Source organism: Misgurnus anguillicaudatus, chromosome 12, assembly GCF_027580225.2.
Source record: "Misgurnus anguillicaudatus chromosome 12, ASM2758022v2, whole genome shotgun sequence".
NCBI classification, from domain to species: Eukaryota; Metazoa; Chordata; class Actinopteri; order Cypriniformes; family Cobitidae; genus Misgurnus; species Misgurnus anguillicaudatus.
Genome location: NC_073348.2, coordinates 19,615,883 through 19,724,410, shown reverse-complemented (window position 1 = coordinate 19,724,410; position 108,528 = coordinate 19,615,883). Strand labels below are relative to the sequence as shown.

At 37.6% G+C, this 108,528-nt stretch overlaps 6 protein-coding genes across 10 annotated transcripts; 3 read left to right on the top strand and 3 right to left on the bottom strand.

The window, feature by feature from the left end:
* The first annotated feature begins 3,243 nt into the window (after positions 1-3,243).
* On the top strand, positions 3,244-4,779 carry sub1a (SUB1 regulator of transcription a). Its single transcript, XM_055208892.2, has 5 exons — positions 3,244-3,385; positions 3,823-3,892; positions 3,986-4,111; positions 4,204-4,312; positions 4,449-4,779. Exons 2-5 carry the CDS (start codon positions 3,824-3,826, stop codon positions 4,526-4,528), a joined length of 384 nt encoding a protein of 127 aa, XP_055064867.1. The 5' UTR covers positions 3,244-3,385; position 3,823; the 3' UTR covers positions 4,529-4,779.
* Positions 4,780-7,154: 2,375 nt separating this feature from the next.
* Positions 7,155-28,533, top strand: pstpip2 (proline-serine-threonine phosphatase interacting protein 2). Of its 2 annotated transcripts, XM_055208888.2 has the most exons (15): positions 7,159-7,338; positions 9,485-9,585; positions 11,124-11,198; positions 15,322-15,356; positions 15,441-15,547; positions 15,849-15,911; positions 18,966-19,064; positions 20,823-20,868; positions 23,420-23,499; positions 25,356-25,454; positions 25,550-25,646; positions 27,582-27,654; positions 27,754-27,788; positions 27,922-27,992; positions 28,108-28,533. In XM_055208888.2, exons 1-14 carry the CDS (start codon positions 7,306-7,308, stop codon positions 27,975-27,977), a joined length of 999 nt encoding a protein of 332 aa, XP_055064863.2. In that variant the 5' UTR covers positions 7,159-7,305; the 3' UTR covers positions 27,978-27,992; positions 28,108-28,533. The 2 variants fall into 2 exon arrangements, with proteins under 2 accessions (XP_055064864.2, XP_055064863.2); XM_055208889.2 differs by lacking the exon at positions 11,124-11,198 and having other exon boundaries at positions 7,155-7,338.
* mcidas (multiciliate differentiation and DNA synthesis associated cell cycle protein) lies at positions 28,069-34,118 on the bottom strand. Its single transcript, XM_055208887.2, has 5 exons — positions 33,454-34,118; positions 33,296-33,359; positions 32,910-32,998; positions 31,749-31,859; positions 28,069-30,629 (listed from the first exon to the last, which is right to left on the bottom strand). The coding sequence occupies exons 1-5, from the start codon at positions 33,529-33,531 to the stop codon at positions 29,937-29,939; spliced, it is 1,035 nt and encodes a 344-aa protein (XP_055064862.2). The 5' UTR covers positions 33,532-34,118; the 3' UTR covers positions 28,069-29,936.
* Positions 34,119-35,536: 1,418 nt separating this feature from the next.
* On the bottom strand, positions 35,537-51,800 carry dhx29 (DEAH (Asp-Glu-Ala-His) box polypeptide 29). 2 transcript variants are annotated; one of them, XM_073874083.1, is made up of 27 exons: positions 51,465-51,800; positions 51,207-51,280; positions 51,014-51,127; positions 50,778-50,907; positions 50,387-50,529; positions 48,190-48,327; positions 47,985-48,111; positions 47,683-47,841; positions 45,742-45,919; positions 45,529-45,649; positions 44,835-45,443; positions 44,234-44,377; positions 43,962-44,138; positions 43,752-43,892; positions 43,184-43,328; positions 41,077-41,197; positions 40,914-40,998; positions 40,445-40,533; positions 40,185-40,313; positions 39,884-39,958; positions 39,455-39,680; positions 37,898-38,034; positions 37,706-37,796; positions 36,252-36,569; positions 36,023-36,154; positions 35,805-35,901; positions 35,537-35,708 (listed from the first exon to the last, which is right to left on the bottom strand). In XM_073874083.1, the coding sequence occupies exons 1-27, from the start codon at positions 51,637-51,639 to the stop codon at positions 35,653-35,655; spliced, it is 4,131 nt and encodes a 1,376-aa protein (XP_073730184.1). In that variant the 5' UTR covers positions 51,640-51,800; the 3' UTR covers positions 35,537-35,652. The 2 variants fall into 2 exon arrangements, with proteins under 2 accessions (XP_073730184.1, XP_073730185.1); XM_073874084.1 differs by having other exon boundaries at positions 45,742-45,913.
* Positions 51,801-52,222: 422 nt separating this feature from the next.
* Positions 52,223-89,962, top strand: mtrex (Mtr4 exosome RNA helicase). Its single transcript, XM_073874082.1, has 27 exons — positions 52,223-52,383; positions 52,937-53,080; positions 55,375-55,441; positions 56,663-56,725; positions 56,905-57,017; positions 57,157-57,331; positions 57,403-57,493; positions 58,375-58,499; positions 58,892-58,990; positions 59,253-59,370; positions 60,337-60,468; positions 62,900-62,979; positions 64,272-64,382; positions 64,509-64,610; positions 68,017-68,140; positions 71,057-71,209; positions 71,397-71,569; positions 72,314-72,382; positions 72,462-72,590; positions 75,019-75,129; positions 75,630-75,818; positions 80,066-80,229; positions 80,416-80,521; positions 86,085-86,141; positions 87,193-87,355; positions 88,016-88,120; positions 89,734-89,962. The coding sequence occupies exons 1-27, from the start codon at positions 52,286-52,288 to the stop codon at positions 89,784-89,786; spliced, it is 3,114 nt and encodes a 1,037-aa protein (XP_073730183.1). The 5' UTR covers positions 52,223-52,285; the 3' UTR covers positions 89,787-89,962.
* plpp1a (phospholipid phosphatase 1a) lies at positions 89,833-107,380 on the bottom strand. Of its 3 annotated transcripts, none has more exons than XM_055208897.2 (6): positions 106,901-107,380; positions 97,934-98,085; positions 95,370-95,650; positions 93,905-93,962; positions 90,878-91,054; positions 89,833-90,356 (listed from the first exon to the last, which is right to left on the bottom strand). In XM_055208897.2, the coding sequence occupies exons 1-6, from the start codon at positions 106,956-106,958 to the stop codon at positions 90,237-90,239; spliced, it is 846 nt and encodes a 281-aa protein (XP_055064872.2). In that variant the 5' UTR covers positions 106,959-107,380; the 3' UTR covers positions 89,833-90,236. The 3 variants fall into 3 exon arrangements, with proteins under 3 accessions (XP_055064872.2, XP_055064871.2, XP_055064874.2); XM_055208896.2 differs by lacking the exon at positions 97,934-98,085 and adding an exon at positions 102,595-102,749 and having other exon boundaries at positions 106,901-107,379; XM_055208899.2 differs by lacking the exon at positions 106,901-107,380 and adding an exon at positions 102,595-102,716.
* Between the last annotated feature and the right edge of the window lie 1,148 nt (positions 107,381-108,528).

The following is a 108,528-nucleotide window of genomic DNA, read 5'->3' as shown; positions in this document are numbered from 1 at the left end:
TAAACAAATCAAACTTTATATTTGTCTTGTTTAAACTTTTGTGTCTTGCCTTAAAGATGATAGTTTTTCATTGTTGAAGTGAAATGAAATAATTAATTACTCGGTTGGTAAGTAGTCATGTATTAAGCTTCGTTTGGGGCCCTGATCACCCTGTCACTGTTTTATTCTGAAATAACATCTGGATGGCTGTACACAGCAAAATCCCCAGTGTAAAATTAACTGTTCAGTGTCTATATGTGTCCACAACACTTCAGAGTGTTAAAAGTAACTGAAGCAGTATTGAATGCTGAAAAAAGAGTTATTTATTGTGGACGTGACAGTTCTGAAATTTGCACTGATACTTTACATGGATATTTTAACTATGTACATCTGAGATAATAAACTTTGGATAAGCACTTTCATTTCATGATAAGGTTGATATTTGCATGGAATTGCCCATTTACAATTAAATTGATAAAATATTAATATTTACATGCAACTAATATAATAATTTTATTGGAGGACAAGATAGGGCTCTTTAAAGTACATTACTTGCAACATGTTGTAGACTGTTTCCTGTCAGCTGCTACCATTGCAAGAAGCGACCTGTGAAAAACACTGTGGCCGTCCCGCCTCTGTGTCACAAGTGATTTAGAAGATTTAACTTAAATGTTTGTTTTAAAAATACAAATATGTATACAATCCCCCATTGCTCTCACTAATACACACCTTACCATAACGACCTGTCCCTGAAGAATTTTGTTTCTTGTATTTACAATTTCTATTTGCAAACTTCCTTATACTGATGTTTGAATTGCTTCATTGAATATAGCCTAAACAAGAGAGCAATCGTTTTATATCTTTAGCTTGTATGTAACTATAATTTTGCATCAGCTAAAGATCGCACACAGATACAGACACATCCTCAAGCTTGTTGGCTTTCCATGTGCAACTTGAGGGATTTATTATATATTTCTGCTTTAAATGTCTAATCAGTCTCTCATTGTCCATGGTTGATGATTAATATTCATAATGCATAGAACATTACTGGGCATCAAGTCACGGCTGAGAACAAAAACTTTTACATGGACAAGATACCTTTATATCGGGTGTCGCGGCATCGTATGTATTTTGGACACTGTGTTATCGTACTAGTCACCACTCACTTTAATTGTATGGCAAAGAGTACTGTGACCTACATAACATCTTCAGCCTAAAATTGTCATCTGTGTCCAAAACCAAAGACAGCTGACTTGTTGCCACAATGCCTTATAATGCAATGACTTTGGCGGCATGAAGGCAGCTCCGGGAAACGCATTCAGACAGCCTTTATAGGCTGCGTAACGGAATTTTGTTTGAATACAATCAGAGAGCCCCTTTGTAATAACTAATCCCATTGAAAACAGCAATACTAATTTCTTGCTAGAAAGGCAATTTAAAGGTGTAAAAAGTGAAAATATAACTGTATTTACACTACATTTGTGATCCAGACGCTTTCTTGGCCACCATTTTATCTTTTTGAACTTGACCAGGCTCGACCAATCTCATTCCCTGCACGTGCGCACACATAGAATTTTGGGACAAGATGATGAAGGTATCTCAGGTGTCAGGAAGTAAAGCAAACGTTGGATTCGAAAGTGCCTTGATGCCTTCCTGTCTTGGAATGCTGCTTCCAAAGGCATGCTACAGCATTTTAGAGATTTTGGACGCAGACATTGTTAAGACTACCAGTTTCGATCGTACAATGTCGGGTACGTCCAAAAGTTTAGGCAGCTGACATGTTGCCTCATGAGCAATGACTTCGGAGACATGAACGCAGCTCCGGGAAATGCATTTGGTCAGACTTAAGGGGATTGCACACCGGCCGTGCAGTTCAGCGCCGCGTCGCATCGTGCCTAGGAGAACTCGGAGGTAGGCTATTGTAAACCGGAAGTGCACATTTAATAGCGCCAGCTTCGTCAGATAGCGTCTACTTCAAAATGCAAAATATACGTTAGCAGCCAATTTTACTTGTTAATGATTTGGGACACATATGATGTTATGTAATGTTAAACTATGTGAGTGGCGCTGTGTGGCACGACAGGGATTTGAACAACTTCCTGAGTCACAGCTAGGCGGCGCGGACAGGCGCCACCTGGCGCGCCGGTGTGCGTATACTCATAGAAAACAATGTGTTCGATTTTTTTAGAATGGCGCGATCCCTTTTAGATAGCATAATGGAACTCTGTTTGAAATATAACTTTATTTACACTAAATTTGTGCTCCAACCACTTCCTTGGCCGCCATTTTATTTTTTCAACTCTACCATAAGGTGACCAGACATCCCCGTTTTCCGGGGACAGTCCGGATTTTTGGTGTCCTGTCCCTGACTGCAGCTGTCATCAGATATTAAAACAGTCAAAGTTATCGGGGTTAAGGTACTAACTACTCATGTTAAATTAAAGTAATAAACCAATGAAGTGAACTGATCACTGCATGGTACTGAGCATTTGTTTTGTGTAGGCTAACATTAAATATGTTTAAATTTTGCATTATTTCTTCTGTTCTTCACCTTTTAATGCTATGAAATCAGCTAAAGTAGTACCATCGAAGTAATGTTTGATGAAGTATGTATCTGTGCATTGTATAAACAAGGGATAAAATGACTTATAGGCTTTGATTTAGGCTTCAGAAATGTTTCTGTTAATTGAATTAAAAACACTGCAAAAAATGACTTTTATATTAGTATTCTTCTCTTGTTTTCAGTGCAAATATTAAAATTTTTTTAAATCAGAATGCATTTTCTTGATGGGCAAAATGAAAAGTTTTTAGACCAAAAATATCAAACTTGTACTTAAAAGAAGCAAAAAAATCTGCCAAATTAAAGAAAAAATGTCTTACCCCATTGGCAGATTTTTTTTGCATTTTTTAAGCACAAATTCACTTCAATTACTTTTTTTGTCTTAAAGCTAGATTTTTTTGTTAGGAGATTTTGCTTATCAAGAAAATGCATCTTGATTTAATAATTTAGATATTTGTACTAAAAACAAGAAGAAAATAATATTAAGTAAGAAGTCATTTTTGCAGTGAACCCGCAACAATAAAAAGAAGAAAACTTTCAAAAACCGTTTTGTGGTCTATAAAATCAATAAATAAATAAATGAAAGTGTGCATCTCACACCAAATGCGTTTGTCGTCTATGCTAGGAAGATAATTGCCTACATGAATGTGACACAATTTTCATTTAATTCGGGTTGAACTGTTCCTTTAACACCATTTCTGCGATGACAAGGCAAAACTACACTTCCCACAATTCACTGCAACGACCGTTTCCTGTTACACTCTCAAGCGCGCGCTCAGTGCAGGTCTCTCAGAAACGCGCATCGCATGGGCTTATGATTTAACACAACTTACCTTACAACATCACGTAAGTCATTCGCTACCTGCAGCAGATTAAAATATTAAAGCACGACTGTGATATAAGCAAAAATGCTACAATAATATTTTCATATATAGAAACGAAACTGTTGACGCCACCTTGATGCGCGTTTATGTGTTCGGGCCTTTATGGTTCATAACAGCATCATAACAGAGTTATTACCGTTCACACAGTTTTCTTATGCATGCGTTAAATACGTGCAGACTGCAACAAGCCAATGAGGAAAATGACTTTTAGGTTATTACAAACGTGTTATTATAATTCAATTGTTTCTACTATTCAAAGCTGGACATTAATATCACAAGGTGTAAATTAGAGGGAGCTTATCTTTGTCACATTATTAGTGTACATGGTGTATATGTGCTCTTAACAGTTGTCGTTTAACGTAATTTCCTTACGTAAAAACTGCATTTATATCTTTTCAGAATGCCCAAGTCAAAGGAAGTGTTGTCCTCTACGTCAGGTAGCGATTCTGATAGTGACGTCGAGACCAAGGTATGCAAATGAGCTCTGCATCGCATTTACGAATGACAATAAAACACATCCAAGAGTATATTTATAGTTATAAGAGTATCATCTGTGTTTCAGGCCAAGAGAAAGAAGCAGGCGGCTCCAGAGAAGCCATCAAAGAAACCGAAGGGTGGAGAATCCTCAAAGGTGTCCGCCGCCTCCAAAAGCAGCAGTAGCAGCGATAAAAAGGATAATATGTTCCAGGTAAACAGTCTAATAGATAATTACATAATATTTCAGTTTACTTATTTATTTTTAACAGAGTTAACATACTTTATAAATCTATTTTTGTTAAGATAGGAAAGATGAGGTATGTGAGTGTCAGAGATTTCAAAGGAAAAGTGCTGATCGATATCCGGGAATACTGGATGGACCAGGAGGGTGAAATGAAGCCAGGGAGAAAAGGTCTGTAGGCGTCTGTGACCTCGTTTTCGTACTGCGTGCTGATTTAATGCTGACATCTGACATAAAAATTGTTTATTTGAATAATTCACATTTCAATATGGATGCCTGATGTTAGGTCATGTGTTGTTTCTTTCAGGTATTTCACTGAACCCAGAGCAGTGGAACCAGCTAAAAGAGCAGATGAGTGACATTGATGATGCTGTGAGAAGAATATAAGACTTGTCCGCAGTTCAAGAGGAATCTTGATTCTTTTTTTTTTAAACAAATTCTCATTCCGCAGCTCCGCCTGTGCTTTGCAAAGCAAATGTGTTAACCGGGACTCTTTGTATGTATATTTTAGAATAGGCTTTATTAAAATAGTTGGTAACTGAATTTTTGTTTTATAGTATTTGAAGAATTTTGTGGTCGGGCTTTGCTAGAGGGCATGGGGTGTGACATTAATTTTCAATAAACGTAATAGAAATAGATTTCAAGGTGTTGTTTATTTTGAGTAACTATGTTAAGGAGCAATCTGTTTTTTTCTTTGTTGCACTCATGTCGAAAGTAAGAAGCAGATAAAGCTTCATTCCTAAGTGTACTTACACACGTACACACAACAGCAAGACACAATAAAGCACTTAAAAGTGAAAATAAACACACTTTTTTAATAAAAAAATTTTTTAATCACATTTGTATACATGTCATAGTGTGATTCCAGGTGGTTTTCGTTGGCTGTTTAGAAAATGAACCAATCAATTCAGATCAACAATTTTATGACTGCATTCAGCACCTAAGCTTCTTATAAGATTCCAGATTGTGAGTTAAAGGTGCAGTGTGTAATTTTTAGAAGGATCTCTTGACAGAAATGCAAAATAATATACAAAACTATATTATCAGGGGTGTATAAAGATCTTTCATTATGAACCGTTATGTGTTTGTTACCTTAGAATAAGACGTTTTATCTACATACCCCTTACATGGAAGTCGCCATTTTGTGCCACCACGTTTCTACAGAAGCCCTTAACGGACAAACTTTGTTACTAAGTTGTCTCCAACAATGAAATGGTTGTCCGGTGGCGGCTACTGTAACTTCTCTATGTGTTTCAAAAGCAAGGGGTGAGCAGTGGACTGAACCGTTGGTTGCAATTCACAAACCCACCACTAGATGCCGCTAAAATTTACACACTGCACCTTTAAACTAAATGCTATTGGCTGTTTTGCAATAGGGAGGAGCCACTGTATATGCACCTTCCGGTTTCAGTGGATATGTCAATACGTTGAAGAAAGTACTTAAACTTACCTTTACAAAGTTACAAGAGGAACGGTTTAGGATGTGGTGTGAAATGTGTACTTGCACAAAATTTTATTTGAAAGACTAAACAAAAGTTTGTAGGAGCATTCATCTTTAATTAAAGGAGACATATCAGTCCCCAGTGCTTCTATCAACATAGAAAATGTTTTAAAAAAATCAACCCAGTAACTAATTTTGGTAAATCATTCTCTGCAAGAATGTGAAAAATAGGTAATTGAAATATGGCTCCCCTTGTGATGTCAGAAGGGGATCTTATTATAATAATACCACCCCTTAATCTACACTATCCAACCACGGCGCTGCCATATGGTGCAGAGAGAAAAAAATAATTGACAGCACAAATCATAGATATGTATAAAGGCTAGATGGCTCAAGGCGGAGTCCCTTACGGCATCACCTGGCGGCCATCTTAGGACAGGGCGCTCGCTCACTCGTAGCATTGAGTTTAATGGTGCAGGTACTTTTAAATGACCATAACTTGCTCAATTTTCTACCGATTTTCAAACGGTTTGGGTTTTTACAAACGTTATTAACGTGGCTATAATTCTGGATGCTTTAACATGTTTCATGAATTTATTTTTTATTTTTAGTATAGGTATGCAGTGTCATAGGTACATCTTTGACGTTTATAACAAACCAAACCGTTTGAAAATCGGTAAAAAATTAAGCAAGTTATGGTCATTTAAAAGTACCTGCATCATTAAAACTCAATGCTACGAGTGAGCGAGCGCCCTGTCCTAAGATGGCCGCCAAAATGCGGACGTTGCACTCAATTGGCCAGCAGCGCGGACGAGCCATCTAGCCTTTATATCTATGGCACAAATGAGTTTCAATTTCAACAAACTGTCATGGCGATCAGTGTTTGCATTTCATCCGCTTATTTGCATTTAAAAGGACACACCCAAAAACGGCACATTTTGCTCGCACCTACAAAGCAATTTTAACATGTTATAATAAATTATCTATATGATATTTTAAGTTTAACCTTCATATATGTACTCTGGGGACACCAAAGATTTAATTTACATCTTATAAAAGTCTTCTGAAATGTCCGCTTTAAGTGCAAATTTCCCTAATGATATTATATTAATAAAATTATGTGCTTTACATCTCTGGTAAATGTCAAAATCAATAATCATTCCATTCAAAATTAGGCTGTTATCATACACACTTTTATGTTATGTAACGGGACTTTAAACATTTACCAACACCAAATCCAATACATCTTTTTGGCGTTTCTCAAACGGAAGGCTGCATGCTCCGAAGGTCGCATATGAAGTCTGTATACGTCATCAAGCTTGGTTTATTTCAGTAACGGAGCATTATATTCACAAGTCATAATCAAATTACAACAATTTACGATAATCTAAGTATAATAGTAAACTTTGTAATTGTTAATAGTCTGTAATAAAACGTATGCAGCCTACAAAAATGCGACCTCGAAGGATGCAGCCTTCCAGGCAATTCAATAATACACGACAAGGCCTGCAGTTACACAGTTTGGTCACAAGGTGTCGAAAAAGACCATCGAATGTCTCTGGTCACTTTCCACGGCAGTTTCCCTCTCTGGTCAGACATGAACACGCATGTTTAGGACCCAGAGGCGTGCCTGTTAAATGACAGTGTGAAATCTCTCAGTCATTCCGTTATTACAGTCCGTTGCGGAACTTCATAGACACTTTCACAAAATCGAGCCGACGCGATGAGAGAACTACATTTCAAAGATAATTTCTGGGTAAGATTTTATACTATATATATATATATGTTTCTGTCCATAGACTCAATGTTTAGTAAATAAGTTATATATATATATATAGAGCGCTTAACACACGGTGTAGGGTACAACTGCGTTTATTTGTGCAATACAACGCTTTAACCATTTTTTATTCTATTTTGCATACATTCAGTTCAACAGGCTTTTTGCGAGGTCTTGTCACATTTCAAAACGGCGTTAAAGGGAAGTGTAGACAACATATACAAACTTGTAACCAAACTGTTAACTTAACAAAGCGTAGAACATCTCTAAAACGCAAATGTAAGAAGTGCCAAAACCGAGTATTATGGCGTTGTTTCTGTAAATATCGTCACCAGAACTTCAAAGCCTTATTTGGCAAAGCAAACAATGAAGTGCAATTTAGTTTTTGTTTTCTTAACTTTTATTTTGGGACGGTTCGTGTTGACTGTGGCTTTGACTGTGACGGAATGTCTCCCCCTCAGACTTATAAATTACAGACGGGCTCCCACGGATAATAATAGTAAACAGTCCAAAAGCATCATATTTCAATTCATATCCCTGACAAAACATTTTTTTTTAAACAGTTGGCAGCGAAGTCATGTGGGTGAATATAACTGCAGGTACATTTAGGGTTATTTTTCAAATGGTTATATTTTTAATCAGGAGTTGCCCAAAGTCGATGTCCTGGTGGAGGTCCGTTGTCCTGCAAAGTTTAGCTCCAACCCTAATCAAACACACCTGAAGCAACTAAATAAGGTCTTTACTACTGTAAGCATACTAGAAACTTCCAGGTAGGTTTGTTGAGGCAAGTTGGAGCTAAACTCTGCAGGTCACCGGCCCTCCAGGACCGAGTCTGAACACCCCTGATTTTAATAATTTGATGCCGGGAGAGCAGAAGACTTTGAGGCAGATCCTCACTGAAATCAGCAGCTCTGGTACAGGTCCAGGCCGTGTCAGTATAATATTTTCTGTGAAAACTGTCTTGTATAGCTTAATATCAAGATTTCCTGTTGTCAGAAATAGTCAGTGACATTTTTTTACTGTTAAAGGGACACACCACTTTTTTAAAAATAGGCTCATTTTCCAGCTCCCCTAGAGTTAAACATTTGATTTTTACCGTTTTGGAATCCAGCCGATCTCTGGGTCTGGCAGTACCGCTTTTAGCATAGCTTAGCATAATCCATTGAATTCAATTAGACCATTAGCATCGTGCTCAAAAATAACCAAAGCGGTTGGATATTCTTCGGTCTATATTTTCGGTCGCTGCGTAATATCATTGCACCTGCTTCAGCCGTGGTACGCCAGCAAAGTCCTTGATTATTACGCCGGACTGAGAGTATAGTTCCTAGCCATATCGGCCTACAAAATCGCAACTTTAAATTTTTCGTCGGTCTTAGTACACAATGTAACTACAGAAGAGTCAAGTTTTAAATAGGAAAAATATCGAAACTCTTTGGTCAGTTTTGAGTGTGATGCTAATGGTCTAATCAGATTCAATGGATTATGCTAAGCTATGCTAAAAGTGGTGCCGCCAGACGCGGAGATCAGCTGAATCAAATAAAAAACGGTAAGAATAAATGTTTCACACGTTAGGGGAGCCGGAAAATGAGCATAATTTCATAAAAGTGGAGTGTCCTTTTAAACGCTGTTACCAGCAACATTGTTGACAGTCATGTATGTGCGTGTGAGAGAGGAAGAGAGAACGTGTGTTTTTCCTGTGTATGACTGCCAATATCCGTTACATATACTGTCGACACTGTTACTTTACCTTGGTAACAGAATTTACACTAAATCGGACGACAAGAAATCATATTTAACAAAAATATTTTTAAAAATCGAAAAAAAATATAAGCACAATCAGGGAAGTCGCAGACTAGTGGTTAGAGAGTCGGTCTTGTAAGTTACCCGAGAGTTGCCGGTTAGATTCTCACGTCCGGCAGGTTTCGAATGTGATGCTCTTGAGCAAGGCACCTTAACCCTAATTGCTCCCCGGGCGCTGCCTGGGATAGCTGCCCACTGCTCCAGGTGTGTGTGTGTGTGTGTTCACTACTCTCTGGGATGGGTTGCAGATGTCACATTTTGAGTGTGTTGCATACTTGACAAGCATGTCACTTTCAAGTTTTCACTTTCTTTCGCGTGTGCGCAGAATGTTGATATACCCAGCACAGCAGGATATGACTGCATCATCCAACACCTAAACGATGGCAAGCGGACATGCAAAGAAATCGAAGACTTCATAAAAGCAAGGTGAAATGTCACACATGATAACTACAGTCTAGGGTGGACTAGATTAACACGATCATGTCATCTTTAAAGGATTAGTCAATTTTCTTAAAAGAAAAATCCAGATAATTTACTCACCACCATGTCATCCAAAATGTTGATGTCTTTCTTTGTTCAGTCAAGAAGAAATTATGTTTTTTGAGGAAAACATTGCAGGATTTTTTTCATTTTAATGGACTTTAATAGAACCCAACATTTAATACTTAACTCAACACTTAACTGTTTTTTTCAGCAGAGTTTCAAAGGACTATAAACAATCCCAAACGAGGCATGGGGGTCTTATCTAGCAATAAGAAAGATAAAAAAGATGTACTCTTAGACCACAACTTTTCGTCTAGGTCCGGTCCAGCGCGACCTAACGTAAATGCGTAGTGACGTAGGGAGGTCACGTGTTACATATATAAAACGCACATTTGCGGACCATTGTAAACAATAAACTGCCACAAAGACATTAATTAGCATCAGTTGACATACAACAACGTCGGAACGGTCCTCTTTCTCAACACATGTAAACACTGGGGCGGAGTTTCGCGTTCGTTCTCTGTGACCTCTTGACGTGATGATGTATTGCATCGGGTCATGCTAGCACATCACGACCAGATCTAGACGAGAAGTTGTGCTTTAAAAGTGTATATTTGTCATTTTTATTATCAAAAATGACAATCGTTTTGCTAGATAAGACCCTTGTGCCTCGTTTGGGGTTGTTTGTGGTCCTTTGAAACTCTGTTGAAAAAAACTGTTACGTGTTGAGTTAAGTGTTAAATGTTGGGTTCTATTAAAGTCCATTAAAATTAGAAAAATCCTGCAATGTTTTCCTCAAAAAACATAATTTCTTCTCGACTGAACAAAGAAAGACATCAACATTTTGGATGACATGGTGGTGAGTAAATTATCTGGATTTTTCTTTTAAGAAAATGGACTAAGCCTTTAAGAGGAATTTACAACCTCACAGATAGAATGAGAATGTGATTTGCTACTACATTTTACATACAAGTAAAAAGTACTGTTTGGAAAGAAGTTTGTTGCAAGATTTCCTGTTTTTTTTTTAATTGAAAACGACTTTCAGTTTTACATTTTACTTATACTTCGCCCTTTAGATGCTGTCATGTGACAGAAACATGTTTATTCACTACCTCAATCCCTTAAGTTTAAAACATTCCTGGTTGTGTAATGCACACTTCTTGTATCAGATTGTAATAACTTGCTCGGGCTGTCCCTTACGAAAATTCACCATGGTTTTTGGCATATGGATGACCATTGACAAAACCATGGTTTTAATGTAGTAATCATGGTTTAACCATAGTATTTGTAGCACAACCATGGTCATTTGGCCTATAGTAACCATTGGCTTATGGTTTTTAAGTGTAGTAAAGCTGTGGTTAATTTTCGTAAGGGGTGCCTTTGATTACATTTAGAAATACCTTTCCGAAACTCAGACCAATGACCTTAAAACCCACCAGTATATCATCTTAGCATCTGACATTTTACATCACTGATTTTAGAGCTGCTATAGAAGAGAAATATTCTAAGGATCTCCTTGGTTTGTCAAAGAGAGTGTGTGGACAAAATGAAATGAAGTAAGTACTAATATTTAATTCATTGGAATGGGCATGCATGTAATCCCTTGTGAAAACTAGCTTTGGTTTTACTACAAATAAAACCATAAACCATGGTTACTATAGCTTAGTGGTTGACCAATATATTGCCTGGGCCGATATATCAGCTGATATTTGGTAAATTTGTATGAATCTGCTCGGAAGCACGTCGGGCCACTCAGATTACAAATCACGTTGAATATTTATGAATTACGAGCATAAATCCTGTTGTGTGGGGGGAACCCCGAGGATAAACACACACACGCTGTACTGTGTATTGTCACGTGGAATGAAACAGTAGCCAATCAGAAAGCGAGGTGATAAAAGACAAAAGCATAACAACTACAGTTATGGCTCAGCAGGCACAGTCCAATGTGAGATGGGCATCAGAGAAGTAAAAAAGCAGTCCAAGGTATAAATGCCATTTCTTTACACCCGTTGTTCGCCATGTTTGTTGACTGTGAAGTCACGTTTGGCCGCGAGGGACATCGCAAGATCTCAACGAGATTTCCTGTGCTCTCAGTGGAAACTTGCATTGCATGTAAAGGTAATCTAATGGTGCGTGGTGTGCTGTGATGACCACATAGCGAAACTTCTTACACTATAGGAACAAATGTGTTAAATGTTTGATTTTTTTCATTGTTTGTGGTCTCTCACATTTTAAAAATCAGATAACATTTTGTGGTGGGGCCCAAGCAAAGATGAACAGAAAAACAGACACATTTTTTTCGGTCTCAAATGACCAAAAAAGAAATGAATGACCTCATCTCTCTCTCATTTTCATATATATATATATATGTATATATATATATGTATATATATGTATATATGTATATATATATATATATATATATATATATATATATATATATATATATATATATATATATATATATATATATATACATACATACATACATACATACATACATACATACATACATATATATATAGCTATGTTAATATCGTCAGCGTCCATAAAAAAACATATCGGTCGACCACTACTATAGTTAAATCATGGTTACCACAAATTTATCATGATTTTGTTACTGTGACCATAGTTTTCCAAATGTTAATTAATACGCAAAAAAGTAACAATTTATCCATTTATCTTTAACAATATATTGATTTTTTGGGTTGTGGAGTGCGGTAGCCTATCCCAGCATTTCTCATGCTGTATGTACAGAAACCTCTTCTGCAGATGACCAGTTTAAAGACACGATATGTAAGATTTTTGCATTTAATAACCCCAAAACTACTAGCAAAGTTTGTATATTTTCTTTAAAGAATGTTTGAATCCAGAGAATTTGCCATTTTAAAAAGTGCCACACCTCTGTTCATAGGGTCAGCTGTCAGTGGTGTCATGTCCATATTATTTTTGATTTCGGCTTTCACTGCAATAAAAATCATAGATGTGTTTTACTTGTGCAGACCTTCCGGTGTATGACAACATAGTATTGTAATAGTGATCCCAAAGCAGTGCATCTCTGGCGAGATGTAATATGCCGATCTTTCTGAGCAGTGACAAATGAGAAAGAAGAAGGCGATGTCTAGCAACTTACATACTGGTTGTAATACTTTATTTCATGGCATTATTTATGAACATGATTTGTTAGTAACGTCAGACTGATTTCCAATCAGCAGCGTAGGTAAAGTCTACAACTTCCGTCATTTCACGCTCCTTCGTAACATTATTAAGCTGCATAATGTGCCTTTAAGCAACTAAATTTTAGTAGAATTAAACAGAGTTTGCACTCAAAAGCAAAAAATGTAGACTTACAATGAGACTAGTAAGCAACCCCCTAGCAACCATCCACATTGGAGCCGATGGTGTAGTGGGGAGTGCTACGACATATGGTGCAGATGCACTTTCGGCAACCCGCCAAGATATAAATCCCGACTCGAGGTCCATTGCCAATTCTGTACCCCACTCCCCAACCCTGTACTTTGGGCAATGGTTAGAGAGTTGTGTTTGTAACCCGAAGTTGCCAGTTTGAGTCATGTGACTGAGGTGCTCTATCCCCCTTTGCTCCACGGGCACTGCAGTGACGGCTGCCCACTGCTTTGGTTGTGTGTTTGTTCATGACTTGTAGTGCATGTGTTCTCTACTCACAGGATGGGTAGTTCACATACCAAGTCTGGGTTTTCACTCATTGGTGAATATGTCACTTCACACATCATCCTAGCAGCCACCAAGAACACTAAGTAACCACATAGTCATGTGTCCGAATTAGTTCCTTATACTTTTAAAGGGACACTCCACTCCAGTTCCCCTAGAGTTGAACATATGATTTTTGCAGTTTTGGAGTCCATTCAGCCGATCTCCGGGTCTGGCGCTAGCACTTTTTCTAATCCATTGAATCTGATTAGACCATTAGCATCACGCTCAAAAATGACCAAAGAGTTTCAATATTTTTCCTAATTACGCAGTGATATTACGCAGCAGCTGAAAATAGTCCCCTTGGTAACTTTTCATAGCAGAGGACTATTTTCGGGCACTTGCGTAATATCGTTGCGCCTGTTGCAGTCATGGTATGGCAGCAAAGTCCTTGATTATTACGCCAGAATGAGAGTATATTTTCCAGCCATAGCGTCATAGAAAATCGCAACTTTTAATTTTCCGTTGGTCTTAGTACATGATGTAACTACAGAAGAGTCAAGTCAACGAGCGCAATGAGAGAGAGAGAAAGGGGGGGACGCTGAGCGCTCGCAACAATGAATTTATAGCAACACTGTGTAGTTTCCATGTAAAAATGACTTACAGCTCCCCCATGTGGTTGAAAAGTGCAACAGTGCCTGGTATCAGACACTCTTGTTCAGGCAGGAGGAGGGGTGGGGCTGTGTTTCCTACCCTCCACCGCCACTTTCAGAGTGTGCTTGTAGCAGCTAGGAGGCTGCTCAGGTTGCAGCAACAGTACAATTTGTCCAGTTAAAAGTTGTTCTATCACTGAAATAATTTTAGAGACAGTATTTAAAGGTAAAAAAACTACATAGTGTTGCTTTAAGCAGTTTTAAACAGAAAATATACATATAAATGGGAATCATGGAAGATCTATTCTTGGTGGCTAGTGTTGATTCCGTGACGGGCGCCGCCATGTTAAATGAGACAATACGCGAGGGGAGGGGGAACAAAGCAAGGAGGCGGGGGCGAGAACAGCACACAGAGACAACAAAGAAGCAAAGTGGCAAAATCAGAATTTAATATAAACATTATATCGATATATACGATATGTCAAAATCCATTTCGAGTTTTAAAAATATATCGATATAGTTTGAATACCGAGATATCGCCCACCCCTAACCCGGAGATCGGCTGAATGGATTCCAGGATGGTAGAGATGAAATGTTTAACTCTAGGGGAGCTTGAAAAAGAGCCTATTTTCTAAAAAAAGTGGAGTGTCCCTTTAAGTGACAGCCTTTTTGTAGTTGTGTCCGAAATTAAGGTGGACATTATTCAGTCCTCTTATTCTATCCCATGATACACCCCAACAATGAGTGTACCTGTAGACCTGTTGTTCAGTCAGCGGCTAGCCGCTACCCCTTTACTGTGATGCGCATGCCAAATCAACTACCACGTCCAGACACAAGAAGGCACCCGTGGCGCTTAGTATCCGAATTCGCTCACACGTTTTCATTAACTCGTTTAGGTGGAATATATTAGTGAAGTAATGTAGGAAATAGTGAGTAGGCTATTTCGGACACAGCCATGTTTTTAAATCTACCCGGAACGTCCTAGCAAACACCTGGAACACTAAAGCAACCATATAGCAATTCCATACGATTTTTTTTACTAATAAGTTTTTTACATTTGTAAGGTAGTTCGATAGTATTGCATTGTTTTTACAGGGTTTCAAGAGAGGTTGATAACATCAAGTAGTAACTGACATGTAGTCAGATCATTTCCTGCTCACAGCCAAGAACAAATCACATTACCAATATAGACGGTCTTTGTGCTGGTCACGTGCATGTTGTTGGTTTTTGTGGTTAATGCTCTTCTTGTTATTGTAGGATCAGAAAACACTGATAACGTATGTCAGCAATTTGACAATGATTTTATTGCAAAAAATCAGGATGTCAATTACTTAACAATGTTTCGCTTTTATAGCACCCTGAAACGATCGCTGGACGTCTTTAAATTACGTGAGTACATATGTGTTTAGGGATTTCAAGATTGTCGTTTATTAGTCCATCACCCTGCTTAACCTGTAAGTGTGTGCTTTTTACAAACAGAAAATGTGAGTTTGTCACATCTCCATTTGGCCCAAACCTTGAGGGAAGAAGCAAAGAAATTAGAGGATTTCAGAGAGAAACAGAAAGAGATTCGAAAGAAGGTAAGACGTACAGCTGGTGTTTCATTCATGGAATTATACTGATGAAAGCTGAAGTGTGTATTTCCTTCGTACGTATTTTATGAGTTTGCTAATTCGTATGAAAGTAAATTGTACAGAAAATGATCATAAAACAGTAATGAACCCACCCTAACACCAACGTCAGAGGGGCAAAAATGTACAAATATGATCGTACAAATGAATACGAATTAGCCACATTGTAAAATATGTACGAATTGCTATGAAACAGCATTTAGATTACTACATATATTTTTTGTTATATTAAAAAATATATTTTTTCCAGGTAGAGCAACAGATGGATGCTCTTCACAAGCAGAAGGCAGCCCAATATAAGAAAACAGCTGACGTAAGCATTTATCAAATATTAAAATGTGTACATCTTGTTATCTGGTTTAGTTGCCCACTTTATATGCTCTAAGGGAAGTATATGTGCCCTAAAGCAGTGCCACGAGGGAAGTGAATAAGTGCACTTGATTTTAGACCTACTAAATGGGAAGTGATCAGTGATAAATGGCTTTGTTCATTAAAATAGACCCTTCTCATTCAAACGTAAGAAACACTTTTAAGGGAGATGGTTTCTGGGTAACAAGCAAATCATGCAATATATCTAAAAAAATATATGTATTAGAAACTTCAGGATTCATTGGAACTTTAGGAGAGACAACTGAACAATGTTTAAACTGTAATGCATTAAAATCTTTGGAGACATTTAAATTTTTTGTACATTTTATGTGCATTTGGCAGATGTTGCAGTGCATTTGCTTTGGGGAACAAACACATGACCTTTGCAGTTCTCATTCAATGCTATGCTAAATAAATTACAGGAACACTATTCTTTACAGTATAATTAGAATTTTTGCAGAATTAAACATTTTCCCCGCCAGCGTTTTTTTTTTTTTAAAGTTGCCAGCGGCAGCATTTTTTATAATTTTCACTTTCAAACAAAAAAGTTTCATCCTACCTTCAATTGTTCTCTTTTTATTAGGGATGTGCATGTATGCCATTGTTTCATTTCGAATAATCCATGGCTCTCTGGTATCTCTTGACATTTGTCATGAGATGATATGAGGGAACTTGTGATGGTGCTGTACATTTTGCACCTGACTGACTGTATTTTCGTCTTATCGAAGTGAATCCGAAAATCACTGCATCCATTTCAAACTATAGTGCCTCAGTTATGTAAGGTGTGTTCAGCTTCACAGCATTGAGCGGATCGGCGTTGTTGCTGCGGCTCGAGGAAGCTTTTAAATCATGCATGGTACTGATGTCATACGCCGGTCTGCGCAGCTTACGTCGACGTCAAACACGCACCCATTCTTAACTACCACAGGCTCTTGTCACGCTAACCGGATATCCAAATGCAGCCATAACCACAAAAAATAAAAATAAACCCACACAGTCATCGTTTTTGTGATCGATAATCGTTGATGCCACATTTGAGTACTCAGGCAAACGATTACTCATGCCCATCCCTACTTTTTATCACTTTTCAAATATGGGTAGGTTTTATTAAAAATAGCAAATTTTGAGTAAAAAGCTGAAACAATTGCATTTTTGTGAAGGACTTTTGATAGAGAACAGATTCAGAGCGATTATCAAAACATACACAGATTTTGAAGCTTTTATTCTTAAGGGAATACTTCCAGGGTTTTATAAGGGGCCATTCACATATCGCGTCTTTAACAAGTTTGTTATTTTAAATGTAGGCGCGTGGTAGGCGTGCTCATAATGGAAGCGACGCGGTCTCTCAACATCTCAACTTTTTAGAATGGGCAAGCGTACCGCAGGTCATGTGACAAGAACCTACGCGCCTACCGTTTTCCATGCGTTTTGTGGATAATGCCTGGTGGATAATAGCGGAAATACGGATTGCCGGGAAAAACTCTTCCTTGGCAGGGAAATGTTGTCTCTTACAGTATTTTCCGGATTATAAGTCACACTTTTTTATAGTTCGGCTGGTCCTGCGACTTATAGTCAGGTGAGAATTATATGTAAAAATTAATTAATACTGACTAACATGAACCAAGAGAAAGCATTACCGCCAACAGCTGCGAGAGGGCGCTATATGCTGCTCCTTCATTTTCATGATTCAGTGATGTTGAATGAGTTCGAGAGCTTGGTGAACGGGATTCTTGTTGGCTTGTTATGTTAATTTAGCCTTTTCAGCCTCCCAGGTATGTTCTGTATGCTATTGTTCACGTTAGCTGAATAACTGTTAATGTGTTACGTTAACATGTACGTACAACTCTTCGGCCTGTTGTTCTGCTATTGTTTAGTTTAATAACTTGCCTTTCCAGATTAAATGTCTGTTCTTGGGCTTGGATTTTGTGAAATAATTTTCTAAATAAATGCGACTTATAGGCCAGTGCGACTTATATATGTTTTTTTCCTCTTCATGATGCATTTTTTGACTGATGCGACTTATAGTCCGGAAAATACGGTAATTGAGTTAACCTGTCAATGGCAGGAAAAGATTTAAACATGCCTAAATTTAAAAGAGTTCTCTATCGGCAAAAATTGAAGTAAATTGAAAACATTGTCTTATTTTACAGAATACTTTGTGCTTCACAACTTGTATATTATTAAGACAAAATTTAATGATGCCGTTTTGGACGCGCCTGTGGGTCTGCAAAGGTCAAGGTGTTAAATAGACAAATAAAAACAAAATAAAGTCTTCAAATTAATAATAAAGACAACACATTGATAAAACAATGCAAATGGAGGTGTGAGAATTGGATAGGAACCAAAAAAACTCTTTGAGCTTTTTGAATGAAGTTATACTTTGACAAGTTTACCCAGCAAGCAGTTTTGCACTTAAAAGACATCTAATAGCCGTCTAAACACAATCCAGACGTCTAGACTACAACAGGACAAAATTTGGGATGTCAGTGAAAATGTAATAAACATCTAGCCATATCTTACATGATGGAATATCATTCATCTCTCAAGCTATTTACCAAATTCAAGTTTATTTTGGCTTAAAGTGGGTTATAGATGGAATTAATCGGGTCTATAGTTAACCGTCTGTGAAATGACGGCAATGCTAGCAGTGCCGCACATTCCTGAACTTTATTTCCTGCATCCTGGGATACTTTTTAAACACTAATCAAGGACATGTAAGCTGGATACTTTTGGTAACTTGTCCTTTTTGCTATGCAGGCTGACATTTCCACTTAAAAATTAATCCAATTTAAAATTTAAATTTAAAAGTCATCTGTAGCATTTCAAGACTTGTACATTCAGTCACGTTTCAAAACGTGAGACTAGCGGCGTATATTTATACATACGCAAGTTTATTTTGCAATGACCTTGCGGTGTACTGCGATGTAACTATTATAGTTTACTTTTTAACTCAGGATGTTATATTGTCACATTAACATTTTAACTGCTGCTTTTTAAGGCGAAGAAGACCTATGAGCAAAAGTGTCGAGATAAAGAGGAAGCAGAACAGAACATGAACAGAAACGCAGCCACCAGCAGTGCCAAGCAACAAGAGAAGGTACATTTCAATAGATGGCTTGTGTGACCCTTCAAACAATCTTGCTTTCATTTGCTATACATAAAGCCTCAGCTACACCACCATAGTTACTCATCTCATTGTACGAGGAAATTGAAAAGATGTAGCGATTTTAGAAAGAACATTTTCACAAGATTTTTTTTGTGTTTCCTTTTCGCATTTTAAATGTCACATCATCTCACATCTGAACATTTGCTTGTTTATGTCGGACTTAACTTTTCATAGTTTTCACAGTCTGATAGGTTTAATGTGTTGCCCTCCGGTCTTATTTATCAACGTAATTCATTATCATTGAGCTTTAGGAAGTTTGAACAATAGATTCGTATTTCCTTGAATTATTTCTGAAATATTCATATACTTCCAGTATTGAATTTAATTGCTATATATTGTACTGTTGCTTTAATAAAATATGCAAAGTCATTTCAAATATACAAAGACGTGTACGTGTCAGGTAGATATTTATCTGTATTTCCCACTCCGAAAAAATATATGTATCCATATTGCATATTCATATTATATGTCTATCTTCATGCATAATTTTACTTGAACTTTATACATTTTATGAACCTTAAAAATTTAGATAAGATGTGCAACATTTCCTTTACTCAGGGTTCCCACGGGTCCTTAAAGTCCTTGAAAGTTTGTGAATCTGGGGGGAAAACGGGAAGTTTTTAAAAATATACATACATAGATACAGGTCATAGAAAGTATGTTTGAATTTATTTAATAGATATGGATAAAAAATCCATATTATACCATGTAGTGTAGGATAATATAATAAAAATTCTAGACTTTTTAAGCACACGTGCTAAACTGTTCACTTTAAATGCTTATATCTTTTCTATGTGAATGTTTTGCATAGTTGTGTTTGACACATGAAAACGTCTCGGGTTATGTATGTAACTGTTGTTCTCTGAAAAGGGAACGAGACACTGCGTTTCCTTTGCCATACTTTCTGCGTCCCTGTAACACCGTCTTTTGCAAAATCTCAGATAGCGATATACTTCCTGGCTCCCTCGTCACCGTGTCTTTGTCGTTAAGCCTCGCCATTGGTTGAATTTGATATACACATTCAGACACACTTCCCCCTGGAGGCGTCTCCAAAGTGTCACTGAGTGCGAGTTCCCTCGAAAGGGAACTGTAACAATGTATCTTAAAAGGTAACACGATGTAACCTTGCTTTCACTTGAAATGTGTTCCCACATTTAGTCCTTGAATTTGAGGGTTATTGGACCTGGAAAGTCCTTGAAAGGTCCTTGAATTTGAAGTTAACTAAGGTGTGGGAACCCTGTTTACTGTGTGTATATATAGATAAAAAGGCAAAGGTCGCCCTGGGTCTAAATTTCAAAAGGCTAATGTCTCTTTACTTTTAGGTAAATGATTTATTACAGCAAAACACACCATCAAAACCTCTTCTGTAAACGTATGCAGTATATGCACAGCACAATGAACCATTGTAAAACATGCCTGCTACTGTGGATTGGTGCAAGCATTTGTAATAAGTGAGAACAAGATTTTTGAACTGCTGAAACACTGGAAAGTTTTGTAATGTATCAACCGTCAGACTTTTTTAGAGGGTGAAAAAATAGATAGCTGTGAAACTCTATATTTGGAACGATGACGCGGTAATGCAGTTTACAAATAACCTTTTATGCATTTTACAATGCCTGATGATAAGATGCTAATAACCACACATTGATTGTTGTGCCTAATATTGTCACCCTTTCTCTCTACTTTCAGCTGTTTGCCAAAACACAACAAGCCAAGCAGACGGCGGAGGAAGCAGGTAAAATATCCTAATAATAAACAGACGGTTATGACTGACATTATACAAATTATGTAGTCACAGTGAATTAAATACAGTGAGGAAAATAAGTATTTGAACACCCTGCTATTTTGCAAGTTATCCCACCTTTGAATCATGGAGGGGTCATCGTTGGTGCATGTCCACTGTGAGAGACATAATCTTAAAAATAAAATATTTTTAAACTATTTATTTGTATGATACAGCTGCAAATAAGCATTTGAACACCTACATTTTTGGTACAGTAGCCTTTGTTTGCAATTACAGAGGTCAAACGTTTCCTGTAGTTTTTCACCAGGTTTGCACACACTGCAGGAGGAATTTTGGCCCACTCCTCCACACAGATCTTATTTAGATCAGTCAGGTTTCTGACCTTTCGCTGAGAAACACAGAGTTTGAGCTCCCTCCAAAGATTCTCTACTGGGTTTAGGTCTGGAGACTGGCTAGGCCACACCAGAACCTTGATATGCTTCTTACAGAGCCACTCCTTGGTTATCCTGGCTGTGTGCTTCAGGTCATTGTCATGTTGGAAGACCCAGCCTCGACACATCTTCAATGCTCTAACTGTGGGAAGGAGGTTGTTCCCCAAAATCTTGCAATACATGGCCCGGTCATCCTCTCCTTGATACAGTGCAGTCGCCCTGTCCCATGTGCTGAAAAACACCCCCAAAGCATGATGCTACCACCCCCATGCTTTACAGTAGGGATGGTGTTCTTGGGATGGTACTCATCATACTTCTTCCTCCAAACACGTTTAGTGGAATTATGACTAAAAAGTTTTATTTTGGTCTCATCTGACCACATGACTTTCTCCCATGACTACTCTGGATCATCCAAATGGTCATTGGCAAACTTAAGACGGGCCTGGACATGTGCTGGTTTAAGCAGGGGAACCTTCCGTGCCATGCATGATTTCAAACCATGACGTCTTAGTGTATTACCAACAGTAACCTTGGAAACGGTGGTCCCAGCTCTTTGACCAGCTCCTCCCATGTAGTTCTGGGCTGATTTCTCACCTTTCTTAGGATCATTGAAACCCCACGAGGTGAGATCTTGCATGGAGCCCCAGTCCTAGGGAGATTGACAGTCATGTTTAGCTTTTTGCATTTTCTAATGATTGCTCCAACAGTGGACCTTTTTTCACCAAGCTGCTTGGCAATTTCCCCGTAGCCCTTTCCAGGCTTGTGGAGGTGTACAATTTTGTTTCTAGGGTCTTTGGACAGCTCTTTGGTCTTGGCCATGTTAGTAGTTGGATTCTTACTGATTGTATTGGGTGGACAGGTGTCTTTCTGCAGCTAACGAACTCAAACAGGTGCATCTAATTTAGGATAAAAAATGGAGTGGAGGTGGACATTTTAAAGGCAGACTAACAGGTCTTTAAGGGTCAGAATTCTAGCTGATAGACAGGTGTTCAAATGCTTATTTGCAGCTGTATCATACAAATAAATAGGTAAAAAATTATATATTGTGATTTCTGGATTTTTTTTATTATGTCTCTCTATTATGTCTTTTTATTATGATTCATTTCGCAACTATGATGGTTCTTATGATACAATTTCCTACTGGATGCTAATTGCATACATGACTGACTGATGAGGTCATGTTGTATGCTTCGTTTTAAATGTGTATCTTAAAGGACACACCCAAAACAGCACATTTTTGCTCACACCTACAAAGATTAAATTTTAACTTGTTATAATAGATTATCTATATGGTATTTTGAGCTAAAACTTCACATGTACTCTGGGGACACCAAAGATTTATTTGACATCTTAAAGTCTTGTGACATGGCCTCTGTTTTTTTATAGATTCAGTGGCAACGACATAAACGGCTTTTGTGGCCCAAACGTCACTTCTGGTAGACTTCCGCATATACTCAATAAAAAAAGTTGATTATTTCGGATAACAAGCCAAATAAAAAAAAATAAAAAAACAGTAAATGACCTTAGTTCAAATCTAAAAGCTAAAGCATATCTACTCCAAACTGAGCTAATGTTACTGTGTACAATTACTGTATACAATGTTAGCTACAGATCTTTGAACTCTTGCCTGCTGCCAAACCTCTCTTCACGCAGTGGTGAACCATGCTCGTCATCTTCCCTCGTCTGCAGGAAACCTAAACTTTTTTTCTCACAATTTATTTGTTCCAGAGGTCAATTTAGTCACTAACCAGACTGATATACAAACACAGACCGGAAGTTAACTTCGGGGCATGCGTGTAAGCACAGCAACGTGCGTGTGTCTGATGAAACCGTCTATATTAGTGCATGGAAATAATGTGTTTATTTAGTCAAACTATTTACCTTGAATATTTTGATTGATTTTTTATATTTTCTTGCCAAATTTGTACCTTTTGCATTTCAATCATATGGCTACAATATTTACTGTATATGGTCAAAATGAAGGTGGTTGTTTACACTTCTAAGCCATTTAGGAGCAAACAGGCTATATAGATGTAAGGATATACATTATTAAAATTCTGAAAATACTGAGAATGTCATGTTCTGATGTTGTTTGTTTGTTTGTATAATAGACCGAATATATAGTCAGAATGTGTCTGTGCTGGGGAAGATCCGAGAGGAATGGTTGAATGAACATGTCAAAGCATGCGAGGTAAGCCTCAGCCTGCAACACACGCCCAATGATCGCATTAAACAGATCAAAAATACAGTGTCATGTCAGATCATGTGAAATACTTCTGTAATCTCTTTTAAACAGTTCAAGGTCAAACAGAAGTTCAGAATTATTAAACTATGTTATTCTGTAGCTATAAATAGCTAATTTTGTTATTTGTTTTGCCAACGCTATCACATGGCAATTTGTATGTATTTTACAAGGTGGCTAGTTCGTATTAAAGGGGACTTATCAATTGGTTCCCCAGTGCTTTTATTAACCTAGAAAATGTGTAAATAAACAACCCAGTAACTTAAATTTTGCTAAACCATTCTCTGCTAGCATGTGAAAAAATAGCTCATTGACATTTGGCTTCCTTGTGATGTCAGAAGGAGATAATAGCGACCCTTAGGGGCCAGTCACACCAAAAGCGCTTTAAACGCTTGCAAACGCAAGGCGCGACGCACTGCCTTTTTTAAAAAAAGAGCAGTGCGACGCGGCTTTTCATATTGCTAAGCAACCACCGAGTCAGCTGTCTTGTCAATCAAATATTGAAGCGTGAACGCTCTTTTGCTGTTAACTGTCATATTAGCAGAAACTTTAAAAAGAGGGCGCTTGCTCTGACCTTGTTTGAGGATGAGAGGTGCACAAACACGCAGGAGAGAGTGAGCGAGTGGAGTCCGGTTCTTCAAAGCAACTGTAAACTTCCCTCACCACAACGTAAGGCCCGCCTCTCCCCTGATTCGATTGGACAATGGAAGACGCGAATGACGTCAGGCGCTTCTCCGCTCTCAGCGCTCCTTCAAAAACGCGTGCGCTGCAGGCGGCAAAAAACCGCAAGGCGCTCGGCGCGCATAAACAGCGCGCAAACGCGCCCTGCAGTGCCCATAGAATATCATTCAAAAAAGGCGCCTGCAACTGCCATAAACGCTTTTGGTGTGACTGCAGCCTTAGTCTGCACTAATAATAATAATATTTTTGTAATTAAAATGAATTACCCCACTTGTAAAATATGTATGAATTCTAATGAGATTTAAATGCACTGAAGTACTACTAAAGTAATATTATACTTTTAATTAATATATTTGTAGTGTATAACTTTGATTCTGGGTTCACACCAGCCGCGTTTGAGGTGTCAGATTCGCATCTACCGCGCCTAGTTTGCCGCTTGAACATTTTGAGTTTACTCGCTTCATTGACACGTAAAAGCTGCGCATGAAATTCTAGTCATCGAGAAATTCACGCGCAAATGAGGCGGAATCGGGTCTACCGCGCTAAATTGCCTCATTCGCTCTGCGAGCCGTCCACATGTGCGTCAACGTGTCTTTAAATTGACTTAACATTGAAATCACTCACGCTTGACACCTTTACCACAGCTGGTCTGAACGCTATTATTTAGCACAAATAAAGTACAACAAATGTACTTGCTGTTAATTATATTTTTTAGACATTCAAGTCAAGACAGATAAAGCTGGATGTGGACTTGACTCGGGCTCTACACTTGATTTCTGGTCTTGACTCAAGACTTTTTTTTTGAAATTCAAAAAAAAAATAAGGCTGCCAACCAACAGCACTACACTGTAAAATTTGATATGCATTATTTAATTTAAATATTGAGTTTTGAAATGTTTTCTGTCATACATTTTCTTTTTGGGGATGCACTGTATACAAGGGTGGCCGCACAGCGAAAAAGTTTGATAACCACTGGACTAAAACATTGGTTTGAATCATTTGCACACAAATATTTTATGTGGGCATGATGATTATTACAGCATCACTTACTGTATTAACTGGTGTATATAGCAATGAAGCAGCAGCTCTGTTATGAGATGGCACTAATTGTACCTTTTCCCCAGTTTTTTGAAAAGCAGGAAGTGGAAAGGATCAACACCCTGCGAAACACTGTATGGACTCATCTGAACCATCTTTCCCAGCAGTGTGTCACTAGCGATGAGGTAACCTGAGCGCAAGCAGCCTCAATTACTACAGGAACACCTTCTCACTTTACACTGCTCATTTGACTGGCATTGTGTGTATTTGTGTTACACAGCTTTATGAGGAAGTGAGGAAGTCACTAGAACAGTGTAACATTCAAGAAGACATTGAGCATTTTGTCAACCTCAGAAGAACTGGCGATAAACCACCAGGTACTCATTATCACAACGTTGTCAAAACCATCCCCCTTTACACATACTGTATCTATGAAAATGACTAAAACACTGTGTTATGCATACCAGGCCAGTAGTTGGTGGTGTCACTTTGGAAAAAACACTTTAATTTGCGCATATCAACACACACTTTTTTCACAAAGCGATAAATATTCCATTAAATCAAGATGGCAGAAGCATTGAGGGGACATTTCCTAGTTCAGTGAATATCACTGAAATCTTATTTGTTATTATCTGTTAATTTAAAATCTGGGACACAACATTTTTAAATGTTTTTATCTTTTTATTTTTGTGGGTTTGTGGTGGACAGAACACCAAAAAACATGGTTGTCCCAGTCCCGGACCTCTGGTGACCTTACGGTACACTGGCCCATGATACGCATGCATGGTGTCACAATTTTCAGAGACTCACATTTTTGGCGTTTAAACAAAAACATGAATGGAGTTGTTTGCACTTTGAAAACTGTTTTTAAAAGTGTGATTTTTAGGACCACAAATTGTGATTTTCATGTAAACGATTCGCCAAAACCCATAAAAAGTGCATTGTGTAACTTTCAGAAGGATCTCTTGACAGAAATGCAATGTAATATACATACAACTATATTATCAGTGGTGTATAAAGACCTTACACAATGAATTGTATTGTTTATATTACCTTAGAAATAGTCGTTTTTATCTTCATACACCGCAGGTCCCCTAACATGGAAGTCTTCGTCATGTTTGTACAGTAGCTCTAAACGGATAAACTTTTGTCACTACGTTGTCTCAGATAACAGCATGTTTGTCCTTTGCAGGGTTCCCACGGGTCCTTGAAACCCTTAAAAGTTTGTGAATCTGGGGGGAAAAATTCAAAGCCCTGGGAAGTTTTTGAAAATATACATACATAGATACAGGTCAATGAAAGTGCTTGAATTTATTTTATGCAAGAAGTTTTCTGGGAAAAAAATCATATTATTCCATGTGTAGTGTAGGATAATATCAAAAAAATTCTAGACTTTTTATGCACACGTGCTAAACTGTTTGCTTTAAATTCTTATATCTTCTCTATGCAAATGTTGATTCATACCAAAATGCTTTTTTGCATAGTTGTGTTTGACACATGAAAACGTCTCGGTTTACGTATGTAACTGTTGTTCCCTGAGAAGGGAACGAGACGCTGCGTCTCCCTTGCCATACTTCCTGTGTCCCTTGTAACGCCATCTTTGGCAATATTTCAGATAGCGATATACTTCCTGGCTCCCGCGTCACCCTGTCTTTGTTGTTAAGCCTCACCATTGGTTGAATTTGATTGACACATTCAGACGCTCTTACCCCTGGAGGTGTCCCCAAATTGTCACAGCAGTGGCGCAGCGCGAGTTCCCTCGAAAGGGAACTGTAACAATGTATCTTAAAAGGTAACACGATGTAACTTGCTCTCACTTGAAATGTGTCCCCACATTTAGTCCTTGAATTTGAGAGTATTGAACCTGGGAAGTCCTTGAAAGGTCCTTGAATTTGAAGTTAACTAAGGTGTGGGAACCGTATCTTCTCTTTGCTTTTCGAAAGGGAGGGTGATCTGTGGACTTAACCGTTGGTTGCAATTCACATTCTCACTGCTAGATGCCGCTAAAAACGTCACACTGGACCTTTAATTGAAATAAAGTTGAACAATAATTTACTATCACGCTGATTCAAACCTGTAAGACTTTCATGCAGGTACACAATGACAGGAGGTTGCACTCAAAAAAAGGATGTGTTAATTTTAACACATTTTTTGTGTTAAACTATTTAACACATTATGTGTCATTTCGTGTTGATTTTATGTTAAAAGATATAAAAGGGACAACACAAAGTGTGTTTGAACACATTCGTTTTAAGAGTGTGACTAAATGATTTTAGGTGTAAGTTGTTTTATTATGTCGATCTTTTTTACAGCACCTGTACTATATGAAAACTTTTACAACAATCAGAGATTAGTTCCTGCTCGCACGCCCGTGACGGCTATCAGGTGACCTCTCTGCAAATCTGCTTAGCCATTTATTTCCTTAATCCATCCAAATAAAACATTTCCTCTTAAACGACCTTGTCATCCTGTGTTTTATTCCAGGAGACCCGGATTACCTCCAACACCCACTGCAGATGGTATAAAAAATATTTTTTAACATCACACTTTCTATGCTATGAATATTGCATTGTACTTTGTATATGTATTAGTATTAATTTAACGTTTAAACTAAATTCCCATTACATACATGTTGTATATGTTGCTCTGTAGAAGATCCTTTATATTCAACTGTAGCGGATCCTGGCTACAGCCTTATACGATACTAATAGGATCATCACCTGGTAAGAATGTTGGAATGTATCTTTAACATACAATTTACAAACTGTTTGTAAAAAAATTATCTGGGAAAATATTTGCTGCATTTTAATATACATATATATATTTACCTGTCTGCAGCTCAGATTTCATAATTGAGAGGGCACTGGGTCATGGTGCAGCCAGCTTCCTCACATCGCACGTTCACAATATACAATATATGGTATGAAGGGGTGTGCATAATAACCCTTGATAAAAAAATTGTTTCACAAAAACAACTCTATGCAAATCTTTGTCTTTTTATATACAGTTTGACATTGGCACATATATATATATATTTAGAAAGGTAAAGGTGTGTAATTTCTGAATTGCTGTGCAGCCCAACTGGGTTCATCCTTTTCATCAACTAATGACAAATAGGGAATTTTTTGCAATTTGGTTCTGCTAGTGGCACAGAGATTACACACATCGGCTTTACAAAGACTACAAAATGTAATTTATTTATAGTGTCATTACACAGTCATGCACCAGTGGATATATTGCTTAATAAATGTATATATTATTTGATCCTGGTGTCCTGTGAGGTGTCATTTTGTTCTTCTCTGTGTTCATGAGTCACTATAAAGTATGCATTGTTAAACAAATTATCTGCCTGAAAGACCAGGTTAACATTTTACGTCTTTTGCAAGCAAAAATAATAAAAATAATATTAATAAATATATTAAAATAATACAGACATGTTTCTTTTTCAAGGCGCATCGGCGCCGCAGCGAGTTTAAAATATTTCAACATCTTTTCAGAATGCAGCACCACAGGTCATGTGACAAAAAACAAAAAACACCTTCACTCTTTACGTATCAGCATTAGACTGTAATAATTGGATCGTTTCCTATGAACTCAAGATGGTGGAACGGCTGATCATAATTGTACAGGGAAACACAGAATGAACAAACGGTCAATTTTGACACAAATAGACGAAACAATGCATGGAGACTCCTTACGGTGCATTCACACGGGGGATAAGCGTTAACGCTTCCCATTCACTTTCAATGGGTGACGTCATGCGTTCAAACTGACGTCATTCGCCAAACTGAATTGTGGATCCGTCGGCGCCGCGGCAATGCCGTTGCTCGCAGCAGAAGTTGAACATTTCTCAACCTTTCAAGCAGCAACGCGTGCGTAAGCCAATCAGATTGCCTTATGCAAATAACCTAGGAAGAGCCAGCCAATTACGTTTATGGAAGACCGGAGCATGTGTAGCGGCCACTGTGATTGGCTGTTGGCCACGCTTCAGACAAGCCTTCCATTAAGCGTTAACACTTACGCGTCGTGTGAATGTACCGTTACTGAATCTATGGGGAGTGTGGCTCAACCCTGCTTAGCAATGACACATTCACACGGTACGTAAGCGCTAATGCTTCCCATTCACTTTTAATGGGTGACGTCATGCGTTGCCGAACTGAATTGTGGATCCGTCGGCGCTGCGGCAATGTCGTTGCTCGCAGCAGAAGTTGAACATTTCTCAACTTTTTAAGCGGCAACGCATGCGTCGGCCAATCAGATCGTCTTATGCAAATAACCTGGTCAGAGCCAGCCAATTACGTTTATGGAAGATGTGTTGCGGCCACTGTGATTGGCTGTTGGCCACGCTTCAGACAAGCCTTGCATCAAGCATTAACGTTTTCGCCCGGTGTGAATGTACGCTAATAGCACACAACCAAGCGCATCGGAAAGAATGTGGAAAGTCGCACGGTCACGTTTTCCACGTGGAAAATACATACATTTAGATGCAAAATGTGAAACGCCCTTATCTTTACGAAAATGGTTTTATTGTTGTAAAAGCATAGTAACCATGTTTTTTGTTGTATTGATTACTATCAGCAAAACTATGGTTTTACTACACTATCCATGTTTTTTTTTTTTCGTTTTAACTGTAGTACAACCATGGTTAATTTTCATAAGGGTACTATTCAATCCTCATTAGGAACCCAAAGGAACCTACAAGAACCACTTGGTGTGTGCGAGGTGAAGGCCTTTCCGTGAGGAAAAACCTTGGTCTTTATGGTACTGTGGTCTCTGATTGAGATCCTAAAAGATGCACTTTTTTTCTCACCAACATCAGATTTAAGGAAGGGGGTTTCTGTAACCACCTGAAGCCCACGGAAAGCCCCAAATATGTTCACCCTCTCTGTAATCAGCTCTTTAGGAGAAACCTCAAGATTCGAGGTCAGAGCTGAATCTTCTCCTGGCGGTTGAGGAGTCCATTCATTTTGGTCCAGTTGAGCCTCAAGATGCTCCAAGTCTAACTGTACGAGTTCATCATCGAGCCTTGGCCGCTTGGAGCCTGACTGATAGTCCAAGCTAGTGTCCTTAGGATCATCTCTGCAGTTCACATTCCCAGCATCTTCACAGAGAAGGTCACTCCAGCTGGACCATAGCTGCCGCTTGACTCCTGATGATGGGGTTATTGTGTCAGTGCTGGTGGAGGTAGTTGAAGCTGTGTAAGATGGGTCAGATTGCTCATCCTGTGTCAGCAGAGAGATCCATGAATGTTGTGATCCAGTAGAATGATCCTCTGTTGTCTCATCATGCGTTTTCGGTGACAGCGTAGTCACATGGGTGGGGTGTGAAACTGATTTTTTCTGATATGAAGTTGTTAAGACCTGAACAGGAAGTGGAAACAACAACTAGTCGCATGTGGGTGTGACATTATTGAACTAATACTGTATGGAGGTCTTGCTGCTATCTGGTTACAGAAGTTTCACATAATGTATAGAAAACTTTCAGGTCTTGAAAGGGGAACATAAGGAGACCTGCACGAGCCATTTTATGGTAGCAGTCGTTGAAAATATGAAGACTTAAGATGCAAAACCCTCTAAGTGCATCTAATGTTTTCTTGTAAATTAGCATTTTTTTATCAGGCTCTAATGTTTAGGTTCAGTAATTTCACTTTAATGGCAATGAAAAGGTTGTTAGTCAGTAATTAAAAACCTGTGCTTTAACAAATTTCACTACTAGCTATTTCAACAAATTTGACTGTCTTTCGCTGCAAAACCCTCTAAGTGTATGCAAGCGTTTTTTGCAAAAACCTCCGGTTTTAAAAACAAATTTACGTCTTTGGACAAGACAGTAAACGGTTGCAAAATCACTAAAGATGGTAACACCTAATTTTTTGATATATATAAAATTAAATGTTATTACTTAGTAATAAGATGGGGACATTTAAGGTGAAAAAAATTCAGAAAAATTACTATTTTATTAAATTACAATAAAATTACTATTTTTAAAATTAAATTGATAACAACCAAAATAATTAAACATTTTCAACTTACATTTTTCACTTAAATTGAAAAAATTACAATTGGAAAAATATTTTTTTAAGGCGTTACCAGTTAAAGAATTTTTTTTAATTAAAGGCAAGGTGCGTGATTTTTGAACACTTGGGATTTTTGAACACTTGGGAAAAGGGAGTCGGGACGACTACCAAAACACACTTGTAGCCACTGTAAGGGGTGTGTCTACTAACCAACATCGTTCCCTGGGTTGCGTATGTGTGGGGCGGGTATATCAAAAAAAGGTCCAGAATCTAATAGGATAGGGGCGTGTTTGTTAAGGTGATTTCAAATGTCCACATTGGCTTTCAGAGATCATGCACCCCACCTTTAAGCCAACTTTTACTTTTACAGTGATAATAAAAAAATACGGTAATCTTATGTTTGATAGAACGGCTTTTGCATAAGAGCTCTTCATATATAAGTTACAAAAGAAGTGGGATACTTTACATCTAATATCGTAGAGTTATGCTCAGCCTGTTTAGCTAGCTTTCTCAGCTGGGCGTTCGCATCCTTCAGGGCCGAGATTTCCTCCTGCTTTCTCCTGAGTGTAGCGTGAAGCTGTGGAGAGAAAAAAACGACTAATACTCAGTTATACAATATAGTAAAGTGAGCTCGCTGGAATGGAGACAAATGGATTACGTGACTCGTTGCTCACTTGTTCCCAAAACAATCGACTTTACATCCACAAAATGAACTCATTAGGAGTCATCGACTATACATCCACAAAATGAACTCATTAGGAGTCATCGACTATACATCCACAAAATGAACTCATTAGGAGTCATCGACTATACATCCACAAAATGAACTCATTTGCATACCCAAACAATTGATGATTTGATCGTCACAGTTGTGAAATTTCATGAGAAACCAAACACCTCTAGTATCTGAATATTTACTCAGTTATATAAATTACAAATATGACAGATTATATTTTTGGTGTTCCCCTTTAGATATGCTCTTGACTAAAAGTCACAATGCACACAGTGTTGAGTGTAATGCATTACTAAGTACTATTACACAATAATTTAATAACAATAATGGGAATTAGTTGACATAGATGCAATGTTCCTTATAATCAACAGAATATCAAAGAGGGCCATCAAAATAAAGTGATAAGCAGTGACATATGTGTCTAGATATATCTTGCTATCACAGGATAATAATCATTCCTCTGCTGTAAGTCACTAGGAAATGTACTGAAAAACAGAAGTGGTAAGGTTATGTCACATAGGGCATTTTTTTCTATGTGAAAGTCAGCAACTGCAGCGTGTGAATATTTTCTCATGATTCTGCAGTATGCCGGTTCTCTAAAAGGTTTTCTGAAAGTGAGGTGGAGAAAAAATTAAAACAATGTTTCAGTCACTCCCTCTCGTCTTCCATTGGTCAACCAAGCAGATAGTCCCGCCCCGGACAGACCACTGGTTAAGCCAGCTATGTAAGTCAGGGTGATAAAAATAAATAGAGCCACATGTTTGGGTAGCACAACATTGTCACAAATAGCTTTTTATGAGCTGTCTATTATTGAATTGGAATAGTAGTATTGTAATATTGGCACTGTAATAAATTATTAAATGCTCAATGCTGTCTTACTGACTTACAGCTCACCTGTCTGTTCAGCTCTAGAGACGTATCCAAGTCTCTGTGGTCCGGAATAGTAAATGTAAGTAAATGTGTGTTTGTAGATTGACATTCCTCTGTAATAAGGAATAAGACAAAAATGTTAATAAACCATGTGTGTATATTGACAATACCAAAATATTAATACATATTCAACTTAAATATAATATATTATAGAGTATTGTTTTAATTATTATTATTATTATTATAGCTTATTTATATATAGTTTTGCCACAAAATCTCAATTTAATAAACTGACATTGAAATTATTATTATTATTAAATTAAATTAAATAGATTACATTTAGACCCAAATTTAAGCGTCAAGTAGCTGATAATACAATTGCACATAAAGAGTTTCATCCATAATCTCACCTGTGTTAAAGTCCAATAGATTTACAGTAGATGATTGGTTGACAGCGGTTGCTGCGTCATCCTGCTGATAAAATAAAATTACTTCAATAAATTAATTAATGACACGTACAAAATTCTTACAATTTATTAATTATATCATAATAAATGGACTACTATACCATAAGATAAGGCAAATGTGCGTAGAAGCAGTTCTGCATGGTTGTGAAGCGATATTGACAGTGAGCGCGTGAACTCATTTTTTGCGGTCATAGCTGCCGTGACGTCAGACCGCGGCCGTTGTCGTCAAGCACTTGTGTAGCGACGCGTGCCTGGACTCCGCGCGCTTCAGAGCGCCCCTTTTAATTCAGCGGCATTCAGCGCCAACTGACACCCCGCCCGCAACGCCTGGACATTGTTTGGAGATTTGAGTCCTTGACACCTGTCTAAAAACTTCTCAAACGCCTCTAATAAGGTATAACATATCACTTCACATGGCACGTGAACGTCACACAACTATAGGCTACCAGCGGTTCTCAAGCCTTTTCAGGTTGCGGGCTTATCTCTCTCATAATAAATGTTCCTGATGTGACTTTTCAGGAAGTCACTAACGCAAAGTTATTTATTATTCAGTTTTATTAACGATTGCTTTCGCCTTGTAGAGCACAAATGCATCTTTAATTGAAGTGAGGCAACATAATAGATGTCTTTTAAAGCGCCTAAATGACAGTTTACGGGTAATGTACATTAATGTAATGCTTTCTTATTAACCCCACCCAGAGCAACTATTATAATAAAACTGCATGTTAGTGCTTGTATTGTTTATAAACTTATTTATTGCGATATCATATCACATTTAGTTTACATCTGAATTATTATACTACTGTAAAAATGTCATCCTATAAAGTGAATGTCAACGAAATGTCCAAATTTAACATCCAATTGTGATTCAGTTTGTAAAAATCTATTTTTATTTTTATAAATTTTTATTTTTATAAATCTATTTTATTGTTTTCTACATAAAATCATCCTACATAATGTAAAGATGAATTTGTAACCTAGATATCTTTAATATTGACTAAGGTCATGTCAAAGATTGAAATCAATGACTGACATCAAACTTTGAGTTTGATTCTCCTACCAGGCGTTCTTAATTTTTTGGGCCAGGAACCCCAGATGGGAGGAAAATTGTGCTCCTTTTGCTTTCCATAATTTATTGAACTGTCTTTACACTCATAAAAATAGAGGTGTTTCACAATGCCATAGATCAGGGGTGCCCAAACTTTTCCTACCAAGGGCCAAAAATCAAACCTGACCGAGGGCCGTGGGACGAAAGTAAATACTGCTGTGTTATATTTAAATTAAAGTTGCCATGATTTTCCTCATTTATATATTTTTTAATATTTAAAAAAAGCAAACACTCTGTTTAAGCATAACTATTGCAGTTTTATTTTCAAAGGTGGCTGTTGTAAAAAAAATTAATCATTTTGCCAATAATTTTTAAAATTTCGTTTTGTCTGTGTGCCACTGCCTCAACCTCTGCATTATTAGCCAATAGTACCCAAGTCAACTGAGTTTCGTGATGCATGCTATACACATTCAAGTATGCATGTACATAAAAAAATGGATTCACTTTAATTCTTTGCATTTAATTTAATTTACATTTTTGTAATATACAAATACAACAAAAAATTTTACATTTTAGAATTAGAAATATGAACATCTGTGTCAATGGCATTTATCTTTTTTTTCTTATCTCACGTGGCATGATGGGCCAACTTAAAGATCATTTCGGGGAAACTTTGGCACGTGGGCTCTAGTTTGGGCACCTCTAGATTAACCTTTTTTGGATGTATGGTTCCATAAAAGAACATTCAAAGAACCTTTTATTTTCGCAAACAGGTAGTGCATAAAGGCACTTCACATTACAAAAAGGTATGAAAGAAATGTTTTCTTTAAGGAACAAAAAAAATTAAATATTTAATAATACAGCACAATTTTATAATTTATGGCAAATTATTTTGCGTACCCAACTTTGAGACCCCCGTCCTATAGTTAGACTAGGAGACTTAAGCCTGGATTTCACAGACAGGGTTTATAATTTATCTCACCATACTCACCATAGATTAAATGTTTTCAAGAACACTGTAAATATTCATGTAATTTACTTCTATCACTAACAAAACAATACATTTCAACCACAACATTGCTGCCAGCATTCCTATAATCCCACCATAACATAAGCTGAAAACAATACCACAAATATTTTGTTGTGTTAAAATATTTTTATTCTGGTTTTGGCAATTTACAATCAAACTCTGCTGTGTCATTATTTTATATACTGTATAAGCAATTCATTGTAGAATACAAAAGGCACCTCCTCAGAGTCTGTTTTCTGACTTTATCAACTCTGTGATCATATGTATGGTCTTCTCATCTAAATAAATGAAAATGTAAACAAATGTGAAAGACATCCAAATTATCTGTAGACGTGCAATCTCCTCCAAAACAGCAAACTAAATGTGTGAATTACCTTCCAAATTCATTTTGGGGTTGGCCAATTTCCTCTCCAGGAGGGAGTCGATCAGCTTGCGAAGGTGTTTGAAGATAACACCGACTCTGACCGGAGCCTGATGGGTAATTAAACAGAATGAAAAAAGATAACAGAGTTATCGTTATGTTTGGCAAACATTTTTGGTCGCATAAGTTGATCTGCTATTGATGCCGCATAATCTCCTGGATTTCACTGACCTGAAAGTAGATCCATCCATCCAGAGAGATGAGTCTCTCGTGGTGCTGTACGTCAATATCACCTCCAAACAGCAGCATTGATAAAGGGGAGATCAAGGTTGTGTCTCTAAGAAACACCCTAGAGTATTTCACCTACAGGCAAGACCAGAAAACATAGCGGTTCAAGCCACCCAATTTTGATCCTATCTGAAAACTAGATCATTTATTTAAATTAGTCGATCATTCTCACCTTTTCCTGGAAAAGCAGCCAACCGTAAGTCTGCAGGAAGCGGTTGACCGATGAGGGGTGAACATGGGCCTTTCCCTGAGCCGTCTCGACCACACACGCCACCCGCTCCTGAACGTCTGGAGAGGGAGAGTAGATGATGCGGCCCACGTTGTCATACAGACCTGCCGCCAGCACAGCACTGAGAACAGAGATGTCCTGCTTGGAGAGCGAGCCCAGGGCTTTAGTCTCAGATCCGGGCCGAGAGCGGGGAGTTCTGCCAGACTTAGAAGAAATGAATCCGGCCTGCTCCACCATCCTGATGAGCTCCTGCTTTACAGCCTAAAGTCAAGATTAAAAGTCTGTTAACACCAAGAACGCTTACTACAATAATAACGTTGTGTTTTTTGTAAGCTTGCGCACTGCAGTTTTATATTGCGTTATATTTGAAAGGATTTGATTGGCTGTCAAAGATTTGCGTTGACCAGCGGCTAAAACCACTCGGATATCATTCCTCCATATCTTTATTATTATGGTAGTTGTTTGGACTCTGTTATATGAAGTTTTTTATTTATTATTTGTATTATTTTATTTTATTTTGAACATGTAAATACAATTACAAAATATAAATATAAAACAACTCAATTTACATGTACAAAAGGGAGTAGGAGGAAGTAAAACTATATAAATAAGTTTTATCTTATTAAATCCTATATTTAAGTTTATCTTATTAGTTATGGTTCTCATCTTCTGGTTATCAATTAATAACATAATGTTTATTTTCTTGTCTAAAATATTATTAAATTAAATTACATTTTATTATCCAGATCAGGAAGAAAAAATAGATTCTCGAGGTTAATTGATAAGGAATAGTTAACTACTGAATTATTTGAAAATAATGCACACCCAAGGCCACGGCACGAAGCAGAAAGGTTTCCAAAAATGTTATTTTACAGCGATCAAAAGAGCGCGAGTGAGAGGAAGGAAGAGAGAGAGAGAGAGAGAGAGCGAGAGATTAACACTACTTACCCCTGCAAGTTGCTTTTGCACTTGTGTTTGCAGTAATATGAACAATGTTGGCCTATTCATATTTAGATTTTATATCCTATTTGTTTTATATTATCAGGAATGAAGTAAAAACAATACTGAACAAGGAGCGAATCAATGTTAATTAAATGTATTTATTTTCTTCTTTTTTTAATTATTTTATTAATTTATTATACTATTATATACTATATTATTATGCTACTACATATATATATATATATGCTTTATTTGTTGACATTAAACAAATACGTTTTTTTTTTTTTTTTTAGTTTAACTTGGTGTAGTGATACGAAATTAGACTTTACTCCTGGACTTTAACAATATGCGATCCGGCCATTTTCACCAATATCGAACTAATACCAATATGGAATATCGTATCGGCCCACCCCTTTCAAATACTGATGAATTAGAAAGCATGTTAAGGGATTTACCTCGATGGTCATGAGGGCGGTGCGATTCAGAAAGTATTTCCTGCAGTAGGTCATCTCAGCACGAGTTCCTTCACTTCGTGCAGCTTTCCACCTGTGAACCCAGCAACATCTTCAGTATGATGATTTTGTGTTTCAAAAGTGACACAATCTGTTCATTTATATTTTTCTTGAGAATGCGTGATGTCAGCTTACCCGAGGCAAGCGTTGTAGATGGTCATGTGATCAGAGTTAGCGACCGCTAGGGCAGCTTTAGCCAGGTTGGCCTCTTCCTTTCTGCTCATTGGAGTAGCGAAGGGCGACTTTTCCGACATGGCCGCTGCTATAGTGGCCTGAAAAAACAATGAAATCTTTTAAATAAAGTTAGAATGCAAATAGGTTTTACAGACATGCACATATAATGAAAGTCTAAAACCCTAAAATGAACTGGGCAAATCCAAATTGTCTTATTAGTGATTAGTGAGGTGGATTCCTGGTGGATAAAAATGATTGGATGTTCGTTTCCACAACAGGGGCGTTTTGGGGTACTGAAAACAGAAACTTTTGAAAACATGTTTCAAAGTGGAAGTTTTTCATAACAACGCCTTGTCTCCATGTAAACTACATAAACTATGTACTATATATATATGGTCGATTCTCAAAGGCCACGAATCAATTTTTTAAATATTTATATCCACAAACATTGAACATAAAATTAACGTTAATCTAATTACTAGTGTTCTCCATTAGATGTCAACCTCTTTTTTGCCTTGTGCAACGTTACCATTCATTCTTTCAGTCTATATTCTAATATAATATAATATATATAATAATATAATATAATAATATAATATTCTATACAATCTATACTCATTGAGTTGAATCAAGAAACGAGTATAAAAATTGACCCGAGAATCGCAATCAAATCGAGAATCGAAACCGAACCGTTAGCCTGTGAATAGAAATCGAACCAATAGCTTGTGAATAGAAATCTAATCAATCTGAAACATCTGAATCGATACCCAGCCCTAGTGATAACAATGATGTCATGTGCTAATTCATTCTATAGGCTATAGACGGTTTCAGCAGTAAAAACATAAACAAGCGGCTTTCGTGGTTAACACGTAACTTCCGGTAAACTCCGCTAAGAATAAATACCAACAAAGTCCTTTTAAAGTAGTTTAGGTAATTTATATAACAAGCTAAATAAACAACACAAAGATTACATAGGAAACCAAAATATTTGTTATTTTCGACGAGGTATTTGTTCAAGAGTTCAGTTTAGCAACTAGTCAGACCATTAAAAAAACTGAAACCGGAAGTAAAGTCCGAACCAGACGCGCATCGTGTCATCGCACATGCGTACAATGAAACTGTCTATAGAGTATAACCAAAACAACAATGGCGTCCCACAGGACTGTGATTGATATGGAGACCGCATCCGAAATCTTTAAAATGCTGCCTTCGGAGGCAGGCTTAAAGGCAACAGAGGCTTGTCTGAATCCAATGTTCGGTTTACTCCCTGTCTCCTAAGATACCTTTATCGTCTTGTACCACAATTTTATGCGTGTGTGTACGCGGTGAATGTGATTTTATCAAGTTCGATAAAACAAAATGGCGACCAAAAAAGTGACTAAAGTACAAATTTAGTGTAAAAAAAGTTCATATTTTTTCACCTTTTAATTGCGAGAAATTAGTATTGTAGTTTTCAAATATGGGATTGGTCACTACTTATTGTCAATATTAGGCAACAGCTCAAAAACCAGCACTCACGATGGGCTCCAAGCAACCAAAAATGGCACCAAAGATGAGCATCTTTCCGATCTTGACATTGACGGGCAGGGTGGCTAGGTGATGGCCGAGTGGTGTGAGGGTGTGGCTTTCTGGCTGACAGGCGCCAATCTTTCTCAGCAGGGCGACGGCGTTACACACTGCCTGCTGCTGAGGGGCATCCAGAGCTTGACACAGGAAACTCTCTGGTGAGCCGTATTCACACTTCTGTTAAGACACATAGAAAAGATAAGACACTGAAGTATGCGTATTCATGTGTCATAACAGAAGTGAAAAAAGCTACTGTAGTACTATCGAGCATAGATAAAAGTACTTACTGTATGTAACAATACTGTAGTACACTAAGAATAGACATAAGAAGCATAAAACATCTGCTCTATGGAGTTTTAAGAGATGAACGTAATACATAACATAATATGAAGGCAAAGCTCTTCCAAAGGCACCCTCAGAATCTCAGGAATGGAGTAGTCTATGAAGCTATTAAATCTGTTGTGGACAAAAAAAAACAGCATGTTAATTTATCTAGGGGTACATTTTAAGTAGAGATTTTGCTATACAGTTGAAATTATAACAAGGGTGCTTATCAAATTATTCAAGTGCAGAAAAAATGTCCTGCTGTTAATAACAAGTCTTGCTAGTTGTAGACTAATATGATGACACTATAAAGGCTTAATATAAATCTGACTGATGTGCGTCATGCAGTGGTAGATACCTAAATTTAGGGTAGAGACGAAAACAGAAGCCATCTCTGACACGTCCCGCTCTGCCTTGCCTCTGCAGAGCGCTGGCTTTACTTACAAACGTCTCTACCAGAGAACTCATCTGGCTACTTTCATGATATCTGAAAGAAAAAACAGGTATAGATTATAACCACATAACTGTGTAACCAAATTTTAATTATACACCACCACATTATTTCCTGTCATTTATATTTACAGCAGATCTAACTGAACATTTTGTACTCCGGCTTACCGATTCTCTTTTGTTTTTCCTGTGTCGATGACAAAGACGACATCGGGAATGGTGACGCCCGTTTCGGCAATGTTTGTGGACAGCACGATCTTAAAGAAAATATTAAAATAATAATTTTGTTTTACCAATACAACACAACAAATGAAGCGTCTGTACCATTTACATTTATACATTTAAGCACAATTCAAGGTATACACAGTATGTGTGTTTCCTGGTAACAATGCATTTTGGGATACTGTATTTTGCAAATCAGATTCAACTTTATTGTTACTGAGCAGAGTACAGAGTCAATGAAATGCAATAAAAATGTAATGCACTTCATGCTCTGTTGTAAACTGCACATTATTGCAAATGTAATAAATCATTAGGTTTTCCATGCATACACACAATTTACATACTATGCATGCAGAAATATTATATTATTATATTAGTAGCATGGTACTGTTGTCAGACCAAAACAATGCAGTACCTTCCTCACTCCAGAAGGGGGCACTGTAAAAGCAGCAGACTGATCCTGGGATGACAGTGTAGAGTGAAGAGGTACCAGCTTGTATCTAAAAAAAAATGAACATACACTAAATGTAAAAAAAAATGCTATTATTATGTCAAATGTACTAAAGCAAATTATTTACCTGTCTTTTGAGCTGAAGCGTTTGTCTGTGGTCAGCAGATCGTACAGCTGTTGGATATGAGCCAAGCCTGGGAGGAAGATCAGAACTGCGCCTTCCACATTACAAAACTGGGGCGACTTATCTGAGTGCAAAAAACAAAGATTTTATACAAAATTAATTTAAAAACATCCAAAGAAAAATACTATGCTATTGTAAACTGTATGCATTCGACCATTGAAAATGGGTACAGTTGGCACAACTTTGACTTTGTACATTTATCCAGAGGTAAAGTGTGAACTTGACGAGAGATGTGGTGCCCTGCGTTGCCAAGTCCTCTGCATTTTGGTGGAGTTTACATTTGGGGTACATTTAAACTGTCTCCGTAAATTATTTTTTTGTGGGTTAAAGATCAAGGGCTTTTGTTGTATTTAGGCTCTGAATATTCTTTGGGATGCTTTTGGGTTAGTTCTGAATGTCTGGTTATAAGAACCTGGCAACCCTGGCGCTTGCGCAGATATTCAGTTTGGATTATACAGAATGTACATGTAAACGCACATTTGATCAGATTTCAATGTTTAGGGTGCATGTTAACTGCAATTGGGTTAAATTTAGTTGGACTAACAAAATGTTGTGCATGTAAACATAGCCATTGAGATCCCAATATAACTAGGATATACCAATTAGGGTCAAATAAATGTAGATGCTTTGAAAATGTTTGTAATAAAGCACATCTGGGGCAACATTGACTTCCATAGTAAAAAAAAATAATACTATGGAATTGAATGGTGCCCCAGATCTGGTTGGTTATTAACATTAACATGTTTGTACAGGTTTGTAGAGTAAATGATGACAGAACATAAAACGATGATGTTGTCATCTTTTTTCAGTTTTCATTCCCTGCAATCTCGCTCTAAATTTAAGATAAAAATTGTAATTTTGAAAAAAATAGTGGATTAATAGTGGTAGACTTTATTCAAAGTTGACATTAAACGAAGTTGCGATTGATATACATCACGATAAGGAAATAAAGACAGAGTGAGCAAGGTTAACAAAGCACGAACATGCACCGAATCCCCAATAGCTCGCTCTCATGACGCAAGCCAGACAGAGAAGGCATTTCTAGGGGGGTTAAAGGTCACATTTTTGATTTAAGATTATGAGGGGACATGAATTTAAAAGTAGATAAATAGTAAATAAAGTAGATCCATCAATTATGAAAAAAACTACAATATTCCATAAAAAATAAGAACTGTCAATTTCATGGTAATGTTAAAGGATTAGTTCTATTTCTTTAAAATTGCAGTTTCAAAGGACTCTAAATGATCTCAAACGAGGCAAAAGTGTCTTATCTAGCAAAACGATTGTCATTTTTGGCAAGAAAAATAAAAAATATGCACTTTTAAACCACAACTTTTCATCTTCCTCCGTTCGTGTGACACCCCAGCGCAACCTCACGTAATACGTCACCACGTCAAGAGGTCACAGATGACGTATGCGAAACTACGCCCCAGTGTTTACAGGTTTTAGTGTTTAAAGTGTTTACAAGTGTGGAGAAAGAGGACCGATCGACGTTGTATGTGGAATGATACTAATTAATGTCTTTGTGTCAGTTTATTGTTTAAAATAGTCCGCAAATGTGTGTTTCATATATGTAACACGTGACCTTTCGATGTCATTACGCAATTACGTGAGGTCGCGCTGGCGCGTCACACGAACGGAGGAAGAAGAGAAGTTGTGGTTTAAAAGTGCATTTTTTTTCTTGCCAAAAATGACAATCGTTTTGCTCGATAAGACCCTTTGAAGCTGCAATTTTAAACTGCATTAAAACTGTTACGTGTTGGGGTCCATTAAAATGAGAAAAATCCTGGAATGTTTTCCTCAAAAAACATAATTTCTTCTCGACTGAACAAAGAAAGACATCAACATTTTGGATGACATGGTGGTAAGTAAATTATCTGGACTTTTTTTTAAAGAAAATAGACTAATCCTTTAATATTATTCCAGAAAAATAATAATCAAAATAAAAATTAAACATTTTAGCCAAGGAAGTCTCTAAATTTTATTATAAAATTATTCTTTTTTAAAAAATTAAATTATTATTTAAAATAATTATTATAAGTTATTTTACCCAGGTATGCAAGCAGGTCTAGGATCAGATCCATGTTAATCTTATTGGGGTTCATGTACTGCAAAACACGGCGGGTCCGGCTGCTGAAGTGATCGAATTCGGTGCCCAGATCCCAACCTGAGCCAGAGTCCCTCACAATAACCTCCTAAACAGAAAAAATGATATGTTGACTGCAATAGCATGTCAAAGAATACAAAGGGTTCAATTAAACAAAACTTCAGAAGTGACAATTACATTTAAATGGGGGAGTAAAGGCATACTTCATAAAGAACAGAAATCTGGCACAAACAAAGTAAAAACGCACTTCTTTTTACTAGTTAAGAACAGCAAATCAAACTCACTATAAATTCGCTATAAATTGCATAATTCACAGTATGCGGAGCGTACATACTAGGATTCACTACTGATCATTTCCTGATCTCTTTGTTAGAGGATTTAGTAGTTTTTAAATGCGCATGTCACTTTTGTAAATAATAAATCATGTGTGTACAGAACTGAATTAAGCTTTCAAAATATCGGTCACAATATAGATGAAAACAAATACATTTTATGGTCTGCATGTCCAAACCTGATGTTGAATAGTTTTTCCTCCTGTCTGTGTGATGCTGATGTTCACCTCTTCTTCTTCTTCCATAAACTTCTGACAGTACTCAGAGTCCTGCTCTAAAACATAACCCGTCTCCTCCACAATATCCTCCAGATGAAACACCTACAACCACAGCACCGTTCAACATTGGATTCCTCTGACATATTGCTAATTATTTCAATATAATCTTGCCTCCACGGGGAAAGTTCTGCCTGGGATGGTGACCACTGGACAGCGGTTAAAGTAGTTGGCAAACTTATCGCAGTCAACTGTAGCGCTCATCAGGATCAGACGCAGATCGGAGCGCTTCTGGATGACATCTTTGAGAATAGTGAGGAGGAAATCTGACTGTACACTGCGCTCGTGAACCTATAGGGAACAAGAATATTTTTATAAGTCTTGCATTCGTGCTATTTCGGTGTATTTAACGTCATATGTCTATTCAGTGAAGTGGTGATGATCACCTCGTCCACAATGATGTGCGTGAGGGAGCTGAGGAGTCGATCTTGTTGCAGTTTTCGGAGCAGAACTCCAGTGGTGCAGTACAGCAGGCGTGTGGACTCCCCGGAGCGGTTCTCCATCCGGATTTGATATCCACACAGTGAATTCTGGAACATCAATATTCCAAAGTAGAGCCGTTTAGAGATCAATTTGCAGACCAACTGTGACTTATTCGTTCCCTGTGATATCTCCTATGGGTTGGGTACCATTTACATTTTAACTGGTACCAATAACGGTACCTGAAATACGGTGCTGGTACCTTTTTTGGTACCTTACTATCTGTATAATAACAAAAACATGTATTTAAGTGGGGGAAAAGTCCAATTTCAACATTTTGTAAATTTATTAATTTATTAAATTTGATACTGATTTATTTAACGTGAATCAGTACGCTGTAGTACTGCCGTAATTCGGTAAGTGCCCTTAAAAGTACCGAGTTCGGTACTCAACCCTAATTTCCCTAAAAAGATTTGATTTTTAAGATAACATCAAGTTTGACGTGAGAAAACTGTGCAAGTTACTTGTTTAAAAAAGATAGAAAAGGACAAAAAACATAAATCTGACCTTGCATCCTGGTCCTTCATCACTGCCCATCTCCTGCGACACCCTGCTGGCCAGACTCATAGCCGAGATCCTTCTGGGCTGGGTAACCACCACATTGCACGACTGAACGGCTTTCCCCCCAACCAGGAGGTCTTCCAGGATAAACTGCGGGATCTGTGTGCTTTTTCCGCTTCCGGTCTCTCCGGCAATCACCACTACACGGTGGCGTCGTACAGCGTCCAGCACCTTCTGCCGGTTTTGGTAAACAGGCAGCTGTTGCCTCTCCGGCAGCAGCCTGCGAGCTACGGTCGAGTCCTGCAGTTTGAGAAAAAGTCTTCGGGACGCCTCCTCTGCCACAGGGCCTTCACAGAACTGGGGTGTACTGTCCTCCTGCACGTCCAGGTTCTCCCAAGAGTCCTCTGGTTCGTCTCCACCGTCCCGGGGCCCGTCCTGCGAGTCGCTTTGATGTTGGTGGGCCTGTTGCTGTTTGAGGCGGGTGAGCAGGCGTGCAATGAATTGGTCACGGGGTTTGTTGATGGCGGAGCGGCTTTGCTCCTCCTCTTTTTGTTCGCTGTCTCGCCACTCGAGCCACACGTCGCGGTAGGTTGGCGGGAGTAACTGATGCACGGACTAAATGCGGATATAATGCAAAATGTGAGGATTTTAAAGTGATAAACCAAACTTTTTAAGACTTTAAAAAGTGGGAACATTTTACCTGTCCTTTGACTAGGGTGTAAAGAGCCAATGTAGCTCCTAAGTGCTGGGCCTGCATCCCATCTTCAGTTAGGATAGTGGGACACACTTCCAGGACATCATTGGGTCTCTGAACGCGAACCCTGATGTGAATTACACACAATTAGATTTGAGTCAAACTGGCTGTAATGGAAAATGGAGCAGTCAGCATCAAAGATACTGAAATTTAACATACTTGCATTTCCAATATTTCCCGACTGCTACTTTCTGAAAGGATGGTGGCGGGCTTTTCGGCAGGTTCTTCCTGCACCAGTCGATCAAAAACTGTTTGGGTGACTTGCCCGTCCAGCTTCTGGATGTGTAGTCGAAGTTACGGATGTCTTTGGGCTCTTTCTTGTTTTTGTCCGCTAGAGCTTCAGCAATAATAAATCAAATGTAAATCAGTGCATACAGTATATGGGTGATTCTCACGAAACCATTGAAACACCACGGCACTAATGATTTTAGCTTTAAAATGTGTAATATAGTAACATTAAAAAGCATCAGAATTAACACAATACTGTTTTCTACCTTGCACAATGTGTGATTTCAACATAAGAATTTATCATTGTAAATTTTATCTCATTTTCTGCTGAAATTCTCATTACCGCAATGTGTCCGGCTGTGTTTGAACATGCGTTATGTTGTAATTTAATCAAATTAACAAAAAAATATTAAGAAAAAAAAAATAAATGGATGTTTTGCTAGACTACTTTAGATGACAGAAAAAATATTTACTGAATATTCATGTATAATAATAATGAAGAAAAATTAGGAAAATGATGTGTCCATGCCTGATGTTCTCATCCTCCGCAACACTTTTTGAGAACAGTTTAAGCACACATACAGAATTTTAATAAAGTTTGATTTTGAGTGACCAAGCACATGGACCAGTTACTTCAAGATGGCTACCAGGTAAGATCATTTTTTTACAGTTAATTTGAAATATTGTCTTGTCAGAATGCTTACACAACATTTTGATTATCATTACCGCAACAGATGCTTATTCAATGTTAATTTCATTAATAGAAGCATAATACTTTGATTTTAAATGCATGTGCAGAATCTCCAAATTATGTTCTTTCAGGTTTGTCATGTCATTTTGAAAATATGTCAGTGTTGATGTTTTCTGACTGTTGCGGTAATGAGATTTTTTAGGACTAATTTTTTACATTATGTTACAAAAAGTGTTAAATGATAAGTAAAAGTTTTTAAATTAATGTTCCCATTTACTCCAGACTTTGTTTTTCAATGTCTGGGGGGAAAAAGTAAATTTAAGCAATTTTTACATTTTCATGCTTGACATTTTTAAAACCAAGTTTTCGTGAAAATCACCCATATACAAAAACAATTAAGACATGAGGAACGTGATTTATGTTGGAACATTTACGTTTTCATTTTTTAGATTGATAACTTTTAGGATGTACTCTCTGATGCGGTAATCACAGACATCAGATTCAACCAAGCGTGCCGCACAAGCCCTGAAAAGTGAAGCCAAAACGTCTCGATCGCCCCCCAGTGACTGGTCCCAGTATAGGTCATAAACCCCGCCTCCCCATGTTACTCAATGGGACTTGGGACCAACTAAACAATTTAATTACACTTCAATGATCTTTATTCCGAAGCTGGTTTCTGTCATTTCGTAATTAGTTATTTAATGATATTAAAACGTTGGTGTCACGTAATGATTGACAGCTGCAAAATCGTGTGACATGCGCATTCTGCAAGAGCGAGGGCGGGGTCTTGATGTCGCGGCTTTACTTCCTGCTCACTACTGCGCAGGACTGGTCCCGAAATCGCTACTGTGCAGACTCAAGACCCAACGTGTCAGCGCCGTATCCGGACACTGGCGGCTTCACTTTTCACCAATGGAAGAGAGCTAACAGGCGTCGTCCATCTTTTTTTACAGTCTATGGATTCAACGCTTGTACAGAAAATGACTTCGCATATAACTGCAATTTTATAGTTTAAACAGAGATGGCGATAGAGAGGCCAAACCTACTAATTGCAGCTTTAACTAATGTTAACAAATCAAATAATTTTGAAAAGTGTTACCAGATATTTAATGTTTGATTTTGTTTTGTAATTTGTAAAAACAAAACCAAATAAAATAGCAAAAATAAAAATGAGCTTGTACGTTTTTCTGAGGGTGGTGGTGTGTCAGCCTGCTCGAAGAGGCTGAAATTGACTTCCTCCTTTCCGTCAGTCAGCGCAACCGGCTTTTTATCATCTTTAGGAGCGTCTTTAACTTTAATAGCGGCGTTAAACATTGGATGAGACTCCAAGGGCTTCATTTCTGTAATATAAACAAATAGTTTTATGGTAACATATCAATGCATTCTTCACTTAAACAACAAGCATACTGAAAAAGTAAGTTAAAGTAGTAAGCTTGATGGTCAAGAAAATGAAAAACGGGAGTAATGAGACTACAAAAAAAACCTTGCTGAATGACTCTGATCCGGTCTTGTGCCGTCCTCTGTCCGGCTTTGTCTTTCTTGGCTTTAAACTGTGCAGCCATCTCTTTAGCATCGTACAGTTGTGCCGTCAGCTCCAGGTATCTGTCATTCTGCAGGGACAGCAAATCAAATACAGCAGATGGAAAGAGACATTGCGGTAAAACATGCAAAACGTTGTCGCAACTCACAGGATCGAATTTCTCTTCTAGCTCTGGGTTATATTTAGTAGTTTCATTCGGTTCATCGTCTTCACTGCTTTGATCATCAGATTGCTCAGCGTAGCGCAATATCCACTCCTTCATACTGCTGTCATCTTTTACTGGAGTCTATTATTAAGATGAGAAACACAAGAGATATCATTAGTATGTATCAAGTCAGGCATAAATCCAACTCTTATTCTGTATTTATAATAATACTGTGCTGTATATAGTACTCTGTTGTTTATTTTATTAAAGGTGCATTGTGTAACTTTTAGAAGAATCTCTTGACAGAAATGCAATGTGATATACATAACTATATTATTAGTGGTGTACAAAGACCTTACATATAATATAATGTATAATATAATCCCTTTGTCTGATATAATATATGTGTGACCCTGGACCACAAAACCATAAGCTTTGTTTATACTCACGCTTTGGTCTGCAACGTGTGCCTCGGCCAATTGCGCATACGTCTCAAAAAAAGGACGAGGCGTTTACAGTTGGCGCGCTCACCGTTTCTTTTGCACTATTCTTTGAAACGACAGGGGGCGACCCAAGCAATCGAGTCAAAAACAATTTTATAGTAATTTTACAGTTTGTATGTTACTACTCATCCAGTGGTGCATTTACTACAAATATTGGCCAATAATTCTTATTCATATGTAAAGCATTCGTGTTTTAAATGGTAAGGTTTACATACTTTACTTTAAAGGTGACATAGAATGGTTGAACAGAGTATTTATCCTTGTTCTGTGATGTGACATGTAGACAAAAAAATATTTTGTTTGGGTCTGTAATGCCTTAGAAGCTTTCTAAAAACCTTTCTCAGATAGCTCTATTAGGGTGGGTGATTTTAAACAAGTGGTTTTGCAACTATTTGGCTCCCCCTACTGGCTTAACTTGCAATCTCATTACTGATTGGCTGACTTTGCTGCCACTCAAAAAATGTAGCCAATTGTTTTAAAGTGGATGGGCAGTTAGATGCCTGTGATGTCATAAGCATCAGTTTTTCAGATTGGGCTGTTTTCTGGCTGACATTTCTAAAAGAGGAATTTCTATGAGCTTGAGATGTTTAGCATGTTTAGCACTTTTTGTATGTTTGTGAATGTGTGTAGACTACCATTATTCAACAAAGAAAAGGTAAAGGTGGTTTTTCATTCTTTGTTCCTTTAAAGGGGCGGTTTCCCGGACAGGGATTAGACTAGTCGACTTAAAAACTTTTAAGAGCTCTCCAAACTGAAAACAACTTGCACTTACATATATTAAAATACATCAGGGCCCTTTGTTTTACCTCAAAATGCACACAGGTAATGTTTTTAGTAAGGCATGTTTTTTAAAACTAGTTACATTTCCTAATTAAACTAAGGCCTAGTCCTTGATTAAGCTAATCCTGGTCCGGGAAATCGCCCCTAAGGGTGTCAGATAAATAGTATATGCATTGTTGTGCACGGATGGATCAAAGAGATACATCACAGGTTTGCCTGTTGGGCCAGAATTGCCTCGAGGTCGGTCATTTTCGGATGCATAGCTGCGCGCGGTTACAAAAATTGCTATGCACACGTGAAATGGGGTCTCGCGCACCCAATTAGACACGACCACCCACTCCGTGTTGTCTTCATTTTTGCCGCACGCATCAACGTTCTCATGCGGACGCGTCGAGTATAAAGAAAGCTTAAGGGTCATTGTTTTTAAAGGAAAACACCACCGTCTTTCAATATTTTACTATGTTCTTACCTCAACTTAAATTTTAATTAATTCATACCTATCTTTTTTCAATGCAAGCTCATTCCTTAGGATCCAAACGGATGAATTCAGAAGCCAACAAACACATACATGTTTTCCCTATTTAAAGTTACATGAGTAGTTACAAGAGTAAATATGGTGGCATAAAATAAAAAAAAGATAGGTATGTATTAATTTGTCTAAGTTGAGGTAAGAACATAGTAAAATATTGAAAAATGGTGTTTTACTTTAAATTGAGATTTATACATAATCTGAAATCTGAATAAATAAGCTTTACATTAATGTATGATTATGATAGGACAATATTTGGCTGAGATACAAAGTGAAAATCTGTATTGTTGGTTATTGCTACAAATATACCCATGCTACTTATGATGGTTTTATGGTCCAAGATCACATTTCATTTGTCTGGATAGTAGCATAAAGTGCAGAAACACACTTTTGCCTTAGGCTTCTCCTCCTCTTTAGGTGACTCCTCATTGGCCGATGGTAGTTTCTTGTCCTCTTTAGAAGACTGGAACTTGGGCCGAGTCTTCTGCTTCTCCTCCTGCATCTTTTGGCTGAATCCTTCTGGTAGCTCATCTTCGTTCATAGAAACAACAAGAGTAAAACCAGATAAAAAAAATTGGACTTTTGTGGCTGTTTCTATTTTAAGTCCATCTATATGTATTGTGTAGTATTTTGCCCACCACTTGTCTTTGACTGCAAAGCATTACATGTTCACGGGCATAAGCTAAAGCTTTTAAAGGCTAAAAGCAAGTCTTCAAATGTCCCACCACAAGAAATAAACTCATCAAGCCATTTCGTAGGGTACTAAAAACTGATTTTACCATCTCTGAGATTCAGACAAAGCCAGTCGAGTGCCGAGTGTAGATCCCCTCCATACAGCACACTGCTCTTCATTGCCTCCTCGATGTGTTCTGTCTTAAACCGAAACTTCTGTAGAGCACTGTACAAATCCTGCCGACAAATACATATATTTCATTACAACAGACCTTTATATTTGTTTTACATATGATGATCAGAATTTATTTTTCAAGAAAGGCAAAGTAAGCAAATTCATTACCAACAGCTTTTTGGTTGTGAGTCTCCCAGATATCCGTCCCTTATCGGCATATTCTTCTCTGTAATCGTTGATCAGCTTGATCACTTTCTTCTCCAGTTCCGGCTGGATAACAACCTTCAGACACGCATTACAACATCTGTATTACATGGCAATCCTTCCATTGTAGACATTCAAAATATTTTTTGATATTTACCTTCAGGATCGATTTATCAGACACTCCACTTGTGTCAGTCTGTGTGTTAGTGTTGAGACTGTATGTCTTAGGAGCTATGGAAAAATGACAAAATTTAATTGCTGACAAACTGTCATAATAATATAATATATGCCAAACTGGTTCATTATTTAATATAATTAAATTATGTTGTATTAACAGTCAATACACATTTAAATAATATTAAAAAATATATTTACTATTATAATTAATATGTATAATGTTTAAATGATCTCTGACCTCTTGGCTTGTTTTCTTTCGAGGCTGATTTCTCATGATTTGGTTTTTGTTGTTGTTTTTTGCCTGTAGATTCAGATGCTCCATTGGTTGCATTCACAGCAGCTGCATTACTGCCTGCAGCAGCCGGCTGCACAGTCGCGTGCACTGCTGCCGACTTCTTTTTCTTCCCACCCATTGATCAAGTGTCTGTTACTGATAACAAGTCAATAAAATCCGCATTTTGTCCACTAACAAACGCTGCGTGACTGTAAAATAATGCAGAGTTGGCATGCCAATACTGGCAGAAAGCTAAGCCAAAGCTACAGCTGTGTGAAGGATGAAATTTTAGTACACTTTCAAAATAAAAGTGCGACTTCTAAAAAAGTCTAAAGGAAAATAATGAATGCTGAATGTCATATTAGTATTTACACTGTCGAACAAATGTTATATTTGATCACATGTGTATAATAAATGCACAGTCTTTTAATGATACGTTTTTAATATAGTTTAATTATTATAGATCAGTGTCTTATGTAGCACCAAAGTCCTGAAGTTTGTAATGAAGACTTAAACATTAATTTAAATAGAGGAATACAAATACTATGAGAATAATAATAATAATAAGAGTAAATAAAAGTAAAACAACAATGCTTTAAGACTCGGTTTACACTATTTTTTAGCCTTGACATGCGAATTTTATACTTTTTGGACACTTTTATTTTGTTATTGTGACAAATGTCCGTCTCTTACCATTGCTTATGTCACACATTTGACCGGCTTGTCATTTCCGCAACGTAGCTTCTCGCAAAGCACTGTGGGATTTGTGTCTGTCTACAGCAGCCATGGCGGACGCATTTGGTGATGATTTGTTTAGCGTTTTTGATGAAGAACAGTCTGGTTCCAGTAAAAAAGCCACTCCAAAGTCGGGAACTCAGTCAGGGTATGTGAACAGACAGTAAATCTGTTTGTTAAAATGTTTCCGGCGGATCTAATCTGCAGATATCGATTCATAGTCTGACCATGCTGGGCGCATGCTGCATTCGGACGCGCGTATAAACCACATTTAGATAGATTAAAAAAACTCAGTTAACACATTAAATAAACTAAAAATATTTTAAAAAATTGTGTTTTATGATTTTGTATGTGAACCACCACTTACGAGTGTGTTTGAATACATCGGTTGTAGTTTACCGAAGTTGTATTTAAAATGTAGTAAAACCAGATTGTCCAATATGATAATGTTAGTTTGTTATATAATTTATAAACGAGAAACAAATAATTTTGGACAAAACATTCAGTGAATGAAACATTACAATCAGTAAGTTACAGGTGAATGTTAAATAAAAGGTTCCCCAGGTCATTGAAAATATAAAGTTTAAGGCCTGGAAATTATGCCATGGCTGATATGCTTAGTTAATAATCACTTGGTATAGTCTTCTGTTTTGCTTGACGCTACAGTTGTACTGGAATGAGTGTTTGTCATTACATTTCAGGAAGACACCTGATAAATCTGGGAAAAAGCAGACGGGTTCACCAGCTGCAGCTGTCCGCAAAAGAGATGTTGACAATGATGGTCCAGATGAGATGGTGCTCGGGAAAAGACAAAAGCTGGAAACCGTGTCATCTGAGGAGATCAGGTAAGATTTGAAATGCATAGATGTTTGAACCCATGAACTGGTGAACATTGAGCATTGTCAGCATAGGATGACACTTAAAGGGATAGTTCACCCAAAGATGAAAATTCGTGCATCATTTACTCACTGTCATGTTGTTACAAACCTGTAAAAATGTCTTTGCTCTGATGAACACAAAGGAAGATATTTTGGAAAATGTTTGTAACCAAACTGATCAGGAGCCCCATTGACTTCCTACTAAATCAATGGGCCCTCTGATCAGTTTGGTTAATTCAATTCAATTTTATGTGTATAGCGCTTTTCACAATTGTTAATTGTTTCAAAGCAGCTTTACATGAATAGATGTAGGGAAAAACACAGAATATATATAAGAAGAAAAATACAGCGGCTAAAGCACTATTCGGACAGGATTAGTTTTCCAAACGACGTTTGAGTTTCAACGTGTCCCCCAGGACGGCTGTGATTTTATGTATCGATTCAGACAGGATTAAAATGATGCAGGCTATTCCAGAGATGGGAGTGTCTGTTTCATGCATTTGGGCATTGCAGTAGCACGTGCTCTGGATACGCGTGTTTGTAATGTTTAATATTTTGCTTTAAATGTAAAATTATGACAGAACATGTAATTTATTCATTTAATTTTAACAAATCAAATAAAATATACAAATCCTACTTAAGTAACGTTAACCTACGTGTTTTATATAACTATCTGCTTATAATAAACACAAAGAAATGAAGAATTAATAATTAATAACATTTATTATCTTTATTAATTAACATTACCATTCCGGAGTTGAACAACTTTGAACGGAGTTTCTTATAACGTTAGAGATATTACAGTGGCCAGTCAGTGTTTGATATTCAACTTGTTTAATTATTTTATTTTGCCGAATGCGAAAAAAACATTCATATCTGAATTAATGGGACTCAGGAAATACAATATACGCGCATTAGTAAGACCTTACGGCAGATCACGTTGGCCAAAACACAAAATGAACCACGTTTTCAAAAGATATTGCGGGCAAACACAGACATTTGCATCCGAACGGGATTAAATTTCTCAGAGGACCTCTGAGTTCAGCGAAAAACAGTAGGTAAATTGCTCTGGAATTCTTACGGAGGTCGTCAGAGAAAAACACAGACATGGCCGATTCGGACGGGATTAAAAACACAGAGGACCTCTGAGAAGCACGATTTTCTCAGAGGTCCCCCTGTAAAACTAATCCCGTCTGAATAGGGCTTAAGAATAAAGCGTATAAGCAAGCGTAGTAATAATGTAACATTAACGTATACAGTAAAGTGCTAAGTTAAGCCAATGTTGGCTGACTCTGCCAGGGATGAAAAAACCCTAGGAGAAAGACCCTGTGGGAAAACTCCTAGGAGGACAAAAACCCTTGAGAGAGATTAATATATATAAACACGATAGGGATAGGGACCATTCCTTTAAGGGGCCATAGTGTGAAAATCTGACTTTTTATGTTTAAGTGCTATGATTGGGTCCCCAGTGCTTTTATCATCTGAGAAAAACATTAACCCAGTAAAGTTTTGGTAAGCTATTCTTTGCAAGCATGTGAAAAATTAGGTCGTTCAGATTTTGCCTGTTTTGTGAGGTAGGTAGCAAGTCCAATTACAATAATATCACCCCTTAATCAGCACTATCCAACCACGGCAATGCCATTTAGTGGAGAGAGAAAATAATAATTGACAGCACAATTGCAACAAACCACCATCATTGTGATCAGTGTTTGCATTTCATCCGCTCATCTGCATTTTAAAGGACACACTCCAAAATGGCACATTTTTGCTCACGCCTACAAAGTGGCAATTTTAACATGTTATAATAAATTATCTGTGTGGTATTTTGAGCTAAAACTTCACATACACACTCTGGGGACATAAAATACTTATTTTAAAATCACATAAAATGACCCCTTTAAAATATCTTCCTTCGTATTCATCAGAACAAAGTAATTAATACAGGTTTGTAACAACAAGAGAGTGAGTAAATGATGACAGAATTTTAATTTTTGGCTGAACTATCCCTATAAAAGAAATTTTCTTTAACCCTATGTTGTTCCAAATGTGTAAAATTGAATTTCAATTAAGGAACAAAAAGATTGATTTTTAAGCACTTGTTGATGCTCTTCTTTTATTCTGTACAAAGAAAATAAATGATGTATAAGCCTGTCAGTATACAAACCACCTGTTTCTTATTTACTACTATTGTTGTCTGGATGAAAACAAAAACTGAATTTATAATGCAATTTATAATTATTACAATTGGTATTGTCCTTTAGTCTGGCAGAGCTCATGCCTAAAGTGAAGGTGGAGCAAGTGGAGACAGTGGAGGGATGCACACATGAGGTGAACACACACACACACACACACACACACACACCCTGTCATAGGGCTGTCACTTTTGTGAAAAAATCATTTTTGATTTTTAATATATAAGTGTTCATTGAATCGATTGTAAAATCAATTTTCCATGTCTAAAAAAGACGTTTCCATTTAACGCCAAATAACAGACAAATGTAAAGAGAGCGCCTGAAACGCACAAGTCAGCAATATTTCTTATTCATTGTCATTAAGTTTCGTGCAGAATAAAAAACAGCAACAGTAGTGAAACATTCTCTAAAAGAGTGGACTGCTGCCATAAATGAAAAACATTACTGCAGGTTCAACCGGCTGCTTTTATGATTTAGGCAATTCAAAATTTCTTTTAAATAATGATTCGATCCATTTCAAACAACTGTTCAAAAATGAAACTTTAAATAGACTTACTTGAAGTTGAGAACATGCTGTGTATTTTATTAAACGTAACCGACACTTAGGCGGCACTAGGCAGGCATAATGAAATGCGCAAAAAGACTAGGGCCATTACAAATTATTGGTCAGAAAAACAAGTCGATCAACATTTTAGGGGTCAAGAGCAGAGCGCTTTTCATTCACTATGTCCATCTGTTGAGAAGACGCACTCCGACCGCACTGATGTCCCAGGGAAACTCGGGTACTTCGTTGCCAGCTGCGTATTTCGTACTGCCAATCTTCCATCTCAAAAGCGGGTCGCTGTCAGCTCGCAAGGGTGGCTCCTTGTCATTACTCATCATCTCCTGTAAGGTCACAATTTCAACGCTGTCTCGTGTTGCACAGGTTTATTGACGTTGTCCTCCATTTTCTTTGCAAAACACTAGATGCAGCGATTGAAAGCGTGAAACTATAGGTGCGTAAAATTGCTGGGTATTTTCTGTCTAGCTTTCGCACACCTACTGCACTTTCGGAATTCTTTATTTTTTTTCTGCTTGTTTGTGAGTTTTGTTACTCTATATTTTTAACCTTTTAATTCTTTTAAAATTAATAGTGTACATATTTGGTTAAAATCGATTGCCTATTTTCGTTTTCGAAACGTTTTTTGGTTGGTCCGATCGATTGTGCAATCGATTTTCGAACGAAAAGTGACAGCCCTACCCTGTCATGAGTAGATCTGGACAATGTATCGTTTTATTAGTTCAGTTATGGTTTATGTAATTAAATTTTCTAAATGTATTTGAATTGAATGCTAAATTTTGGTGACCTCATCGTCAGGTGGCTTTGCCTGCTGATGAAGAATACACACAGCTGAAACCACGGGTTGGAAAAGCAGCTAAGGTGATTTAACGCAATTTAACATTTATGCATTTGAATGATTGGACACTTTAATTCAGACATGCAAGCTATACATTTAATCAGACATTTGCACTGCTAATGCATTGCTATACCAGTTGAGCTACAGGTACATAACATCTTTGTTTCCTTCATTTGAACTCTGTTTGTTTTCCCTTTCTCAGGAGTATCCGTTCATACTCGACCCCTTTCAGCGTGAGGCCCTTCTCTGCATGGACAACAACCAGTCTGTGCTTGTGTCGGCCCATACGTCTGCAGGAAAGACTGTGTGTGCAGAGTAAGTGTCTGTTTGATGTAGCTCAATATTAAATACATTGGTGCCACAAAGAAATATAGCATGTCCCAGTCTTTGTTTACAAGTCTTTACAAGCTGCTGGTCTTGTGTCAGTGTAAAATATAGTTTTCTTTGTGCGCAGGTATGCCATCGCTCTGGCGCTTCGAGAAAAACAACGAGTGATCTTCACCAGTCCCATCAAAGCTTTGAGTAACCAGAAGTACAGAGAGATGTACGAGGAGTTCCAGGATGTAGGTCTGCTGACCGGTGATGTCACCATTAACCCCACGGCCTCTTGTCTGGTCATGACTACTGAGGTGAGACCGTGGACGTTTTTGAATGGTTTGCATCATGACTGGGTCTGTATTCATTGTTGTTTTTGGTTTAGATTTTAAGGAGCATGCTCTACAGAGGATCAGAGGTGATGAGGGAGGTGGCGTGGGTGATCTTTGATGAGATCCATTACATGAGAGACGCAGGTGGGTAATTCTCACGTAATCCGTGTCCAGCATCAAAATTTTTAAAAAGCCCTTGAAGCCAATTTTTTTGCACATATAAGATTAAGGTCTGAACTTACTATAACCATTATTTTTAGAGGATTTAAAACATATTTTTTTCTATAAAATTATTTACATTTTTAGATCATCATTATCAAAAATTATCATTACCGCAACATGATATTGCATTAAATATATGCATTTACAAACTCATGTTTCGGTAATGAGAACTAAAAAGTTGTTTAGGTACTATGACAAACAAAATTTTAACTTTTATCTGGAGAGAAAAAATAAGAACTGCTTATCTGGTATCTTGAGTGTCACAGTCAATTATGTCCCTTCCAACAAATGTTAGTTCCTTGAGGGCTTAAACAATGATTAAAAATTGTTGCGGAGGATGAGAAAATTGGTCTTGGACACATTTATATTCCTTATTAATGTCTCTACATTTACCAATGATCACCAAACACCACATGTTTCTTTACTGTAAATGTTTATAGTATAAAATGCACTGAATTAAGTTTTTGGTTTTTTAATTATAAATATTTCCATATCAAAGAACCCAAATCCATTCATGGACACGTTGCGGTAATGAAAATTTTTCCCTTAAATGTGGAAAAAACAACAAAATTTGAGATCATGTGCAAAATAGTACGTGAAGAGATGTTTGTAACTGTGTATGCTTCTTATTTTGATACTCTTACTTTGCATTTACTTCTTTATCAAAATGTTTCATGAGACCGCATAAGTCAAATTTCATGAGAATCTCCCAGGTGGGTGGTGTTTCATCTGAAAAGTAGTTTTGATTTGGGTTTTAAGTATATTAACTGTTAATGTGTCTTCCCTGGTCATGTGACCTGAAGAACGTGGAGTGGTCTGGGAGGAAACCATCATCTTGCTGCCAGACAATGTGCACTACGTCTTTTTGTCTGCCACCATTCCCAACGCTCGACAGTTTGCGGAGTGGATCTGTCATCTTCACAAACAAGTGAGTTACTGTGTTAGCTTTACATGCCAATAGGCTTTATGCCCAGCTGCACTACTTAATGAACTTCAGCCAGCTCCTTGTTTCCTGTCTGCCATTATTGGACAAACTGATTAATCCAGGTGTGTCTGATTATTGTTGTTGTGACTACTGAGGTCAGGCACACTTGGATGAATCAGTTTGTCCAATAATGGCAGACCGGAAACAAGGAGCTGGCTGAAGTTCAGGAAGTAGTGCAGCTGGGCATAGAGCCTATTCTGACTTGAGATCTTGTATATCTAAGATAAAAAGTAATTTGCTAGTAATTTTAAATGATTCACAAATTAATAATTTATTAATTATGAATCATTTAAAATAAAATGATTTGTTCTGATTCACTTTATGTTTGCACACAGCCCTGTCACGTGGTGTACACAGACTACCGCCCCACTCCACTGCAGCACTACATTTTTCCAGCAGGTGGCGATGGACTACATCTTGTCGTGGATGAAAATGTAAGCACATCACATTTATTTGGGTTAAATGCATTGACGTTGGAAGTTTGCCCCCCTCTATTCTACACGTATGGAATTTTTATTCAATTAGCCGCTCTTGGTTCCAACCAGTCTGGCAGGACCACGGGTGTAGCTGTCATTTCATTTCAAGACCAGCATGTTTTCATGTAATTGAACACAGACTTTAAATGCCGAGGTTTGCATGACTACCAAGCCACAAGTTCTTAAAATGTTGTGGTTATGTAATCGTATGTCCTTTCAGGGGGAGTTTAGAGAAGACAATTTCAACACAGCCATGCAAGTCCTGAGGGACGCGGGGGACACAGGAGGTAGCAGTGGGGGGAAATGGGACCCCAAAGGCAGAAAAGGTGGAACCAAAGGTTAGTATGACTTTAAGTATATATTAAGTAAATCAAACTTTATTTACTTAAAGGGAATAGTTCACTAAATATAAAAGTGATGTCTGTCTTTGTTTACATAAACATGTGCTTACTACACACATGGTACACACTTTTTTCATGTGACCTATATATTAAATAAAGTCACCCTGTAAAACACGAAACTGATACCATAAAATATACATGACATGCCTTGTGTTTCAATTTAAGTCACCAGGCCTCCTGATTTTTAAATACTTCCAGATGAGTGATATCAAGTCCCTTCCTACATTTTATTTCCTTTTTCTTATAAATGTACTGGTCAACACATAAGATTACGAAAGTAAGAGAATTACATTTTGGGTTTATTTTAAAGTCAACCCCCTTTTTAAAAAAAAATTGTGCAACAAGCGACCTTAAGCCCTCAATAAAGCCAGCTGTCCATTTAATTGGTTAATTACGTTAACTTTCTGGTAACTCGGACCAGACAGACTTTCATTGATTTGCTATGCATTCTTGCATATGAGCTGAATAACAGAATGACCCTTTTTAACCATTTTAAAGGGGTAGTACACCGAAAAATGAAAATTCGGTCATCATTTACCCACACATAATTCGTTCCAAACTTGTATATATTTCTTTGTTCTGCTGAACACACATGAAGATATTTTGAAAAATGTTTGTAACAAAACAGATCTAGGATATTATTGACTTCCATAGTTGGACAACACATTACTATGGAAGTCAATGGTGCCCCAGGGATTATTTTTTTTTTGAGTCTTTATTTGTGTGAGCAGAACAAGAATTTAAACAGGTTTGAAACAACATGAGGGTAAGTAAATGATTTTTTTTTCAGGTGAACTGTCCCTTTAAAATCTGTCTCGGGTGCTTTAAATACCGTTGGCATCTGCATTTAAAGGTTTACTTTTAAAGCAGTACTGAATCAATGTATTGTTGTGTTTATCTCAGGTCCATCCAATGTCTTCAAGATTGTAAAAATGATCATGGAGAGAAACTTCCAGCCGGTGATCATCTTCAGCTTCAGTAAGAAGGAGTGTGAGGCTTATGCCCTGCAAGTGGCCAAACTGGATTTTAATACAGGTATTGTTTCTAAACCTATTAATAAGTTGAGAATCATTATAACTAGTCCTATTGAACAAACCACTAATCAAACATTGAACATCTGTGCATAATTCCTGTATTTTGTCAAATTAAAATCACATAGGCTTGAGTATAGAGACACATTTAAGATGGGCTCTGTTGTATATTTAGGAAATGTCCCTATTTGGGAAAACTTGGCAACTCCATAGTAACACTCTGGCAATAACCATTATTTTTTATTTTAAATAAAACTAATTTTTATGGTGAAGTGTTTCTCTTATTGCTCAAAAATTATGATTTATAAAGAAAAGTATTATAAATATAGGCCTAAATGTCAAAAAAAAAAAGAAGAAAGAAATCAGCTGAAGTATTGGCCCGTTTTCATCTATTCAAAACAGAACTTGTTACATTCACAGTGCCAAATGCTTTTATCCCAGAGTCTTATTGACGTGTCAGGCCACTGTTCGCTTTCGAGGTGAAATGGACATGCCGAGTGGCCGCATGGGCTTTAACAAGCTTCAGCCTTGCCGCCACTTCCCATAATGCTTTGCTTTTGTCCTAATTGGATTTTTTAAAGGGGTTGATGTGGTTTGCACACACAGGAGCATTCCATAATTGTGGACATGTTGTGAAAATAGCAGGCACTTAAACTTTAGTCTTTGGCCTTTGATGGTATACAGGGGAACACGGTGCTAGCGGTCCGCACGTCTGGTTCTGTTTTGCTCCATTTGCTTTAGGTAAGGAGACTGTTTTGATTGGATCTATTCACGCAGATGTCATCGTAAGAGCCGGCCAGCTCGAGTGCGATTTCATCAACAGTTTCCAGAACATTTTTTATCATTTTTAGCTTCCAATGTGGAGAGGTCTGCTAGTTTTCAGCGCCTTTGAGGTATTGCCTTATAGGTACCTGCTGCAATGCATTTGCAGGTTGAAGTCGTGCCGTGACCATATTGGGATATTTAGACACTAGCATGTATTTCAGGAGGTAGGTTGCATGTCTGATCTAATAGGGTTGGATAGAAAATTTTAAAAGCTTGGAACTATACCCATCTATGGTTAGTAAAGAAAAATATGTGTCGGCTTTTAAAAGAGAACAACATTTTTAATAAGTTAAGGTTGGTGTCAGAAGCCAGTATTTTGGCACATTTCATCATTCATTTAGTAGGATTTGGCAGATGGCAGTGTGAATAGAAACCATAAACAAAACTATGCAATTTTTTAATAATACAATCCAGATTTGCAAAGTGCACTGCACACAATTTGGGGTAGCACTTTATTTTACAGTATTTGTACTTACCTTGTACATATATGCAGGGTTTCCCGCAGTAAATGTGTTAGTTAAGGTGGTAGGGGTGGGCGGGGCCGAGGGCGTGACAATCAAAGGGGCGGGGCGTATGCGTCATGATGAAAATTAAAACATTTTAATAAAATAAATAAATAAAATATTTATTTTTAAAACACTCAAATAAAACTTAAATTTTGAAGAAACTATTTCAAAAAATGAACGCATACTAGATTATTAATGAATTAAATGTTTTTACCTCAAATGGGAATAGCTGCGTGATGAAGTGAAACTAAAGGGTTAATAAACACAAAACTGAAGCAGATGTTGTTGTAGAACGTCTGCCGAATGATGATAGATAGCGCAAAAAGGTAAAAACTGATTATTTCCCACTATGAATTACATTATCTTAAAGGAGTGTAACTACTGTAGGATGTAAATATATATAAATATAAAATCTCTACTTTCGTTTCATGGCGTTTTTAACCTCCTGAGACCCGAGCTTTGGTTTGTGCTTTTTTTAGGATATCCTCCTCCAGCTATTTGGGGTTAGGAAGAACCAATAAATATAATAACCAAATATTTTTTGTGAACATGAAGTTGTTGCTCAATAACTGATTTTTTACAGAAAATGTTACGGATTAAAGCTTTAATGTCTAATGTAAAATCTAGATCTTAAAGCATAACAGTGTGAAAACCAAAGTCTATATTTAGTTTATATTTTCTTACACCACAGAATTATAATGCGCTAAGTCCTTTGAGATCGGACAATGCCACATTGCGTGCAGATATAGAGATGTTGCAATCCCAGATGATGCATTGTTTCTGAGCTTTCCCGAGAGCGGAAAAACATGGCAGACCTCCTTTAGTTACACTTACTGAGTCTTTCCATTCCCTCTTCACAATCGCTCCTTACCCCATGCTACATGTATCTCTCTGGCCTGTAGCTTTGTCATGTGATCATGGAAAGTCTTTCAGCAGCTGTGTAAAACAAACACATTCTCCAGTGATACTGGATGGTTTTTATAGGCCTTTAAACTCAGACACATGCAGTATCGGCACTCAATCTGCATCTGAAGTTGCCTTTTTCTGCCGTTTTTTTATTGCTCTAATATATCCTGTCTGATTTCCAACTTTCTTTTTCTGTAGATGATGAGAAAAAGCTGGTGGAGGAAGTTTTCAACAATGCCATAGACTGCCTCTCCGATGAAGACAAGAAGCTGCCTCAGGTACGGCCTTTGCAAACCAGACGACGAGACCGATACATCTACTGATATATCTTTTGCATATCCATGTATAGGGGTCCAAATTGATGAATTATGAGGACTTGGCCTTCAAGGGCAGTCATTCTTATTTACCCAAATCTTTCAGTCTGTCTTTGCCTGCTTTGTTTATACACTTTGGTTCAGCTGTATGTAACTGGCTTGTAACATTAAAGTCTTGGTGTTTGGATGTTTAGCCACAAGTTTTGATTCACTTCTTGGCTAATCTAGAAAGCATCTCTTAAAGACAATTTCCCACATTTCATTGGGCCACATTTAGCTTTTAGCTTTAAACACCCATGCAATCTCCAAAATTAGTAAATGAGCTTTTTCTGTTTGACCAGAATCTTTACTTGTAACTGGTATAGTGTTGCCCTGGTAAATAAAGGTCTACCTCAATAACCACAGCAAAGTCTAGCTGTACATGTGAGACTTGTTCAGGGATGCCTCACAAACATAACCGGCTGTATTGGATGTCCTCAGACGTTTCAAGAAGCTCATAACATTTTCCACTCGGGTCCTCCTCACCACCTCCGACCGCATAACTCCCGAATTATGTTTTCTTCCCTTCCCCATCTCAACAATGCCGTCATCCATTTCCACATTCTGCATTGCTCTTACAATGGAAGTGCTGATCTCAGATCTTATGTGAATGCTACTCTGTCAGTTAAAGGGCATGTATTATGTCCATTTTAACATGATGTAATATAAGGCTCAGGTGTGCACATTCGCAGTAGGTGAAATGACCTTGAAAAAAGGTTTTTTAGTGCAATTTGACCTCATTAAAGTAGGACTTTAGTATTGTATGACTGATGTATGTGACTTTAGTAAACATGGCCGCACTTGGCGGCACTTCCTTATAGTGACTTTGATATAACACCGGCTAAACATTAAAAGTGCACCATAAATCCACTTATGTGAGCTTTTGCAATCTATGCTTTTATGAAGTTACATACTGAATAACTCGCCTAAATATCCGGTTTGACGCAAGATTCACATAAACCGCACTTTTTGTTGTGTAATCGTAACTCAGTCCATATGTATGTGTGGTTTATAGCTACACTTTTAAGGGTTGTGTGTAGATTCATTACAGTTTGCATGTAAATGTGATTTTCATCCATGTAAATTAGATTTCATGCCAATAAAGTTTGATGGTTCCCAATTAGTTACGCTGACTGTGCCGTGATTATGTGATGTCCTGTCGGATCACAAGAAAAACTATTGGTGTTTATAGTTTGACTGTGATCATGTCTTTACAGGTTGAACATGTTTTGCCGTTGCTGAAGAGGGGAATCGGAATTCATCATGGAGGTCTGCTTCCCATCCTGAAGGAAACTATTGAGATCCTTTTCTCCGAGGGTCTACTGAAGGTGAGATATCATGGTGGGATTTATAGTAGTAAAAGCCTCAGTCCCATTTCAAGTTTTTATAATGCGTCATATGTCTGTGAATGATGCTTTTGTGTATCATATTTCTCTCTCTCTGTCTCTCTTTAGGCCTTGTTTGCTACAGAAACATTCGCCATGGGGATCAACATGCCCGCCCGAACCGTTCTGTTCACCAGCGCACGTAAATTTGACGGGAAAGACTTTCGCTGGGTAAATAACAAACTTCATCTCTAATCCTAAGACTTTCAGCAGCATGTACTCACTCCACGGTCACCGGCACACAGCGAGGACACGGGGTCGAGCGACAGCGCCGTCCAACTTGCCACGTATTGTTTGCGCGAATGTGAAGCAACGAAGTCAAGCTGTTGTGAATAAAAGAGGCCCTTGGCGTCCCCAGCGCAGCGCGAGTGAGCCATTTAAAACTTTCTGTGAGGAACATCTGGTGTCCATGAGCTTGCCAGAAAGTTTTGGCTAACACACAGCAGGCACCGAGCCCCTCTCCGGGAGTTTTAGCAGTTAATAGAAGATCAAACTGATCTGGGGTCAGCACTGGGTTGTAGTAATGTAGCAGAACATTTGGAGGGGTTATCGGGCAGGAACAGTGTTTGCAAAACGAACCGGTTGAAAGCCTGTTAGCGACATGTTTGAGGTTCATGCCAGGTCACGATTAATCAAAGCTGTACCAGTAAAGAACGTTTGAAGGCAAGTGGAAAGCTTATTTAGTAGCTGCAGGTTTTTCCCGGAGGGAAGCGTTGAGTATCAACCTCATTTTTTGGTGTGTTTTTTTTTTTTGCGCTATTACGCAACAGCAAATACCCAACACCTTGGTCGAGGAAAGTTAAGGATGAAAGATGAAAATTAATAAAGTACAAAAGTTGAATAGTTTATGGTAATCAACTTTTTTGAGGCAAACTTCCATTGGCATCACCTATCCTAAATCATTTTTAGGCCCTCCTCTTAAGCTGTTTATTATTGAATGGAATTTGTTAGCAAATCAAGTCGTACGCTACCTTTCTGTCTTGTTGAATTCTTGGTTTGTTCATAAATATACCATATCCGTCACACTGAAGTAAATTATGATTGCCATTTATTGTTAACTTAAAGGCGGGGTGCCCGATTTCTGAAAGCCATTGTTGACAGTCGAAATTACCTAAACAAACACGTCCCTACCCCAATAGAATCTGGACCTTCTTTTGATAGACCCGCCCCACACATACGCAACCCAGGCAATGATGTCGGTTGGTAGACATGCCCCAACAGTAAAGTAGGTCTGCATTAACTAATCAAATAGTCTATAATATTCGATAATAAAAATTGTGTTTAAAGCTCACAAACAAACGCTGTTTCTGCATTTCTGATGTTAATCTGGAGTACCTATAGAGTAGTATGACATCCTTTATATCTCCGAAGAGTCTTTAGTTTAATCAGATTTATAATAAGATTAGCCTACTGAATCTTTCCGATAACGTACGAAAAAAATGAAGAAGGAGTTACGAGCTGCGGGAGGAGCGACTACTAGTCATGCAATATTATACAACAATGTTTAACTTATGATTCACTACATGTTCGTGTCATTTATATAATATGCAAGCTCCTATTTCCAAAATAACACAAAAGTCTTACTTGCCGCATGCAACTCATGTCCCGGTTGTGACTTTTCAATGAAATCCAGCGCATCAAACGCACACGCAAAATTCCGCTGCTACCCCAGATAATAAACTATATCCGTTGTTTCCATAAGGCTGGCTGTCTTCTCCTTACATCCAAAAACACATTGTTGAGTTTTTAAATTAAACAAAGCTGTGTCGCGTGATGTGATGTTTGTAAGTTCTAGTGTCTCCCGCTGATTGACGGGTGGGCGGGGTTTTCCGTGGGAAGTGCCCATATAAAGAAGTGATAGAAGAAGAAGTATAGAAACCCCCTAAAACGTCAGCTCGACCCGTAATCGAAACTTGTACGAACCCTGGCGAAGTGCATTCGGCGCAGAAATACTCAGTAATACACCCCATTGCTTTTTTGACACTATGCCTACATTTAGCATGTGGAAACAACTCTATAACTGTGTTAATAAGTCAGAATGCATCAAATACCATTGAACTTTAACGGGTGTTGTTATTGATTAACTTGGTCTGTGGCATCACTTGCCCATCGCCCCACTTCAACAGAGCAACCAGCAGGGTTATAATGTCAGGTGCGAAGTCACTTACATTAAACACAAAAAATCAAACATTGTGCTTTTTTGCCTTTGCTTTTGTGTGCAGGCGACATCACATAACAAACTAATCAATGATGACATTTGTTAAACACCATTTTTTTTATCATTGCCTTTTAATACACGGCTCGTTGAAATGCTTGATTCTGATTGGCCAGTTGCGACGTGCATATTTGCATTATTCCCAGATAACAACCACTCAAAACTAATAACACATGGCAACTAGGGCTGGGTATCGATTCAGATGTTCCGGAGCGATTCGATTTCGATTCATAAAGCTAACGATTCAATTCTCGGTTCGATTCTGATTCTCGGACCGATTTTTATACTCGATTCAACTCATTGAATATAGATTTATACAAATACTTTATTTATATAAAAAAACAGTGAACTTAAGTTTACAAGTGGGTGATTAATAAAAAGAAATTAAGAGTCACCAACCTGTATATTACACTTTTTTTTTTATTTTAAGTACACATACAAAGTACATTAAAACAGAACCCATCTCTAATTTTCAAATGCATACAATTATGTTACAGTTTTGATGCAAGATGAAAAATGTATGCTTACAAAAGTCAAAACAGTCGCATTAAACAGGATCAGGTTATTTCATAAAAAAATCGATTCGTGACCTTTGAGAAACTATTTTTAATCGACCATGTTTTAAAAAACGATTAATCGAAAAATTGACATTTATATTTACAAATGGTTAAACCTAATAGTGTGTTCGTGACATTTGCCTAAAGTAAACAGGTTTTCCTCACGTAAGGTCTTTAAATTATTTAATATCAATATTTAATGTTCCTTACATGACTTATCAGGGAAACAGTAGTATAATAAGCGGGACAATGTACCGGCATACAGGTTGTTATCATGAAATAAGCCTCTTAAGTGTGATACAAGACCCTCCTGATCACTCCACATCACATGCCTATTTCTGTGATACATTATTATACATTTATCACTTACTTTTTGTCTCATATTGAAGATTTGATGCAGTCCTATAGTAAAGCAAGAGAATACAGTGTTATTTAAAAATAAAGCAAAAAAATTGCATCAAATCTTATTAGCATAAAAATGTCATATTTCCTATTTTGTTTCGTTTTTAGCATAACTGTGCTTGGTTAAACCCACACAACGGTGGCAGTTAGGTGTTTAACAGGTAGAACGAAGTTTCATTTACATTTTTGTATTTGCCAAACGCTATTATGCGAAGCGAAAGTATACATTTCATCAGTATTTATGTTCATTTGGGGTTGAACCCTCAACCCCATGACCTTTTGTGCCGCTAACACAGTGCTCAACCAACCTTCCCTAAAGACAGTTTTGAAACAACAAACCTGCACTTTGGCCTGCTTTTTTGTTGTGAAATAAAGTAATAAATGTATCTCTTTCCCATGTTAGATCACTTCTGGAGAGTACATCCAGATGTCAGGTCGTGCTGGAAGAAGAGGAATGGACGAAAGGGGAATCGTCATATTCATGGTGGATGAGAAAATGAGCCCCGCTGTCGGCAAACAGTTATTAAGGTAAAGCAACGAAGCAGGCTTCACCGCAACTTCAATCCACAACTTTTTTTTATATACATTCATGGGTTTGTTGTCATATGTACATGAAACACTCAATTAGGGCTGGGACAACGCGTCGAAGTAAAAAATACGTAGACGCAAAATATGCGCGTCAATTCGTCAGACCCAAAAAGGCGGTGCCGTAGAATAGTAGCAATGCTTCAGTCCACGCCGGTTTCACATAGCAAGTGTGAGCAGGACGTGCGGCGCGTGTTTTTTTTCAGCGCCCATGTTAACAAGCATGTACCCTGCCGCATGAGCAGCGCGAGCTCGCGGCTCTGTAGCAACAGTGCTGCAATCGTTTCTGCGTTGGTTCTGCTGCGCTGCTCATGCTCAATTAAAGTGAAAGTGCTTTGTTTATGGTTTAAATGCTCGTGGATTGACGCGAAAAAGTGTCATTTTACCTTAAAATCATGAATCGGACTGATAAAATGAATCGTTAGATTAATCGGTGCATCGAAAAAATTATCGCTAGATTAATCGTTAAAAAAATAATCGTTTATCCCAGCCCTACACTCAATACAATGAAATTCTTATTTGGTGAATCCTCTAGCAGCCTAAAATATAATATAAATAAATTGAATAGGAAAACATTTTGATGGTCCAGTAACAGATCAGCAACTTTATTTTTCCTCTAATCAAAGCAGCAGCCTATAATTTGCCCCTATGTGTTTGTTAAGCAGTTAGCACCACAATTCGCTCGGGTGGTGGCCAACCCGCTTACGCAATAACTCTGATCCTAAACCACTTAACTTCCACTAATCCTTTGGCACCTTCTCCAAGCGGGCCGTCCCATCGATACACTCTTGAATGTAAACGCCATAAGTTTTTCCAGTCTCTCACGCCTGCTTGCCAGAATCTTTCCCTGTAGATCCCCCCCCAAGCCTGCATTGCCGCATCCCATCTCGGTTTGGGGTCTGTTGAAATCTTGCTCAACACTGTAGTTTATCTTCATATCATGTGTAAAACATTTCTGGCAATTTCTCATTTTGCTCAGTTTAAAGAGTTTTGCATCTGAGCTCTTCATATATTTGTGCTGAGTTTGCAGCTTATTTAAAAAGGATACATTTTAGTGGGCCTTTAGGTTTTATAAAGAGAGAACGTTTCTTAAGCATTGTGAAAGTAATGCTGTAATTGTTAAGTAGCACAAACGGAGTTGTTCAATTGGATTAATTCCAAGAATTTGTTCTAAGCCTTCAGAATGAATGGATTTAAAATGGTTGGGATGTTAAAGGACAAGTTCGGTATTTTACACTTAAAACCCTGTTTTCAGATTGTTTATGATGAAATAGAATGGTTTTGACTGAAATTTCGACATATGATGCTGGCCCGAGTATTTTCGGGTGTTTGTTGTATCACCCCTCACCTCTACAATGGCTGTATAGGTGCACTGGAACAATCCTTCCTAAAATGCATTAAACTTTTGTTTACAAAGATGTGAAACTCATCGAGTGGTCAGGGGTGTTCACTGATATGCTCACACAAAAATCGCTGCAAAAGACGCCTTCCAACATGTTTTATCTTAGTTTTTGTCCAACTCCATTGACTTGTATTAGATGTGCTGTGAGGTACGGGATTACTCCGCTGCCGGAAACGGAAATGGAGTTGTTTGTATTCTTGCAATTGGCAAAGGTGGAATATCGCCACCAACTGGGCTGGAGTGTTTATTATTCAAGCTCTCAACAGAACAATATATGGGTGTGAGGCGTTTGGAAAAATAGGTCCACAAGTTTACAACGAATGCTAAAACAGCTGTTGGAAAGCATCTTTTGCAGTGATTTTTGTGTGAGCATATCAGTGAACACCCCTGACCACTCGGTGAGTTTCCCTTCTTTGTAAACAGTGCACCTATACAGCCATTGTAGAGGTGGGGGTGTGATACATCAGAAACCGAAAATTCTCGGGCCAGCATCATATGTCCAAATTTCAGTCAGAACCGTTCTATTTCGTTATGGACATTCTGAAAGCAGCGCTTTGAGTGTAGAACACCGAACTTGTCCTTTAAAGGTGACCTAATATGAGAAATTTTCTTTTATATATTATGAACATCATAAATGTGTTTATACAACCACCCTGTAATGATAAAAATCTGCCCACTCCTTTTTTTAAATGACTGTAAAACAACACCAATGTCCTGCCCACAACCATCCAAAGTCCACAGTTAGGTCATAATTTCTATTTTAAAGGTGCTGTAGAATGTAAAACTGTATTTACCAATGTATAGATGAATAAAAGAGATTTGTGCAAGTGCATGGTAATGACATATCATGAGTCCCAAACACTTCAGTTTTCTCCTTTTTATGTAAATCTTGTCCATGCAAAAGACTGCTGGAAAACAATCTTAATATATATCGTGATGTACGTCCCAACATTAAATTAAGTACAAAGTTGTGACTGCTGAGTTAGCACTATATGCTAGTTAATGCTATATGCTAGCGTTAGGCTGAAATTTACTATTTTGCGTTTTGCAAGTTCATACTGAAAAAACATAAACTTTCCACTCAGAATATTCATTTCCAATCTCCGATTAATAGATTATTCCTCAAAATCTGTATCTTCGTCTGATATAGGCTACGATAAGATCTGTTTACACAAACACACAGCTACTGAATTGAGCCGCTCTGAGAAACAGCCAATCAGAGCAAAGCTTAAAATTATTATTTACGTCCCTTTCAAAAAAGGAAATAATAGACCATTTCATTTTTGTATTTGGACCTGAAACTTAACAGGCACATTCTGGGGACACCTAGGGACTAATCTTACATATTGAAAATAGTCATATTAGGTGACCTTTAATGGATCATGTTTGATTTATGCCACGCTTGCCTTGTTGTTTTATTCATTGTCACTTCACTAATTCCTCTCTGTCTCTTCTCAGGGTTCGGCTGATCCTCTGAACAGTGCTTTCCACCTCACCTACAACATGGTGCTGAATCTTCTGCGTGTGGAGGAGATCAATCCAGAGTACATGTTGGAGAAATCCTTTTACCAGTTTCAGCATTACAGAGCTGTGCCTGGGGTTCTGGAAAGTAAGCATGAACATTCTTCAACATTTTTCCTTTTGTTTTTATTTTACAAAGTCCAGTTTAGAACGATATGAGGTGCATAAATGACCCAATTTGCTTTGTTCGCATCATTCTGAGATACAAATCATTTTGATGTGATGTTTTTGAAGTGAGCTTCTATCTGTCTTTCATGTTTCTGTGTTTCTCACAGAGATGAAAAAGTTGGAGGAGGACTACAATGGCATACAAATCCCTAATGAAGAGAGCGTGGTGACCTACTACAAAATCCGCCAGCAGCTGGCCAAACTGGGCAAAGAGATCGAGGAGTTTATTCATAAGCCTAAATACTGCCTGCCCTTCCTGCAACCCGGCAGACTAGTCAGGGTAAATGATCAGTGTCTCTTACTTACAAATACATCTGATATGTGATCCTGGACCACAAAACCAGTCATAAGGGTCAGTTTTATACATGAATACAGCTTCTTGAAAATCTGGAATCTGAGAATGCCAAAAAATGTCATATTGAGAAAATCGCCTTTAAAGTTGTCCAAATTAAGTCCTTAACAACACACATTACTAATGAGAAATAATGTTTTATATATATATATATATATATATATATATATATATATATATATATATATATATATATATATATATATATATATATATATATATATATATATATATATATATATATATATATATATATATATATATATATATATATATATATATATATATATATATATATATATATATATATATATATATATATTTATGGTAGGAAATGTACAAACATGAACATGATTTTTACTTAATATAGTAATGATTTTGTCATAAAAATCTATATTTTTGACCCATACAATGTATTGTTGGCTATTGCTACAAATGCCAATGCAACTTATGACTAGTTTTGTTGTCCAGGGTCACATATTTTAGATATTTAAGTTTCAGCTGTTGTATTAGTATAGCAGATCAACATTGTCCACTGAAGTGTTTTTCCAGCTGCTGGCGTATGTTTTCAATTGTTTCCAATTGAAGCGGCCAGCACTGAAAAATATTTGATTTGAGTGAAACGCTGAGCTCATCAATGTCACTTTGGGTATTTGGGATTGTCGTTTACAGGTGAAAAAAGAAGATTTGGATTTTGGTTGGGGTGTAGTCGTCAATTTCTCAAAGAAGACAAATGTTAAGGTACCGAACGATTTTTATCTCTTTTTAGATGTGAAGTATAACTATGATATGGTTCTTATAACGTGTTGTGTTTTTGCAGGCTACCCCTGGTGATCTTGACCCGTTGTATGTCGTGGAGGTTCTGGTCCACTGCAGCAAGGACAGCGTGAAGAACGCGGCCACAGAGGCGGCCAAACCAGCAGCCCAAGGAGAAAAGGGCGAGATGCAGGTGATATATCAACACTAAGATTCCCAATGTCACTCCATCAGTTTGTCTTTTTTAACATGCTTTTGCAGCCACACCAGCTACGTTTTGATTTAAAACCACATCCAGGCTCTTTCCCATAGCCGTTTACAGGAAACCACCAAAATAGGAGTTTCCAAGCCAAGGCTGTAGAACGTGCCACTATCTGAACCTACATGCTTGAAGTCATGGCCAGTGTTTCATGGTGGTTTTCGATTGCGTGTTTTGGTTTCATCCAAAGTCAGCAGACAGATGTTGTGAGGTTTCTGGGATTTGTGGAAACACGACCTCCAACAGCTCAATTTCACACAGATTTCATCTGGCTGTGCTCAAAACTTTGTGTGGACAGTGTGTAGAAAATGCATCCCTTTGCAATAAACAAGAACATGTATATTACAGCTTGATTATGCACAATGTTGCAATCAGTGTGACCATTTATATTGAATTATATTATCTGCATAGCAGTATGTCATGTTATTAGCATGCATATAGTTTCTGCATAGCAGTATGTCATGGTAATAGCATGCATAACAGTATGTCGTGTTATCAACATGCATAGCAATATGTTATGTTATAAGCATGCATATTAGTATCTGCATGGCAGTATGTCATGTTATCAGCATGCATAGCAGTATGTCATGTTATCAGCATGCATAGCAGTATGTCATGTTATCAGCATGCACAGCAGTATGTCATGTTATCAGCATGCACAGCAGTATGTCATGTTATCAGCATGCACAGCAGTATGTCATGTTATCAGCATGCACAGCAGTATGTCATGTTATCAGCATGCACAGCAGTATGTCATGTTATCAGCATGCATAGCAGTATGTCATGTTATCAGCATGCATAGCAGTATGTCATGTTATCAGCATGCATAGCAGTATGTCATGTTATGAGCATGCATAGCAGTATGTCATGTTATCAGCATGCATAGCAGTATGTCATGTTATCAGCATGCATAGCAGTATGTCATGTTATCAACATGCATAGCAGTATGTCATGTTATCAGCATGCACAGCAGTATGTCATGTTATCAGCATGCATATAGTTTCTACATAGCAGTATGTCATGTTATCAGCTGCATATAGTTTCTACATCACAGTATGTCATTTTATCAGCATGCATGTAGTTTTAGCAAAGCAGTATGTCATGTTATCAGCATGCATATAGTTTCTGCATAGCAGTATGTCATGTTATCAGCATGCATATAGTTTCTGCATAGCAGTATGTCATGTTATCAGCATGCATATAGTTTCTGCATAGCAGTATGTCATGTTATCAGCATGCATAGCAGTATGTCATGTTATCAGCATGCATATAGTTTCTGCATAGCAGTATGTCATTCTGTCAGCATGCATATAGTTTTAGCAAAGCAGTATGTCATGTTATCAGCATGTATATAGTTTCTGCATAGCAGTATGTCATGTTATCAGCTGCATATAGTTTCTACATAGCAGTATGTCATGTTATCAGCATGCATGTAGTTTCAGCAAAGCAGTATGTCATGTTATCAGCATGCATAGCAGTATGTCATGTTATAAGCATGCATATAGTTTCTCCATAGCTGTATGTCATGTTTTCAGCATGCATATAGTGTCTGCATAGCAGTATGTCATGTTATCAGCATGCATATAGTTTCTACATAGCAGTATGTCATGTTATCAGCATGCCTATAGTGTCTGCATAACAGTATGTCATGTTTTTAGCATGCATATAGGTTCTACATAGCAGTATGTCATGTTATCAGCATGCATATAGTGTCTGCATAGCAGTATGTCATTGTTATTAGCATGCATATAGGTTCTACATAGCCGTATGTCATGTTATCAGAATGCATAGCTGTATGTCATGTTATCAGCATGCATATAGTGTCTGCATAGCAGTATGTCATGTTATCAGCATGCATGTAGTTTCAGCAAAGCAGTATGTCATGTTATCAGCATGCATATTGTTTCTGCATAGCAGTATATCATTTTCTCAGCATGCATATAATTAAATGTAGCATGTTGAACATTTCCTTGTTAGTGGATTTTTAATAGACCCAATGCTCATTTTATGTTTACTCTCATGTAAGGTTTCGGCTCTGGTGGCTGATGGGTCTGAAATACGTAAATATGATCTTTTTTGCAAAAGTATTTTTTGCTACAGCTATGATGGTGGTAATTGGCTCTTTTCTCCTCCAAACAATAAGTGATTTAGTCAGAGCTCCAGAGGTTTAAGGTTAGATGACTTTGGCTGATGTCTCTTATTTTCTTTTAAACTCTGCTTAATGTCTGCTGAAGTGTGTTTAGATCGAGTTTCTGGCTTCTGGCTGTGCTTTTGCTCCATATATGGCCACAACGTAAAGTTCCTGGCGCACACATAGCTGTAGAAGCTTCCTCTAAATCCAAATTGTTTGTTGGTCGTTCAGGTCGTTCCTGTGATGCTGCATCTCGTCACCTCCATCAGCTCGGTCCGTCTCTACATTCCCAAAGACCTGAGACCTTATGACAACAGACAGAGCATGCTCAAATGCATACAGGTCAGCATACACACATGGATATAATGTAATGCAATAGCCAGCACGGTGCACCAAATGTATCGAATATCCAAAATGTGCAAGAAACTACTACATGAGAAAACTGTATCCCACAATGCAATGTTTAAAATTACTAGTCACTACTTGTTGTAATACATTTGTACTTTAAATCACTTTGGATAAATACACCTGGCAAAATCATTTAAATGTGCTTTTAATGTAAAAGGCAAAAAATTTTAGTTATATATAGTTGTGCTACTGTATATATCAGTGGTATTTCAGCATTAAAGGTCATGAGTTTGAACCTTGATATGATGACTAAAAAGTATTTTTCTTTACACTTTACCATCAATTAAGTGTGAATCTCTAGGAGCAACCATGCAACTGTTTTTCCCATTTGATCATCTTAACCGTCTTCATGAAAGGCGTTAAATGTCGGTCATTATAGTCATTAAAGGTTTTTGAAGATGAAAGCAGTCATTGTCTTGATTTGTGGTTCCCAGGAGGTGCAAAAACGTTTTCCAGACGGCGTCCCTCTGCTCGATCCAATAGATGACATGGGTATCAAGGATCCAGGGCTAAAGAAGGTCATCCAGAAAGTTGAAGCGTTCGAGCACAGAATGTACACACACCCCCTTCACAGTGACCCTAACCTGGAGGCCGTCTACAGCCTCTGTGAGAAGAAAGCCCTGGTGAGTCCATTTGACCATGTGTGAGACCACAACAAAAACTAAAATTCATGATATAATGTGCAGGAGTCACAAGTGTCACTTGAAATGTGCGTCTATGGTTCAGTGAACAAGAAGGGGTGTGCGCTTGTCTTTTCCTGTGGCCATAATCTTAAAGGTCAACTAGAACTGAACAAAAGTGGGAAACTGGCCTTTAGTATAGAGTGAATGGGAGCTCATATCAGATCAAAACACAATCATAAGGCCACATAGTTGTACACATTGTGCAATGGGATTAGTAGGATAAGCATTTTTTTGTTCGATGTGGCCCCTGCAGGCTTAAACTTTTTGAGTTATGTTTGTTTGTGTGGGTGTTACAGTATAAATTTTAAGATTCAGTGACTTGGAGTATTGCTACAAATCAGATTACACAAGTTACATTGAACCCACGTGAAGCCTTTTGTCTTACTTGAGACCCCAAACGAATCCCTTGTAGCAGCTGAGAGGTCGTAACTAATTTTCTAAATGCAAAGCAGATTTTATTTTAAAGGAGAATAACTTTTTTGAAATTCAGTTGTTTTTATTTTCTTAAGAAACTTGGTAACACTTTACAGATGCAACATTATGTTTTCTTGTAAATTTTCTTTTTTATCACGTTTAGGTTCAGTAATAACTTTTACGGTAATGACAAAATTATTAGTCAGTAATTGAAATGTTCACAAATGTCACTTTAGTCATTTCATTTGTGTTTGTCTTTCACTGCAAAACCCTCTAAAGGCATGCAATTCACTGCAAAAATGACTTTCTTACTTTGCATTTTTGTCTTGTTTTCAGTAAAAAATATATAAACATTCTTAAATTAAGATGCTTTTTCTTGATGAGCAAAATTAAAGAAAATAAGTCTAGTTTTTAGACAAAAAATATAAAATTTAAGTGAATTTGTGCTAAAAACAAGCACAAATATCTGCCAATGTGGTGAGGAAAAAAATCTTGAAATAATTATTTTTTCTTAAACACTTAATTCAAGCAAAATTTTCTCAGCCTCTTGGCAGATATTTTTGCTTTTTTTAAGCACAAATTCACTTAAATTGTATATATTTTGTCGTCTCATAAATAGACTTATTTTCTTATTTAAGTAATTTTGCTCATCAAGAAAATACATCTTTATTTAAGAATATTTAGTTATTTCTACGAAAACCAAGTGTTTTTTTTTTTTTTGCAACAGTATAAACTTATGAAAAAATAAGTATTTTGCAATTCACCATTAACATATTATTTTAGTACGAGTCATTTTATAAACACATTTTTTCCAAATACCACCAACTCTTTCTCATAACTCCTGACTAAGTTGGCAAGATTTTATTTTTTAGCACAATATTGTCTTGACATCTACTGAAAATATTTTTCCTTTGTTAAATTTGAATGCAGTTTCCTACGGAGGATATTAAAAGTTTTCTTGAGTATTATAAGGTCATGGCTTTGTTTTTAAGTAAAAAACTGTGGTGAGCGCATGTGCCTCAGTTGCGTTAACGAATGTAGGTCGTAACCTTCAGACCGCACATTTGCATTAGCGCATACACTGTAAAACATGATGGGATATTGAATGCTGAAGTGTGGAGTGTAGAATGTAGGCTGCGGTTTCTAAAAGAGTGAGAAAAACTTTCCCTTTAGTTTATTTCACATCATTTCCACTCGTCTCCATGTCATGTTTTTTAGTCTGCATGTAAATGATGTTCGAGTCATCTCAGATAAGCTGTAAAGTGGATAATGGCTTTAGGCCTACACAGACATTTCACAGTGTTGTCGTTGATGAATTCAGACCAACACCATTCGTCTCAACTCATACAAGCACTCGGGACTTTATTTACATAAACATTTAGTTAATTATAGGGGTGGAGGGTATGCAGGGGGCGATTTCTAGGATTGTTTTAAATGGGGTGCCCATGGGAAAAGTTATGTTGGCAATCCCATCAGTTGGATGACATAAAAATGACACTGCACAAGTGCCTGGACAACGCATCTCTTTTAATAAATAATAAAATTATATATAACAAACCTCTAACTTAATGGTCAATATTACACACATGGTATATTTAATTATCTGATTAGAGACAAAATCATTTAAAGGAAAACATCACAGTTTTTAAATATTTTACTATGTTCTTATCTCGACCTAGATGAATTAATACATAACTATCTTTTTTCAATATGTGCATTTAATCATTGTACAGCGCGTTGTGAATGTGTTAGCAATTAGCCTAGCCCCATTCATTCCTTAGGATCCATGCAGGGATGAATTTAGAAGCCACCAAACACTTCCATATTTTTCTCTATTTAAAAACTGTTACATGAGTAGTTACACTATGGAGGACTACAAGAGTCATGCAAAATGTAATAAAGAACTTCAGTATTTAAAAAACTACCTGGACAACGAATTAACCATGAATTTTGAAACAAATGTATTTATTGCCATTTTTATTGTCCAGGTAGTTGTTAAATATTGAAGTTTTTTTATTACATTTTGCATGACTCTTGAGTAAGTATGGTACCACAAACTAAAACGTGGCGTTTTTTTAAGCGGTTAAAAAATGATAACTATATTGTATGGCGGAAGAGCACTTAGTTTGCACTATGCGGCCTTATGTGCACTAAGGTCAAAGTGCTGCAAACTGAGTGCTCTTCCGCCATACAATAAAGTTCTCATTTTTATCGGTTTAAATAATCGCCACGTTTTATTTTGTGCCACCATACTTACTCGTGTAACTACTCATGTAACAGTCTTTAAATAGAGAAAACATGGAAGTGTTTAGTGGCTTCAAAATTCATCCCTGTTTGGATTCTAAGGAATGGTGCTAGGCTAAATGCTAACACATTCACAATGAGCTGTACACAGATTAAGTGCACGCATTGAAAAAAGATAGGCATGTATTATTTAGTGTAAGTTGATGTAAGAACATAGTAAAATATTGAAAAACGCTGTTGTTTTCCTTTAAATGTAAGGCTGTTCTTTGGACAGGCAAACTAAAATTATAAGACTACCATGGAAAATCGTTTGTTCATTCTATAGAAACAGTTTTTTACTATTCAACTTCTTAATATTCCTATTGTCAGAGCGCTAACATTATTAACTCTTTCCCTGCCATTGACGGGTTAACTCGTGAATTAAGAGAAAACGCTTCCTTGCCAATGACGAGTTTTTACGGCAAGGTTTCCGCTATTATTCACCAGATGAAGCTCTTACCAACGTATAAAACCCGGAAGCAACCCCTCAGGTCAAACTGTTCAAACTCTGTATGTTTTGATCATCGGATTTCTAGCAAAAGTCTTTCACAAAAATCCAATTCCCTCAGCTTTTTGCTCAAAATTTTGTATTTTTGAAGAAACCTACCCATATTTAAGAGGTGATTAAAAGAATGTAGGATGAAATTGTATGTTTATATATTTAAAGAAGAGCATTTTCTGGAAAGCGTTACACTTTTGTGAAAATCATAAAAATGCTGTTGCTGGCTGGCAATTTTTTTTTAAATACGCTGGTGAGGAAAGGGTTAAGGGTGTTTTCAGACCTGTAGATCGATTGCATTGTTCCGAATCCGGGGGTTAAATCACTACAATGTTGCAATTTCTTCTTGCTTCGGTTCTTGGTTCAGCGCCACTCATTTAAATGAGCAATTTATACTGATCGTATGTCATTTCGTGCCATCATTGATGCTTTTGTGAATGTTCGTTGATGTAACTTGTTTGAGAAAATCTCTAAGGGTGTATTTTGTAAACAAGGGTGTGTGTTGGGTGTGTTCCGTGAACGCTGTCACACTATTTAACACGTTGTTTTTATTAAGACGTGCTTCCCAAGCCGGGTGCGCACCATGTTTTAAGTCACAGTTTTGCTGTCTAGATCAGTGGTCACCTGATATGGTTCCTGGAAATCTACTTTCCTGCAGAGTTCACCTCCAACCCCAATCAAGCACACCTGAACCTACTAAACAAGCTTTTCCCTAAAGTATGCATGAGGCTAGATCTCCAGGAACAGGGTTTGTGACCACTGGTCTAGAGAAACATTTTAGGGAACGTAAGGAAAATCATTTGGGGTGAAAATATGGATTGTGTATTGCAAAATACTGTTGATGTTGCATTGTCATGGCTATTACCTAAAGATCCCACTGGGAATTATATAGTACATTCTGATAAGCAACAATCATAAGGACTGCAAAACCTGCAGCATTGCACCGACACATCTTACCATTTCTAACCGTTGAGTTGTTTTTGTGTGACAGATTGCGGGTGACATCAAAACGGCGAAGCGTGAGCTAAAGAAAGCTCGTACGGTACTCCAGATGGATGAGCTGAAGTGCAGGAAGCGCGTGCTGAGACGCCTGGGATTCGCCACTTCCTCCGATGTCATCGAGATGAAAGGTCGCGTGGCGTGCGAGATCAGCAGGTAGAGTCGCACACGGCAAACACACGCATGTTCAATTCTGCTGCATTGTGAACATATTGGCAGCCTAGTGTAAATGTTGAATACATGTAACGGCTAAGCTCATTCCATTGGCTACGCTACCGGTACTTGTTCTTAACACTCAAGCTTATTTGTTAAGCATCCCGTTGTGTTGTTGTGTTTTTACAGTGCGGATGAGCTGCTGTTAACAGAGATGATATTTAACGGACTCTTCAACGACCTGACGGCAGAGCAGGCCACCGCTCTTCTCAGCTGCTTCGTCTTCCAGGAAAACGTAAGAGTTTGCTGCTGGGATGCCAATATAACAAAATAAGGCAATGGGTTATGATAGTTATGGGCCCGATACTCTGTTGTGTTTGGCTTAATAAGGCTGTGAATGCTGGGAATGGTGTTGTTCAATGTGAAGGCCTGGTTTCTGTTTGAGACTCTTGAAGAGCGTGCCACGTCCTTACAGGAATCTCAGATGATTTTTTTCCAGTTTTACTTGCATAAGAAGAAGCATTTTAACATTTAAAAGATTGAGTAAGGGTTACGCAGCATCCAAAGAGACATATTTGGGACAGTGGGCTGATTTGTGACCTTGTCTGTGAAATCTAGGCTAAAGTCTGAAGTATGAAGGTTATATTTACAGTATGTCCTTAATGATGTTATGTAGAAAACCGTAAATCACAAAAAGTTACTGGGTTTTAACAAACTCAGTCACATTTATTGTATGTTACATTTTGCCCTTGATGTACAGATGTCACAGTTCGAGACCCCTCGAATTATAAAAATAAGATGTAGAACGAGGGATGCATTTGAGAGGCATGTTACAATGTCATCATGTGAAAACAGCGACGTGCCTCCTCTGACCGCTTGTACTCAAATTACTTGAGATGGATCTTATTACCAGAAGTTTAAGTGCCCGACTTGGTGCTGTTAGTGGCACAAAGTTTGCATGTCACCTTATTCCAGTGGTTCTCAAACTGGGAGCAAAGGGGGCCTGAGATGGTGCCGGGGGTGGGGGGGGCTTAGTTTAATGACAATTAAATTGATTAATCAAGCCCTTTAGAAAAATAAGGCTACTAACCAACGGCACTGCATTGTCTTATTTATGTTTGATTCAAAGTTTGAGATTTTTTTGTCATGAAATTTCTTTGGAGGTGGGCGCCCCATAGTTGTATGCAATACGCAATGCAGCTCGGCATGCCAAGCATCTTTGTGAAAAACAGTCAGTGTTTGTGTGGTAACAGCTGTTTCATCTCTTTAGTAAGCTTAGTCAGTTTGGATCCCTTCCACCTGTCATGAGCCAATGGGATAAAACTCGAATAGAAATAAAAAATGTCCCACTCGAGACCGAGAGTCTTGAAGCATGTGGCACTTTTACTGTAAGACTGGGTGAAGCAATATCTCCTTTGTTCATATCCCCTGTGAACATTGAAAACAGACTCTTTCTGGTCCAAATTATAACATCCTGCACTTCTTGGTGACTTTGTGCAGTATTTTCAAGCTGTTAGAGATTTTGCGTATAGAAATAAATATTGAATATTTTAATAACTGATCTTTCAGCACTATGAACGGGCTGGGCGGTATGATTGTATATACACTGATATTATTATTTATAGTGTGACGAATAACTATATATCACGGTAGGGTTTGGTTGTTTGACCAGAATTTTATACGTGAACCTGGCTGCATCCGAAACCGCATACTGTGACGGTACGTACCGAATGAGATGAAGTACCTACTTACTGACCGTTAAAACAGTAGATACTGTATAGTATGAATCATTGTAGTATGAATGAGATTCGGAAATACTACATCCGCCATGTTGATGCATCACTCGACATACGTCGTCGTCATGTCATACCAGCACAAATACAGCGCATTGCCACTTTCCGACATTTCCTAATAGGACGACGCCTCTGGGTAATTCTCACAAAATCCAGATTTAAAAGGTGGCCAGCATCAACATTTTTAAAAAGCCCTTGAAGCCAAATTTTTAAGGTCTGAACTTACTATAACCATTATTTTTAGAGGATTTAAAAAGTATTTCCTATAGAATTATTAAATTTTTTTAGATTATCATTATCAAAAATTATCATTACCGCAACATGATATTACGTTAAATATATGCATTTACAAACTCATGTTTCGGTAATGAGAACTAAAAAGTTTTACAAAATTTTTACTTTTATCTGGAGAGAAAAAATAAGAACTGCTACTTCGTAGACATCTTGAGTGTTACTGTCAATTATGTCCCTTCCAACAGTTTTTTTTTGAAAATGTTCACGCATTTATATTCCTTATTATTGTCTTTACATTTACCAATGATCACCAAATACCACATGTTTCTTTACTGTAAATGTTTATAGTATAACATGCACTGAAGCTTTTTATTTTTTATATTTTTAAATTATAAATATTTCCATGTCAAAGAACCCAAATCCAGTCATGGACACATCGCGGCAATGAAAGTTTTCCCTTTAAATGTGGAAAAAAAAACAAAATTGGTTTGAATGATGTCATTTGAAATTATCTCATGTGCAAAATAGTACATGAAGAGATGTTTGTAACTGTATGCTGCTTATTTTGATACTCTTTGCATTTACTTTTTTTATCAAAATGTTTCATGACACCTCATAAGTCTAATTTCGCGAGAATCACCCCTCTTCTTTTTCGTTGGATAACTTTTCTCCCAGGGCATCGTGGGATAGTGAAGTGTCTGTCATATGCACACTTTAAAATCTAACTGGGAAGTAGTAGGTAATCTGGGTACTTTTCGCCTACTGGAATACTATGAATTCGGACATAATACTCGCCTCGCTTTTCGCCTACTATATAGTCTGGAAGTACCGTATTTTCTGCACTATAAGGCGCACCGGATTATAAGGCACACCTTCATTTAATGAACTATTTTAGAACTGTTTTCATATATAGGGCGCACCGGATTATAAGGCGCATAGAAGATACTGCAGTCAAATGTTTGACTGGGTTTGCGTTATGCATCTACTAGATGGAGCTGTGCTAAAGGGAATGTCAACAAAACAGTCAGTGTGAAATGCAGGTTAAAGTCTCCTAATCTAATGATGAGATTAGAGCATCAAAGTCCACATTGATTTTAACCTTTGCCATGATCTTACTCCGTCAATATTGAAGATATCAAGGTTATATATTTCACAGAATGATCTTTACATTAACTAGGATGATTTTATGTTTAAAAAAAAGACTTTAGCTGGGTTTTCATTGGCAGGGTGACATATCAGGGTAGCTGTATGCATCATCATACAGTCCTGGTCAGAATTATTGGCACCTTTAGTAAATCTGAGCCAAGGCAGATATGGAAATAAATTGGCATTGTTTATCATTTTTGATTTTTCTTTTTCAAAAAACACAGATTAAAGGTGTAGTCTACCCCAAAAAAATGGGGCTCGTTGATTTTCCATAGTGGGATTAAAGCAACACCAAAGAGTTTTTTTTACCTTAAAATAACGTTTCCAAAAAAGTTTCAGTGGTTCATCCACACAAAACAGGGTGAATGCAGGGCTCGAAATTGCGACCATTTTGGTCGCATATGCGACCGAAATTTAATCTGTGCGACCTTAAAATATATTTGGGAGCATTTGTGCGACTGCCCATTTTGTTGTGACGCGAGTTGATTGTGATCCTGCGTGCTGGCGCTGTCCCAGGTTCAGTGTTCTCTCCAACGATACATAACCAATCAAATTTCACCATTAAGTTCTTGCGTTTAATGAAGACCGCAGATTGGCTAATATAAGCGTCAGTCATTCCTTGTTGCCGTGAAGCGCGGAAATGTGAAAAGACGAATGCGTCGCGAGCATGACGAGAGCGAGCCGATTACAGCCAAGGTTATTACTGTATTTTTTGACGACGATCCGGATTCAAATGTAACTCCACCACCGGAAAATACGGGTTGACGTTAAACCTTTCAGAGAGAGTGGCTTAAAGATTTCGAGCGTCTCCGCTATGAAAATGTAACTTACTGTGTTTACTGTAAATCCTGTAAAACGGCGTTAATGGCGGAATCAAAACATTTTAAGCGCCAGACGTACCTTGCTTAAACATGGCGAAAGTGCCAAAAATACAAGACGTGTCATGACAAATGTGTTTATTTTTGATGGAGACCCCGAGCTGTCTGTCAAAGTGTGTTTGATGGTGTATGTGAGCATGCGCTGGTGAATGGACATTCGACAAACATCCTTGTGGTCCATGTTGCTGTGGAATACGACAATGCTGATGGTATGTTTTTGTTGTATTTTTTAAAACATTGACTATTTAGTAGTAAAAGCATCCTGGTAATGCAGTTATCAATACCAATATTAGCCTTCTATATTAGGGTCACTTTTGTAATGTCACAATTAATCAGTGTTTTACGTGTTTGCTAGATTTTCTATGTAATCTTAATCATGTTACCTGTAATTGTTAAATTATTATTGCTGCAATACTATTTCAACAGCATTTGGGTATTAATTTAGGAATTTATGCAGCAAAAAATAAAATAAAATAAAATAGAAGACCAACTTTTAAATGCTGGCCATAGGACGTGTAAAGCCCGGTGGTGGTGTTTTATTTTTAATAAAATAAATCTATTAACATTTACATTGTAGTTGTGGTGCTTTTACATTTTTTGATGGATGCGCCTAAATTTTTGCTGGTGCTCCTAACTCTTTAAAGTTGGGAGCACCAGTGCTACCAAATAAAAAAGTTAATTTTGAGCCCTGGAATGGCACTTTCACATTCGCTTTGCAGCCCTCTATCGGCCAAAACCATACTAAAGAAGTTTCCAACCGTCGGGTAGCGGTCCTGTAGTTCGAGTGAAAACTACAAAAACTTGCTTTACGCCAGACCTACAATCCAATCAGAGCCAGCTATGCTGCAGTATTTACGACAGTGGTAATGAACAATTACGCTTCTAACCTGTAGGGGGAGCAAAGAGCCAGAGTTCTTTAGTGTTGCTTTAAATAAAAACTACTATGGTCAAATCAATGGGGACCATTTACAATCTTTTTCTGCACTCATAAGCAAACTTTTTTTCTTTTTTTTAATAAAAGATCAATAAAGTCAACAATAGAGATTTATTTTCAAAGCCCTCTTGGTTCATATTTACAAATGGTGCCAATAAATCTTTCCAGGACTGCATGTGGTTGTTTCAGAAATCAACCCAAATATTTTTTATCGCTTACGTAACCATGTGGTTTTGATAATTTTGAGTTTTACAAATGAAAAATACTGTAATTTTTTCAAGTTGCACAAACCAAAAGATAAGATTATTAAAACAAATTGATAACTTTGGCATAAGTGCTTTGGCAAACAACTTTTAACATTATCTAATGCATTAAAAACAAGATTTATATTACTAAGCTGTGTTTGAATGAACCCAGTTAAAGGCCATTGTGAAATGATTGATATGCACATGTGACCACACATCAGTCAACAAGGTGTGATACAATAAAACACGATTACACACCCATTCTGTGTAAATACCGCAGTATAAGCAGTACTCTAGGTATGCAGAGTGATGTAAATATCCCAGTTCAATGGTGTTATAATCAAATCAGTTTTTTTGTAACACAAAGGAAGCAAGCGGATATATTTGAGTTCATCCACACTGACTCAATGCTTCTGGTTTCAATTAAAAACTCTCCCGTGAAGCCTGGCAGATATCTCATTGGATCGGTGTTTGTCACGATCAAACAGCGCTTGTACGCTTGGCTTAGAAAGTCAAACTCTGCTTCATCGTGGATTGAATGTGCGCTGGGTCCAACTGCTATATTTGCTCTGACGGTCTGCCCTGTTTCATTCTTTGCCTTTTAATTACCCATTTTGTTTACACACAGGCCAACGAGATGCCCAAACTAACAGAGCAGCTGGCTGCACCTCTCCGACAGATGCAGGTAATGCGTTCCGGGAGGACGCCTCCCAAATTCTTCAGCACGTACGCTCATTATCGCACATAATGTTTACAAAACAACACTTCAACTCCCTGTACTGCTTACGCTGACATATCCCAACAGGTCAGCCTGATCCTAAAAAGACGCAAACTTGATTTTTTTGTTTGAGAAAAAACTAGTGGGTCAGTTTAGTGTCCTCCTGTAACCGGTTTAAACATTGACACAAAAACTACCACACAACTAAAATTATGGTATGTTACGTAAAGTGTTTGGTGTCACACTGCAAAAAATGACTTTCTTTCTTAGTATTTTTGTCTTGTTTTCAGTAGAAATGTCTAAAAATTCTTAAATGAAGATGCTTTTTCTTGATGAGCAAAATGACCTAAGTAAATAAGTCTAGTTTTAAGACGAATAATATACAATTTAAGTGAAATTGTCCTTAAAACAAGCAAAATTAACTGCCAATGGGGTGAGAAAAAAATTGTGAAATAAGATTTCTTTTTTTCTTAAACACTTAATTCAAGTAAAATTTTCTCACCCCACTGGCAGATAATTTTGCTTGTTTTAAGCACGAATTCACTTAAATTGTATATTTTTTTGTCTAAAAACTAGTATTATTTTGCTCATTAAGAAAATACATCTTGATTTAAGAATTTTTTGATATTTTTACTGAAAACAAGACAAAAATACTACGTAAGAAAGTCATTTTTTGCAGTGCATTAGCTTATATTGTTCCACAAAAGTCATGGGTTTAACCCCTTATACTCTGCAGACCCGCCGGCGTCATCAAAGTTGTGTTTTTTTTTAGTTTTCTGTAAAATAAGACACTTTACTCCAAATGATCTATTTTTACATTTAGGCATGCCCAATTCTGCAAAAATATTTTGATGTACATTTTGGGTGCGCTGGCCCTTTAAAATGAGAAGTTGGTTGATATATTTGGGTTGAATTCAAACTCAAAGAAGTGTCGTCAGTGCATGCAATACATTTCAATAGGTTGTAGTAGCTTGATATTAATGACGAAATCTAATGACTGATGCCGGTTTAATTTTAGGAATGTGCAAAACGTATCGCTAAAGTATCAGCAGAAGCCAAGCTGGACATCGATGAAGACGATTATCTGAAGCAGTTTCGTCCACACCTGATGGATGTAGTCTACACCTGGGCCAACGGCTCCTCCTTCTCTCAAATATGCAAGATGACGGATGTGTTTGAAGGTAATGGATTAAAGCAATGATCGTAAACCAGAGAAGTTAATTTATGGGTTAAATTGAATATTTATCGTATATGGACGTTTTTAGCTATTTAAAACACTGACCGTCATGGTGTTTTTGTATGGCTAGTCTCCTATATTTTAATAGCATCATTTCTCAAAAATGAATAATTGTAATGAATCAGTGATCTGTAGTCGATCCAAACTCTACAAGGTCAGTATGATTAAAGCATGTTTAAAAGTCAGGTTTCTTAACATCCTGTCAGCACGTCTACTCCCAAAGGTCTACGATTTCAAATTTGGCCGTGTCTACGGGATGATGTAGTTTTGAAAAATACGTATCTCATGTTTGGTGAAGAAATTCCCCCGTCCAAACACTCTCCAGCCCCTAAATGACAATTTGGCTGTGTTTTTGATCATTAGCAAACAGCAAAGTATTTGTAGTGATGAAACTTTGTGAGGGAGAAACATTATATAAAGATGTTAAAAGGTCTTCTGTCTCTTTAAATCTCCATTTCGCACAGCCTATTGAGTTAGGAGAACTATCATGCCAGTAAAAACACAAACCCTAAAAGATGAATATGTTGTTGGTATGTAGAAAGCGAGATTGAACGGATATGTTATCAGTCCAATGAGAATATTGACCCCTCTCTCTCTCTCTCAGGAAGTATAATCCGCTGCATGCGCAGATTGGAAGAGCTCTTAAGGCAGATGTGCCAGGCGGCAAAGGCCATTGGAAACACAGAGCTGGAGAACAAATTTGCAATGGGTGAGACAAGTCATAGACTGACAGTGTGACTCATTCTGCTAAATAGAGAGGTCATGTGTACAGTATATTTAATTTTCTGGGGGCAGATGGATGTCAGCACTTGACTGGTAAACTACCATAGATGAATTTGATCAATCATGTGCTGAGATGCTGTAGACTTTAAATTTAATGTAATATAAAAATCCACACTCTTAGATCTCAAATTTTTCATTCACTTTGTGTCATTATACGATGATGATATAATTGGCTTATGGCGCTTTTCCATTGCATAGTATGGTTTAGTTTAGTTTGGGTCGGGTCAGCTCACCTCACTTTGGCGTGGTTAGTTTTTCCATCGAGTTTGGTATCACTTTGCAGTGGGAGGGATTATAGGCGTGTCGTTATATTTGCGCGACAGTTTCGGTTTAAACACCCGTGGCGTCAGTAGTTGACGCACTCCGCTGAGCCTCATTTAAGTTGCATTTAAGCATATAATACTGACGTGCTCGTCACGAATGTTCCGCCACAAACTGCAAGTTTGGAAAAAACTGTTATGGTGTCCCTGATTCTCAACCTGTGGATGTTTTTCATCGCTAAAAGGGAGTTTGGGAGCTTATATCAGAGCACAGATGACAAAATCTTTCCTCGAGACAGCGCAAGCTAGCACTAAAGGTAAAGCTAATATTTACATTATAGCGATGACGCTTGTGACGATTGACCAATCAGTGATCTACTGTTTTTGCGTCACGTTTGGTATCAGCTCGGGTCGCTTGGAACCCCAACCGAGGTGGTACGAAAAAAGTATCGGGTACTATGTACTGCACCCAATGGAAAAGCTCCCAAAAGAAAGCTGACCCGACCCAAACTAAACCGGATCGTGGGGTCCTATGCAATGGAAAAGCGCCATTAATAGACATATTTAAGGGACACTCCACTTTTTTTGAAGATATGCTAATTTTTCAGCTCGTTTTGGAATCCATTCAGCCGATCTGGCGGTGCCACTTTTGGCATGGCTTGGCATGGTCCGTTGAGTCCTGTTGGACCATTGGCATCGCGCTCGGAAATAACCAAGGAGTTTCAATATATTTTTGTTATTTAAAACTTGACTCTTCTGTAGTTACATTGTTTACTAAAACCGAAAATTGAAAGTTGCAATTTTCTATGCCAATATGGCTAGGAACTATACTCTCATTTTGGCGTAATAATCAAGGACTTTGCTGCTGTAACATGGCTGCAGGAGGCATAGTGATATTACGCACTGCCCGAAATTAGTCCCCTTGGTAACTTTCAATAGCAGAGGACTATTTTTGGGCACTGCGTAATATCATATCATATAAAAGTCAAGTTTTAAATAGGAAAAAAATTGAACTCTTTGGTTATTTTTGAGCGCGATGCTAATGGTCTAATCAGATTTAATGGATTGTGCTAAGCTATGCTAAAAGTGCTAGCGCCAGACCTAGGGGAGCTGGAAAATATATTTTTTAAAAAGTGGAGTGTCCCATTAACTGAAAATGTAGCCTATATAGGCAGCATACTAGTTTTTTTTTTTTAAATAACTCAATAATTCCACCCTGATTTGTGGCTGGGATGCAAATCCATTTTAAGACTCATATATGCTCTTTGTTTTTCCACAGGTATCACGAAGATTAAGAGGGATATTGTGTTTGCTGCTAGTCTCTACCTGTGATCACTGCTTTTTGTTTTTTTGTGAATGAAGACATTGAAAGACAGAATTAACCTAGCCCATGATTATTGTTTTATTTGAGTTCACGTCAAGCATAATAGGTTCTTGTTTTCTTCATAAAGCGCAACATGTCTTGTACATACATTTTATCGTTTTAATAAAAAAAGTCTGTATAGTGATTTTCTTGTCATAGTTTAAAAAGTTTTTCTCATGGCTTAAAAGAGGTACACTTATATTAGTTTTAGGAGATACAAAGAAAGAGCTGTTGTAGTAGCAGCAGCAGCAGCAGAGCTCCAGCCAAGGCAACGTAGATCAGCGTCCATAAAAAACCCGACCCCTGCAGCCGCTGAGGGGGGGTTTGAAGAACACAAAGCAAAGTTACATTCACAGGTTTCCACCTTAGTGGTCATAGTGGGTGCACACTTCTTCGGGTCACGCGACACGGGTTTCAGCTTAGCTCGGGCTGTCGTAATGGTTTCCGTTGGTAGGCGTCTCTTGCAAGGTGGTGTGTGGGATCTCGGCCTCCTTCCGTGGTTCCACCTTCCCTTTGAAGAAGTCTGACACGAAAAACACCTGGAGGATTTGAAAAATGTTGATTTAGTTATATGCACGGAAACATTTACTGTCAGCGTGGAAGAGCTTGAAATATCAGTCTGCTTCTTTCTATACTTTGCAGAAAGTATGAGGAAAAAGTCAACGTTATCGATCATGTGTGTCTAAACACGTCTTACAGGATTGTGAGGCTTAAATATGATTCAACATCATTACTTGGTTGTTTTTGCAAATCTGTGTTTGTCTGTGGAACACGAAGATATTTTGTTGAATGTCCAGAGGGATTTTTTAAATAATTGGGACACTTACATTGCCAGAAAAATAAAAAAGTGACTTCTGCATTATTCAAAGTCTACCATTGCATTAAAGTCCGCTTACAGAAGCGGCCTTTTTTGCCACTTGACCAGCTTTGAACATTCACAAAAACTGAGTATGTGAGTCATACGTTTTTTTTTTTTTTAAGTAAATGGTTATTTTTGGGTGGACTGTCCCTTTAAATGAAAGCAGAATTCCTGTATGATGTCACTAGCAGCATCACTCACCACTAATATAGCCACGATGGCTCCTTGTATGAGACCTATGAGGACGTCACTCCAGTGATGTTTGTAGTCTGACACACGGGACAGTCCTGTATAAATGGACGCAGCGATCAGGAAGAACTGCAGCGTGGGTCGTAGGAGCCGAGCCCATTCGGCCTGCATTCTTGCTTGAAGATAGAGCTGCGAGAAAGGAAAGCATTTGAGTTCAGGTTAAAAATAAACTACATTGAGATATGCCAATCCTCTTGTGATGACCTCGCTAGTAACAGTCGTGTTTACTTCCATGCATAACATATTTAGAGTCTGGTGATTGTGGGTACACCGTATGCTGTATTTTCTACATGGTTCCACATTGTACCAGTTATCTCATACTAAAAATGTTGGCATGACACGTTAAAGCGGTCAGTATCAATGGCGTCAAGCTTTACTTATTCTAAAATGATTCATGTTACGCGAGATAACTACTGTGCAAAGTCTCCAATAACTGGAAGTTGTTCTTATCATGTCAAGATTCAGGTCTATTTAAAGGTTTCTTGCCAAATGTATTCAGTTTCATTCATAATCTTGATTTGTGTTGTGTTTATCTACACTTGAATGTGGTTAAGTTGTGTGTCAACTGGCAATTATTTAACTCTTAAGTTTACAACGAAAGAACAAATATTGTCCACGAGGTTGCTGTTGAACTTTGACCCAATCTATGGCTGTTGCATGTGGTGTACACTTTAAGGATATCTGACTAATGCTTGTACTCTCTTGATAAGATAATGGAGCTACTGAGCAGAAAATCACGAGGTGCCTTTAAAAGCAATTTAATGAATCAATACACAATCACGACAGATAATAGGAGTTTCAAATCAGAATCAATATAATACAGAATGTAAATCTACACCGCATGGCTCTCATTTCCTGGTCTTTTAGAAACAATGCTATGATTTACTGGAACAGTACTTTGGCATTTCATCCGGCACTTCTGATAGGCCAATGCAACATACTAAAAATTTAATACTATTATTTGGTGTTGACATTTTCATAATCAATCCTCCAGGCACTCCTCAATTCTCGATATTGTAAAGTGCAAATATGTGTTTTTTCGGGAACACTTTACAATAAGGTTGTGGTTGTTCAAATGAACTGAGAATGTTGGCGTAACGTCAAAGCGGTCAATATCAACGTCGTCAAGCTTTACTTATTTTAAAATGATTCATGTTACTTGAGATGACTACTGTGCAAAGTTTCCAATAACTGGAAGTTGTGCTTCTACAGCATTTATTAAACTTAAAATACATTTCTGCATTCACTAATAAAAAATAAATTAAAAACCGTTAGCATTAGTTGATGCACAATGAACACAAACAGTTGTATTGGCATTAAAAATGCAATGTCATTTTCACTGCTACAGGTTGCTAAACAAACAACAACAACGGATGCAGCTTGATGATGCTGATAAAGAGCGTTGAAAGTTGTTGTCATGTTGATAGGAATCGAATTTGACAGGATTTAAATGATGTAATAAGGTAAAGTTTTAGCATCATAACATCATAGGCTGTTTCAGCGGCACTTTTGTGGCCTAAACTTAAAGGTGCCATAGAATGTAAAACTGTATTTAGTAGGCATAGATGAATAATAAGAGCTCTGTACATGGTAATGACATATGAGCCTGTTTCCTCATTTTTATGTAAACCTTGTTCATGCAAAAGACTGCTGGAAACAGGCCAATCTCAACATAAAACTGACTGTGACGTCACAGTTCAGATGTCTCCAACATAAGATTGCACATTAAATTAATTACAAAGTTGTGACTGCTGAGTTAGCGCTGTATGCTAACGTTTGGGCTAAAGTTCTACTATTGACCTTACAGTTATGATTTGCAGGTCCATACAGAGAAAAAACAAGCTTACCACTCAGAAACGTCTATTAACGATCTCCAAACAATTAGTTGTTTCTCAATCTATATTTTCGTCTGATGCAGGCTCAAACATATAAGGTCTGTTTACCAACGTGAGCTACTGGCATGAGCCGCAAAGCTCAATATTATTATTTATGACCCTTCCAAATAGGGCAAAAATAGACCATTTAATTCTGGGGACAAATCCTATGGTTGTAAATGGACATGTAAAAACTTTCTGTATATTTTTTGCACTTAATAAAGTTACATACCTTCTATGTAGATATCAAAGAACAATTTAACATTATTTCAATGCATTCTTTGGCATCTTTAACGTCCTGTGTAGACTTATGCAGAAAATCAATAACAACAGAGTGCTTCTAGACTAGATTATTTCTGATAACAAGATAAATAAATAACCAGTAAATTACCATAGTTTAAATCATAGCTAAACCGTATCACCTATCACACCGAGCTATCGTAACTGTGTAAAATTAATGTATACAATGTTAACTATAAATCCTTCAATTCTTGCCTGGCTGCAAAACCTCTCTTCACACAGCAGTGATTTATGCTCACCGTCTTTAGGAAAGTGAAACATTTTTATTTTCGACAAGGTATTTGTTCCCGTTTAGCCACTAGCCAGACCGATCAACAAACACAGACCTTAAGTTACAGACCTGAAGTGAACTTCAGATCAGGCGTGTAACCGTGACAACGCACATTTGTCCAATAAAACCATCTATAGTGTAAGCCCACAGTGTGACTTGATAGAAGCGACAACTTGGCAGTGTGTTAGACGTTAATACTTACACATTGTGCATACGTCCGCCGATTAACTACTAGTTCAGAATGCCGCACAACGCAGATTGATCGGCATATTGCTTCAAACTATCACTAAAGTGCTGCTTTTGAATCTCGAGATATTTTGATGTTATGGGCCGATTGGTCTGCGCAATGCCATAAAGTCAAGATGTTTAGCCTTCGAGTTTATTTGTAATGTTCCTGTTCCTAAGTCATTTAGTGTATTGTTATTACTGTATATTGCAGAAATAAAATGACATTGTTTTGTAATAAGAATAAGGGGGGAAAGATGTGTCATGAAAAGATACAATTCCATCAAATGAAATTCAAATGCCACTTACTGCCAGGAACAGCATACAGTACATGGAGAAGGAGGAGTGACCGGAGTAGAACGAGACCCTGCAACACAAAGATCAAGGGGTCAATATCTGCAAAGTTGGAGGTCTGTTCGATGACACACATGTTGATACACTTGTGCAATGGTATGAAGCCATAAATGGAGCTGACATTTGTTTTGTAACTCTGCAAACACAAACTAAGAGTTACTTTGACGTGTTGTTAAGATAAAATCATAACACTGAGCCCCATGCCGGGAAGAGATTTGCATTGTCCCATTTGGTCCCACATACACACCCTTTTCCGGGTGATAAATGAATGCACGGGGGAGAGACGTGTTAACTTGTGGAGGTTGGGGCTGGAGAATGGAGGGTGGTCTGACTATCAGGCAGGCTTTTCTGTCTTCCTGTTTACTTTAAACTTTAGAAACTATAAAGGAATTATGCCAACATTTTTAGTTTTCCTGAAAAACAGACATAACGGAAAACAATTATATCCAATAGCTACAGAACTGATAAAATACTGATCTGGGCTTGTATTCAAATTCAAATGAGGTCAGATCTGCATGCTCCTGTTTGCGACTGAAATACAAACTAAGTCATGAGATGCAAAACAAAGTTGGTGTAGTTTCATAGTGTATGTGTATATACTGTCAAAAAAAAGTGTGTAATGTCACTGGGGCAGTACCCTTTCAAAAAGTACACCTTTGCACCTAAAGAGTTCATATTGGTACCAAAGAGTGCATATTAGTACCACAAGGGTACGTATTAGGACCTTTTCAAAAGTGTACTCCCCCAGTGACAGCTTTGAACTGTTTATTCAAAGTTCAGTATGCCTAATGGTCTTCTTATAAGGGCATCACCAACAAACGAAAATCTACATTAAATAGGCATTTCAATAAATTTGACCTACAATATTTGAACATGACCTTAACATGGCCCTGGTGCTAACAAATTCGCATGCCTACTTACTGAGAAGACCCCTTCTTCCCAGAAGGACCTTCCTGTGTGAAAGGTGATCTTGGGTAATTTTGGGATCAGACCCTCTACTGCTTTATTTTTTTCTATTAATAACATCGTCTCCAAGGGAAACACTGGACCACCACCAAAGACAGAGACGATGGAACCACACCCACAGTAAATGAGAACATTTTGAAGGGCCTAAGATACTGCTGGCCTTGGGACTGGCCCAATAACCCAAACAGAAGTCCCCACCACACTCTGTGCTCTTGAAATGGACAAAACAGGATGAAAGAACTCTACCTCATGAACCACAGAGTTATAACTACAGCCTGTGTGTTCTCAATATCAATGTTGAAAAAAACCCTTCATTTTATTAATAAGGGAGGTTCTTTACACATCCTGTATATAAGGTCACCACCGAAATGGTTCTGCTAACCGGACACCTTCCAGTTAATTCAATCCCAACTTATGTTATATGAAACAAAGTGCTTTGAGGAACCGAACCTACCTGGCCTCATTGACTAGGGCTGCATCCCCCGTGCAGACAAAATCCTCTATGTAAGCCCCTCCCGTACAGTTGATCTTCGTCCAGTCCGGCTTGCACACGTCCAGGAAGTGTGGCCGCAGCCGGCCGATGGAGTACTTGGCGATGTCCGTGAGCGATTGGCTTACGGCGGCACCAAACACGTAGGTGCCGACGGCCTTATAGACGCAGGCCACGTATTTGTTGCAGTAAGACTTTGATCTGATGCGGTTTAGATAAACTGAAAGGCATTCCCCTATGATCATCTGTGATGGAAGTGCAAGGAAAGAAGCATTATTTCATTTCATTCTCGCAAGAAGATCAACAACTTGTGTTTGTGACATCATTGAGAGTTGTATTTTGAATCTTAAAAGGATGCCCACAGGTACAAGAATAGAAGATAAGATTGAACAGTACAGGTAGATGTACTTGACAATGCAGCCACCACTGGTTTTGTCCATATAGTGTTTGTTTTTTTTGTCACAGACACCCATGCTAAGCTCTTTTGACATTAGTCATAGTAGATGCCATATTAAATTTGATGCTGTGAGGACATGAGGTACAGTTTGCATGCTGTACTGCCATAAGGTCATTTGTTTTTTTAAAGTTTCAATGGGTTTGAATGATCAATTGACCCCTCACTGTATTGTTTTAGTTTGCATCAAAGTAAATATGGCATCTACTCTATGGTCCAATGGCTGGTTTTAGGGGGGTTTGCCCACTGCTCAAACCAGCTTGACCAGGTTGCAAGCTTGGCTAAGATGGTTGGCTGCTCTTGTCTGGTTTACAATGGAGACAGCTGGTTTAAGCTTTAAAAAGTGTCTCAAACCCCTCTAAAACCAGCATTTAATCACCAACTAAAGCCAGGCTGGGAGGTCTTTTTAGTAGGGGGGTTAGGAAAGTTTGTTAATTTTTGTTTATACATGCATTGCTGCAATGTGCACATTAGCAGCAGCCAAAATCACAACAGGTCATGCTTCGAGTTGACATGGGTGACTGTGAGGTTATGTAGAAGTCGTAAAGTTAGTATGAAGGATATGTTAACCATTTTAGGTAAACTTTGTTGTTGGAGGATATAGGTGTTGGATTTTATATGCTATAGGACTGGGTTAAGAAACATTATGAGATGTAACCACAGACAGACACGTTTCAGAACTGAAACCACGTCATGTGAGTTTTTGTGGGGTATGGCCTTTTGAGAGAAAATAATCATTTTGTGGGTAGAAGATCAGTGACATTGTTTCCAATAAGTTGGTTAGTCTATTGCTACAGTCACACGAGTGAACTACAGTTGCGAACTTCAATTAATGTTTAATATTTTCTCACCCACATGCCTTTTTAAACCTATATGACTTTCTCATGTGAACCACAACCACAGACCTTAAAAAGAATGCTTCTATATAATGGAAGCATACAGTGCCCAAATACAGTATCTTTGTAACAACTTGAGAATGAGAACTTATGACAAAATTGTTAATTTTGCAAGGAACAGACCAGAATTTTAAGGATTAGTCAATTTTCTGATGTCTTTCTTTGTTCAGTCGAGAAGAAATTATGTTTTTTGCGGAAAAAAATCCAGGATATTTCTCATTTTAATGGACCCCAACACTTAACAGCCCCAATGCAGATCAAAATCGCAGCTTCAAAAGACTCCAAACGATCCCAAACGAGGCACAAGGGTCCCATCTAGCGAAACGATTGTCATTTTTGGCAAGAAAAATTTAAAATATGCACTTTTAAACCACAACTTCTCGTCTTCCTCCGCTCGTGTGATGTGCCAGCGCGACCCCACGCAATACGTCATTACGCCAAGAGGTCACGGATGACGTATGCGAAACTACCCCCAGTGTTTACAAGTGTGTAGAAAGAGGACCGTTTCATCGTTGTTGTATGTTGAATGATACTAATTAATGTCAGTTTATTTTTTAAATTGGTCTGCAAATGTGCGTTTCATATACGTAACACGTGACCTTTCTACGTCATTGCGCAATTACGTGAGGTCGCGTCACACGACCGGAGGAAGACGAGAAGCCGTGGTTCAAAAGTGCATATTTACGCTAGATAAGACCCTTATGCCTCGCCTAAGATCATTCAGAGTCCCCTAAAACTGCAATTCTAAACCGCATCAAAACTAATAAGTGTTGGGGTCCATTAAAGTCCATTAAAATTAGAAAAATCCTGGAATGTTTTCCCCAAAGAACATGGTTTCTTCTCGACTGAACAAAGAAAGACATCAACATTTTGGATGACATGGTGATGAGTAAATTATCTGGATTTTTTTAAGAAAATGGACTAATCCTTTAAGGAAAGAGTGGCATGTAGGTTACGACTGACCCTTTGGGTAAAATCGACAGAATTGGGTGCGCCGTCCCTTTAAATATCTACATACAGGACCTAAATCCAAGGGACTGTGGTTACATCTCGATATTCTGTTTCTAGTGCTTAAGCCAGCAAATAAAAGTGCAGCAGCATGCAGTAAACAACAAAGACACAAATAGAGATGCAGTTAGTGGGTGATCTGTTAGTGTAGGAGACGGACTGGCACTTACAGTGACCAAAGTGATAGGAATCATTACTCCTCCTAATAACGGATAGGAAATGGTGTCTTCTTTATATGGGTACTTGATAGAGTCATCGTTACAGAAAAATCCTCGTTTAAACCCTTTGTGTTGTGATGTGAGTATTGCGAATGGGAGTCCAACTAGTAGAGAAAGGCAGGTAGAGAAAACAAGGGTTAGCAAAGGTGCCCGAATCGGGTATTCTTCCTAGCTCGAAGTTTTCCAATTGGAGGTGCTCGTACAGAAATAAGCTGGAGTTAGATGAGACATTAAAAAGTTAGCAAGTTGGTGGTGTGCCAGCCTGGGCTAAGTTTTGTAATTGAAGCTGTTCTGGTTCAAGTGGTTTATTGCTTTGTTTTCATTCTCATGTGGTTTCTTTATAGTCGACGTGGTAAGTGTGCAAATATAGCTCAAATAATATGACAGCACGCTACGATAAGGGAAAGATCTTGTCAGATTCTAAAGCAATCCGATGCTCTAAGTCATGGATTTTGCCGTTCCTAAAAAAAAAGGGTTTTTCCAAACTGGACGCCCGTGGTTTTTCACACCATCATGCTAGTGCACAGTTAAACAGCACAAGAATAACAACACAAACATGGACGACTGTAGTTAGACATCACCAGCAGGAACTACAAGCCTGTCGGGGTATAAAAATCACCCAAGCGTGGCAGCAAAGCATGTTTTAGGGATTAAAGCATTCACTCGACATGCAGTGAACGTGTATGATGAGTTGCATGCATATGTGTCAGTTTCCCAACTGTGTATTTGCAGAAGGTGTAAACCGTGTGAATCAGATGTTATCCAGGGTCACTGAAGATGTAGATCTAGCTCATGACATCACACGTCTCATCTTGCTACCTCCAGTGAGAACTCCATTGTCATGGTTTGTAATCTACAGACCGTATGCGATTTCAGATAAAGGTGTAGCGTTAGTCGTATAGATCGCCGCTCGCATGCCACCTGGGCAGTCTTGGCACGCAAGCAGAAGCTGAGGCTTCCCCAAATGTTGCATTATGGGGTCTTTGAGGTTTTCATCTAACTTGAGGAATGAGTCACTTACACCAAACACATGAAGTACTGGTTTACATACACACTAACTGAGAACATTGTGTGCTTAACAGTTAACACTCTTCGAAATTGTGTACTGTTGTAATATTAACATTTAAATAAATTGCGTCATACGAGTTGTTCTTGGAAAGTATTTCTGAACTTTTTAGGCTTGATCACATTAGATATTCTGAGATATAACAAACCTTCTACTAGGCCTTTTATTTGGTTTAGTTTGTCTTTCAGTGGTTTCTGTTAAAACTAATTTGATGCCAAAATGTACTCAAAAAAATTAATATAAGGCTGCGTGTACAACAAAGCTCATTTTTCAATAGTTTGCAATCAGACACCGCATTTTTATTAAACGCCACACAAAATAAGTTTGAGTTTGCATAATGTGTGTGTGTGTACATAAATATATTATACACTGTGCTCCAAATTATTATACAGTCAGTAGGTTTACAAATTTTATTTTACCTTGAACAGTTATATGATATTGTGGATGTTCTTTATATTTAAATGAAATAAAAATGTCAAAAGATACTTTAATTAATTAATTTTTTAAAGTATTAATTAAAGATTGGCTGCAATAATATGCAGAATGCACTTCAACAAAAGTCAGTGTGGTACAATGATCCAAAAACAGATATCTGGGTGATTCTCGCAAAATTAGACTTATGAGGTGTCATGAAACATTTTGACAAAAAAGTAAATGCTATCAAAATAAGAAGCATACAGTTACAAACATCTCTTCACGTACTATTCTGCACATGATTTCAAATGACATCATACAAACCAATTTTGTTGTTTTTTCCACATTTAAGGGGAAATTTTCATTACCGCAACATGTCCATGAATGGATTTGGGTTCTTTGACATAAAATTATTTATAATTAAAAAATAAAAAGCTTCAGTGCATGTTATACTATAAACATTTACAGTAAAGAAACATGTGGTATTTGGTGATCATTGGTAAATGTAGAGACAATAATAAGGAATATAAATGTGTCCCAGACCAATTTTCTCATCCTCCGCAACAATTTAATCATTGTTTACAACATTTTCAAAAACAATTTGTTGGAAGGGACATAATTGACTATGACACTCAAGATGGCTACCAGGTAAGCAGTTCTTGAAGTTCTCTCCAGATAAAAGTTGAAATTTTGTTTGTTATAGTACCTAGACAACTTTTAGTTCTCATTACCGAAACATGAGTTTGCAAATGGATATATTTAATGTAATATCATGTTGCAGTAATGATAATTTTTTATAATGATAATCTAAAAATGTAAATAATTCTACAGGAAATATTATTTAAATCCTCTAAAAATAATGGTTATAGTAAGTTCAGACGTTAATCTTATATGTGCAAAAAAAAAAGGCTTCAATGGCTTTTTTAAAAAAAAATTAAGTCTGGACTTCGTGATAATCACCCATCTGTCAAATGTGCTTGCATGCACAATTTTTCAAAAAAAAGTACAAAATTCTGTATTTACAGTTCAAACATAATAAAATATGAGCATATCTTTGACATGACTTTAAGCACTTTGAACTTTAAATATACATTAAAGTCTATATGGTTTCTGTCTTCATTTGACTTGAAGATGCTAGTATTGCATGATTCAAATTATAGTGCTGTCCACCTCACAGACCTTTAATATGATGATGCTCAACAGGCTCTTAATAAGACCGAGGTCAGAGGATGATGGTGGTCATGATTTTTTTCTTATTTTATGCCCATATGAATTAAAATAGTCTGTGCTTTTTGCAGCATGCGATGGTGTATTAACTTTCACGAAAGTTATTTCAGAAGACATGATTTCTTTCATATCCCATAGTGAAAACCCTTTTTTAAGGGACTCTCTTTTAATAGTTCAATGATTTCTGTTCAATTCTACCAAATAAAAATTGTTAAACAAAATTGTTTTTTAAAGATAATGCACACTTATTTATCTTTAGAAAGATCTTTTATCATACCCATATTGTATGAGAACTACAACTTGCTTAATAAATGTGGAACAACTTTTTCAAATAGGTTTCCCTTCAACCAAGATCTCCCTGCATACCAATGAATAAACCGAGATTGATATCCGTTAGCTAAAAACAAATAAGTTATAAAGCAAGTTCTTTAAAACCTGATTTTTTTACTAAAATCTTACAGTGACATGCATAATAATTTGGAACACAGTGTACTTATTATATATAAATATACAAATATAATTTTAACAATATACTTTATAAATAAATGTTTTTGTGTATTATGTTTATATACACAATAATTACAGTACACACATATAAATTAAGCAAACTTTAGTTTTGTATGCGATTAATCGTGATTAATTGTTTGTGCGTACACTGTAAAAAATACTTTGCTGCCCCAAAATTCCCTGCCGAATCAACTCAGACCTACAAGTCATTTCAACTAACTATTATTTATCTTGACTAGAGATGAGTTGATATAACTACAGGTGAGTTGATATAACTTATAAAATATAGTTGAGAAAAGTCAACTTAATTTTATAAGTTGTGACAACTCATCTCTGTTGACATGACTTGTAAATCTGAGTTGATTTAACAAAAAATTTTAAGGCAGCAAAGTATTTTTTACAGTGTACTACTGGAAACTCTCTGATACCACACCAAGCAGCTAGCGCATCGTACAACGACTGATAAACAAAACAAAAGTATCATCCAAGCGTCTCAGATGAAAAGTTGGCTAATTCTTATGAATTTGAACGACGTGAAAAAACGTCTGATTATCATAAAAAACAATAATGAAACCCCACCCCTATCCCCAATGTCACAGGAGCGAAACAAATCCTACAAAAACGTGTGGTCATATGAATAAATAGTAATAAGCCTACTCATAAAATACGTATGAATTTTAATGAGATTGTGTTGCAGACGTGTGTCTGGCATTTTCAGCCTCTTTGGTGTACACAGGGCCTAAATACACTCATGAAGTGCTTGTGATGTGATGGGAAAACCTCAGAACTCTTTCATGATGAAAACCACAAATTGCCCAATTTACGTCTTCTTAAAAACATTTTCAAAAGGTTTGGAAGTGGCAGATTAAGGAAGGGTGTGTTTAAACGCATATCAAAGGCGAAAATCTAAAGCATCTACTTCTATTTCTTGTACTTAGTGGACATCCTTTGCTAAGTGGAGTTAAAGCAACATGCCCAGATGATCCTAAGATGTAAAAATAAAAGTCTGCCTGGGTACAATGAGCTGCTAAAATGTTTGTCCTGACATCATGTCTCCAGCAGTCATGTTTTACTTTTTGTGAGTATCTGATCTGTGGTGGTGGTGAACATTTAAAAGCCGTTTAACTAGCTATAAAGCTCAAACGTCAGTTTACACCTGTTCAACAATCAGGAGTCATGTTGAAACAGCTGCTTTATGATGTCTATTTAGTTGTTTGTCTACCTAAACAATGTGCCACTTCAGCAGCTGCAGGAGGCAGTTAAAACCTCAACATGACATGATCACGATACCCAAATGTCTACGGGAACAAGCTCAGATAGGCAAATAAAGCCAGCGGTACGAACTAGAAAGGTAGGACACTGGGCATGTCTTGTGTGGATGCTGTCTGGGATTACTTACACTACATATGGGAACTGTGAAGCCCACTGTGTAAAGCACAGTTGAGGTAACCGTGCTGCTGTGGAAGGGATAGCTGATGCTCTCATCATTACAGAAAAAGCCCCGTTGATAAGGTTTGATTTTACCCAGATTAAATGCTGCAAGAGGGAGCCCAGCTGTAGATGGAAAAGGGTTAACAGTGGGTTAACAACTCAGTAAAGAGTCCACAAACCAATCAAACCCGGTGTAGGCGATTGGCGGGTGTCATTTCAAACGCTCCACCTGAGATAGGAATTACATGACGGTTGTGGGTTTATAATGACATGTTTACAATGTACACCTCACTGCAGTGCTGCAATAATAGACTTTGAGTTTTCATTATTTAAAGGTGATATCATCTTACCACTGTTTTATCCAATGTCATTTTCCACTGACGTCATTGTGTATATGTCGATGGAGAAAAGATACCAAATCATCATCTACCAAAAGCCAGTTACCAAGATCATAGGCTAAATCATTTTGTTTTCCTATGTGAAGGCTATCGTCTGTTCTTATTATGAGTCAGCCCATTACAAATTGTATTTGTTGCATGCTGCCAAATATACCTTTTGGGTAAGGCTAGAAGGGATACAGCAACAGCCCAAATCTTGTAAAATCTGTCCGGTTGAGCGCAGGTTTATCCTAATCTTAAACCCAAACCTAACCCTAACTCAACATTTCACGGGATTTAGTCCATAGCTGTATCCCATCTAGACAAGAACCGCTGTTTTCATCCTGATCCTACCCCTAACCTTACCCTGAACCCAACATTTCATGGGATTTAGTCGGTAGCTGTATCCCATATCTAGACAAGAACAGCTGTTTTCATCCTAATCCTATTGCAAACCTAACCCTTAACCCAACATTTTCCAGGCTTTCGGCCGTAGCTGTATCCCACCTTGCCAAAACAGCTGTTTTCATCCTAATCCTACCCCAAACCTAGCGCTGAACCCAACATTTCACTGGATTTAGGCCGTAGCTGTATTCCATCTAGCCAAAACCGCTGTTATCATCTCAATCCTAACCCCAAACCTAACCTTGAATCCAACATTTCACAGGATTTAGGCCGTAGCTGTATCCCATCTAGACAGAACGGCTGTTTTCATCCTAATCCTACCCTCAAACCTAACCCTAAACCCAACATTTCCCATGATTTAGGCCATAGCTGTATCCCATCTAGACAGAACCGCTGTTTTCATCCTGATCCTACCCCGAAACCTAACCCTTAACCCAACATTTTCCAGGCTTTCGGCCGTAGCTGTATCCCACCTTGCCAAAACCACAGTTTTCTTCTTAATCCTATCCCCAAACCTAACCCCAACATTTCCCGGGATTTAGGCCGTAGCTGTATTCCATCTATCCAAAACCGCCGTTTTCATCCTAATCCTACACTCAAACCTAACCCTAAACCCAACATTTCCCAGGATTTAGGCCATAGCTGTATCCCATCTAGACAGAACCGCTGTTTTCATCCTAATCCTACCCCTCAAACCTAACCCTGAACCCAACATTTCACAGGATTTAGGCCGTAGCTGTATCCCATCTAGCCAAAACCACTGTTTTCATCCTGATCCTACTCCTAACCTAACCCTAAACCCAACATTTCACGGGATTAAGGCTGTAGCTGAATCCCATCTAGCCAAAACTGCTGTTTTTATCCTAATCCAAACCCGAAACCTAACTCTAAGTCTAAACCCAACATCTCGCGAGATTTAGGCCAGCTGTATCCCACCCATCCAAAACCATCCCCTTTGGGAGGTCGTATATGCCGTTCATGTTTACACCTTTTTTGTGCAGCTATGCAAAGTCATACAAGCCCAAATCCAATCTACTTTAAAGGAGAAAGACGGATAACTCTTAAATTACTGGCTAAGGTCGCATTAAAACAACATATTTCCTACCATCAACTAAACCTGACATCAAATGAATCATAAATTGTTTCTTAAGATGAAACCATTTCCCTGGTTGCTTTAGCATACATAACCCTGCCCCGACAGAATCATCATCATCAGTCTTTAGCGATTAATGATTGGCTTTTTTATTAGATATAGTAATAGAACTGCAGCATCTTGTTAATATCTATTATCTCCTATGCTGTCTTTTCAATGCTAACAATATTTTGCTGACCCTAACACACATCTTTATCTACGTCATATCACCCAATTGGCTCTGACGGTCTAAAGTCTAACGCTAAAGCTTGATTGTAAACTTTGAATCCTCTGTAGCCTCAACCTATTATTGCTTCTGTTGTAAAGCATTACGGAAAAACAACACAAGCATTCAAACAGCCTGAGGGTCCTCTCGCAGTCTATTATTGACGCCAAGTGCGTATAGATAAAGCTGGAGGGTGGAGCCTGACAGAAGAAATCATTCAAACACGAGATGGTTAGCGTTTCAAACAAGCTCAATTGAAGTTAGCTGGTCATGATAAATCTGTGCTGAAGCAACGTATATGTTCAAAAATGACAAAACTCCCCGACTTAAAACACCTTTAAACCAATAAAGTATTGGTTTAAACCCAGTAGTTTCTCATGCATTATCCCAGTTTGCATTCAGACAGTAGTTGTGGTATGTAAATAAATTTGCCTACGCAAAAATGGCATCAACGCAAAGGCATCAGATTCTCTTCCCCTATAATCATGAAAATAAGCTGCTTTGTGTACAAGAGTTATAACCAGCACGTGTTCCATACCATGAGTTTTCCTAGAAAGCACACAACTGATAAACTTTACACATTAAATAATTGTAAAGTTGATTTTAAATGTAAAAGCAAACCACGGTTATGCTTTTTGGTTAATGAAAATGATGAGATAATATCATAATAATGCAAAATCTTTAACTTAACATTAAAGTGTGACTAAGATAGCAATGTTTTGTTTTTTTTGGAAACTCCCAGTTTGTTTCTTTTGTAGGAAATATACTGTTGTTTTTCCCTATCAGACAGAAAAGTCCGGCATAAAAACTAATAAAAATTCCCATTGTGTATGCTCGAGGTCAGAGTAGAGCATTATATCAGCATAAATTTTCCAATAAACTTTAGCAGTCTTTTGTGAAAACTTAAAAACATTGTTTATAATTTATACTCACAATCAGCAATTTTTAACTTACGAAATATCTGTGATAATAGCGGAGTTTGTACTGAAACTTAGTCACTATAAATGTGCTTTATTTTATTACTTTTTATGCTTTTTCCAATCCTGGGAATGAAAGTTTTAGAATTGCCTGATAGTTGCAGCTTTCACAACCCTTTTTAACCTTAATAGCAGCTAATAGATAGCTCAACCTACATAATATTAATACTATAGGGTAAATTAGGGTAATATGGGACTTTTTTTCATTTCTAACTGTGACTGTCACTTCAGGACTTCAAACCAGAAGATTTCATTACATTATGGCTCAGCTAGAATTTGCTAATGTAGATATTGTTAAGTAAAAGTACTAGAAATTGTCATCAAATTTGAACTTACTGTAGGTCTACCATGTTTCCCAGTGTCCCGTAATAACCTAATACATTCTACATGGCATTATTATATGTATGCATGCACAGTATAAAGCATAGGCTACACGACATATAAACATACATATTGGCTGCTGATGTTATATATTTAAAGAGATTAAAGATTTGTATTGATTTCTTAGTTGTGTGTTCCCTTAAAAAATAATTTTGTGGCTGAGTCATTGTTATGCATAAAGACTTTCTGCAATAAGGTAACGCCCTGTCATTAACGTTGGATCCCTATAACGAGGTTTTCAGTAGGCTTAATATGCATCATGACGCATAGTATGGGTGTCTTTGTTGTTATTGTGTGAGCAACGCCTGCGATGTTGAATCGCGTGCAATTAAGTTACATAAATGGAAACAATGTAGGCGTGTTCGCCTTCATGCGGCGCTGCGCAAAGGATTGGCACCTGCCATCAAAGTACCGCGAGAGCGATTCGGTAGCGGCGCTATTTAGACTCGCTCTCGCGGTAGTCCGATGTCATTACCCGATGGATCTCCGCAACGCCGCATAAAGTCAAACACGCCTTGTACACAATTGAAGGGTCTTGATTAATCTTTATATATTTAACATCATCCGCCCAAGTCTGTATTTTACTATCGTCTAAACTGAAATTTAAACAGTTAAAATGTACAATTCAAACCCAGTTTAAGTCGTCTCCTGAATAGGTTATCACGTGTTATAAATTATCAACACTCCTCTGTAAGATTCAGAACATGGGTAAACACACACACAATGCAATGGTCAAAGGGATTAATAATAAATAAACATTTCAGAAATATACTTACCAAGTATCAGGCACGCGATGTCAAGCAATATAAAGGGAATTCCTCTGGTTTCAAACATGGTTGCGCGTGTCCGTGTCCTCTAGTGGCTCGCGTCCGATTGTGATTACTTCACGCAAGACGTTCTTATAATAAAGACAATCGCGCAGCGTCCGCCGATACTGATCTAAACAAAGGGATATAATCGATACAGACGCGCACTACAGCGAGACGAAATACGCCTAATAACATTGACCGCCCAATGGCGACTAATAATTAGCCGTTTAAAAGACAGGGCGAGCTGTTTTGATGCAGTTCTTCAGATAAAATGGGCATTTCAAAGCGTGAAAAAAATAAAAACCCAGTATAAAACGAAGTGTGATGTTTCGTGTGGTCAGAATTAAAGGTCTCGGGTGTCTATGAGATGTAGGGCAGTTTTGGTACCGCACATTGCTGAGTTGCGGCTCGCTGTCAGGACGAGTGACAGCTGAAGAGATCGCAGCCAACAATCACGTGTCCTTTCAGGCCACGCCCAGTTTATGACACGCCCACACGTCCCATAATGTGATTTTCGCATCTAGTTGCGATATAAATATGGGGGGAATTTTGGTGGGAAAATATTTAGCTTCGTTTTTGAAAAGTTTTTGCTGCCGGGGCTAGTTGTCATATGTGTCATATGGGCTGTACGTACAGAATAAGCTAATTTCAGTCCAAATACACTTAGTCTGTTTTGTATATTTATTTTAAACACCTAACTTTAAACCATATACCTATAATACTATACCTAATATAAAACCTAAATATACAAAATACCTGAAATATTTATTTGATCCCCTAAATTGAAATACCAAAATATTTTGTTTAGGTGTTGGGTAAATAAATGAACGCAGTAAAACCACACTAGCTGGTAAGGGTCAGTTATATAAAAGAGTAAATTAACCAACAGCTGTAGTTAATAGATAAACAATTTCTGATGTATAAATGTGTATAAAAAGACCAAACGTGCGTTTAGAGTTTTAATCATTTATTTATTTTGCACTTAATAATCACAAATTTAGTGTCCAGTCCAAGGGTTGTTGATAATGTTTAATAGTACACATGACATGACATTAAGTTTAATGTTTATTAGAAGATTGGGGTTTTCAACTATTTAAAGCCATTATTTTTAATCATACACTGACAAAATTACTGTTATCGAAATAATAATGAAACACTGCCATCTGTAGGTTAAGACTGGACAAAACAATCGACTTCACTAGACGGAAGGCTGCATCCTCCGGAGGTCGCGTATGCATACGTCATCATCAAGCCTGGTTTATTTTAGTTAACTGGGCATTACATTCCCAAATCATAACCATATTACAACAATTTACGATAAATTAGGAATAGTCAACTTTATAATTGCTAATAATTTTTGCAAATAAGAATAAAACGTTTTGATGACGTAGTACGCAGCCTGCAAATGCGACCTCCCGAGGATGTAACCTTCCATTCAAGATATGTTGCTTGTAAAGATTTTTAAAGGGGACATTTCACAAGACTTTTTAAGATATCAAATACATATTTGGTGTCCCCAGAGTACGTATGTAAAGCATGTTAAACTTGCATCTTTGTATGTGTGAGCAAAAATGTGCTGTTTTTGTGTGTGTCCT

What these genes read in the sequence shown, in the direction of transcription:
- sub1a (XM_055208892.2), top strand. Translation starts at nt 3,824, where the DNA reads ATGCCCAAGTCAAAGGAAGTGTTGTCCTCTACGTCAGGTAGCGATTCT. An exon ending in AAAAGGATAATATGTTCCAG is followed by an intron (nt 4,112 to 4,203) that starts GTAAACAGTCTA and finishes ATTTTTGTTAAG; the next exon opens with ATAGGAAAGATGAGGTATGT. An exon ending in AATGAAGCCAGGGAGAAAAG is followed by an intron (nt 4,313 to 4,448) that starts GTCTGTAGGCGT and finishes TGTTTCTTTCAG; the next exon opens with GTATTTCACTGAACCCAGAG.
- mcidas (XM_055208887.2), bottom strand. Translation starts at nt 33,531, where the DNA reads ATGAGTTCACGCGCTCACTGTCAATATCGCTTCACAACCATGCAGAAC. An exon ending in CACATTTGCCTTATCTTATG is followed by an intron (nt 33,360 to 33,453) that starts GTATAGTAGTCC and finishes TTATTTTATCAG; the next exon opens with CAGGATGACGCAGCAACCGC. An exon ending in ATAACTCTACGATATTAGAT is followed by an intron (nt 30,630 to 31,748) that starts GTAAAGTATCCC and finishes CTTCCTGTTCAG; the next exon opens with GTCTTAACAACTTCATATCA.
- dhx29 (XM_073874083.1), bottom strand. Translation starts at nt 51,639, where the DNA reads ATGGGTGGGAAGAAAAAGAAGTCGGCAGCAGTGCACGCGACTGTGCAG. An exon ending in TCACAACCAAAAAGCTGTTG is followed by an intron (nt 50,908 to 51,013) that starts GTAATGAATTTG and finishes ATTTGTCGGCAG; the next exon opens with GATTTGTACAGTGCTCTACA. An exon ending in TAGAAGAGAAATTCGATCCT is followed by an intron (nt 48,112 to 48,189) that starts GTGAGTTGCGAC and finishes CTGTCCCTGCAG; the next exon opens with AATGACAGATACCTGGAGCT.
- mtrex (XM_073874082.1), top strand. Translation starts at nt 52,286, where the DNA reads ATGGCGGACGCATTTGGTGATGATTTGTTTAGCGTTTTTGATGAAGAA. An exon ending in CAGAAAAGGTGGAACCAAAG is followed by an intron (nt 59,371 to 60,336) that starts GTTAGTATGACT and finishes TGTTTATCTCAG; the next exon opens with GTCCATCCAATGTCTTCAAG. An exon ending in GCATGCTCAAATGCATACAG is followed by an intron (nt 75,130 to 75,629) that starts GTCAGCATACAC and finishes TGTGGTTCCCAG; the next exon opens with GAGGTGCAAAAACGTTTTCC.
- plpp1a (XM_055208896.2), bottom strand. Translation starts at nt 106,958, where the DNA reads ATGTTTGAAACCAGAGGAATTCCCTTTATATTGCTTGACATCGCGTGC. An exon ending in ACTGTATGCTGTTCCTGGCA is followed by an intron (nt 91,055 to 93,904) that starts GTAAGTGGCATT and finishes CCTTTCTCGCAG; the next exon opens with CTCTATCTTCAAGCAAGAAT. An exon ending in CCATCGTGGCTATATTAGTG is followed by an intron (nt 90,357 to 90,877) that starts GTGAGTGATGCT and finishes CAAATCCTCCAG; the next exon opens with GTGTTTTTCGTGTCAGACTT.
- pstpip2 (XM_055208888.2), top strand. Translation starts at nt 7,306, where the DNA reads ATGAGAGAACTACATTTCAAAGATAATTTCTGG. An exon ending in TGTGGACAAAATGAAATGAA is followed by an intron (nt 11,199 to 15,321) that starts GTAAGTACTAAT and finishes TCGCTTTTATAG; the next exon opens with CACCCTGAAACGATCGCTGG. An exon ending in AGAAAGAGATTCGAAAGAAG is followed by an intron (nt 15,548 to 15,848) that starts GTAAGACGTACA and finishes TATTTTTTCCAG; the next exon opens with GTAGAGCAACAGATGGATGC.